Here is a 143730-nt window from a genome sequence, read left to right as displayed (position 1 = left end):
ACCGCTGCGACGCGGGACCCCTGAATATCCTCTGCTCCCCGCTGGGTCCACGGCCTCGCGTGTGTCATTTCCTCTCTTGGCCTCGGTGGCATTATTTGCAAAATGAGCATAAACTACCTCACCACCAGAATTCTGGGGCTCAGGTTTTTAAAGCATCTGGCACCGTGCCAGCACATAATAGATGTTCAGTTAGGGGCGTCCCCGGGGTGTTATAAGGACAAGGCTGCCGAAGAGTCAAGGGTGCTAAAGGCTCCTCTGATTACAAACCTGCGGAGCAACTTGAATGGCTCCGTAATTTGTAGATAACTGATCCCAGTGCAACATAATCCTTGTCTGTAGATACGCAAAACCTGGCTCATCTTTCAGGGGTTCGTTGACTTCCTGCCCCACCCCCATGGGGCAAGCAGTTGCCTCCATTTGCACATTAACTTTTTGATATTCCTGATCTCTAAGCAAGAACACTTTGTCGTACACTTTAAGTGGTTAAATTGTGTGGTGTGTGAATTTTATCTCAAGCCATTGAACATCTCTTTGTGTCTTGTCTTTTCTTTTTTTCTTTTCTTTCTTCCCCAGCGCTATCACTATTTAGCACAATTCCATGCAAGAACCCAGGTAGGAGCAATTCAGGCCACTCTTCTGGAGCTAGAGGGAGGCCCCTGGGAGGAACCCAGGAGTAGGGCTCCCAGGGGCATCTGGTTGACCCTGCGGGCCTGGGGCAGAAGGCCAGAGGACACTCCCCGTGGGAGAAGACGGGTACACGGTCAAGGGGATTCAAGTCGAGGTCCCGGACCAGAAGGGACTTACAAACTTTCAAGGAAGGCACCTCAAAGTGTGGGGTAGGGCTGGGGTAGAGGCCCCTTCCACCAAGATAGCACCTACCAAGATGCTTCTTTCACAAATGCTTACCCTCGGTGTGGAGTTCTATGCGTATATGCTAATTAAACTGAAGAGCGGAGTACAGCAAAAATAGAGATTTTTAAGGTCTGTGCTACAAAAGCCTTATCTTTCCCAATCCTTGGGGTTCAACTCTAGGTACTTTCACGCTTTGAATTTAAGGCTCTGGGGTCTCGCACATTTGCGAACACTGTTCCTAGAATTTTTTCTCTGCTCAACGGATCCAGTTCTCCTGGAGGATCCTTCCGGGCCTGTATCATTGCCATTTCCAGGAAGGGTTTCACCTCTGCACCGTAGAGCAGCAGCCCTGCGTCCTTTTGCCTCACGGGCTCAGGGTAAATGTTATTTTCCCCAACCGGCCGCCTGGACGCCTTCCAAACCCCAAGGCCGGCGCATCAGTCTCTATGGAAACCATTTTCCTTTCCAGACAAGCTTGTCTCCTCCAGGACAAAATGGATTTTGCACTCTTTTGCCCTAATTCAAATCGCCTACCTCCCCCCGCCACCCCCACCTCACCCCTGCTCTGAGAGCTGCAATTCTAGCAAGGGGGTTGAGTAAGCCTCTTCTGGCCGGCCAAGCTCATCTGAGCAACCCACGCTGGACTGCTTCCCGTCCTCCTGTCCCTGCCTCCCTGCCTCCTGTCCTGGAATTCCCGCAGAAAAGCAGCACAGAGGTCGCCACGGGCTGGTAAAGATTTCCAGCTGTAGCCAGTGCACCACCAGGCTGGCAGGTAGAGGTGGAAAGGAACACAGCTTGGTACCCAGCCAGCAGCTGATCTGACTCGTAGGCTTTTAAAAATAGTAATAGGGTTTTTTTTTTTTTTTTGCCAAAAAAAGGCTTAAATTATACATATATTTTTTTAAAAGCACAAATTTTGTGTTTTGAAAATTCCTACAGGTAAAACTCTCAGGGCCTTGTGCTGTTTGGGCACACAGGCCCCCTACCATTATAATGGCTCATCATGGGCCCTACAATTTTCCTTTCTTTCTTTCTTTCTTTTTTTTTTTTGGTGGGGGAGGGGAAGGATGGAATGAGGAAAAAAAATGAAAAAAAAATTTTTTTAATTTTAACCCTAAATTCATTTTTTCTCTTCTGCTTTTAAAAGAAATTAAACCTGTTTGACTGCTAAAAGTGTTGTAACTCCAGAAATTATTCCTAGTGGACAGTCAGCCCTGAGACTGCATCTCATAACATAGCACGAAAGAGGTAGTTTGGTGCAGTGGTCGCAGTAGTAGCATTCCTGGAGCCAGGCGGTCTGGGTTCAAATCCTGTCCCTGCCAGTTCTAGCTGTGTGCCCTCAAAAGAGTTCTCTCATGTCTTTGTGACTCAGTTTCCTCGTCTGAGTAAAATAGTTTATTGGGTCATGGCTCAGGTTCAATGGGCTAAATTGTGCTAAGGCCAGAGACTGACACAGAGCACGGTAAGTGTTGGCTGTTATCATTATTAATTATTGCCAATACTAGGTACTTAATCAAAATATATTGAATGAGAGGACAAATATTCTTCTTATGCCAAGATGTTATTTTCAGCAGCATCAAACCACCGTAAAGGGATTTTAGATCTGGACATAATCATTTCTAGTTTGGTTTTTTAAGGATTTTATTTATTTATTCATGAGAGACATACAGAGAGAGAGGCAGAGAGCCAGGCAGAGGGAGAAGCAGTTCCCTGCAGGGAGCCCGACGCGGGACCCGATCCCAGGACCCCGGGGTCACACCCTGGGCTGAAGACGGCGCTAAACCGCTGAGCCCCCCGGGCTGCCCAATTATTTCTAGTTTTGAGAAAGAGAAAGAAACCCAAAGCCCTGTGGGAGATGAGGCAAACCTTTGATAACATGGGAATGTATCCTTTTCTACATGTTCTCGAAGCCCCAGACCCTTTTCAGGTGGAAGCGCCAAGAGGCCATCTAGCCTTGCTCTCCGAGCTCCAGAAAGAATCCTTCCTCTAACCCAGCACCTCGAGCCCTTGCAGGAACGTGGGGGCGCAGCCTCTCCAACCAAGCGCCTCTGACGCCATCAGCTAGGTCAAGGGTGAGATTGTCCTTCTCAGCCTGCGCCGACCAGGACATCGCCTCCCTGCCACCTCCGGCCGTTGATCCCGCCTCCGCCCCCTAAAGCTACTTAGCACAGGGTCGCTCTTCTCCAGACAAGCCACCACGTGTTTTTAGCTGGAGGTCGAGTATTCATTTGTTGTCTGTATTTCAAGATCGTTTCCCTACTTTTCACTGATGCTCAAGGGCTGCGACAAGCCGACCCCACACCAGCCCAAGCCTCCTCCCCGCACAATCGAAGGCCACTCCCACGACTCGGCTCCCCACCGCGCTGTGACCCAGGCAGGGAGCCCTGACCCGTCACTGCCTTTGGTCTGGGCACCTGCCCTCTCTCTATTAACAGAAATAGACGCTGAGTTCACTCGAGATGTTTTATCAGTTTCTTTATACTATTGGTTTCTAGGAAACCAGCGATCAACTAAATTCTCTAGGTCCTTTTTGTGTACAAAATTATCAGGCCAGGCCTTCTTCCTCCTTTCCTTCTACTATTCATTTTACAAACCTGAACGTAGGACTTTCCCTGGTGGTGACGACTTTGGATCTTACCACTTGGAGCCCAGTGTCCCAGCCTATTAAATCGTTCCCCACGTGAGCTGCCTCTTTCACCATCGAAAGCCTTACTGAGCCCACTTCGCCTGGTTTTATCTAAGTCATTCCCTTACGTGTCGCCTAGGGCACGGTCAGACCACTCATCTAAGGGACTTGCCTCCGGGTCCACATCCTTTTTGGATCTAGTCCCTCGACCAGTTTTCAACATGCCACCTGCCGTCACGTACCTCAGATGTGAGCGGAAAGTACTTTGCGACAGGCCACTTCAAATCAACCTTTAATTTTCCAGGGCAACAGTTTGCAAACCGGGATGGAATCACCTGGTTCAGAATCACCTCCCTTAAGACCCAGATTCCTAGGGGTGCCTGGGAGGCTCAGTTACTGAGGTGTCTGACCCTTGACTTCGGTTCAGGTCCTGATCCTAGAGTCGTGAGATCAAGCTCTGTGCTTGGCATACAGTCTGCTTGGGACTCCTCTCTCCTTCTCCCTCTGCTCCCCCCCCTCAGCACCCCCCTCAAATAAATAAATAGATCTTTAAAAACATAGATTCCTGGGGGAGCTTGGCAGGCTCATTTAGTAAAGCGTGTGGCTTTTAATCTTGGGGTTGTGAGTTTGAGCCCCGTGTTGGCTGTAAAGATTACTTAAAAATAAAATCTTAAAAAAAAATAATAGAGTCTTGGGCTTCACCTCAGAGACTCTACATCAGTAGGTTCTAAGTTCATAGTCCCCTGGCTAGTACCTGGGGACCAAGGGCTCCTGCTGATCCAGGTATGGCCTGTAGATGAGCCGTAGCAGCAGCACCTGGGAGCTGGTCGGAGGGCAGAGCCTTTGCTCCCACCTCAGACCTGCTGGATCAGGAGCTAAAGATCTCCCGGTGATTTGCAGGCACATTCAAGTCTGCAGAACAGTGTCTAAGCCTTTCCCCTAAGTTAGTTCTCTAATTACTCTAAGAAGGAGAAGGAAGAGGGGGAGGAAGGAGGAAGAGGAATGGGGAGAGGAGAGGAGAGGAGAGGTTGGGACTTGGGCACATTATTTCAGCTCTTTCACCTCAGTGTCTTTGTCAATCAAAGGGGGAAGGTGACCACGCGACCTCACAAGGGCTTTGTAAGGAGGCAGTGACTTACTGCCTGTGAAGCGCTGAGCACACTCCCCACCCGCAGTAAGCCCCTGGTGCGTCTGCGCTGGGTTGTGTCCCCCCCAATATACCGAAGTCCTGGCCCTTGGGATCTGTGAATGTGACCTCACTTGGAGCTAGCGCCTTTGCCGATGCGATCAAGCTAACATGAGGTGGCTGGGGCGGGCTCTACACAGGGCGGCCAGCGTCCTCATCAGGATGCCCCGGGAAGGTGCTCAGGGAGAGTGCTGTGCGGTGACGAGGCAGGGATCGCAGGAGTGCCACTGCAAGGGAGCAGACCCCGAGGACGGACGGCCACCGCAGAAGGACAGAGACAAGGAAGGGCTCCCCTGCGGGTTTTGGAGGGACCGTGGCCCCGCCAACCCCGAGATTTCGGATGCCAGCCCCCAGAACTGTGAGACGCAACATTTCCGTTGTTCTGAGCCACTCGTCTCTGCTGCTTTGTCAGAGAGACCTGGGAACCTACTCTAACATCTCAAAATGATTACGGCCGCTGCTCTTATGACCGGGTGGGCCGAGCACTGGGGGGGCCGGTGAGCAAGACCCAGTGTGTGCTCGTGGGTGGCGGGGAAAGGCTTCAGGCACGGGCGGCCCGTGCCAGAGGGCCACGTCCCCGGGACACCGGATGAGGACACCCAGCAGGCGTGAGGGCGCAGGGCTTCCCGAGGAGGCATGACCTCTGGGCACAGGGAGGTCGCGTGGGTAAGAGGGCTGTGTCTACTGTCCTGGGCGCTGGGGCAGCCGCTGAGGATGGTGGAGACGACGGAGGAGACCAGCAGCGGCCCTGAAGCCCCGGCGCCACTGTCTCAGCCTCCCGTCTGTGGGCTCACGTGGCTACACGGCCTCAGGTTTCCTTCAGCACCTGGAGCCTCAGGTCCCCTCTTTGCAGTGAGCACTCCGCACACCCCCGTTGGAAAGAGGACCGCGAAGTGGTGCCCGAGTGGTTGCGACTGTGCCGTCCCCACGCAGGCTCCCCCGTTGGCTCTCTGGCTCCGGGGTCGCGGCCGTGATCCTTCCGTCTGCCCAGCCTGGCCTAGGGCCTCCCCCGAGGTGTTCGAGGTGCTGCGTCGCCCCTGGGGCCCGGCCCCTCCTGGGTTTCTGCTGGTCCTGTTCTTTCAAGTGTCCCCTCAGCGAAAAGCCACTTACGTGGTCATTTTTCTCTTTCTTTAGAACTATCGAGAAAGCTACTCATCTTCTCATTGTCCGCACCCGTAAGGTTTAGTTTCAGTGTTTTCATTTTTGGAACGCTCTGTCCCCGTCGAACACAGCGTTGTGTTTGGAGGCTTCGGGCTGCCCGCTCGCATCTGGCTGCCCTGTGGCCTTAACTGACACACGATGCGACGTGAATTCTGGGGGTACAACGTGGTGACTCAACAGCTGTAAACGTGTGTGGCGGCCGTCGTCACCGTACAACACCGTGAAAGACTTTCAACATTCTACTTGCCCCGCACCCACTTCATACTGTTGGCATCCAGCAGATACCGGGCCCGGCCCACGGGGGACGCGGGGCCCACCCTCCGGGAGCGCGGCCCAGTGCTGCTGATGTGTGTCGCGCTGCGTTACCTACTCCTTCTTACCTACATATATTCTTTCTTAAAAAAAAAAAAAAAGATTCATTTAGGGGCACGGAGGTGGCTCTGTGGGCAAAGTGCGAGCCTTGGGCTCAGGTTGTGACCCGGGTCCCGGGATCAAGTCCTGCATCGTTCGCCCTGCTCCGCACGCAGTCTGCTTCTCCCTTGGCCCCTCCCACCCCACTCGTGCTCACTCTCTCTCCGAAATACCTTGGGATTTTATGTATTTATCCCAGAGGGAGGGAGACTGTGTGGGGTCGGGGGGTGCCGAGGGGGAGCTCGAGGCTGCTTCCCGCTCAGCGTGGGGGGTGGGGGGCTCCATCGCGGGACCTGAGCCTGACCAGAGCCACTGCCCAGCCAGGCGCTGAACCAAGCGCGCCCCCAGGTGCCCCTGGTGACGGGTCCCCTCCAGGTGACGACCCTCCAGCGGCGCGGGGTCGCTGTCAGGACCCGGGGAAGGAAGCCCAGTGCGGATGGGCCGCCATCGAGGAGAACCTAAGGAGGGCGCCCTGGGCTGCGGTGCTTCAGGGGGGGCCACGGTCATGGTGCCGTGGGGACAGCGCAAGTGCTGCGAGGACCGGTCCCCGCAGGAAGCGGGAGCGCTGCCAACAGGCACCTGGCAGGAGCAGCTCCACCGGGGGGTCATCTCCTGTGTCACCCTGACTAGGCCGCGGTGCCCAGACCACGGTGTCCCGACCTCGGAGCCCAGACCTCGGTGTCCCAACCTTTTTTGTTGTTTTTAAGTAAAAGTCTTGTTCCCTTTCAGGAAAACGCTGACCGGCTGCACGCAGGCTGAGGCCTGCTGCAGACACCCCCCCCCCCCCCCCCGTGAGGACGGGCTCCTTTCTGGTGGAGGAGGGCTGGGCTTGGGCTCCAGGACAGAATAAAATCAGACACAGCCAAGGAGACTGGTTCCATTGAATGTGATCCTCCCGCTGTGCCATCTCACAGGTTTAATGCCCGAAAAGGACGATCCCTAACATTTGCTTGGGGATGCACCTGCACCCGGTGTGTTGCTGGGGGGTGGGGGCTCAGTGAGACGAGGGCCCCCCGAGGACCCCTGTGCCCGGGGCATCGCGCCTCCGGCCGCCACAGTGACACAGGCGGCCCCACGGGAGGATGTCGCCCTGGGACGTGGGACAGTGCGGAGCGAGGCACAGAGCGGGGCCCGCGGGCCGTTCCTGCCACAGAGGCTGGTCCTGAGCAGGGCACGAGGCCACGGGACAGGTGCCTGGGGGAACAGTGGAGGGCCGCGAGGAGCTCCGGGAAGGACACGGCGGGGTCGGGGGTGCACCTGGGCGCAGGTGGCGCAACGGATGGCCCCAGGTAGGAGAAGGTAGCTCAGGCTTCGTCAGGTTGCTGTTTGTCCCGATGCCTCGCTGCCGGGGCAGCAGCTGGTGACCCAGGAGCACGCGCAGGCCATGTACCCAGGTCCTTCTTGCTGGTGCCAGACCTGCCCAACCTGCTGAACCCGCTCCCTCCCACCCTCTCGTTAGGGCCCTAACCTCTCCAGCTAGAGCACAAGCAGCTTCTGGTTCCCAGTGGCCTGGAGTTTCTTGCCCCCCCCCCCCAGAACGTAAAGCGTGTGCTGTAAAATATTCACCTACTGGGGTTAAAATTGAATCGTGATGGCAGCCCGGGGGGCTCAGCGGCTTAGCGTGCGTGATCCTGGGATCCCGGGATCGAGTCCCACATTGGGCTCCCTGCATGGAGCCTGCTTCTCCCTCTGCCTGTGTCTCTGCCTCTCTCTCCTTCTGTGTCTCTCATGAATAAATAAATAAATAAATAATCTTTTAAAAAATAAAAATAAAAAATAAAACTGAAACGTGAGCTCGTGTACATTCTCTCTCTCAAATAAATAAATAGATCTTTAAAAAGAAATAAAATATGTGAACTCTTTGATCTGGCAAATACACGGATGGATGGAATCGTGTCCTAAGGAAATAACCAGGGTGGCCACAGAGGCGCACCCGTCGTCTCCGTATTGCATATACTGATTAGAACTTGGAAGCAGCCTAAGCCTCTAAGAGAAGCCTGGGTAAATAAATTACGTGGCCGATTACGGGGTCTGTGAAGAACATCTAAAAACATGGGTGAGTGTTATAACGCACTGTCGAGCTTAAGAGGCAGATTACAAAATGGTGTGATTCCATTTTTGTAAAAAAAAAATAAAGATAAAAATAAATGAAAGAATTCACGGAGAAAGATCGGAAGGGTATTGACCAAAACTGTCGCGGTGGCTATCTTTGGTTGATGATGGAGGATTCCGAGTAATTTTTACTGTCTTCTTTGGCCTTTCCTAATAGTTTTTTTTAGTTTTCTACAATGAATAAGTCTAATTTTTGGTTATCGGGGAAAAATAGTTTTAAAAATCGCTCTTTGTCCCGAGGGGCAGAGGACAGTAGAGGACGGCTGGTAGCCGGCTCGCGTCCCTTGCGTGAGTGCGGCCTGCTGGGATGAGAGGATGCATTCAGCTCTTCACTAAGATCCTGCGGCCTGTACCTACTGTGTCCTCGAGCCTGTCCGGTCCCCACAGTGCCAGGCCAGACCTTGTCGCAGCGGCCCTCAAGCCGCGGCAGGTGCACTCTGGTTTCAGGTGTCCGACACCCAGATGACGGCGCCCGGGCCCGGGGTCTCTCGTCCCCGCAGGCGGCCTGTTTGTGGCCGGTCGCCTCGAGCTCACACTCTCTGGGCTGCGGCCGCCACCGAGGGGACAGCTCGGTCCTAGCGGCAGTTGGGCAGAGGGTGCAGCTCGCTGCTCGTCTGGTCCCACGCACGTCCACATGGCCAGGCCTTCCCGCACAGGCAGCCCCACAGACGCTGGCACCCCTGGGGTCCCGGACTCCAGGCCCAGGGGGCGGCTGGGGAACAATCTGCTGTCACTTTTCTCCCTCAGAAAAACAAGACTCGCACCCGAGTCCGGCCCTCCAGGTGCCCTCCCGACTCGTGTTTCCGCGACTGTGCACGTCCTGGCTCCCATCGGCTTTTAGTGATTGGCTGAATCGCAGCCACCGATAGACGCCTGAAGCTGCTTTGATGAGCTCATTTTCCCTCCAGCCTTTGCCACACATTCATTCTCTCAGGGTCGAGTGAGAAATTCTCCTGGGTTGACCTGGAACGAACAGGACAGTGGTGACTCTGGGCAGGCCCATGGTCGGTGCGGCGGCCTCCGCAAGGCCCTTGGCACATTGCTCTCAAGCGTAGGCAGCAAATTGTCCATCCCAAGTGGGGCTGCTTTGCTTACTGACTGCAAACGTCTTTCGCTAGGAAAAAAAACACAAAAAACAAAGAGCAGTACGAGTTCTATTACTCACAACTCTGCTTTCATACAGGTGAGATGCAGATTTTTCTTAGTTCCCTACTGATTGGGCTTCCACAATCTTATTTCTTAAAATTTAATACAAGCATGTGTATGTAGAAAAAAATTTTTGAATAGTATAAAAGACTATCCCATGGAAATTAAGCTTTCTCTCTACCCCTGATTTGCCTACACAGAGGCCACCACTGCTAATAGCTTTCTATTTATTTTTCCAGAGATAAGCGATACAAAAGTAAGCCTATCTATATTTGTCTCTAGTTTTTTGTATTTGTCTCCATAGCTCCCCTTTTCCTTTTTACACAGTTGATAAATGCACCTGTTCTGCTCCTTGGTTTGTTTGTTGTTGTTTTTTAACTTATTAATGTGTCTCAGAGAGAGTTCCATATTTGACCACCCTTTATTCCAATATAAGACTATGCCAGAACTTTTTTTTTTTTTTGGTGCAGAAAGGTGTTTTTTTTTTTTAAATTTTATTTATTCATGAGAGAGAGAGAGAGAGAGAGGCAGAGACACAGGCAGAGGGAGAAGCAGGGTCCATGTAGGCAGTCCGATGTGGGTCTCGATCCTGGGACCCCGAGGTCATGGCTTGAGCAGAAGGCAGACGCCCAACCACTGAGCCACCCAGGGGCCCCTGTAACAATCTTTTGATATCTCACCAATAAGGACTTTCCACTTCAGCTGACCCAATATTTTTGTCTTTTATTAACAGGTATCCCTAGAGGACACCTCAAGGGATAGATAAAAATAAGAATTCCAAAAATTCGAAAGCCATAGCATTGGCAAAATAGCACTTTATACGGCAGGAAAAGTCCGGAAAGCCTTAGTTTTCCTGTCCTCATGCTCTATTCCTACCAACTCCTGTTGGAAGATGAGGGGAGGGGGTTATATCCCCACCTTAGCTTCTTACCCACCCCAAGTTCTGGAACCATGCTACTCCCCAGGGTAGACCCTGAAATCTCAGATTCAACTGGGTTGAACTCAAGTGAGCTCTTGTCACACTCCTTCTGTCCCAGGTGGGGAAAACTGGGAGCTGCCAATCACCACAATCACAAAAAGATTTGGGAGACTCTGACCTCTTCTTGGACACATCTGAGGGTTTTTCTTCTAGGGCCTCAGCCCTTTGCTAACTAATTTACAGATGTTCTTCTACTTCCTATGGGGTTATGTACCAGTAAACCCATTGTAAATTGAAAATACTGTAGGTTGAAAATGCATTTACTACACCTACCCCCCAGAACCCGACAGCGTTGTTTCAGCCTACCTTACATGTGCTCTGAACACTTAAGATTAGTCTACACGCTTGGGCAAAACCACCTAACACAAAACCTACATTATGATAAAGGGTTGACTCTCTCATGTGATGTACCGAATACTGTACTGAAGTGACCAGCAGAGCAGCTGTGTGGGTGCAGAACGGGGGACGTGCACGGGCTGTGGACCCTCATGATGGTGGGGCTGCCATCACGGGAGAGGACCCTACTGCATCTCGCCAGCCTGGGAAGAGATCCACACTCAAAATTCAGAGTGTGGTCTCTACTGAAGCGTGTCACCATCTCATCATTGTAAAGTTGAGAAAGTTGAACCATTGTAGGTCGAGGACTGTCTGCAGATACTTAACAGGAGAGTCACCCCATACATGTCTTTAACTTGCAAGAGTTCTATCATGTGTCCCTAACAAAAAGAGAAAGAATTCAGAGGCTCCGGGGTGGCTCAGGTGGTTGGGCGTCTGCCTTCAGCTCAGGTCATGATCCCCAGGGTCCTGGGACAGAGCCCCACGTTGGGGGCTTCTGCCTCTGTCCCTCCCTCTGTTCATGCTCTCTCTCAAACAAATAAATGAAATCTTTAATAAAAAAAGAAAGACAAGACAGTCCAGGCAAATCGTGGTGGTCAGCCAGCCCATTGGGTTTTGGAAGGCTGAGAGTCACGCGATGTGCTAATTTCACTGCTCTTCCTGTTCTGAATGCTTCCTCTGATTTTCTGTGGCCAGACCTAATTTTGAGTGAGAGGCCCAGGAAAAATGCCTCGAAGGTTAAAACAGAGCCTGTGGATAAAGCAAGTCTATGAGCCCTGAGAGAGGCCCATTTGCCAATGACTTTGAACTCTTTCAGTCTTCATCGAAATCTGGAGCTGTGTTAAAATCACTACTTCGGTAATGCAAGTAATCACCAAGTGACTCGGGTCACTTTTGTTGTTGTTGTTGTTGTTGTTGTCCAAGGTTTATTGAAGATATTACAGCACAGCAGAAAGATTCAAATAGCTCCCCATGGTGTTTTTTTTTTTTAAAGTGTATTTTGCAATTCTTCACTTTTTTTTTTTTTAAATTTTCTTTTTATTTAGTTATGATAGTCACAGAGAGAGAGAGGCAGAGACACAGGCAGAGGGAGAAGCAGGCTCCATGCACAGGGAGCCCGACGTGGGACTCGATCCCGGGTCTCCAGGATCGCGCCCTGGGCCAAGGGCAGGAGCCAAACCGCTGCGCCACCCAGGGATCCCCTCCCCATGGTGTTTTGAAATTCATCCCAACTGTAGGCTGAGTGACCTGCAGGTTGGACAGGCTTCCAAAGTTTATAAATTTATAAATCTGTTTTCATGATTTCCTAGAGCCCGTGGTTTGTGATAAGACGAACTGGGCCAGCAAGAGAGTGTCAGGCTGCAGTACCGTTTCCCATGAGAGGGGAAGATGGAAGAGGATAAGAAACGAGTGATGGGTCGGAAACTCTCCCCAAAAGACCTACAAGTGGCCACTGCGCACACGCTGAGCTGTTGAACATCACTGGCCTTCACGGAAATGTGAAGCCAAACCACAATGAGATACAGCTTCACACCCACTGGGGAAGCTGTGATCAAAAAGATGGTCAGTAAGAAGCATTGGCGAGGCTGTGGAGAAATCAGAACTCCCACACCGCAGGTGGGAATGTAAAACAGTGTAGCCAATGTCCGAAAATAGTCTGGCGCTTGCTCACACCATTGAACACAGAGTTAGCCCGGGACCCAGCAGCTCTACCCCCAGGTCCAGACCCAGGAGAAATGGAAACATGTCCACACAAAAAGTGGCATGGGAAGGTTCACTGCAACAGCTGAACGGTGGGCACTCCGAGGTCCATCAGTCATGGATAAAGAAAATGCTGTATTTCCGTATAATGGGATATTGTCGGCCATAAAAAAAAGGAAGCATTGATGAACTCCACTACATGGATGAACCCTGAAATATTATGCTAAAAGATGAAAGAAGTCAGACGCGAAAGTCTAAATAAGCCGTAGGAAATAGCCAGAATGGGAGAGTCTAGAAAGATAGGAAGTAGATTAATGGTTTCCAGTGGCTGGAAGACTGAGGAATTGTCAGGTGATGGCCCAAGAAGTGTGGAGTTTCTTCTAGGGATAATAAAAATATCCTAAATTTGGTTTTGGTGATGGGTGTACAGCACAACTTTGTGAATATACCTAAAGCCCACTGAATTGTATACTTAAAACAGGTGAGTTTTATGGTATGTGAATGATATTTCAATGAAACTATAAGTGAAAAAAAAGGGGGAGGAAGGAAAGAAAAAAGGAAAAGACAGGAGATTGTTCTCAGCCTCGCTTCTGTCTCAGGGCACAGCGCAGGCTGCGTCGCCAACCTTGTGATCCCCGGAGGTGAAGTCCAGCTCCAGCTCAGCCATCCGCGGGTCATCAGCCCCTCCCTCCAGGCTCAGATGGAAAGTTCTGGGGATTTTAAATCTCTGTTACTATGAGTAAAAGTAAGTGATTGGATCACCACCCTCCCACCACAGGCAATGGAAGGGCTGGAAAGCCTTCCTGTTTGTTGATCATTTTCCAGAGTTTAGGTTGAATTTATAGGAATCCACTTAAAGAACTCTTATTATCCTGGCCAAGAGGACAGAGAATTTATTTAGGATTTTTTTAAAGGGTTTTATTTATTTATTTGGCAGAGAGAGAGCACAAGGAGGGGGAGCGCCAGGCAGAGGGACTGGGAGATGCAGGCTGAGCAGGGAGCCTGGTGCAGGCTTGATCCCAGGGCTCTGAGATCCTGACCTGAGCCAAAGGCCGGCGCTCAACCACTGAGCCACCCAGGCGCCCCATATTTAGGATTTTAAAATAATACTTAGTCCATTTCCTATGCCCTGGAACCGAGCAAGGACATTCTACATGTTCTGATGCCAGTTTTTTGTTTGTTTGGTTGGTTGTTTGTTTGTTTTTCTTTTAAAGAAGTCAAGATCCTTCCTTTACACTCAACTGTTGGGAAATGTCTGATTACCCAGCCTGGGACGATCACATGATAGAACTGTAGAAACACTGTCTGCAAAGAGGAGTCTGCTAAGCAAATTGACATCGTTGACCGAACACATTGTTAAGGATTTGTTAAACCTAAAAAAAAAAAAAAAAAAAAAAAAAGGATTAGTTAAACCTACATGAGAGAAAGGGCTGTTTCTGAAGTTTACCACATGAGCAGGTGGGAACGAAGCCAGTAGATACGAACGCCCCTTCCCTAGCAAGGCCTCCCTCCGTCCCAAAGCCTAACTTGGGAGCCGGGAGTTAGTTCTTGCTGTTGGAGGTTATTTGAAAAGAATCGTAAAACCATTTCTTTTAAAGCAATGAACAAGAAAATATTGATATAGTCTCTCAAACCACATAAGTTTCTCTTTTCACTTACGCAGGATGACTTTTCTACTCATAACTCCAAGCACAACGCACATTATTCTGTTTTATAAGTTTTTAAAGAACCGTGTCATGCACCAGCGGGGCGGGCTACATGCGTGGTCGTTAGAAGCGTGGCCTGTGAGCCACACTCTGGGTTTGAATCCTGGCTCTGCCATTGACTTAGATACTTAACTTCTTTATGTCTCATTTCTGCTTCCACAAAAGGAGCGAAGCACTATTACTCACTCCTTGTTGCGAAAGTTAGGGAAGTTAATAAAGGACTTAGGATAGTGTTAAGCATTCGCTTCACTGTCATGACTTAGCCAACCAGGCATCAGCCTAAAACAAATTCGTCTTAACAGCTCAACCTCAATAGCTGTGCCACCCCAGAGTTTCTACACGTAAAGGAACCCGGTTCAGTCATTAGACCACGGATGGGGGAAGTTAATGCTTTCTCAACCGAATTCTACTGTGGAGAAAGGGATCTGAGGCCCGGCGGATTAAGGAAAAGAATCGATAACAGGGGCTAAGTGTGAGAATATGTATTTTTAGGCAGGGAAGAGTCTGTAGCATCCCGTAGATGATTTTTTTTCTAAGTCTACTTCTAAAGAACCCAACGAACTATCTTGAGGGACTTTCATATCTCCATCGGTTTTTGGAATGTTTCTCTGGTGCGACTCTGCAACCTAAGTCAACATCACCAGGCATGTAACGTGACACATGAGTTAAAATAATTGCTTCCCATTAGAATGGCTTTTTAGGATTTTGGGTATAATAATTTCACATCTCCTATTCGAAAGTGCTTTTTTCTGATGCAAGTATACAGGGGTTCGATGTGTTAGCATTTTATTTCCAGTTTTGCTCAAAAAACATGCCCAACTTGGTGAACCTCATGTTAATAGAGACAAAAGTTTCTCATACCAAGATGAACAGAGAAATAAGTAGTGAGTATGGGCAGAAAGAACAGGTAATGGGACTCCTGGGGGGCTCAGTGGTGGAGCGTCTGCCTTCGGCTCAGGGCGTGACCCTGGGGTCCTGGAATCGAGTCCCACGTCGGGCTCCCTACAGGGAGCCTGCTTCTCCCTCTGCCTGGGTCTCTGCCTCTCTCTCTGGGTCCCTCATGAATGAATGAATAAAATCTTTAAAAAAGAATAAAGAACGTGTAATAAGCCATTTAAATTATTTCAAACTTGATTTACAAGGATCTCATTTTGTTAAAGCCCACTTTGCACCTCATGAGGCAGTAACATGCAGGATGGATGGGTGATGTTGGCATCACAACATTGGCCACTAGGAATTCTCACAGGTGGGCTCTGTGACTTCTGATGTGCTCTTCTTTTTTTTTTCTTTTTTTCTTTCTTTCCTTTTTTTTTTTTTTTGGCTTTGTTTTTGTTTGTTAGCACTTCCTTGCTTTCTGGTGCCCTGAGCTGCTCCAGCCTCGTTTTGTACTCTTCCTGCCCCAGACTCGACCACTTCTCCATGGGATGCAGGTTCCGTTTATTGGAGAATGACATTTAGAAACCAAGATCTTGGCACTAGGTGTGCTCACTGCTGCTGTTGTGTCAGTGCTTTTAGATCTCTCAGTGGACAGAGCTAGGAAACGTAAGCATGCTTATCGATACACATCCGTATTTCAGTATCAAACCAATATGTGTGTGTATTAAAAACCCATGAATTCACACCAGTATCTCTGTTTCCAACCCAACACCACCAAGTTCATTCTAGCTTCTCCCTCTCTTCATTTATATATATAACAGTCATGACTGAGAAGGCTAGCTCTCGTTACCTCTAACATATTTACCTTTTTGCTCAAACCTCATACACATATAAAATAGTTTCAGAATTGCTAACCCATATCCCTGTGGGAAACAACCTTACTAACCAGAGGACAGCTTTTGTGTTTGCTTCTTTCTGTGTTCACCTTACAGTAGCCAGTCACTGAGATTCTAGGCTGTTGTACGAATCAACGGTTTCTTCCTCTTTACTGCTGGGTACTGTCTTGTATGGGTGTAAGATGTGGTCTGTCTACCCACCAATTTATCCATTCACCATTAGAAAGTTATCTAAATTGTTTTTAGTTTTGGGTTGTTATGGATAAAGTTGCTGTAAACATGCACGTAGAAGTTTTTGCACAAGTATAAGTTTTAATTTCTCTTAGGTAAAATTTTAGGAATGAGATTGTTGGGTCTGACAAGTATATGGAGAACCATCTTTTTTTATGACGATTTTGTTGAGATAAAATTTACACAGCATCAAACATACAATGAAATATTAGTACATCTGTTTGTAATATATAATACATGAAATCATGTTGACACCTCACTAACACCATGTTATATGTCAATTATGTCTCAGTGAAAAAAAAACAAAACAACACCTTACTGAGTTCCTTAAAAAAAATGTCATTAGCATAATCACAGAGTCATGGGGCACCACTATGCAACTTTAGGACATTTTCACTGGCCCACAAGGAAACCGCACACCCATGGCAGTCACTCCCAGTCCTCTCGTCCCCCAGCCTTCAGCAACCATGAATGTACCTTCTGTCCCTAGGGGTTTGTCTCTTCTGGACATTTCATGCATATGGAATCATACAATACGTCCTCTTTTATAATTCTCTTCTTTCACTGAGCATTATGTTTTCAGGCTTCACTCACATTGTAACAGATATCAATACTTCATTTTCAATGGCCGAATAATATTCCATTATAGCAATGTGCTGTGTTTTGTATATCCACTCATCCGCTGATGGACATTTGGCTTATTCCCCCCTTTTTTTGTTATTATGAGTAGTAATAACCGCCAGACTTTCCAAAGTGGCTGTATCCCTTTTACAGTCACACCAGCAACAAGTAAGGATTCCAATGACCCCATTGCCTTGCCAACACTTGTTATTGTTTGTCTTTTATATTATAGTCACCTTAATATGAAGTGATATCTTACTGTGTTTGGCAATATGCTTTCTTTCCCTCCTTCTAAAAAAATTTTAATTGAAGTATAGTTGATATACAATATTTTATTAGTTTCAGGTGTATGGCATTGTGACTTGACACCATGGTTCAGTATAGTTACCTATCTGTCACCATACAAGGTTATGACAACATTATTGACCATGTTCCCTATGTTGCAGTTTTCACCCCTTGACTTATTTATAGCTAGAAGTTTTCACCTCCTAACTCTCTTTACCTATTTTACCCATCACTCCATCCCCGTGATATGCTTTTCGTTATTTTATTTTTTTTACGCTTTTCTTTAAATTGAAGTATAGTTGACAAACAATGTTCCATTAGTCTCAGGTGTACGACATCATGATTCATCAACTTTATACTTTACCTTATGCTCACAAGTGTAGCTCTCATCCGTCACCGTGCAATGCTGTTACAGTAGCGTTGACTTGTTGACTCTATTCCCTGTGCTGTGCCTTCTATTCCCATGACTTATATATCCCGTAACCAGAAGTCTCTACCTCCCACTCCCCTGCACCCATTTTGTCCATCCCTCCATCCCTCCCTCCTGGCAGCCATCAGTGTGTTCTGTATATCCATGGGCCTCTGTCTTTTGTTTGTTATTTAGATTCCACATATACGTCAAATGATACGGTGTTTGTCTATGTCCAAATTATCTCATTTAGCATTATACCCTCTAGGTCCCTCCCTGTTGTCACAAATGGCAAGATTCTATTCTTTTTATTTTGAGGATGAGTAAATTCCATGATATAGATATAGGTATAGATATAGATACAGGTATAGATATAGGTATATCACATCTTCTTTATCCTTTCATCTATGGATGGACACTAGGTTGGTTCCATATCCTGTAAATAGTGCTGCAATAAACATGGCTTTTAGCTTTTTTCTTAAAGATATTTTATTTATTTATTTATTTATTTATTTATTTATTTATTTATTTATTCATGAGAGACACACACAGAGAGAGAGAGGCAGAGACCCAGGCAGAGGGAGAAGCAGGCTCCACGCAGGGAGCCTGACATGGGACTCGATCCCGGGTCTCCAGGATCACGCCCTGGGCCAAAGGCAGGAGCCAAACCACTGAGCCACCCAGGGATTCCCTGCTTTTAGCTTTTTGTATCAGTGTTTTAGTTTTCTTTGGGTAAATGTTCAGTAGTGGAATTACCAGATCATACAGTATTTCTATTGTTCTGTTTTTAATTTTTTGAAGAACTTCCATACTGTTCTCCACAGTGGCTGCACCAGTTTGCATTCCCACCAACAGTGCACGAGGTTCTTTCTCCTCATCCTCACCAACACCTTTTATTTCTTGTCTTTTGATTCTAGCCATTATGACAGGTGTGAGGTGGTATCTCATGGTGATTTTGATTTGCATTTGCATGACGATGAGTGCTGCTAAGTATCTCTTTGTGTGTCTGTTTATCACATGATACACTTTTGATTTTAAAAAAAAGGAGAGCCATAGAATTAGAATAAAGACCCACTGACTTGGGAATCCTTCAAAATGCGCAAAAAGTTTCTGAAACTTGTTGCAGCTCACAGCTCTCTCTCTTTTTTTTTAAGATTTTATTTATTTATTTGAGAGAGACAGTGTACAAGCAGGGAGAGGCAGAGGGAGAAGCAGACTCCCCAATAGCAGGGAGCCCCATGTGGGGCTCGATCCCAGGACCCTGAGGTCATGACCTGAGCTGACGGCAGATGCTTCACCAACGGAGCCACCCAGGCGCCCCTTAGCTATTTCTCCTTCTCTAACTAATCCACTTCTCAAACCTCAGCATTCAGCTGAAGAAAAGAGTGATTTCTGAGTTTATGCATTGTATAAAGATACTGTCTTCCACTTTAAAATTGCATATGTGCCAAATTTCAGGTGTTTTATTCACGAAATAGATTTTCTCCTGGAGGCTGATGACCGGAGACCTAGCTGGGGAAACTTGACATAAAATATGACCTTGTGTCTATTGAAAACCATTTAAAGTCCCAAACAACTGAAGAATAAGTAAAATGTGGTATATAGTCCATTAGTTAATTAGAAACTCTCTGAGGTTTCTTTGGGTGGGAAGGCAAACGAGATGTTATTTTGAGATTATTCCATGCCTTTGCCTACGGAAGCGAAGAATTCCTCAGTTGTGGTCATACTTGGAGCCACTTGCTCCACCATTGACCTCAGGCAGGATGGGAGAGCCAATCCGTGACTCCCACAGCCCAGCTCCCTGACGGTCCTAAAGCACAACGCCAGAGCTTGGAGCTGAGAGGGGACATTGAACATACGTTTCTCAAAGTAGAGCTCATCCAATGTCAGTCCTACATTAACCTTAGAGATCATGGCTGCAGATGAAATGGACATGATTTCCCTGTTTGCCAGAACTTTTTTTTTTTTTTTTCCTGGTTGTGTCTAGAAATCAGAATTATTTTAGCCATTAACACGGACTCTTGTTCCAAAGGAATAAATTTTGGATATTATGCAGAACCAAGAGCTCTGTGTCCAGGGTTTCCTGGCTGACAAAGGAAGTGTGTTTCTTTTCTTTTTTTTTTTAAGCTAAAAAGGCAAAATCTTTGATGCATGTCAGAGACATATTCTCATTATTTTTGCAGAATAAGTTAACTCTATAGAAGTCATCACTAGTGAGCTAGTTGACAACCTAATTAAATAATTGGATCCAAATTATTGCAGTGTCACATGGAGCATGAGCAGAAGAAACAGATGTCATTTGTAATAAAATAATGTAATAAAATGAAACGAGCAGAGAATTAAAGCAAAGTTAGAACACGCAGAAACATTTCACACAGAACGTCATTAAAACCACAGACCTCAGAGGAAGCACAGATTTAATATTTTATAATAAACTTGTTTAATATAAACTGCACTAAGTCATATAGGCTACAGTTGGCTATAGCTACTTGCATGATAACCGGAAAATGCCACCAATTTTTCATACTTCAGAGGAGCTCCAAATTTTGGATGAGATTCCAGTATTTTCTATCTTATACTCTTAAAACTGTGAAATAAGCCTGGAGAGCATAATAAAAGTTTCCATCAATCTTGAAACCCTGATCTGTCATAAATGTAAAGGCAAGTCTAAGTCATCCTGCTTGACTCGATTGGTACACTTATTGAGCCTCGTGTGTTACCACACTGGGAATTTCCTGTCCCTGTGTGCAGCACTCAAGTGGTCCACGAGGTGGTTTTATTTATTTATTTATTTATTTATTTATTTATTTATTTATTTAAAGATTTTATTTATTTATTCATGACAGACAGAGAGAGAGACAGAGACACAGGCAGAGGGAGAAGCAGGCTCCCTGCGGGGAGCCCAACGCAGGACTCCATCCCAGGACCCCGGGGTCATGGCCTGAGCCCAAGGCAGACGCTCAGCCACTGAGCCCCACAGGGGCCCCTTCTCTCCAGCTTTTTATGACCATCTAAGAGTCCTCCATGTGGGGATAGGTGTGGCCACTAGCATTCTTATATATGGTGTGTATATATATATATATATATATATATATATATATATATATATAAAATACTGACCCTTCCTAGCTGAAAAGGGAAAGGTCTCCTTCCAAGAGTAAAAGCTCCAACAGGAGAATCCTGGCACAGGACTCAGTGGGTCCCAGGGCTGTTCTGGGACTGCCCGGCCCGGGGCCCAGGCCTGCCCCACAGAAGGGAATGGCTAGACCAACAAAAAGATAGGAATCCAGGCCTTCTGCCCCCAAGTCTAGGATCCTTTTGCTGTGTCTCGGACACAAGTCTGTCCTGAAGCCACCCCGGCCTGGCGCTGTAGCTCAGAGGCGGGGGCAAAAGACCAATTTGCACGAAGAGCCCCATCCGGGCCGACCACTCCTGGGAGCACCTGAGCCCCCACCAAGGACTCCTGAGGGGCCCTCGATTCCACTCTTCCCGCCGCCGATTCTCAACGTCTCTCAATTACTTTGCGGGGCAGGGAGGGATGTCGTTTTATGAAGTAAATAACCACATTTTAAGAAGTAAGTGAGTACAATAACCCATAACATTCCTTCAAAACAAGAATGATGGAAGAGGGTAGGTAGGATGGGAAATTCCATTTATAATTCCGTGGGTTTGTAAGTACGTGCACATGAGATTCAGGAAACCAGAACAGAGATACCCTGTGCTACAGAAGACACTTGACTGGTCTATCAATTCTTCCCAAATTAAGTGTGTAACTCATCATTAACAGTTTAGTACAAACCCTGTATAATTTTAGGGGGCAGAAAAGGAAGCTTAATAAAATAATTCATTAGTCTGGAAGAACAAAAGGGCAGAAAAAGTTCCAAGTTACAATTTGTAAGTGAGCTGCTTCTCCTAGGACCTCCCTGGGGGTGTCGGAGGAGGAGCTCACTCACCAATTGCTCACGGAAGCCTCCCACAGAAGATGAGGTAAGTTATTCAGTGAATAATGTCAGAAAAAGAAAAATGATACGGTGGGACAATATTTTAGGTATTCATTGATTTTACCCCTAATATTTCCCCATTCTGGCCCCTTGCCATTCGATCAAGGCCCTTTCCGGATTATATTAGGACGCCTGGGGGGCTCGGTGGTTGAGCAGCTGCCTTTGGCTCAGGATGTGATCCTGTGGTCCTGGGATCGAGTCCCGCGTCGGGCTCCCTCTGGGGAGCCTGCTTCTCCCTCTGCCTATGTCCCTGCCTTTCTCTCTGTGTCTCTTATGAATAAATAAACAAAATCTTAAAAAAAAAAAAAAGACCCTTTCTGGGCTCAGGATGGAAAACAGAAAAACAAAACTAGATTCTCTTCCTCATTTTAAAGCCCTAAGAGAAGGAAAAGAACTCTGAATAAACAAAGCATCTGGGGGAAAGGGGGCCGGGGCCTAATTAAAAGCCCTCAAGGAGGCTCAGAACTAGGTGGCCTGTCTGGGGAGTTCCAAGGGGGGGACCCAGGCCTGTGGGTTTTTGCAAGCTCCCTGGAGGACTGGTGGCTTCAAAACAGGCTGCAAAACACCCCCCCCCCGGGGGGTGGCGTATTGTGGTGCGAGCCCCCTGCCCTGAGAAGCAGCACGGGAGCCCAGGTGGCTGAAGGTGGAGTTTTCAGGCTTCCAGGGGGCTCCTAATAGGGCTGGGAACCCCTGGCAACATCCATCACCTTCCCATTCACACTGCGAGACACTGTTCTCGTTAGTGGGATGGTTTTTAATGTCAGCCCAGGTTGTGTTCCCAGGACACCTACTTCTCCTCTTTTCACCTATTTTCTACATTTCGTCTAACAAATTGAAACGTGCGGGCGAGCTGGGAGTCGTATATGTGAGACAATATCTGCAGGACCGTGTCCCTGGGCCCGCAGCATGAGTGTCACCTGGGAACTTGTTAGATGTGGGATTTCTGCATCCTAAGCTTGACGGATGGCGTGGGGACTGGTGGGGGGGGGGCAGCAATCTGTAACTCAGCATAGGTGACCTTGACGCAGCCTCCCCTCTGACAACCCGGATTGTCTTAGAGAGAAAAGTGTGAAACGACAGATGCCCGGGCCCCCGACTCTGATCTACTTAGTCCAGTGGTTCCCCAGATGGTTACGAGGTGCAGGGAAGTCTGTGAAGTGTTAGGGCTTTGAAAGAAGTCCTCCCCCACCGGCCTAGAGCACGATTGTCTCTCTAAACCAAGAGTTAGCAAAAGAAAAACAAGTGTGTGTGTGTGGGTGTGTGTGAGTGTGTGTGTGCGCGCGCGCGTGTGCGCGGTGGAGGAGATATAATAAGGAAAAGACCATGTTATGAAAACAGAAAGGGATTTCAAAGTTCAAGCGTAAGTGTGTGCTAGCCACGCATATAAGGATTTGGGCCAATATTTACGATTTTTATTGTACCAAGACTGTTGCCCATTTTTCTCTAGCAGACTGATTTTTCACTGCAGTTGTATGACTGCAGTTGTATTTTTTAGTATCTGATGATTGAAAATGTTACATAAAGATCAGGAAATGAATTTGATGACATTGTAAATGAATCTGAATTTGGGGGGATCCCCGGGGAGCTCAGTGGTTTAGCACCTGCCTTTGGCCTAGGCTGTGACCCCGGGGTCCTGGGATCAAGTTCCTCATCAGGCTCCCCGCATGGAGCCTGCTTCTCCCTCTGCCTGGGTCTCTGCCTCTCTCTCTGTGTCTCATGAATAAATAAATAAAATCTTAAAAATAAATAAAGAAATGAATATGAATTTTATTCTTTACAGCGGCATCTAAAGACATTTGAAAAATAGCAATATACATAGAGAGCTATCGCTTTTTCAGAAGATGCTTAGTACCCATAAAAACTCTCTTAAAATACTGTCAGGAAGCCTGAGGTCTATGAGTTAGGATTTTTATATCTTTGTCTAAAAGAGTGGAGGGGCGGCTGGCTGACTCAGTCAGAAGAGCGTGCGACTCTTGATCTCTGGGTCGTGAGTTTGAGCCCCATGTTGGGCATAGAGATTAATTAAAAAAATAAGCTTTTAAATAATTTTTTGAAAATAAAAGAGATGGAGAGATATTATATTGATTTTTTTTACTGCTTATCTTTACATGATGTGAAATTTTTAAAATCCTTCTAGAAGGTTTAGAAAACACTAGTAAATTATGCTCAACATACTATATTCCAATTTGCAAATTAACCATCCATTTATGGTATCTCTGATGTTCTCTAATAATCATAATATTAATTTATTATACCACCACATTCTTTTCTTTCTTCCCTCTCCCTTCTTTCCTTTAAAATACGTCTTAGAATTTCACTCAGGTTAGTTGGACGTTTTTCTAATAAAGTTTAAGGGACATAATTTGTTACTTAGATAGTTAATAGTTAAATAATTCCAGTTTGGTTGGAAACCCTAACACTCTAGAGCCTCCAAGTGACAGGGATTACATCATCTTCCATCTCACTGAGCATCTTGTAAAATAAATGATTGAAGGCTGAAAACTCAGCCAGTGACCAAATTAACTTGTTTTCCCTGAGGTTTGCTGAAGTTTGGAGTGAGTTTCCCCAAGTGCCCGAAATGTCTCTATTTTGCATAACGTGTGTGTAACTTATAAATGTGCCTCTTTTAAACCCAATGCAATGAGCAACCAAACCTTTGGACCGGATGCCACCCGGAGAGTGGCAGGAGAGCACCCATGTGCAGGAGCGTCCCGGCCCGCCCGGGCGCTGCGCTCTGCGGGCCGTGGGAGGAGGCCGGGCCCGCGGGTGGACGCTTCACGCGGCCTGGGCAGCTGGGCCATCAGTCTGGGGGCAGGTCACCTTTCCATCTGGCTTTCTCTTCTCTTGGGAACTCGCCTTAAATGGCCACAGCCACGAGAGTCTGCGGTCCAGCAGTCATTGCCTTCTCCGAGGTTCTCTGCCTGTTGCTTTGAACGCGCCTTTATTCCAGCACTTCGCATTTCCTTGGAATTGTGTGTGTGCATCCATCTCCCTCAGCAGCCCAGGTCGTCGGGACAGGGACTATCATCCTTGGACACAGGAAGTGTCCCGTAGGGACTGCCCATCAGCGATGAGCGGACGGAAGGCCACATGGCGAAGGCCGCAGACGAGCTTCAGCAAGAGGACGTGGGCCCCTCCCCACGCGGCCCCCTGACAGCCTTCTGCGCCCGGCTTTCGTCTCCCCACCCCGGCCCTACACATGCTTACAATTTCCTTTTTTATTTTTCTTTTTTAAAAATATTATTTATTTATTAGAGAGAGAGAGAGAGAGAGAGAACACAAACAGCAGGGAGGAGCAGAGGGAGTGGGAGAAGCAGACTCCCGCTGAGCAGGGAGCGGCCGTGGGGCTCGATCTCAGGGCCCTGAGATCATGACCTGAGTCGAAGGCACATGCTTGACCACCTAAACTACCCAGGAGCCCCAATACTTACAATTCTCTCAACATACCGTGTGATTTCATGCAGCTCTGTGCCTTTACATTTTCACATTTACACACACATGCATGTTGGGGAGAAGAGGGGAGGGTTGGCCTATCCGTCTTTCAAGTCTCAAGTTCATGTAGTTTGTTCTCCAAGAAAATTTGACACCTGTCTCCCAGAGTCGAGCTGGATGCCCCTCCTCTGCACTCGCACGACGTCCTTTCTTTGTACACAGTGGCTGGCTCAATCCATGCCCTCCATTTCTCCTAGAAAAGATAGTGACTGGGGCACCTGGTGGCTCAGTGGTTGAGCATCTGCCTTCGGCTCAGGGCGTGACCCCGGGGTCCTGGGATCAAGTCCCCCATCGGGCTCCCTGCATGGAGCCTGCTTCTCCCTCTACCTGTGTCTCTGCCTCTCTGTGTGTATGTGTCTTTTGTGAATAAGTAAAATTAAAAAAAAATCATAAAAAAAATAAAAAAGAAAAGGTGACTGATACCAATAGCCGGGTGAACATTCTCTGATTGTAGGGTGCGCTGAAATGCCCACACCCTCTGGCGTTCCCCCTCCTTGATGTGTACTGAGCTCCATAGTATTTGACCCCAAACCTATTTCTGCCAGTTGTACCTGTAAGTGAAATTAAGTAATTTCTGTCCGCGTGACTTAAATGAATAGCACACGAGTGCCCAAAAAAAAAAAGTGTCAGGCTTTCAATGAGAACAATGGATGCCTTGGAAAGCTACGCATCTGTGAGTTGTCCTGTTGACTTAGGTGCAACAGAACAGGGATGGAGTGGGCAGCAGGAATCTTGAAGGAGTCTCCTCTCCCGTTGCTTAAGGGCCCTGGGATTTAAAGGCCCTGCACAGAATCCCAAACTGGAAATGGTTGAAGATGCCTAACCAGAGCGCTTTTGGGAACTCCTCCACGCTTACCCGCTGCCGCCAGAGAACCCTTCAGCTGTGCATCAAGGATTAACACTAGATCAGAGTCTCACCTGCCCAGGCCCAGGGGACTGAAATGCTCGGGATGCAGGGGGGCGGCAGTTTGTCTCCCTCACTGGACTGCGAGTTTCTCGGGGACAGAAACCACATTTTGCTTCTCTTGGGAGTACCTGTGTGTAGGAAGAGTGTTTGGATCCTTTAGAGGACTTTCTCGAAGGGCTTCTTGACTCAAGGGAACTCCTGAAGGCACTTTTGGTTCAGAAAGTTTCAACAAGAAGGTCTTTTAAAAAAAAATCATCATAGCCACTAGGGGGCGGTGTAGCTGCGTCCTTTGGGAACGGCCCTCCGGGGAGCTGGTCTCCAGGCCAGATCCCCTAAAATGTGATGAAACTCCCTAAAATGTGTTGGGGAGCCTCCGGCATAAAGATCTCACCAACACGGGTGTGCTTCGTATATGCATTTCCCTTGTTTATTTGTGGGAGCTGATTCCATCTTTTCTAGACAATAAAAGGACCAAGGAGTCACCACCAGCTCATTAAAGTTAATTATTAAGCCCAGTCAGTTCTGGAAGGAAGAAAAGTAAATAGGAAGAAGAAGAAGAAAAACAAACCCTCACGCAAGTTAGTGTAAAGATTACAAACTGTAGAGCGTAGCTCGCGGTGCCCTGTAGCAAGGTCTCGGGGGAAGGCTTCTGAGAGATTTATGGAGATGGGGCCGCGTGAAGGGACACACTGGGACCCTTCCTCCCTCCTCCCGACGGGGCCTCCTTTCAGCTCTGACGGGCTGGGGCCGCAGGCTCCAAAAGTGGAGCATCTAGTTGCTCCCACGAGGAAGCGTCCTCCTCTAGGACCGATGGTCGTGCGTGAGGTGAAAAAGAACCCAAGCCACTGCCCTTAGATGGAAAACAACAACAACAACAATTGTGAAAGTAGAAAGGAACGATTAGCTTGCTCTTCAGGGAATTGCCCCGCTGAACTGCGGGGAAGCTGTGACGTGCTCGGGTCTTCGCGCGTGGGCCCAGGGCCCGGGGAGGCCAGGCCCCCTCTTTCGCAAGAACTGCTTCCCAAGAAGCAGGAAAGCGTGTCTGTTCTGGGGGCTGTTTGACACTTCGTGAAATCTAAGACAAGAGAAACGGTCCCGCTGACAGTTTCCTCGCATTTTGAGTCCCGTGCCCGAGAGGTGGAGTGGTTCAGGTCACAGGGCCCTGTGGGAGTCTGTGACCTGGCCTTGAGGTGGCCTCTGCCTCTGGCCGGTGACGACATCAAGGTCCAGGTCCATCTCCTGCCCGGGCATCAGCTCTGCGTTACCTCTTGGGGAAATTGGGGGGACAGGGAGGCAACAAAGGATCTTGAGACGTCCCCCAGGTCCAAACACTCATCTGTTCCTTCTCCAGGAAGGGACCCTTAGAGACCTGTCGTCAACTTCCTTGTGTGTCAGAAACACAACTATTTTAGAGGCCATGTGAAAAAGAGACAGCAAGTGCACAAATTGCTGTTGCTCCATCCACACTTCGTGTACCTTTTTGACTGCATCCGGCAGGGTTCGAGACGCGGCTGGCACGGCTGCAAGAGGATTTTCCCAATGAAACCAGAACGGGTATTCCTGTTTAAACCAGCAAATTCAGGGTGTTTGTGTTTGGAGCAGAAACGGACATCCAGCGTTTGCCCTCGAGCTGCTCACTGTTGAAGGGGGTGGTGGCAGCTGACCCCAAATGCTAAGAAAATACATATATAGTGGCATTTGGGGCCCGTGCAGACGCTTGGCCGCCTTCTCAGGCTTCCTACCCGGGTGTTTTTCCTCCGCACGTCCCCACGGAGCAGGAAGCCGTGGCCAGATCTTCAGGTTCCTGCTCCTAGTAGGACCAGGGAGGCCGCACGTCGGGGACCCCCCACCCCGGGAGGCCCTGCAGGTGTGCTGCAGGGGCTGCGCATCCCCGGGCATCTTCACGCTTCTTTTCCAGTAGGTCCTGTCCTATTGATCCGTGCGTGGCCTGACGCTAGGGTTAAGGTGCAGGGGGCCGAGGCGCGATGGCCTGAGCACCTGCCGCTCCCCGGGGCGCCCTCCTCCTTGCCCCCCGCTGCCCCCGGGCTTTGGGGTGAGCGTGGCCTCGCCCTGCCCCGGGGTTTGGGCCTGAGCCCTCTTTGTGCTGCTTCCCTCAGGGGCCGCCTTGGCTGCCGAGCGCGCGGAGGGACTCCTATGGGGCACCTGGGGCACCTGGGGGCACCTGGGGGCGCGCGCAGGGGGCCCGGGGCACCGGGGTCCCCGGCCTCTGCACCTGGGCTGCGAGCCTGGTCTGGATGCCCTCCCGTGCGGCGACCCGGGGCAGGCCGCACCCCCCGCCCCTCCCCCCACCCGCGGAGGCCCCTGCCCGCCGGCCGCGCGCTCGGCAGCGGGGCGGGCCGGAGTCCTTCCTGGAGGAGGCGCGGGGGCGGGGCGGGGCGCGGGGGGGGCGGCGAAGTCGAGCGGGCGCGGCGGCGGGTCCCGGGCGGGGCGGGCGGGCGGGCCGAGGGGCCGGTCACGGGAAGTGCGACGTGTCCGCGGCCTCTTATAGCAGCTCCGGCCCGGCCCGCCGCAGCCGCCGCCAGCATGTCCGCAGCCGAGCAGCGCAGCACGGTAGGCGGGCGGCGGGCCGGGCCGCGCTGTCGGGGCGGGGGGGGCGGGGGGAGGGGAGGGAGGAGGAGGGCAGGAGGGCAGGAGGGCAGGAGGACGCGCCGGGACGGGGCGCAGAGAGGAGCCTGGAGAGGAAGGGGCGCAGGAGGGGGGGGAGCGCGCGGAGAGGGGGCGCAGACAAGAGCTGGAGAGGAAGGGGCGCGGGAGGAGGGGGCGCGGGGAGGGGCGGAGCGGGGAGGGGCGGGGCCCACCCGGCGAGGGCCCGACCCCGGGGCGCCGCGGACCCGCCTGCCCGGGGGGTCTCCGCGGGCTCGGGCTCCGGCGGTGCGGTCCGGGCGCCCGTGCGCCGCGCTCCCTGCGCTGCGGTCCCTCCTCCCCGCTCCCGCCCTCCCCGGCCTCGGGACCCCGCGGGCGGCCCCTCGGGGCTCGGTCGGGAGTGAGCCGGGTGGGAAGGGGGCTCGGCCCGGCTCACTTAGCAGCGGGGGCTCCTTCTCTTTTTAAAGTGGCCTCCAGGGTGGGGCGCAGGGCGGCGTCTCCTCCAGCGCAGGGCCCAGGGCGTGACCCCGGGTCCCGGGATCGAGTCCCGCGTGGGGTCCCCGCGGGAGCCTGCTTCTCCGTCTGCCTGGGTCTCCGCCTCTCTCTCTGTCTGTGTCACTAAGAATAAATAAACAAAATGTTTTAAAAAATATTAAAGTAGCCTCCACCCCGAGCGTGGAGCCCGAGGAGGGGCTCAAGGCCCGACCCCGAGGTCAAGACCTGAGCGGACATGGGCCGGTTGCTCCGGACGAGGAGAGGCCCCTGGAGATCCTGCTCCTGGACATGTCAGCCGTGGACGCCGACCCCAGCCGGGAGGAGCTGGCCCTGGGTCCCCAGCAGGTGCCCACAAGCCCTGTACTGCCAGCCCCAGGCTGCTTGTGGCCCTTACTGAACAGGTTACCCCCTATCATATACTTAGATGTGCACTTGGCACATAGTAGGTGCTCAATACATGCCGTTACTATTATCTTATAACGGTCCCCACTGGACTGTCTTTGAGGTGCGTTCCAGGCCGGCTGGGAGGAGAGGTGACAAACCAAGAATCAGGGGAGAAGCCCGAGGAGGGCTGGGCTGGGGCTGCAGTGGAGGCTTGAGCAGCAAGGGGAAGGCAGTGGAGTGGGGACTCCATGGTTTCAGGGGATCACAGGACCCCCAGGAAGGTCCAGGACAAAGGTGGCATCAACCCCAGGAGGGAGAGGGATTGTAGTCTGGCTACCACGTATAGGAGCGCTGTTCAAGTGGAGACACTCAGTATCGTAGTATCTTTAAAAATATTGTTAAGTGAAAATCATTTGTGTAAAGTGCCTATTTAATTTGATTAATTTCTGTAAAATTCTGAATAGTATCTTCTTTTCCTTTTTAAGATTTTATTTATTTGACAAAGAGAGAAAGCACAAGTAGGGGGAGAGGGAGAAGCAGGCTTCCCACTGAGCAGGGAGCCCGTGCAGGATGGGATCCTGACTGGAGCCCAAGGCGGCCACGTCCCCGGCTGAGCCACCGGGCGCCCCTAAGTGGTGTCCTCTCAGGGAGGACACACTGCGGCCCTGGGCAGCTGCGCATAGCAGTGGGGCTGCAATCCTGCCCTGCCTGCTTCAGGACTTCTCCCCAGTTCTGAGCTTTGTCAAGCATTAGTAGCGAAGGGGCAGGTGGTCTTTCCCTCCATGCCCCCAGTCAGCAAGAGCTCCTGAAGTGGGGAGGGTCCAGGAGCAGCGGCCACACGCCGATCCCCGACACTGTGCAGTCAGACAGAGGGAGACATTTGAGGGCCAGAGGCTTTGCTGCTGCTTTTTCTTTTCTTTTTTCTCTTTCTTTCTTTCTTTCTTTTTTTTTTTTTTTTTTTTTTGCTTTTTCTATCTACGTGTCTTGAACCTTCTGGTTTTTTTGTTTTTTTTTTTTTTTTTGGTTTGGGGCGTGCGTGTGTTTTGTGTAGGATTAAATTAACAGTTGAAAAAGCTAGCAGGATTCCTGAACTTTTGTTTAGCCAACACGATTATAATCCAGGCACCAGCAACAAGCTCCAGAAGGGCCAGGTAGAGACAACTGGGCAAAGCAAGCCAACTTTAAAAAACCTGTGACATTTCCCAAGCTTTAAATATTGACTCAAAATATATTCTGAAAAGTTGGGGGTCTCAAAAAAAAAAATACGTCCCCACGTGCTTCCTCTGAAATAATCCTTATTTGAGAAGTGGGTCTTGCTGATCCCAGAAGCTATCTTAGAAGTGAGGCTGGGCTGCCTTTTTGAGAGACTCACAGGGATCATCACATGATTTTCTGCATCGTCCCCAGAGTATGGTCCGTGTACACCACGGTCACTGCAGTGGTTTCAAAGATTGGTTGTGCCCCTACTGTGTGGGATGAAGACATCTTTCCCAGGACTTTTTTTTTTTTTCCACACTTTCTGGATGAGAGAGACTATAGGTTGATTTTTCTCACGAGCTTGAGAAGAAAATGAGACGTCCTTTAATAAGAGAAGGTAGCACATTACTTTTGTGCTAGGCATCCTGACCATGAAAAGCAAAGACAGCTAGCTATGGGTTACATCCCTCCCTCCCTCCACTGCCGCACCTCCAACTCTGGCCACCAACATCCCGCCTACACGCACACTACCCAGGAGAAGGAAGGAGGCAATCTGCCTCCAGAGGACTGGAGGGAAAATGCATCATTTCCTGGATTAGCATTTTTGATGGCAATATTATCATGTTCAGACAATGTTAGTATGTCCCAGAGACAGACAACCAATCAACTAAAAGAAAACAAAAAACAAAAACAAAAGCAACAAAAACAACAACAAAAACAAACAAAAAACAACAACACAACTGAGATAGTAAAATATTTTCCAAAGGATCAAACAAGCCAGTGGTTGGGAAGGAGTGTAGGGCTGTGGGAGCTGTAAAGCAGTCTGTAAATAGAAGAGATTATTTACCTTTCATTATTTTATAGAGTGTGTACAATACCATGCTATTTATCCAGTAGTAGCCGCTTTGAAAACTCTCTGAAGATGCTCCCTTGGGCAAGACGTGAACTTTCAGATGAGTAACTGTTGGAAGGAAGGCGAAACCGGCACTTTGAGGGCCCCGGTGTGTTCTGTGCCATCCACGCGGCGGCCTGTGCCCGGGCAAGCTGAGCCTCGTCCTGAGGGGAGGGGAATCCTGGGAGCAGGTCAGGGTTTGAGTCCAGGTCTGTCCAGCCTCAAAGCTCGTGCTCTCGCCCCCGCTCCGTCTGCTGCAGGATGTGAGCTCCGTGGTGCGCAGCAGCCACCCGTAAAGTGGAGGTGATGCCGACTGGCCCCTTCCTGGGCCGTGAGCAGTAAATAACTCCTAAAAAGTGTCTTGCACGGTCCCAGGCCCTGAGTGAGCGGCCTGCGCGTGGGTGCGGTGGGTGTTCTTACTGCAGCACATTACCACGGTTTGGCAAACAAGGAACAAAAAGCCCAGCCATACCTTTCCGAAAGTTAAGTAAATAAGAACCACGAGAATATTTAATAAGAGCAAACGGATGCAGAAGAATAGAAGGGATGACATGAGCCCTCATTGTGAAAAGCGGGTAGAAGACCCAGGCGGGCCGTGAGTGTGGACACACCGGAGGAACCCAGGTGTCTGCAAGGTCTCGCCAACGAGCTTGGCCAGGAAAGAAAGGCCTTCTGCGCATGTCAGTACGGGCCCGGCTTCTCTTCACTTCCTGTGCCCTCCACTTTTGCCAGAGCTTCCTTAACATCAGCGTTGTCCAGTTCATACTCTTCTCCCAGAATCATCTGTGTGGTCACCCACAGTGAAAGGTGGTCATCTTTGGCTTCACTCCCTTGCACCCCCATTCTGGTCCTGCACGCAGCCCTGCGGTTTGCTCAGGGGATCATCAGGCCCCACCTCCAGGGGCTGGGGGCCTGGGGAGGGACCAGGGATGTCCATCTCAGTCCTGCAAGAGATTATGTTCAGAATCTATCCGTTAATAGTCACGGGCGCTCCTTCTTCTTTGTGCTGGGAAGTCTAGGAAAACACTGAGACCGAAGGTAAATGAACATGAATATAATGTCATTGCAACTAACCTTTCACCCACCGGGTGATTTGTTCCTGCGGGAGCCGGGGTGACACCCGTGCCCAGCACCCTACACAGAACCTGGTGCACACACCCAATGCTCGAGTAGAAGTAGTTGCACAAACAGCTACAAAAGTCACTAAAGGACGAATCTGCTCTTGTAGGATCTAGATTTTTCTTAGATTTTCCCCTTCTCCTCGTGTGCTTGCTTATTTTTGCCTGGACGTTTGTCATTACCACTGAAAAATGACTCAGAGGGGTGCTTTGAGGCTGAGGACGAATGGCCTGTTTTAGGTGTAGAATTTGAATTTGCTTTTGTTTCTGCCGGGAGTCTGGCGGCACCACCAGTCTGGGACCACTGTGACCTAAACCTGCCCCTTTAAAGTGTCTCAGACCACCCAGGTGATGGGACTTTTGAGTTGGAATTTCACACACAAGGGCCAGTCTTTGAATACAAGTTCCCACACCCACCTGCCTCCCCTGTATGAATACTTTCAACACCAAGGCCCACTGTCCCTGCGGCCTGCCGGGCAGGAGGTGGGTGGCTGCACCCTGCGTGTGGGCTGTGACTCTGAGACGCCTCAGCTTCACTTGACAAGGGCTTTTTTTATTCTTCCCACTGGAGCCCGTTGTAGGCTCCAGCTCTGATCCCGCTCCCCCGTGAGGCTGTGGCATCAGCTCACACTCACAAAGCACCTCCCCGCCGGCTGGTCTCTTAGGTTCCTACTTCCTCGCAGATTTTTAACCTGGTAGCTTCTTTTTTTTTTTAATCTTGTCAGCTTTTGATGTTTCTAATTAGATGATTTCCTATTATAACTTGCACGTTTTATCTGTTTTCATGGCAGGAAATGTATGTGAGCTAGACCGTTAGGGCTGGAAACAAAAACCTCTGCCTCTTCTCGATCCCTGAGTATCATTAACGTTTCGTGTCATACCTTCACCTTCTGTACTTGTGCCATTCTTAGAAAGGGAGCACTTAAAAAAAAGAAGTGCTTTAAAAACTTGAATCAGCTCTCCAGCCAGAAATATTTATTTTTTTATTTTTATTTTTTGAAAATATGATTAATACAGTCAAAAAGATTTATTTCTTTATATTTTTGAAAATATGATTAATACATCAATTAAAAATTTCTCATGGATAAACACTCATCCTTAAAGTAATTTCACACTTGAACAAAGATGTTTCCATTTCTCAGAAGTCACATAAGTGATCCCTAATTAGTTCACGAATTTGGTTTTTTAATCCGAGTTATATTCTGATATCTGGATTTTTAAACCAGGACACAAAATTGCCACTATGCACCTGTAAGTTAATTTCGTCATTATCATTTACATTTACTTTTCAGCTATTAGACTTAGTGCTTTAAGTAGCAAGTTACCTAAATTATGAACACATATTTTCAAAGCAAAATCCAGTTCACAGTTACCAAAGAAATACTTAATCGCATCCTTTGCCCTACAGAGCGCTCAGGGCGGGGCGGGGACGCTGGCTGGTCCTGCAGACTCTGGCCGCATGGGCACCCGGGGAGGTGTGCCCCGCCCGCCCCATCTGTAGCACTGGTCCAGTTCAAGTGCATCCTGGCCTGAAAGGCCCCTTCTCTCGGACTCTGCATGTCCGCCGGGTACCCCTGGGGCCGCAGCTGGCCCAGCTCCCCCGGCTCCCGGGACTGCGGGAGCCCGCGTCCTGGCCTGGGGCGACCGTGCGGGGGGCTGCTGGCGTCTGTCCGTGCCTCCTTCCTCGGGGGTCTGCCCGGGATCCGAGGTGCGCCCGCTGCCCCCTGCTCGCAGAGTCCCCAGAGCTGCCGGGCCCTCCCTGCCGGGCCCACCCCGGCACAGGACACCCACCCTCTCAGATGCTCACTGGCACGTAGCACCCTTTGCCTTCAAGAAATAACAAATAAAATTTTCCAGGAAGGTCAATTCACCATACACTGGATTTGGATGGATTCAGTCTTCTTATTCCTCTTTTCTGCCTTTTCTTTTTTTTTTTTTTTTAAGATTCTATTTATTTATTCATGAGAGAAAGAGAGAGAGAGGCAGAGACACAGGCAGAGGGAAAAGCAGACTCCCTGCAGGGAGCCCGACGTGGAACTCCATCCTGAGACCCCGGGGTCACCCCCTGGGCTGAAGGCAGCGCTAAACCACTGAGCCACCCGGGGGTCCCCCTCTTTTCTGCCTTTTCGATCACGAAATAATTTTTTCAGCTTAGAATAATTTGGTACACAAGATGGAATTTTTTTTTCTCTGCAAGAGAGCCACTGTCTCAAAACTTGAACCTAACTTTCCTCTGATAACACGGTGATTTCCATCAGTTGGCTGGTGTGACTGCCGTTAAAACCTTATCAGCCGCGCTCTCTGCATTTCAGATTTACTCTGGAAGTTGATTTTGCTATAACTGGTACCGGGAAAACAGGACTGCAACATAACCATGGCAAGCTCAATCCGTCTTGCACCAAATATTAACTTTTGGCAATAAAACTCTATAGCTCTGACCTGTTATAAAGCTTTGCATAAATGTACTGAATCAAATCCTATGTCAGTAAAGGTGATCGTTTCTATGCCAGGTTAAGATTTGCTTTAATTATCTAGTGACCATATATGCCTTTTGTATTTTGTTATGAAAAATTTTGATGTTTATCCCCCAAGCATTTATAGTAATAGATGTAATATTACACTTACCAGCCTAGTAATATTATAATTACTTTTTTCTTCTTTTCCTTATTTTAAGATTTTATTTATTTATTCATGAGAGACACAGGGAGAGAGGCAGAGACCCAGGCAGAGGGAGAAGCAGGCTCCCTGAGGGGAACCTGATGTGGGACTCGATCCTAGGACCCCAGGGTGATGCCCTGGGAGGAGGGCAGACACTCAACCCCTGAGCAACCCAGGGACCCCACTTTTTTCCTTTTTAATGTATGCTGGGCTTGTGCTTTGAAAATCACTTGCAGACTTTAGTTAGAGACCTAAATCACCTATGTTAAAGTCTGAGCTGTTATCCCCCTAAGCTCATTCGTCGACTCCCTCCCCAGTCATCATTTATTTATGGATAAGTCATGCCTTCCCAATTTCTAGCAAAATCAGCAACCCAAGATACTGCTGATGATTTTTATTTCCAAGTGTTTCCTACTGTTCAAAACCTGACTTTACTCTTTGCTGCTCCGCTTCTCGTCCTGTCGATCTCTACTTTGTTTTCCTTAAGGTCTCTAAAATCTTTTTGGTTTTTTGTTCCAAAGCCCCGTGTACATATCCATGTACTCCATTTACTCAACAAGTGTTTGTTGACTGAATAACCCGCCTGGGATCTGGGCTGCCCCTAATTAACTATAGCTACTAAAGCCTTGTATTTTCTAATTATAGTTTTTTAGCCCTTTCAAACTCTGTCATTAAGTCTTTTCTAAACATAGCATTTACTTTTTTCTAATTGCAACACCCCACCCACAGCCTTTATATTCTTTCCACCTTCTGCGAGGTCAGTACTCCCTTACCATAGGCCCAAATCCACAAGATTCCCAACTGACTTCTCATACAATTTTAAAATTCTTCTCTCTGCTAAGCTAAAACTTTGAATTATTTACTTTCAATTCAGGCTGTTCCTCCTTTAGTTTTGCTTATTTATGTATTTTGAGTAGGGTCCACGCTGGGCATGGACCCCAACGCAGGACTTCACCTCGTGACCCTGAGCCGAGATCAAGAGTCAGACGCTTTAAGTTCCTACTTTAAAAACGTATTTTCAAAAGAACCCTAGCATTTTACTTCCAGGAGAAAACTTAAGAGCTCATGTTAACAAGCCCCGTATGATTGTGATGGATACGCAGCTTGTGAGAGCTCAGCAGATGAGGCCCAGGGCCACCCCATGGCCAGCCTGACTGCTCCCCCATGCTTCTATCACATGCCCTTTGAAGGAGGCCCTACCCACTTCTTTCTACAGCTTTGCTTCTTCTTTTATTGACTGGGAAGTATTTTGCATAGATTGAAAAAAAAAAACCGCTCCCAAGCTGATTATTAATGAGTCATGATTACACCCCAGTTTAGCTTTAGCATTTTGTTTTGACATTCCGGAGATAGAAGATACAGACCAAAGCGCAGCCTTCAAAAAATGGAAGTTTCCCATTTTGAAATATTTTTTGATGGGCCAGCCTATGTCCCCTTAGAAAATTCAACCCACTCCCTCAACCTCACTCAACTCTTCCTTAAGCCTTCTCAAATGGTTTAATCAGTTTATCCAAAAAAAAAAAGAAAGAAAAGAACAAGAGATGCCAGTGATTACACGGTGTGTAATAGAGATGAAACTATTTTTGGTAGAAGTCAGACCTCGTCAGTTACTCTCTACAACCTCAGTTCTTGGACTTCTTGGAGCTTCTAGCTTAGCCTCAAAATCCATCAATCCCCGTTCACCCTCAGTTTACGAAGTGCCGTAAAGTCTATCATTACAATAATTGTGTGCTGGTCCTGCAGGTGAATCTGCCCATGGTCCCAGCGGAGAGAGAGGGTCTGTTCCAAAATTACACGAGTAATTACAGCTCTTGGGCTATGGGGTCGGTAACACAAGCTATGTTTTGAGTATTGATGGGGAAAAAAATAAAAGAAAAACCTGTATAACCATCCACTGTGTTTACCTTAGTCACTTGAGTAAGAAGAGAGCTAATAAAACCTTGACATTAGAAATTCCAGCGGAGGGATTTGCATATTTATCAGGAGTTTTGATGAGTGGGGCATGTTTTCTCCGAAAATTCTTACTGTGTTGTGACTTGTTTATCCGCAGCGCTGAGCGCCTCTGTGGCGGGCGTTCTTCCCGGCCTGCCTGCGCGCCAGCTCGCGATGGGCCCTCGGCCGGGAAGCAGGCTCGTGGGCGCAGTCAGAAGGGAACTCATTTGACCAGAGGAAGTCTTTAGAGAGTTACTCACAGGAGAAGCTAACGTCTTAGTGACTCCTCTGGGGTTAACAGGTTGTTTATTTCTTAGAGGGAATGAGACTTAACACCAAGTAGCAAGGGCGGCTAGATTAGGGACCTAGAATTACTGCTTCATTTGTAAAATTTTTTGGCAGCTGCTTGGTGTTAAAATCTCAAGATAATAGTAATGAATTTTTTTTTTGAGAGAGAGCGAGCGTGAGTGGGGTGGGCAGCAGAGGGAGGGGGAGAGAGAGACTCCCAAGCACACTCCACACCCAGCACGTAGCCTGATGCGGGCTCCGTCTCACGACCCCGAGGTCACGACCTGAGCTGAGGTCGAGAGTTGGACGCTGAACCGACGTAGCCACCCAGGCGCCCCGGTAATGAATTCCCTTTGGGGATATTCCCCAGCACTTTTTTTTAAAAAGCATAAATAGTACACGGTAGCAAACGTATTCTCCTTTACCTTGACACACTTTTGTCCCCCCCGCGGTGATATCAGGTGAATAATTGGAAAATGAATTTCCCTCGTTTTCAGGCTCAGCAAGTACGGGTAATAGTTTTTATCGCTCAGCCTTGACCACTGTGTCAGTATTCAGCAAACGCAGACAGAATGACTCGTTTCCACAAGCTGCTAATACTCGAGCCAAGTACTCAGCATGATTTGTAGACGATAAAAGGAGACCAGGCCACCAGTGCATTTTTCATGCAATAAAAATTTGACCCAAGCAGAGGTCGAGGCTCACAGATGTTGGCAGCCAGCTAGAGATTGCTTGGATTTCCCCAGGGGCCGAGGAGGAGAGCATAGAATCTCTGAGGGTAAAAGGCGCCTTCCACGATGTTTGGAGGAGACGTCTGGGGAGTGGTCTCTTCTGTCGCCCGAGGTCGGACAAGTCCAGGGCTTGGGCAGGCCTGGGCCATCTCCTCAGTGACAGCAGCAGGGAGACGGGGTCACCCGGCCCAGGAGGCCGGTTCGCCCCTGGTGTGCAGACCAGCAGGACCAGTGGGGCAGTGAGGTTGAGGGGGCAGCATTTCGAAGAACACAATGCTGATGGTGGGGAAATTAAGTCCCGAATCCACGTCTTCATGGCACCAGGTACCTCCGGGACACGGTTGTCCCCAAAGGATGTGTAGTAGCTGCGCAGTCAGCCACTGAGTGGATGGCAAAATCGGGGCCCTCATGAATACCTCGTTTCTGCCACTTTATTTTCAGTGTTGGGTCTGCTTTTTTAAAAATATTTTATTTTTTTATTTGAGAAAGAGAGTGAGCGAGCGAGCACAGCAAGGGAAGGCCCGAGGGCACCGGGGACTCCCTGCTGAGTGGGGGGGCCGTACTCAGGATTTGATCCCAGGCCCTGGGACCCGGGAGCAGTCCCAAGCCACAGGCAGACGCTCCGTTGCCCGGGCTGGGCCTCTGAATAAGCTTCGCAGGGCTCGCCGTGCCAGCACTGGCCGATGGCGCCGTGAAGTCCCGGGGCTCAGGGGGGCGGCTGGCTGACCACTGGGTCCCCCGGGCCTTCCCACACGCGTGCCCGGTGTCCCCCGAGGTCCGTGGCCCGGAGCCTGAGGCCCGCTGAGGCCCGATGGCTTGCCCTCGGGGGCCGCAGGTGCTGCGGTTCCCTCGGGTCTTTGTCCCTTACCCTTCCCGTGGCTGCCTGGTGGCTGTCACGCACACCAGGAGGCCGTGGGCGTGACGAAGGGCATCCTGCAGGTTGAAGGCCCCTGACCTGCCGTCTCTCGGCTGCAGAGCAAGGCGGGGACAGGGCGACAAGGATGATGCGGGTGCCTTGAAAGGGACCTTCCACCGTGGCCTTCTGGAATGTGATGGAGCCTGCAGCAGACGCGGGGCTTAGCAAAGGCCGTTCAAGGCGACACATGTCTAGTGTGGACGAGGCCGCGCGGCCAGTTTGCGGCACAGGGGCATTTGGAATGAAAGCCAGCGTTTCGCTTGAGCAGCACAAAGCTCCAGTGTCTGGGCTGAATGCACCCCCTCGAGGAGAGGGGTCCTTGGAAGTGGCTAAAGGGCTTCCCTGTAACCCGAGCTCTGGCTCTGCTGCTCTGCGGGTGCCGCACAGACGCGCATTCATGAGCCCCGTGCCCCTTCTCTGCGTGTGCTAGAAGCTTCGCGGGCATTTTCCATCCTCAGCACAGACTTAGTCTTCATGATGCACAAGCCCAGCCCTTTAGCAGGACTAACCGTGGGAGCACGGGGGCATCGCTCCTCGCAGCCTCCGGCCCACGGCTCCCAGGGCCCGTGTTCAGGAGGTTCCACCTGGCTGCACCCCAGAAGCGGGTGGTCCGGAGCACCCTCTGATCTGCCGTGCGCTGTGTTTCCACGAGGGTGAGCGTGGGCTCCCGAAGGCCCTGGCTCCACCTCTCCCCCTGATCCTTACATCCAGGACGGTGGGCACGAGCAGCCGCGCCGTGGCCACGGACGAGACGGGCCTTCCTGTGGCGGGAGCGAGAGCGGCAGCCGCCGGGTCCCCGGGACCTGCAGACGGCAGCTCGGGGACATCTGCTTGGTGGGGAATGAAGGCTGCTTCCCGGATGGCAGCCACTGTGTCCTGACATGCTACCTCACCCCGTGTCCACTGAGAGAGCTGGTGCTGTAACTGCCACAACACACGCGTGACACGCGTTTAGCGATTCAGCCCATTATATGTGTGTTCACGTGTCTCTAGAAGACGCAGGAGCCTGTAACTTTCTCTCAAATGGAGAAAGTTATACATTCAATTTTTCTGCTTCGTGTGTGTGTGTGTTTATTTTTAACAAGGAGACTGGGAACCAGATCATGTCTTTGCTCTAATTCATCTTGGATTATGTTCTTATTTCCATGGAACGTAAAGTCCTGAAGCCATTCTTTTGATGGTGTCATCCTACTTGGCTTGGTGTGCTGTTGCCTAAGGAATGTGGAAATGGTTAATTATCTTGAACAGTGGGTATCGACAGAAATTGAGGAAAGAGATGGGTGTGAGTCAAGGAGATCCCTGGGGGCAGGGGGCAGGGGCATGTGGCCCTGTGGGCCAGGGGTCAGGAGAGTATGTCCCGGTGGCCCCAACTCCAGCCTCTTGCCTGCTGTGCTATGGCCTGTAAGCTAAGAACGGGTGTTACGGGTTTTAAACGGTTAGGTAAAAAAAAAAAAAAGAAAAAAAGAAAAAAAGAAATCAAAGGAGGAATTCTATTTCATGACATATGAAAAGCATATGAAATTCAAGCTCCCGTGTCGATAAATAAAGCTTTATCATAACCGGGAAGCGCGCCTTCGTCTACACATTTTTTGTGGTTGCTGGGACAGGTGAGTATTTATAATCAGGCCTGTGACCTGGAAAACTGAAAATATTTACTCTCTGACCCTTTAAGAAACATTTGCTGTTGACCGTGGGGCCCCCCCTGCTGGGTCCCGACCCACCGCGGCCAGAGGCCTGTCAGCCTGCCCTCAATGCGAATTCAGAGGGCTGGGTGCCCAGCCAACCTTCCCGAGCCACCCCTCCTAAGCCCCCTGCTGAATAGTGTTTGGCGTCTTTCCTTTGCTTTGTTTAAAAAATTACTTTTAAAAAAGTTCAAGAAACTCCTTGTCATTTCTCCTATAATGATGTTATGGGGATTATTGGTCGTTTATCGTGGCACAAGGTATTTATCTCCTTACAGGGATCCACGGGAGAAATGTCTACCTGGCCTTAGTACCAGAAGGGTTGGGTTCTATTTTTCTGAGGTGTTTGCCTCTTTCTTTGTTTTGTTCTGGTTTTGGCGCAATCCTTTGGACACTGTAAACTGTGTGACTTTCTGGGTTTTCCCCTCAACACACGCCTGCCAGCAGACACGGAGGTGAATCTGCGGCCTGCTGTGTATTTTTTTTTGTGCCAGCTTCATGCGTGGTGCCGTGTTGCTTTATGTCTCGGCATTTTCCTCTTTTCTCTTTCTCATCCATTTCTGCTTCACGAGCTGTTGCTATGTTTTATGTATACAAGCCACTGTACGTTTTTTAAGGAACCATACGGAAAATAGTAAATTAAGAACAAGATTCATTTGGGGGCACCTGGGTGGCTCAGCTGGTTCAGCGTCTGCCTTGGGCTCAGGTCATGATCTCAGGGTCCTGGGGTTGAGCCCCATGTCAGGCTCCCTGCCCAGCACGGAGTCTGCTTCTCTATCTGCCTCTCCCCTGCTTGTTCCGCACTCTCCTTCCCTCTCTCTCTCTCTCAAATAAATAAATAGAATCTTAAAAAAAAAAAAAGATGCGTCTCCCCATTTTCAGTGCTTGATGCATATACATATCGTAAGCTTAGAATTGGATAAAAAAGAGCAAATGCCAGCAGGAGCTAATGACATAATACCTTTCATGTGGTTCTGTGCCTGGAATGGTTCTGTTGTTGTTTTGATTGATCAAGAATATTTCTTGTTCACCTACGGCGAAGCCATGCGAGCTTCATTTGAGCATATCCCCCTGTGCTAATATCCAGGTGTTGTAAGTCCCTGGCTAGAATTCTCTTTACACTGGCCCGTGTTTTTTTGCTGTCTTGTGTCCCCCTCATTACACTGGTTCTGTATGTTTCCCTTAATTGATTGAGGGACCCTGGGGACATCTGTCTTGTCCAGTTTTTTACAGGCCTGCTGCACTGCATGAAATATTGATGCCTGGGCCCCACTCTGAGAGGATGGGATTGAGTCCGTCTCTGTTGGTTTCTTAAAAGCTGGCTGGAAGGTTCTTCCTTAGTTCTTCCTGGCTGGAGAACCATGGCCTAGCCTGTCATGCCCCGTACAGATGTGGAGCGTGGTGACGTGCCTCCCGGCCGCCAGCTAACTAGCAACCATCTGGTTTTCTCTACTTCAGGATGCTACTTGCCCTTTTCAGATTTTTTTTTTTTTGTCCTCCAGAAATGTTAGGCCATTTCCCAGCTAAGGCAGACTGCTGTGATTGGTGCATCCTCATGGAATATTTAAAATTAAATATTGCAACTGGAATGTTTAAGCGCTTGCCAGGCCCGTCCGGTTTTACCATTACCTAACGAGCAGATAGCTTTCTGGAAAAACCTGGAGAGCAATCTTTTCGTCAGCTGTTCTTGGCTGTGGTAACTATTTATCCTTGGAAACTTGCCCCATTCTTGTATCACAATCAAGAGAGTGGCCCGTGTTTGCTAAGTAGCTTGTGATTCTGGATCGTCAGGTGTCCGGTCCTCGCCGTTGAGCTTTGTGTTCTGCCAGGAATACATCTAAAAGAATTCCTTTGTCACATTTGATGGACTGGAGTATTAGGAACCCAGGGTGGAACAACTGTCCCAAAATGCCTTTGCCTGGTGAGTTGTCAGTGTCACTGTAGCGTCTCTGGGGAAAATGTGGACGTACCTCCTGGGCAGAAATGCTGTCCCTTTATGTCTTTTGTGCTTGTCACTTAAAATTACTTAGAATGAATCCAATTAATTTATAACCAAGCCTTTTCCACCCATTGTGTGTTTTCTTGCCTCAGTTTTCCTGGGTATGGATTTTGGTCAACTTTACTTATCTCCTTAGGTTTAAAAATTAGTGATAAGTGGCCCATCTAGCACTTAGCTTCACAGAGATTATTCATTCTTGATGCGGTAAATAAAAGAAAAAGTAGACATTTATTACACATATTTCGGCTTAAAGAGATGAGATGACTCAGGCGCAAGGCAGTTCTCAAGTTAATGGTAGGCTCGGTGCTTTCCAGTTGGTTTCTTTAGGGCGGCACCTTTCTTTTTCCTTCTGTCTTACTTTGAAGGGAATTTGGTTGCAACTGTTCTGAAAACTATGTGTTCACCTATACTAAGCCTAAAAGAAATGAAAAATTGTCCTTTTACTATAATTCTATACAACCATCAGGAAGGAAAGCAAATTTCACCTCTTGAGGGTCGGGAGACCTTGGCACCAAAGATGGTAGAGAACACGGGCTTCTGGCCGGCCCAGTGGGTGGAGTTTCAAGCCCCACGGTGGGCATAGAGCTCACTTAAAAAAAAAATGACAGAGAACAAATGGCTTGGCGTCTTGGAAGCAGGGTAAACAAGAATAGAGAATTCTCCAAGCTTCTCACCAGCTGCGGAACCAGCCTGGAGCACTGCCAAGTGAATTTCCTCCTCAAGGAAGCTGTATGTGCCTCTTTTGGACCATTTTCATTTTCATAGGTGATATAATCTCAAAATATTGCAGAGTACAATCTCTTTACCCAGTTACCACTAGAGGCGTATCTGTTCTCTTTATAGGAAAACATTAACTCTAATGAGGTTATGTTATACGCCTCTATGTGGACTATACCTTGAACCAATCCATACTGAAGGCTGATTGATTTTAAAGTCTCCCTGCCCAGGATGGAGATAAGAAAAATGTGATCACAAAGTTGAGATAACAATCTTTTTTTTTTTTAGCTATACTTAGCCTTATGAATAAAGATAAAACATTTTAAGGTATGATTTGAGAACTTACTTTGAAAAGGCTCGGTGAAGCAAAGATTTAAGCATGAAAGAATAAAATCATAAAGCTACAAGAGGTAAACATGGATCGTTTATAATCTCATAACCTGGAAGCATTTCTAAGTGTGATGCAAACACAGATACTGTGCACACACTCATGCACAAATACAGGTTAATATAAACCATTTTTAAAATTAGATGCCAAAGTTTTTTTTTTTTTTTAATTAAAACACAGTCAAAAGACAACAGCCCAGGGGGGAAATTTGTAACTCATAGGAGACATGGGGATGCTTTCCACTGGATAGAGCACTCCTTCCCAAAATAAATAAATAAATAAATAAACAAACAAACAAATAAATAAAATAAAAAATCAGCAATCAATAGGAAAAAAAACTGGTGAAAGAATATGAAATTCACAGAAAAAGAAATGCAAGTGGCTCTTAAACATATGAAAAGGTGCTCAATCTCATTCATTAGCAGAAATACAAATTAAAACTATGAGATTTCACTTTTCACCTATCAGATTGGCACACAGGTAAAAACTGAGGGCGACGTGAGTATTGGCAAGGGTGTAGGTGGAGGTGTATATTGGGACGGTTGTCATAGAGATGGTCGGAAGTATCTGTGAGAAATAAAATAGAGCATAGGTTTTGAGCTAGCGAGTCAAATTCTAAAACTTGTTTCCCCATAGAGATCTTGCAAACGGGTAAACTGACGTATGTGCAGGGATATTCTTGGCAGCATTTTGTAAAGAGTTGGAAACACCCTAAATACCAATCCAGGGAAGGACTGCGTTGCTAATATACTCGGTCCTAGTTTCTTACGATAATATAGCCGTAGTACTGACTGGTTTGCACTTCTTAAAAAAGAATGCGGTATCCCCTAAATAGACCAATATGGAAAGATCTCCGAGCACTTTTTTAAGTAAAAAAAAAAAAAAAAGAAAAGAAAAAAATGGGCAGAGTGCAAAACAGAGTTCTAGCCCGGTAACATTGGAAAGGAAAAAAGAAACAAGATACCTACAGTTACAAATGCCTGGACTATCCCCGGAAGGATACTAAACTAAAGGATAACTAAAGTATCACTGCCACCAGCCAAGAGAACTGAGTGATTGGCTAGATCTGCTTTTCAAAAAACAGAAAACCGTACCTCCCTCCCTCCCTCCGTCCCAATGTGTATGGTTGAGGCCTGTGAAGGGTCTGTAACTTTATCCCACTCACAATCCAATAAAAGTTAGCTTGCCGTGGTTTCCAGGCAGAAAACATGAGACCCATGGGTTAGGGACAAGGGACTTTATTACTCGTAGCGCAGCAGGCAGTACAGACGTCAGCTTGTGTTGGCTTTCCTTGCCCTCTCTTCCCCGGGCGAGTGATGGAGGCATCTGGATACCTGCACGGGCTGCGGGTCACGTTGCAGGAGAGGAAGCCTCGCTCAGGGACCCTGAACCTTCTAAAGATGGGCACTGGGCTGGCTAGTCCTTGGCCCGGGTGGAGATGCCCCCTCTGTAATCCAGGCTACTCCCTCTGCGAACAGCCTTGAAAACATGGTGTGGAATCACCCGCAGCTAGCACCACACTCGCGATGTGCGGAGACATAGGACACCCGGCAAGCGTCGTCGGCGTCTCGTTTATTTGCAGCTGGGACGTGCGTCCACACCGGCGAGGTCTGAGGGCTGCTCGTAATTCCTGACACGTGGAGCTTTTCAGAGGCTCAGCTGCGTGGAGAGTGAACTCATCGGTCAGATTAGGAAACCTGGGGCTCGCATCAGCGACCTCTGCGTGGATCAAAGGTCATCGTGACCACAGACTCCACCCTTGGCTCTTGTGGGCTCTGCGAGGCCAGGCCTTGGTGGCGGAGCCCACTGAGCCGGCGGGGCGAGGGGTGGTGGCAGCTCAGGCCACTGTGCAGCCACAGCCAGCAGCGCCGGGTGCCCCCGCAGACACAGGCGGGGGGGCTGGGGCCAGCCCTCCTGGGTCCTCTCGTTGAGCTCAGCCTCACTCCAAATTAGCATCAGGCCTGGGCTTTGGGAGGCTGAACTGGAGACGGGTGGGGTGGGGCGAGTGGTGGTGGCTTTCGTGGGTTTGGCACCGGGGCGACAAAGTACCCCAGGAACAAGGTGCCATTCATGAGTGGGACACACTGGATTTCTGTCTCCCTGACATCTCAGCGCAGGGTGGGCCCGGAGGAGTCCCGGCCGAGGAGTGAGTCAGCAGCCTGCTGGGCCGCCCCCTCGGGACCTCGGCGCCCTGCGTCCTGCCCCGGCAGCGAGCCCACGGTTCTGAACTCTTGCTGAGGCATGACATACGTACACGGGAAAACCTGTGCCTGTCGCCCGTCCTGCTCCGCGCACTGTCCTAGCACACCTGTGCAGGCAGCACCCAGCGAGGCCCGGCGTCGACCGCACCCCGGGAGCTCTGGCGCTCACGGACTCCCGCTCCGTCGGATTCGTTTTCCTCGGCTTGGACGTTGTACACGTGGGGCTGTGTGTTTACTCCCACCCCGTGTCTGGCTTCCCACGCCTAGAGGGGCTGTGCAGCCGCGTGGCGTCTGTTGTCGTGGCTGGGCCCAGGGGCTCGCCGCCGTTCGGGCCTGTCCCCGGGGCTGCGTCCTGGTTGTGGGAACCGGGTTGGGTGAGGTGGCTGCCGCCGGCCCGCGTGGGGCAGTGTCCCATGGCAAAGGGTCCGCGGTGCCAGGGGAGAGGACCCCAGAGCGTGCAGCGCACTGCGTGCACCCATGTAGCCCGCGCCCCGCAGCACTGCCTTTGAAATCCCCGCCACCGTCTCAGACATGAGCGAACGGGGGGGGGGGGCGCTCAGGGTGAGTGTGGGAGGCCACCGAGTCCCCAGCGCGCTGCAGGGATCGAGGACTGCGGGGCAGGCTGGCTGCGTGGACGGCCTAACTCTGGGTTTCCCCGGGTGCTCCTCACACGGAGCTTTCTGGAAGTGCCATCTGCGCAGCGTGGGACCCCACCAGGTCAGTGCGGGGACGCCGGGTGCCGAGGTCCCTCAGACATGCGCGGTCATGCCACCGTGTCACAGCCAGGCTGGAATGTGCCCATTGCACAAGGGCCCATCCCCGTGCCCCCTGCGTGCCCCATCCCACCCTGAGTCGCAGGAGCCCGCTGCTGCTGCTGGAGGCCGTGCAGGGCCGAGCAGGGACGGGGCGGGCACGGGCGGATGGAGGGCGCGCGTGGTTGTAGGTGGAGGACATGCGTGGGGGGAGGATGAGGACATGCGTGGATGAGGATGAGGGCGCAGTCAGGGAGGAGGGCGTGCATGGGGGAAGAGGGCGCGCGTAGCAGTACGTGGAGGACACGCGTGGGGTGAGGACACACGTGGGGAGGTGGGCACGCATGGCGGTGCATGGAGGACACAAGTGGGTCCTCGAGGTCTGAGCGTGGGTGGGGAGCAGCTGACCCAGGGCACATGTGCCCACGAGCCCCACGAGGACGAAGCTCCCGCAGTGAACCCTCCGCAATGGGCCCAGGCCTGCGGCTCAGGACAAGGGTGGTGGGTGAGCAGCCGTGGGTGGACATGGGCCAGTTGGTCCACGCGTGGGCGCTCCCCGTGGCCTCCCTGAAGTCACAGCGTGGCCGCCGCCGAGACACTGCCTTCCCTCCGTGCTTTTCTTACAGACACTTCTTTCCACGGTGGAATCTGTGAGCCTTGCCCATGGGGAGAGTGGCAGTTCTCCAAAAAAAAGAGAAAAAAAAAAAAAAAAGAAAAGCTGTCTCACTCATTGGCTAGGAGGGGGGAGGTACAGTTCCCGGGGCAGAGCGCACTCTTGGATTTGGAGGTGACTCCAGACAGACAGACAGACAGACACAGCCACACCCCAGCCGCCCCCAGCCAGCTTCCAGGCCACGTGCCAACGCTGTGCAGTCCTCCTCCGGGCTCCTGGGGCAGAACCTGAACTTTGAAAAATTGTGATGTCTGAAAACATGAGAACTGGTAAAACCCCCGTGTCCTGAGGATGCCCACGGCTCCCGACCACCTGTTGTTTCTAGTTGTTTCTAGCAGCCAACGGCCTGGAACCGGGGCTTCTGAACCGCCCTCTCCCTATGGCTGCCACCGAGGCCTTCCCTTGAAAAGACTCTGGAAAGAGATTCTTATGCATGGAGTGTAGAGGAACGAGGTGCCGGGACACATATGCCCAGGGCTCAGGCTGTGGGGTCAGTGCCAGGCCGGGCCCAGTGTTCTGAGAAGGAAGGCCCTGGCAGGATGCCAGCTAACATACGACATTTCCAGTCACGTTTCAATTTCACATGAACAGCGAATGATTTTTATTTTTATTTTTTTTTAAGATTTTAGTTATTTATTCCTGAGAGACACAGAGAGCGAGGCACAGAAACAGGCAGAGGTAGGAGCAGGCAGGCTCCCCGAGGGGACCCGATGCGGGACTCGATCCCAGGACCCGGGGTCACGGCCTGAGCCAGGGGCAGACGCTCCACCCCTGAGCCACTCAGGCGTCCCAACAATGAATGATGCTTAGTGTGTCCCAAATACTGCACGGGACATACAGTATTTATTTTTCGCATCTGGCAACTCTGGCAATGAGGTTTGCAATATATTTTCAGTATGATTTCAATCAATTGATGTTTTCTGAGTATTTTTCTGAACAATGGTTGGGCCAGGAGGTGGTCTCGGAGGCTCAGTAGGCGGCCTTGTGCGCGTCTCTTGCTGTCGTGCCCACAGCCCCTGGCACGTTCTTTGGCATGTAGCTGGTGCTCGATGAATATTATTTGAAAAAAATTAGAGGAATACAGGAGGCACGGCATGTGATGGGTTCATGCTGCTCGTAACCCAGGTCACACGGGACGCAGGCTCACGTATGTGCACAGAGCGTGACTGAGACTGTCCTATCTTAGATTTTAGCTGGTTAGCTTACTTACGAGTCTAGCCCACTTACCTGGTAAAGGAACTGGCATCTACCTACCTGGAAGGTGACTCCCACGTCAATAAGAAGCGATGATTGAACAGGAAATTGCACATGGTCTTATCAGAGTTTGATGTAATCTACTAAATTATCTGATTTAAAACTGCCCCACTAGACCCAGTGTCGCCCTTCCCTCCTTCATATACTAGTTTGTTCTAAATTTCTCATCAAATGAGTTATACCTGTTTAATACCCTCGTTTCTCACGGGTTGAATTTATCACGGGGACAGTGGATGGGTACAACCTGGAGCCTTACTGTAAACTAAAATTATCATGGGCTCTTTAGGGACCTCAGGACCTAAGAAACAATACAGGTATGGGTTGGTTAGGTTTTCTTTTTACCAGATACATCCTAGACATGGAGATGGTGAAACTGAATGTATAACTCATTGCAACACTTTCATTTACAATAGCACTAAATGAGAAGCTAATGAACATCTGTTTCTCCAGAATTAGGCACGTGCTGGGCACTGGGGTGGCGCAGCCCGTTAAGCATCTCACTCTTGATATCTACGCAGGTCATGGTCTCCTAGTCGTGAGATCGAGCCCCATGTCAGGCTCCGTACCGAGTGTGGAACCTGCTCCAGATTCTCTCTTTCTGCTTCTTCCCTCACTCGTGTGTGCATGCATGCTCTCTCTCTCTCTCTCTCTCTCAAATTAAAAAAAAAGGCATGTAGAACTATTTGTTTGTTACTATAGTATGTTTTATTATTTTTCAAAATATAATGATAAAACAGACAAGTGCGCTTAATAGAATCACAAATCCATCAAATCTCAGGAATGTAAGGACTTGGGACCCCTGGGTGGCGCAGTGGTTTGGCGCCTGCCTTTGGCCCGGGGTGCGATCCTAGAGACCCGGGATCGAATCCCACGTCAGGCTCCCGGTGCATGGAGCCTGCTTCTCCCTCTGCCTGTGTCTCTGCCTCTCTCGCTCTCTCTGTATGACTATTGTAAATAAATTAAAAAAAAAAAAAGGAATGTAAGGACTTTAAAAGTCCTATTTACCATTGAGGTTATATATTCTCTTTTCTTCAGAGGAAAATCCTTAAGAATCATAGAAATTTCTTTTTTTTTATGAATCATAGAAATTTCTTTTTTTTTTTTAATTTTTTATTTATTTTATGATAGTCACACACACAGAGAGAGAGAGAGAGAGAGAGAGAGAGAGAGGCAGAGACATAGGCAGAGGGAGAAGCAGGCTCCATGCACCGGGAGCCCGACGTGGGATTCGATCCGGAGTCTCCAGATGGCGCCCTGGGCCAAAGGCAGGCGCCAAACCGCTGCGCCACCCAGGGATCCCTGAATCATAGAAATTTCTAAGAAACAAAAACCCAACCAGTCTTTTTTATTCAGACTTTTTTTTTGTAAGACTGACTGAGCAAAACAACGTTGTTTTTATTTTCTTACTTTTCTTGCTTGAAGGCATGCTCACAGTCGATCCCACCAGTTGTGTCCAAGCTGTCATATAACCAAAAAAATTACAGTATCAATTAAAAGAAAAGATTGATAAATTTAACTGCACTAAAAACACTAATTCTGGGCAGCCTAGGTTGCTTAGCAGTTTAGCACTGCTTTCAGCCCAGGGTGTGGTCCTGGAGACCTGGGATCGAGTCCCACGTCGGGTTCCCTTCATGGAGCCTGCTTCCCCCTCGGTCTGTGTCTCTGCCTCTCTCTCTCTCTCTCTCATGAATAAATAAATAAAATCTTAAAAAAAAAAAAACCACACTAACTCTACAGCCAGCAACATCAGAAGGGAAGCCACGAGTAATACCAGTCATAGTCGAGAAACAAAGAACGAAGGGGAGATTACCACAAATATAAAGAGCTCCTATAAATGAATTGGGAAAAGACAAAAAAAAAAAAGCAGCGGGAAAATGGAAGAAGGGCATAAGTGAGAGTTTAAAAATAAAGGAAGTATAATCCTAACATCATAAAACGTGTGCAGCACCACTCACAGTAATGGAGATGCGAAGTACAGACATAGTGAAATACCCTTTTCCATCCATTAGCTTAGAGGAAATCCAGAAGTCTGGATCACATGCTCTGCGCCAGGGCTGTGGGGAACCTGGAGCTCAGGCGTGGACCGTGAATGTGTAGACTGGGGTAATTCCCAGCAGTACACACCTTCCGTGGAGGGCGATTTGATACTCTGTCTCCATATTACAAATGACCAACTGATTGGCCTAGTGATCCCACTTCTGAGTCTTTGTCCCCTTGACATATCTTCCCACGTGGGAGACTAGGCGTGTGGCAGTTCACTGCGGCATTGTTGGCAGTAGTAGAGAGCACCCTGAACGCCCCGGAGCCTCAGTCTTGCTGTTTGTGAAGTGGCCGCGATGAGGTGATGTTTCGTGGGGCTTGGGCGCGGCTTTAGAAGCTCTAAGGTGACAAGGGACGGACCACGGCAGGTCATGTTACATGTGCTGCGGCGCGTAGACACAACGGTGCATGTGCGCCCAGGAGAGAGGGCCCTGTGCTGTTTGGGGTCAGGAAGGCAGCGCAGGAGGGAGGTTCCCAGAGCGGAGATCGCCCGCCTTTGCAGGGAAATCCTTAGGTTTCTTCCTCGCCTCCCTGTTCTGTGGCAGGGGAAGCCCCAGGGCTGCCTTGATGATCTGAGCTATAACAGCCACTTAATTATTATTATTATAATTATGTTATTAGTAATAATAGCTAGTTTAATTATCACGTGTTACGGCTCTTCTTCTTACCGTAGATAACCTTCAGGAGGGCTCGACCCTCGGTCAGGCCTTGCCGTGTTACATACATTTGCTCCCTGAATCCTCCCACAGCTTAGGGACGCAGCGACTGTGCAACGCCAGTCCTTGTGCAAGGGGAGGACCGAGGGGCTAGGTGATGCGCTCAAAGGCATGTGGCTGGCAGCTGCACCAGCAGGATGCACCTGCCTGCAGTCCTGCCCGCGTAGCCCATGCTCCTCACCTGTAGACCGGGCCTTCAGCTGCTCCTGGCTACGGAGGTGCTTGGGGGCCGGAACGTCTGCTTATCTATAGGGCGGTTTTAAAAAAATGATTTATTATTATTTGAGAGAGCACAAGAGCTGGGGAGGGGCAGTGGGGGATGGAGAGGGAGCCTCAAGCAGACCCTGCTGAGCACGGAGCCTGTGGGTGATTCTCATTAATATTGTTGAATTCACCTGACGGGACTCGTCGGTGCGGCTACCTCCCAGCCTGTAACTGTGCCGAGATTTTGAAAAGATTTCCGACGTTCCTGTGACCCATCCTCCCACCCTGGCTGCCACCTTCTTCCGAGAGCATCTCCGTGCCCGGCCCTCTGCCTTTGCCCCTAATCGACGTTCGAATAACAAATCGCGTTTCACGAGCTGTCACGGGCACGGCAAGTTATTTTGAGTGAAAACACTTACTAGCCACTCAGCGATCCGTAAGCTCCCCCAGGAGAGCAGACACGGGGTCCAGGGGGGAGCAGCGCCCACTCAGCTCCTAGGCGGGTGAGGCAGACGGACACATCGGCAAAATACCACGGTCACCGTGGATTCTCTGACACAGGTTAGCATTCCCGCGATTGGCCTGCGCGTCCAATCATCTGAGCACTTCCAGAACCCACCAGCCAACCAGCCAACCAGCCATGGTGTCTTGGGCCTCACCCCAGGCCAAACGAGTCACAAGTCTCTGGGGGTCGGTCCTGGGAATCTGTATTTTGAACAAATACCCCCTCGAGACGTTTACGATTAAGTTGGGAAGCGCTGTCAGCAGACACAGGCTCCTGCGGGGTCAGTGGGAGAGCTAAGCCAGCTGGCTGACGGCAAGATGGGCAGAGGCTCCGTGTGGAGGCCACACGTCCAGGGGTGAGTCCGCAGACTCACAGGGAAGAGGACATTACGGGGTGACCAGCAAGGCCAGTGCGGGCCCAGAGCTCGGAGGAGGCTGGTTTGTTCTGGACGGTGCACAGGGTTGAAGGCCCAGAGGGGAGTAGGTTGTGTAAGAAAAGTGGTCATGGAAGTAGGATGTATCCCTGGGACACAAGGCTGGTTCAACACTCGTAAAACAATCAATGTGATTCATCATTTCAACAAGAGAAAAACCAAGAACCATATGATCCTCTCATTAGATGCAGAGAAAGCATTTGACAAAATAGAGCATCCATTGCTGATCAAAACTCTTCAGAGTGTAGGGATAGAGGGAACGTTCCTCAACATCTTAAAAAAAAGCCCACAGCAAATATCATTCTCAATGGGGAAGCACTGGGAGCATTTCCCCTAAGATCAGGAACAAGACAGGGATGTCCACTCTCACCACTGCTATTCAACATAGTACTGGAAGTCCTAGCCTCAGCAATCAGACAACAAAAAGATATTAAAGGCATTCAAATTGGCAAAGAAGAAGTCAAACTCTCCCTCTTCGCCGATGACATAATACTCTACCTAGCAAACCCAAAAGCCTCCACCCCAAGATTGCTAGAACTCATACAGCAATTTGGTAGCGTGGCAGGATACAAAATCAATGCCCAGAAATCAATGGCATTCCTATACACTAACAATGAGACTGAAGAAAGAGAAATTAAGGAGTCAATCCCATTTACAACTGCACCCAAAAGCATAAGATACCTATGAATAAACCTGACCAAAGAGGTAAAGGATCTATACCCTTAAAACTATAGAACACTTCTGAAAGAAATTGAGGAAGACACAAAGAGATGGAAAAATATTCCATGCTCATGGATTGGCAGAATTAATATTGTGAAAATGTCAATGTTACCCAGGGCAATGTACACGTTTAATGCAATCCCTATCAAAATACCATGGACTTTCTTCAGAGAGTTGGAACAAATTATTTTAAGATTTGTGTGGAATCAGAAAAGACCCCGAATAGCCAGGGGAATTTTAAAAAAGAAAACCATATCTGGGGGCATCACAATGCCAGATTTCAGGTTGTACTACAAAGCTGTGGTCATCAAGACAGTGTGGTACTGGCACAAAAACAGACACATAGCTCAATGGAACAGAATAGAGAACCCAGAAGTGGACCCTCAACTTTATGGTCAACTAATATTCGATAAAGGAGGAAAAACGATCCACTGGAAGAAAGTCTCTTCAATAAATGGTGCTGGGAAAATTGGACATCCACATGCAGAAGAATGAAACTAGACCACTCTCTTGCACCATACACAAAGATAAACTAAAAATGGATGAAAGATCTAAATGTGAGACAAGATTCCATCAAAATCCTAGAGGAGAACACAGGCAACACCCTTTTTGAACTCGGCCACAGTAACTTCTTGCAAGATACATCCACGAAGGCAAAAGAAACAAAAGCAAAAATGAACTATTGGGACTTCATCAAGACAAGAAGCTTTTGCACAGCAAAGGATACAGTCAACAGAACTCAAAGACAACCTACAGAATGGGAGAAGATATTCGCAAATGACGTATTAGATAAGGGGCTAGTTTCCAAGATCTATAAAGAACTTATTAAACTCAACAGCAAAGAAACCAAGAATCCAATCATGAAATGGGCAAAAGACATGAAGAGAAATCTCACAGAGGAAGACATAGACATGGCCAACATGCACATGAGAAAATGCTCTGCATCACTTGCCATCAGGGAAATACAAATCAAAACTACAATGAGATACCACCTCACACCAGTGAGAATGGGGAACATTAACAAGCCATGAAACCACAAATGTTGGAGAGGATGCGGAGAAAAGGGAACCCTCTTACATTGTTGGTGGGAATGTGAACTGGTGCAGCCACTCTGGAAAACTGTGTGGAGGTTCCTCAAAGAGTTAAAAATAGACCTGCCCTATGACCCAGCAATTGCACTGCTGGGGATTTACCCCAAAGATTCAGATGCAATGAAACGCCGGGACACCTGCACCCCGATGTTTCTAGCAGCAATGTCCACAATAGCCAAACTGTGGAAGGAGCCTCGGTGTCCATCGAAAGATGAATGGATAAAGAAGATGTGGTCAGTGTGTACAATGGAATATTCCTCAGCCATTAGAAACGACAAATACCCACCATTTGCTTCAACGTGGATGGAACTGGAGGGTATTATGCTGAGTGAAGTAAGTCAATCGGAGAAGGACAAACAGTGTATGTTCTCATTCATTTGGGGAATATAAATAATAGTGAAAGGGAATATAAGGGAAGGGAGAAGAAATGGGTAGGAAATATCAGAAAGGGAGACAGAACATAAAGACTCCTAACTCTGAGAAACAAACTAGGGGTGGTGGAAGAGGAGGAGGGCGGGGGGTGGGGGTGACTGGGTGATGGGCACTGAGGGGGACACTTGACGGGATGAGCACTGGGTGTTATTCTGTATGTTGGTAAATTGAACACCAATAAAAAATTAATTTAAAAAAAAAAGAAAAAAGAAAAGTGGTCATGGCCCAGGGTGAGGTTTGTGGCCTTCATGTAAGTCAAGGGATTTTAGCCAGAGGTCGGACTCCAATGGCAAAGGAGAGGCTGACCTACGGGGGGAGAGGCAGCGAGTCCACCCCGGGGCTCTGGTTACCCCGCCACAAGTGTCTCCAGGCTCTCCTGGACTTCTTCGGATCGAGGCAAGAAGCAGCCACTTGGAACGCTGTGAGGAAAACTTGGATGATTTTATTTCCACGGAGGAATATATTTTAGAAAAACTAACATTGGAAAAGGTTTTTAAAGAAAGAATTTTTATCTTTGAATTTTTAAAACACATCACAGAACAACGGCCCCCAGAACCGTAGGTGACAACACCAAGGGAAAACGTCCATAGAAATTCTTAAGAATACGTAAATTGCAGATATAGAAGAATTATAAATACACAGGAATTCTAGAAATAGGTTCACAGTATTAAAAACTTTTGAAGGTAATAGGGAAATCAGTTATAACTTGAGATCACTGGATGTAATGATGGAAAGAAATGAAGTCGATCCATATAAGCATCTATCCCATGCGAATGTCAGATGTAGCAAAAATAAAATAAAATTAATAGTTAATTTAATCATATCAAAATAGGTAGAAGTCAGAAGAGCATGTTTGGCCCAGCTGTGACCGATGATCAAACGGAAGCCATCAAAGACAATAGGAATATTACATATTCTTAAAATACCATTTACTATGATATAGCACGTGTAATACACGTCATAATCTACGTGATCTGCGATAAAGTAACATCAAAAAAGCAAGTGAACAAAAAGTATACGATTAATAAAATTTTTACTATACAAAATATACAAAGAACAAAAATACATTTTGAAAAAGCGAATGAGGTCGTCGTCCAGATTGTTGATTTGTATGAGAAGAGACAAGCCAACAAATGGCACACGCGACTTACTACGTGGAAATGCCTGTTCTTGCCGGTAACTACTCTGGGGGAGAAAACAGTAAAACTGCAAACCCAACAGATTAGTTGGATTATTTGGAAGCAAGTATAGGGTAGCCGGGTACCTGGGCTCTGTCGTCCTGGAAAGTGAATCGGCAATGCATCATGGGAGCTATGACGCAGTTGACGACTCTTTACGGGCAGGCGTTTCATTTGGGGTCACAGGCCCCAAGGAGTAATATCAAAGGAAAGAAACACGTTAATGATCATTGACCATTTGAAGCTGCTCGTGTTATTAAGTAATGCAAACGAGGTGAGAACCGTGTTTCGAATTCCTGACATTTTCACGTGGCGCCCAAAGCCCTAATATGTGCGATGTCGTGAGGTCCTCCCCGAGGTGGCAGCATGTGGCAGAAGTGACCCTGCTGGGCCTGGGAGCCCCGGGGAGGCAGGGGTGAGACCTGGCCCTGCTCAGGAAGCCCGGGCTGCTCGGGGTTTGGGGCTTTGGCCGCAGCGTCCGGGTGTGGAGACCGGGTCACCTGGCCGGTGGACACCGCTTACAGGTGGGGAATTGCGGGGCGCCGGCCGTCCCAACCCCTGTGACACCAGCCCGGCGGCGCCAGGGCCAAGTTCAAAGGGACCGGGAAGAGCCGCTGGGGACGCAGGGCTGTAGAATTCCAAGCACTTGCTCGTCCTTCGTCACAGATACTGTGCAAGTGTCACCCAAGCCTTGGGGCTCAGGGAAACCCCCAACCTGGCACCGGGTTTCCTGCTTCCTGGTTGCTCAGCCGCCTGCCTTCCAGCGCCTTCCAGCGCCTTCCAGCGCCTTCCAGCGTGTTCCCGGGACACAGGCCCCACCCGCCTTGCCCGGGCGCCCGGGGACCCTGCCATGAGGCCCTGGCTCCAGTCCCGCAGCGTCAAGGCTGAGGCTTCCTGCCAGCACCCCCCGCCCTGGGGCCCAGGAGCTATCTGGGCACTCCCCCAGTGCGTTGCCAATGGGACTGAGGGGTGGACCTGGCGGGGCTGTGTGACAAGGTCCCGCAGCAGCAGCACGCGACGCCGACCTGGGGCAAAGGCCACCCTGTGCCGCAAACTAAGGGGTCATGACCCAGTCGGCTGGCTCCCAGCTCGGGAGCGGGGGTCTAGGGTACAAAGAGGAGACCTCGAGCTGGTGACTGGTGAGTCCGCCGCGGAACGTGTGTTTCCTGGCCGCACTTTGGGTCGAAGGGAACAAGAACTGGAGCGGCGGCGGCGTGGGGCTACGTGCGCGACTCTTCCTGCAGCAAAGGACCGTCCTGCGCGGGCTCTGACTTGACGCTGAGCCCCAGGTCCCTAGGCCCCAGGCCCCACGCCTGTCACGCTGGGCGGTTGAGATGAGCTACCCCATCTCTCCAGGTAGACCAGATGCCACCTGCGCCCCGGAGCTCGGGCACCCTGCTGGGTGCTGTGTTTGCCTTGCTCCTTTCTAGAGAAAATCCTTTTATTTAGTCCTTTCAGCAACTGCAGGAGGAGACTGTTCCGGGCCGAGTTACAGAGCGGGGGTGGAGGCTGTGATGTCACTGACTTGCCTGGGATCCCAGAGCAGGTTTCAAATCCAGGTTTGCTGGACTCCAGAGCCCATGCTCAGGCCACACGTGCATACGCTGGGGGAGGGGGCGGGGGGGGGGCGGATTCTGGGCCAGCGACCTGGGAAAAGGTAGGGATTTTTGCCAAATTCTATTTGGGGACGTAGGAAAGGAATACACCACCAACTTTGCAGTTTGTGCTGAGCGACACTGAGAGAGAGGGCAGGTGCCAAGGGGGTCTGCGTGCTCGGTTTACACCTGCAGGGACGCAAACATTTTTTTTCTTCACCACGGGCTGCGTTTTCCATAGAGAGAATTCTTTTCCTGACAGCCACTGTCTTTCCCCGGCTTTGAGCCCCATATGGTCTCTTGGAGGGAGTAAAGGTTTCAGCAAAGCAAAGTTTTTGGCTGCCCTGACCCTTTGCAGTTCAAATATCATTCAAAACATCTATTTTGTTTGCCTTTTGGAGAGAATCAAGGGTAAATATAAGATAAATAAGAAACCAAGTGCTCTCTGCGGAACCAAAAAGCCCAGGACCCGGCAGTGTTTGTTTAAACACTGCCGGAAAAAAAATAAAAATAAAAAAATAAACACTGCCGGAATGGGAGATACCCCGTATGAGCACCTGTGATGAAGACTCCGCTAATAAAAAAAAAAACCAAAAGGTTCAGAGGCGAACTCTTAGACACTATAGGAGAAGCTCCTTCCGCCGGATTCTGACCTTGTTTTGAACACCAAGAGCTTGGTTGGGGACGCAGTTTACAAGATCTTCACAAAGTTTCCATAGATTAACAAAGTTTAGGGTTTATTCTGGATCACTGCCTGTAGGGAAGGGAAAAAAAAAAGAAGAATACAGCCAAAAGAGCGGGGGGGAAAGAAAGACCTTTGTGGACAAATTAAGCTCCGGGCGGTGCTCGCGTGCACAGGTGGGCGGCCACACCTGGCGTCAGGTATGCGGTGAGTGGGACCCGAGGCCTGTCTCTTGAGCGAGAGAATTCCAGCACGTGAGTCTGGGTGTGTATTCCCTTGTTGGCTTACTCTTTTCCTTTTTTTTTTTTTTAAGATTTTATTTATTAATTCATGAGAGACACAGAGAGAGAGGCAGAGGCCCAGGCAGAGGCCCAGGCAGAGGGAGAAGCAGGCTCCATGCAGGGAGCCCGACGCAGGACTCAATCCCGGGACCCCGGGGTCATGGCCTGGGCCACCCAGGCGTCCCTGCCTTACTTTTTTTTTAACGGCTCTATTTTTTGGTGTTTGGTAAAATTTACGTATAACCCAAAGCCCGTCGTGGGTGTACATGTTCGGTGAGATCCAACCGAAGCAAACAGTGCGTGAGCCTCAAACCCCCAAGGACAAGTGCGCTTCTGACCGGGCCGGGTGTGCGTGTGGGTGCGTGTCACCTGTTTCCCCGTGGATGGTTACTTAGCGAGGCGCAGTTTTTTTACAAATAAAGTTGTATGTGTCTTTTTGCGGATACGTGTTTTCTCTGGAGTAAAGGCCTGCGCATGCGCTCGCCGAGTCGTTGAGGACGTAAATATTTAGCTTTAGAAGAGACTGCCAGCTTCTCCCCGGGATGGTTGTCCCCCTGGATACCGCCGCCGTCACCGCGAGCACGGGTCCTCGCTGCCATGGTTTCCAGGGCATCCCGTGCGGTCTCACCTGGCTCTCTCCCGCGACTCTCCCGTCGCGCCTTCACGCGCTCGCTGCCCACCTGCGCCTCTTCCTTCACGAGGTGACCGTCTGGATCTCTGGGGCATTTGATTGTTGAGCTGCGGTCTCTCCTAGGGTATGTGAGGGTGTGTTGGAGATCCTCCGTGGGGGCTGGGCCCAGTGACTTGGGGTTTGGTTTTTTGCCTGTATGTTCCCCCAAAATGATGCTGGGGCTCCCACCCCGTTTAGGGCTCTGTTCCCAGTGCCTGCACAGGCCCCTGGCGTGTAGTCGGGGCTCATTCACCCAAACATTTGCTGAGACCATCAGCGAGTGAACAGATGAGCGAACTTTTTGGCCTTCATGGGCGGCAGCGATGAGCCAGGCGACAGGCCAAGGGAGCGCTGACGTTGTCCCTGAGCCGTAGAGCACCCTTGGCAGCAGGGCCTGTGCGGACCGTCGGGGGACTTGTTCAGCAGGGGGATTTCTGCTACAGGATCTCATGAGCTCATCCGGCTTGACGAGCTGCTTTGCTTGAAGGATGATCGGAGCGCCCAGGCTCAGCCCGCCCCACCTGCGCCTTCGCACCTCCCTCCGGGTCCCTCTGACCCTGGCAATGCCCGACTCCGGCCCGACTGCGCCTTTGCACAGCTCCGGGCCTCCCTGGCGGGATGCGCTGCCCCCCGGGACCCCAAGCCCACTTTCCTGGCCCCACGCTGGCAGGCTCCAGCGCGTCCCGTTGTGGGTGTACACGCTCCCTAGTCGCCGTCGCGTCCGGTTTTGCAGACACCCTGGCCACTTACAGAGCGTGCTCACGCCCGTCATCTCCAGAAGCCCCCCAACGGTCCTTAGAGCTACAGTCCCCTTTTCTGTCTTTGTTTCCCCCAAATGAGGTGCCATAAAGAAGTGATTTCATTGGCTCCAGAATATAAAATTGCCTACACGTGGCCCAGAGTTTTCTCTGGGTCTTGCTCAAAGAATATCGATGCTTTAAAAAAAATTTTTTATTTTGTTTAGTCCTGATAGGTTGACATGTATGGTGTTGAAAAGGTTCCATAGATTTTTTTTTTTAACAGTTCAGGGACTTGGATTACATCCGTCATTACAAATTCGGTCACCACACCAAAGACATACATGAGTTGTTCGTGACCTTTTGGTTGAGCCACCGTTAGGGGTCTCCCCACCCCCCACCCCCCTGGACAGCGCGCAGCTCGAGACACGTCCGCCGGCAACTGTACTTGTTGGCTCGTGTCACCATTTCTATTCATCAGACGCGTTGCGCCCCGAGTTTGGGATCGGGATCAGATCACCTGTGCCCCAACTGGCTGACTTGATCACAGCCAGAATAAAGACACCCGAGATCCGAATTAGCCCCCGGGACGAATAACTGGCGTGTTCCTATCCTGCGGGGCTCCGGGAAAGACGAGTCCCCACGCTGGCCCGTGGGGAGGTGGAAGCAGAGCGCGGTGCTTGCCCACCGTTGCCCTCCCTGGGGCTGTTTTCCAGCAGCATCCGCAGGATTTGGGCAACAGCAGCACCTACGGAGACAAGGACCGGCCGAGCTGCGCACCTCTGAATGGCCCCAAACCAGGGCTCTCGCAGCGCATCAGTGGCCGTCTCCCCCAAGGTCTATGCTCAGGGGGTCATGCTGCGTGTTCTAAGGGCAGCGTCTTTTCCTAATTAATACTTGTCACTCTGGGTGCCAGTCCTAGGAGAGGAGTTTCGGCGAGGGATGACTCTTCGTGCCATCTGTCATTTTATCATTTCATCACATGTCTACGTATTGCATTGTCTCATTGACACGATCCTGGGCTTGGTCTTGTTCCGTAGGGAAGCCAGCAGAAATCCACCAACATCGTCTATCAGGCGCACCACGTGAGCAGGAACAAGCGAGGACAGGTGGTCGGCACCAGGGGCGGATTCCGAGGATGCACGGTGTGGCTGACGGGTATGCAGTGTTGGTTTATAGATTTTTTTTTAATTGAAAATTGATGTGTGACATGCGATTCTAAGGAACTTAGGGTAACATGTTGCACATAGGACGTGTTTGTTTCAATGTCGGAATGAGGCTGAGGGCAGGGGTAAGGAGCCCGGGCTCTGGCGCCAGTGGGAGGAAGGCCCAAGGCGAAGGCACAGAGCTCGTCTCCCTCTTTGGCAAGAAACGGCGTGTTGATGACGGCACCTCCCCTTCGACTCTGGGGGATCCCGGGATCCTCATGCTTGTGCCCAAACCCACGTACTGGCCATCGTGGGGCCTTCCTAATTTGACAGCAAGCGTTTGGCCGTGTGTGAGGTTTGGGATGTTTAGGGATACTCTCTATTGTTTTCTGATGTCTTTACGTGGTTGAGGACTATTTCTCTTAATATTAAACAACAACAACAGAGCCTGCGAACGGAAGGATCGCCCCTGTAACGAGACGTCCTTCACTCCCACGCATGCGGCCAAGTGACTCTCCCCCGTCCTGTGTTTTTAGAGCCTCAGGACGTCAAAGCCAAGGCTTAGTGACCCTAACCCTCAGCACAAGGTGCAGGGGTTGGTCCGAGGGCCTAGCAGTCGTAGATGCGGTGTTTCACTTAGATGCAAGGGTGTTGACCAAGGTCCTGAGGTCGGCTGCGTCTACTGCCCGCCCGCAAGTGCTGGTCTGGCGGGCGCCTGGGCCGCTCCATCTGTTAAGCCACCGACTCTCCATTTCGGCTCAGGTCCTGATCACGGGGTCGTGAGGCCCGGCTCTTGTCTCTCCCCCTCCCTTTCTCCCTCCTCTGCCTCTCTCTCTCTCTCAAATAAATACATCTTAGAAAAACCAACCCAAACCCCAAATGCTGATTTATCCAACCCGAGGGGGATGCTGAAGCCAGTGGCAGGCTGGCGCCCGCCTCACCCACCCTTACTACTCCGTCTTTCCTGTTCCCATCTCCACCCACCTCCTTCTTATTCGGGGTTCTTCCTGGTGCCTGAGGCACCTGCCTTTGGCCTCTGGGTTTCACACCCGCGGCACGACACCCTTTCCCAGCTGGCAGGCTGGGGACCACGGCGGGCGAGAAGCTTGCCGTATTCCAGAAGGCAGTGCTTCCCCGTCACGGTTCCTGGGCCCTCCCCAGGCCCGCCCAAGAGCCTTGCCGAGCGGCAGCAGGTACCATGGCTGCGTTCCAGACGCTGCCCTCCTGTTACGTGTGTGTCTCATGCGTTTGCCCAATTTTTGTGTCGAGACATGGGGGCCGCTCCATAGAGTGTGGAACAGCCTCGAAAACAAAGAGGTTAACTGGTGGAAGAGAAAAAAAAAACACCCTAGAGGATGGATGTCCCTGTCTTTCCTTACTCTTCAAACACCACCACCACGACCTTTTCCCACTTTATTCTGTGCTCTTACGTCATGGAGATTGGGCTACGGAGCAGGGCGACCGGGAGAAACCGAACGCTTCGAGTCCAGGGACGCGGTTTAGAGCCCAAGCTCCACGCGCACGGACTGTGTGACATCGGACAAGCCAGCTGAGCTGCCTAAGCCTCAGTCTTCTTGCCTGTAAGCCGAGCTGGGTGTAGTGGCCACCCCTGGGGATGGAGGTGCAACTAGAGGAGAGAGGCGCCCGCGCCGAGCCAGTGCACCGCGTCTGCCGACAGCCTGGTGTCATCCAGTCCCTGCGATTCAGCTCTGAGGTTCCAGACCCGAAGCAAAATTGAAGATCTCTATTAGTTCCCTCATTTTCCAGTGCGAGAGGACATGCCGGGGCTTCGGGAGCCCCATTTCTCCTCCCCCAAGAGGCCTTTATCCCCTCACATCCGTGTTCAAATGAAACTCGGTGACACAAATAACCTAAGAGTGCGTCGGACGGTGACTCCCACAGAGGACGGCGCAGCCCCGAGCCGTTTCCTCTCCTGGGTCCTCGAGGGCCATGGCCGGGGAGCAGAACGCACACCGTGGAGACTGTTTGCTCGCCTCCCATATGTTCCCTTTCCTTCCAAGTCGCTTTTTTAAGTTTATCTGGTTCTTTTTTTCCAGTGATCTCTGCACCCAGTGTGGGACTCAAACTCACAATCCCAAGATCGGGAGTCGCACACTCCAGCGACTGAGCCCGCCAGGCGCCCCTCTTTCCAAGTCGTCGTTCCCCTCTGTCCTTCATCCCTGCTTCTCTCTCTCTCTTTCTCTCTCTCTTTTTGGCCTTTTCCCTCCTTCCTGCTGCCGTCTTCTCCGTGTTACACTCTGCACCTTCTCCACGCCCCCCTAACCTTCCTCTCCCGCGCCTGGGGGCTGCCTGACGGTGGCTTGGCACAATGCTACATTTTCCAGGTTCAGAGGTCTTTGGGGTTTCTGCAGAGCTCCCTTCCTCCCCATGATTTCCCTCCTACAGAAATTATAAAGTGTGTCCCCCGTCAGTGTGCTTTGAAACCACGGTTTCGAAGAAAAATGCACGGCAACTCTGTTCTCATGGAAAGACCCCGGACACCTAAGCGTGTAGGGCAGCTCGAAACACGCCCACAGCCAGGCTCGGGGGTCAGTCTTCATGTTTTGAGGGTCATTTTGGAAAAATCTTGAAGCCAAAGAGCCCTGATGTCAGATGGTTGTTTGGCAGCCTCCCTAAGGAAGGTGGCCTCCCAGCCTCCCGGGCTGGCCATCCCTCCGTTCCCGCTGGTGGCTGTCGGGACAGGGACACGAGAACATGGTCACCTGATCTGGCTTTTTTTTCCATCTGGATCTGCATGCACCATGTTCTAATCTTTAAAAACACTCTGCAGGCAAAATACGACGCACCAAGAACCATGTGTACCCCCCCGCCCCCGGGCCCCCTACTTGGGAACCCCACTTGCTCTGAAATGCTGTTAATTCTCGTAGGCAACAGATGGTTATTTCAACATTCAAAAAAAAATGCAAGTATGTGATGCGTAGTGAACTATGCTCTTTCTAGATCTTGGTGGGTTTTGACCTGAGGTCCAATGATTATAATGAACAGGTCTCTCTGGTGCTGGAAAAACCACAATAAGTTTTGCTCTGGAAGAGTACCTGGTGTCCCACGCCATCCCGTGCTACTCCCTTGATGGGGACAACGTCCGGCACGGCCTTAACAAAAACCTCGGATTCTCCCCCGGGGACAGAGAGGAGAACATCCGCCGGATTGCCGAGGTGGCCAAGCTGTTTGCTGATGCTGGTCTGGTCTGCATCACCAGCTTCATTTCTCCTTTCGCGAAGGTACCGTGATTGGTGGCACCGCCGAGCCCTGCGCTCGGTGCCAGGGGCTGGGGGGGACCCTGGGGCCACCGTATTTTCAATTTCCCCTGCCTGTTCTTTTCCTGCTGCCTCATTTCCTCTACTTAACGTTGCTTATGTAAAGAGCAGATGCCAAATGCCAGGGCAGCTGACGCGAACCCTCCCCCGCTGCCCGGCCCGACGCACAGCTGGCCCGGCTTAGAGGGAGGACACTCAGCAAGGCCCGCCGAGGGCCCTGTGGTCTCCCGTGTCCCGTGTCCCGGGAGACAGAGGCTCAGCTTGCTGCAGGGACTGGCCGTTCACGGCCCGAGCACCAGGTTGCGCGGGCTGCACAGACGCCCTTTTCCGGAAACCGCATTTGGGGGACCCCAGTCAGACGCCACAGGCTCCGAACCCGCCCTTTGAATGAGATGCTCAGGTCGCCAGGCCCGTCCTTTCGCAGATTCTTCTCCGCGGGTTCCTCCGATGGCCCTTGGAGGCCCGTGCTCCCCGGAGGCCGACCTGGACCTCGCACGGCCTGGGCTCCTGCCCGCCCGCAGAGCACCAGTGCCGGGGGCTCCCCAGGGCCGATGGGCGCCACGGATTCCACGGCCAAAGCCCTGCCTTACCTCCCCCTCGCGTGTCTTCCAGGACCGTGAGAACGCCCGCAAAATCCACGAATCGGCAGGGCTGCCGTTCTTTGAAATATTCGTCGATGCGCCTCTAAACATCTGTGAGAGCAGAGACGTGAAAGGCCTCTACAAACGTGCCCGTGCCGGAGAGATCAAAGGTAGGAGCGCCAGGCTGGCCGCTGGCCACCCTGCCCGCCTCGGGTCCGTCCCCTCGGGAACCCGTCCGAAGCCTCGGAGACCCTTCTCCCAAACCGCATCCAGCGCACACGACTCTTTAGGGGGCCCCCCCGTGTAGTCGATACGGCCACGGGCGCAGCAGCATGTGGCTTGTGTTCTCCCACAACTGTCCCCTCGGCCGCGAGCAACAAACTTCAGACCTCCGAGCTCGGTATCTATACACGAGTGTGCGTCGAGGGGTTCTTTTCTTCTTGTCTTCCTTTGGGGTTCTGATCAGCTGCAGGGGGCTTGGACCTTGTAATCTGGGGCTTTCTATATTGAAGACACAGCTGTGAATATACACACACGCGCATAAATATGTATATAATACACTTATTTTTCATTCTATTTATTTCTTTACCTGTGGCCAGAGGTCAAGGGTGGCCAGTGGTCCTTTCTGGTCTAATCTAAATTCTCAGTGTAATGCATCATTCCAAGTGGGTTAGGCCTTGCTGTGTAAAAAGACTGTTCTATGGGCAGCCCGGGGGACTCCGGGGTTTAGCACCTCCTTCAGCCCAGGATCCTGGAGCCCCGGGGTCGAGTCCCACATCCGGCTCCCTGCATGGAGCCTGCGTCTCCCTCTGCCTGTGTCTCTGCCTTTCTCTCTCTGCCTCTCATGAATAAATAAAGAAAATCTTAAAAAAAAAAGACTGTTCTGTTGGTGCCAATGTGGTTTTTGCTCCTGTGCCTTGCAGGGTTTACAGGTATTGATTCTGATTATGAGAAACCCGAAACTCCTGAGCTTGTGCTTAAAACCAACCTGTCCTCAGTGAGTGACTGTGTCCAGCAGGTGGTGGAGCTCCTGCAAGAGCAGGTGGGTGGACCCTCTCTCTCTCTCTCTCTAATTGAATAAAGCCATGAAAGATCATTCATTTCCCAAAGCAGTCTTTTTGCAGTTTCCCTTTCAAGTTGTTGCCAATTCTGCTTCATTTCAGAACATCGTACCGCACACTGTAATGAAAGGCATCCATGAACTCTTCGTGCCTGAAAACAAGCTTGACCAGGTCCGAGCTGAGGCCGAGGCGCTGCCTTCCCTAGCAATTACCAAGGTAGGACACTGCAGGCCAGCCGCAGGAGAATCCGGCCCCGCATCCCTCATCATAGTCCGTCTCTTGATACTAAAGTGACTCTTGATAATAAGGAAGGTACAGAGGAAGGAAATGCAATGTCCCTAAGAAAAACACTTCATCTTTGCCTTTTTTTCTTTTAAAGATTTTATTCATTCATTTATGGGACACAGAGAGAGAAGCAGAGACACAGGCAGAGGGAGAAGCAGGCTCCATGCAGGGAGCCCGACGTGGGACTGGATCCCGGGACCCCGGGGTCACGCCCTGAGCCCAAGGCAGACTCTCAACCCTGGAGCCCCCCGGGCGCCCCCCTTCCCCCAACTCCCTTTTTTTTTTAGAACCTCTTTCCCAGCAAATCTCTCACCAAGAGCTGCCACAAGGTCGCTGACCGATGCCACGGGCAGAGGCAGGCTGGGAAGGTAACTTGGCATCTTCGGTCATGCCAACCGACAGGCACCGGGCAGTATTGATTTGTTGGTGCCGCTGAGAAAAGTTTGTCCAGAGTGCAAGTAAAAAACAAAAAGAAAGAAAAGAAAAGTGTGTTTTTGGATGATCGAGGAGGAATTTGGAGAAAACAAAGAGCCACCCTGATCTAAAATGATATGAATCTTTTTCTACTCTGCAAATCCCACTCTTTCCTAACGGGGGGGCATAGTCCGGCCAAAGGACAAGGTGTGGACCGCTTTGGTCACATTGGTTTCACTGCCCAGAATATGTAGGATGCAGCCCCAGCAAGTGCACGGCAGCTGCCTTTGGCTGTTTGTGGGTCAGGACTCGTTGGTCTGTACCAAGCGGTCAGAACTTCCCCGATGACTTTTTGTTGATCCCTCATAAACCCCGGACATTTTTATGAGAGGCGAAGTAAGCTGGGAACCTGTGTCAGCTCATTCATACTCTAATAAGTCATGACATTTATAAGCAGAGCCCTCCGACCCTACAAAATACGTGCTGAGTGCTCCAATGCTCCGGGCAAATGAGCAACACGTAATTATAATCCCAGTGCTGGGAGGTGCAATCAAATGGGGTGCAAGGTACAAAAGGAGCTCAAATAATCTAATAATTTGTGGGGGGGGGTCTCGAGGTGGCAGGAAAGGTCCTCAGAGCAGTGACCCATGCTTCGGGGCCTAAAGGAGGACTAGGAATTTTCAGGTGGGAGGAGGTGGAAATCTCTAAAACGGGCCAGCGGGCCAGAGCCTGAAGGGCTTTCAGTGTCATGCTAAGAATTTTGGACCTTGAGAGTCAGTGATTTCCCAATTTCAACTAACTAGTACATTTGGTGAAAATATGTGGCCAGATCGGAATTTTTGTAGGGAAAAAAAAAAAGGGAAAGAAGGAACAGCAAATGTTAACCCGGTTGCACACCATAAGGACGTGTGCACCCTGGGGTGTTCAGGTGGATCACCCCAACCTTCCACTCTGCAAGAGGAAGGTACTGGACTCCAGCCTACCCGCCCTCCCCACCCCACCCCAGAACCTGAGTCAGCCTCAAAGTGGAGCTGCCTTCCTTGTCCTGACAGCGGAATAAGAGGGGCCTGCCCTGGGGCCAGAAGGCGGAGGAACAGGGCGCGTGGAAACGTTCACCTGCTTTTGTGTTTTGCAGCTGGATCTTCAGTGGGTCCAGGTGTTGAGCGAAGGCTGGGCCACTCCCCTCCGGGGCTTCATGCGGGAGAAGGAGTACCTGCAGGCCATCCACTTCGACACCCTGCTGGACGGTACGGGCTTTGCCTATTCCTTTCTTCCTCCTCGTTATTAGAGGAAAAAAATTAGTGATCGGCAGCGTTCGCGGGAACAGGAAATGTTCATTTTGGTATCGATTCTTGGTTCACAGTCTTACTGTGGGGATCCTTAATGGGCTTGGGGTGGTCTGATTCCATCATGTGTAGGGTCCACCGTTAGGAATGCAAAAAAAAGTGGTTTTTTTTTTTTTTTGGTTAGCCTCTAAGGATTATCGACTAGGTGAAAGTAAGGATCCGAAAACCATGGATGGTTCATGGCAGGCCAAGCCAGGGGGTCCCGTCCATCCTGCTCCGCTTGCTCGGAGCAGGGGGCAGCCAGGAGCCCTCTGCGCTGCGGGGCGGCCGGGCGGCCGGGGTGAGGCCCTTGGGGCCCAGGTCCTTTGGTGGGCATGTGAGGGGGGCTGCACCCCCGGGCCATGCGGGGGGGCCCCGAGTCCTGGGCACGGCCTGTGGTCGCCTCCTCCCTGCACCCTGAGCTCGTCAAGCGGGGCCCGTGCATTGGGAGCCCCCGCGGGTGGTGGCCCGGCGGCACCGAACCTGTGACACTCGGCCGGGCTCCAGGCAGGTCCTGGCCCCATGTCACCGCCCCCAGGTGAGGCCCCGCGGCCGCTCCCCCTCTGGCCGGCCTCCCCGGGGCCCGCCTGACGCCGCGTGAGGACTTTGGGGCGCTGGGCCTGCGAGCCCCACGCTTGTCTGCTGGGCCGGGACCACACACAGGCGGCCTTGCGTCCCTTCCCGAGCTGCGAGCGGCCACCGCGCGCCGGAACAGACAGCTGCACCTTGGGCCCCGGACTCCCAGCTCCTGGCGGGGACGCTTGGCTGGGGGTCAGCTGTCCGGGACCCGACTCTGCAGCCCCAGGGGCCCTGAGGATGCGCAACCCCCCCCCCGCCGTCCCGAAGCCGCCCCGACCCCTCTGTACACCAAGTAATGGAAACCGACACCAGGGAGGCACCGTTCTGCGCTCGGCCGTATGTCCGTCTGTCCGCGCAGAGGCAGGACATCGTGGCGGGGACTCGAGCAGCTCTGGAGCCCAGCGAGGTGGCAGCCCCGGGCCCTGCCCTGAGTGACAGCTGTGCCTTTGACCCCGACGGTCCCGTAGTAGAGGTTCCCTGTGTCAGCAGACTGGCCCTGCACACCGGATGGCCCGTGTTCTGAGCCCCGGTGCAGGGTTCTTCTCCCCACATCAGTCATCGTCCGGCCTTTTAAAAAAAGATGTGGTTTATTTATCTGGGGGGCAGCGGAGAGAGACGGAGAGAGTCGTGAGCAGACGCCGCTGAGCCTGGAGCCCGACACGGGTCTCGATCCCAGGACCCTGAGATCATGATCTGAGCCGACACCAAGAGTCAGGTGCTCCACCGGCGGAGCCACCCAGGTCCCCTTAGCCTCTTTGTTAAAAAGCGAAATAATTTGTCATGTCAGTGAGATCTGCAGCCATGCATGCGTGCAACTGGATGAAGATGGGCTCCTCCGGGAGGGGTGGTGCGGCCCGGCTCCCACCCGCACGGCGGCCCTACCTGGGGGTGCCTGGAGGGACCACCCGGTCCCACCGCACCACAGTCCCAGGGCACGGCTCCCTGGAGGCTTCTGCGCTGTGTGGACACAGTTAAAGTCCAAAAAAAGTGATATTTGTGTATCTCAGAAGGTCGAGTGAGCTCTCATTCATTCATAGGGATATCATTTAACTTTAATCAGTTCATGGAAGTTTGAGTCGCCACCGACTGAAAATCTGGTTTCTGGGGCCACAGACATGTAGCCGGCATCATCTGCCGTCAAACAGTTGCACATTTCTTGATCACCTGCAATCGGCAGGCAGCGTCTTTTTTTAAATTTGGCCCGGGTCTCCCAAAAAGACTTTGTTGGTTTTAATTTTCTCAAAAGTTCCCCTGAAGTTAAAAAGCAAAACAAAGAAGAGCAAAAAAAAAAAAAAAAAAAAAAAAAAAAAAAAACCAAACAACAGTCTACTTAATCCAAAAGGAAAAGAAAAAAAAAAAACATTTTTTTAAGTGTTTCTGACGATTACACGATGTTAGTTCCGATGTCACCCAAGGACCTACTTTCATGTTGGTTCATTTCACCACCTTGCTTTCCAGTTGGATAGATAGCTGGAGGTTGTCACCCATCTTCCAGCCATGAATATCTTATCTAGATGGAAAATGGAACCTCAAACTCACATTCTCGACGGGTGGCATCCAAGCAGAGTCACGACACAGAGGCCTCACAAGACCTGACCCTTTGACGATTAGTCGCCCACAGGGCTGACTTCCCATATCCACCACCGCCATTTATTCAGCCCCAATGTGTTCTGACCCCAGCGTTGGACGCAGCATCACATTCAATAGAGATAGAATTACTTTGAGGATATTAGTAACTCACGTGAAGCCTGGATTCAAATCCAAGCTATTCTGGTTCCAGTTTCTGTACTTGCTCTGCGAGGTTTACTTCCATGTCCTCTAAAACGTCTGGGATTTTTTTTTTTTAAAGATTTTATTTACTTATTCATGAGAGACACAGAGAGAGAGAGGCAGAGACACAGGCAGAGGGAGAAGCACGCTCCACGCAGGGAGCCTGACGTGGGACTCGATCCGGGGACTCCAGGATGATGCCCTGAGCTGGAGGCAGATGTGCAACCACTGAGCCCCCCGGGCATCCAACGTCTGGGATTCTAGAACATTCCAGAGCAGTTAGCTACTTCACCTGGTTTGGGACCACTGAACAGTAGTCGTAGCATCACATATGTGTGAGAGACGACTCTTCACTGAAGCTGGAGGTGCTACTGACATGTGTTATAATTATTTTAAAACAGATAATCATCAGAGTCATGCTTCTGGATTGCCTTGAGCAACATTCGGTACAATTTCTGGTTTCACTAGCTTTTTGCTGTCGTATATTCTTTTTATTTAATTTTTTTAAAAATTTATTTATTTATGATAGAGAGAGAGAGGGGCAGAGACACAGGCAGAGGGAGAAGCAGGCTCCATGCACCGGGAGCCTGATGTGGGATTCGATCCAGGGTCTCCAGGATCACGCCCTGGGCCAAAGGCAGGCGCCAAACCGCTGCGCCACCCAGGGATCCCTGCTGTCGTATATTCTTTAGAGCAGTAGCAAGGAGCCCGGGACATCTTATACGTCGTATGCAGGCCATGTTGTAATAGGAATCTGTTCTCTGACATTGTTGCTTTAAGATTATCTTGGTGGAGAGCTGAAAACATGTTTCTTGTGTTTATGTCTCTCTAGGCACGGCCCTTCCTGGTATGTACTTCAACTTTCCAAGTAGTTAAATCATTATAATGAGATACTTACATTAATTGGAAATGGTTAACAACATAATTTAAAAAAAATCCAAATGAACCAGTTGAAATTGTTAACAGTTCATGATCCAATCAGTTATAATTGAATAATAATGCCAAATTCTTCTATTAGAGTCCAAATAACAGGAAACTTCTGGATCAGATGCAGCTGTTGTTTATAATGTCGTATTTGGCTGACAAAGTAAACTCGTTTCTAAATTATTGTTGTACATTCTGTCCCTGAGACTTAAAAAAAAATGCATGATCCTTTCTGCTAATTACTTCTGCTGAGTGTTGGTCCTCAGTTCGCAAATCTGGAATTTTTTTTCCCTATTGCATTTATAAGACATTTTTAATTGTCAAAGGATAAATTGATTTTAGGTGCAATTTAAACGGAGGCACCTGGCTGGATTGTGCATGGTTTGATTATGCATGAATTTGATTTCAGGCTATGATGATTGATAGTTATAGAACCAAGAATAAACATACGCACATACATAAACTTCTGCATCTTACCAGATGGAAAGGTGAAGTTCTGAAGGTATCGTTTATCCCTGGTGTTGTTTTCATCATTCTTGTTTTCCTTTTAAAAAGCCCAGTTAAGCTCAAAGCCATGATGAGACCCCACCTCTCACCTGCCATAATGGCTAAAATTAACACCACAAGACGACAGGTGTTGGCGAGGATGGGGAGAAGGGGGACCCCCTGCACTGCTGGTGGGAATGCAGACTGGGGCAGCCACTCTGGAAAACAGTGTGGAGGGTCCTCAAAAAGTTAAAAAATAGAGCTTCTCTAGGACCCAGCAATCGCACTGCTGAGGATTTACCCCAAAGATACAAAGGTGCGGACTCAAAGGGGCATGTGCGGCCCGGTGTTTACAGTGGCATTATCTACAACAGCCGAGCTGTGGGAACAGCCCAAGTGTCCGTTGACTGATGAGTGGATAGAGAAGATGCGGTGTACACACATCATATATAATGGAATATAAAAAAAACCATAAAAAAGCCATAAAAAAGAACGAGATCTCACCATTTGCAATGACATAGATGGATCTCAAGAGTACAATGCCAAGCGGAATAAGTCAGAGAAAGACAAATACCATACAATTTCACTCCTGTGTGGAATTTAAGATACAAAACAGATGAACACGGGGTGGGGGGTGGGGAAACAAGGGGGAGGCAAACTGAAAGAGACTCTTGACGATAGAGAACAGACTGAGGGTTGTTGGAGGCAAGTGGGCAGGGGACGGGCTGGGTGAGGGATGGGGATTGGGGGGCACACTTGTGATGAGCCCTGGCGGTTGTGTGTAAGGGATGAATCACTGAATTCTACTCCTGCAACTAAAAAAAAAGAGAAGAAGGCCCAGTTGTGCTGTATCCTGAGGACCCAGAATGCTAGTTTACTTACGATCCTTTTAGAGCAAGATACTTAGCGTAGAGGGGGGAGGAGTGTGATCACTCTCCCAAGTCAATGCGGGAACTTTAGTAAATCAGCTTTACATGGTTTTCCCCCCTCCGTGTTTTCTGACTGATGGGTCTTGATTGCAGTTGAGGTAGCAAGAGCTGTGATCCCCAGGTGAGTGTTCTCAGCGCCGTGTAAGAGGTGATGCTGAGCCAGGACCACAGTAGACAGACAACACCAGCAGGGCCGCTGGCCTGGGGTCCTCTCTGCTAGTGTTCATTGTCTGAGTTTTGTTTTCTCTTTCAGGACAGGTGTGTCAGTAACACAATTAGAGCCTAAAGAGATAATATAAGAGACTTGCCAATGTTCTTACAAGGTTCATTTCCAAGAAAGACTAGAAGGTTTTTGTTTGGGTTTGTTGGGCCAGCCTTTATTTTTGTGTAATTGGCTTCTTAAAGTCATCACACTCTCTGGTGTGTTGAGGTCAGGACCATGCTTTCAAAAGGGAACTCAGAAGGGAGATGCCCCTTCCTCATCCCCCAAATTAGATCACTCCCTGAAGCCACCTCTGCGACTTGAAACTCAGCCCACTTAGCACAAATGCCCCATCTCTTGCGTTGAGGAGCATCTCAGGCACTTGTCATCCCAGACTCCCGAGAAGTTGGTGCAGCCAACGCAGCCATGTGGGGTTGAGGGCTTCCTGCCCTTTGCAGGGAAGGTTTGGGATGGATGCTGTGCGCGCCCTTCAAGCACAGCACACCTGGCATCCCATGGTCACTGGTCACCCGGCTCTTCCTACAGATGGGGTGATCAGCATGAGCATCCCCATCGTACTGCCCGTGTCTGCGGACGACAAGACGCGGCTGGAGGGGTGCAGGGAGTTTGTCCTGACGTACGAGGGACGGCAAGTGGCTATCTTACAGGACCCTGAGTTCTACGAACACAGGAAGGAGGAGCGGTGTTCCCGCGTGTGGGGGACGATGTGTGCGAAACACCCGCATATCAAGGTAGGCGGCAAGACCCATGGGAGGGCTTTCTTGGTCTCTTTCCTTTTTATCCCATCACAAGGGACTGGGAAAGGCCGGGGTCAGGTGGAGGCCTGGCAGGCCTTGCCTTCGGAGATCATTTTAGAAAGGGATAGAGGTGCGTTTCAGTCTGAGGGCCGCTCTGAATGACCCGCTGCGTTGCCAGATGCTGCGAGGCTGGCTCCCTCAGTAGGATGGACACAGCTGCCCCGGGTGGGTGACTTGGTCTGGAGTCTTGAGTAAAGACCAGAAATCAGAGCCACGGCTGTGCCCCCAAACCGGAGCTTGCCGTGCTCTCCATCTCGAAAATTCACTGGGGCAGCGCATTCCGTCATATGGACATGGGTCCGGCCAACAGCCCGAAAGAGACTCAAGCGCATGCTCTGTGGCCAGCTGGGGGGGTCAGTGACATCCCTTCAGTAAAGGAAAACCAGCACAGATAGTGACCGAGTTTCCGGGGGGAAATAGCACATTTTCATCGGTGGATGTTTAAGATCCTAATCCTCTGGTGGGGATCGTTTTGAGTCTGTTCTGCCCAAAGGCAAAACTGGCGAAACCTCCTCCTGACTTCTGCTCAGTGGGGGTGGAGGTGGGGGTGGGACTATCGTGGGCTGCTGGGTGCGCTTCATTTCCCATAAAGGAAAGTTTGTGACACTGAAGGGAAAAGCCGTCCCCCACCCAAGAGCAGAGCCGGAGGGTGAAACTGTTACGAGCCATGTCCAAGGAGGCGCCAGAGTCCGCCTGACTCCAGGACCTCTTCTGGCTCCTGGCCCTGCAGAGTGGATGTTTGAACGAACCTACTGGAATCTGTTGAGCAAATATTTGGTCTTGTTTCTCGCTGCCGTGTAGTGTGGCAAAGGTGGGAAGGGCTTTTTCGAGGCCCCGGACACCGGAGGTTAGTGAGCACAGAGCCCCGCGCTGGCTGCAGTACCCGCCTGCGCACCGGCGCCGGGTCATCTGACGGGTGGTCCGCGAGGCCAGCCGGCTGGCCTCGAAGCTGCCGGACCCAGGGCCGCTGGAGGACTTGTGTTCTGGGCCTTGGTGGCCCGTGTTTCTTTGTGGTCACAGGGTTGGGATCTGACTGCGGTTGGTGACCGGAGAAGGGAGGCTGACCTTCGTCCTCCCACCCTCAGGCCCGACCTCCACGTCCCCCCCAGTCTCCCAGACGAGAAGCCTCAGGAGGCTCTCGGGCAATGATTTCTTCTGCTGTTATACCCACAGCTCCGGCCTGGGGACAGCTGGAGCACCCAGGGACACAGACGCCCTTTGTCCCACCCCAGAAATGCCAAAAACATTGGTTCAGCATCTTGAGGCAGAACCACATTGGGGGAAGGTGCCCCCCCCCCCGCCCCACAGAGCAATAGCGGGAGCCCCCTCGCGTCCACCACGGGTTACGGCACCCCCGGGACGTGACCAGGGGTCTTCGTCCTTCCGTCCCACCCTTCCCCTCAGGCGCCCACTCTTCCCGCCAGCCCCCGCCACAGGGGCCCAGGGCAGGCACAAGGGAAGCCCGCACGTGTTCTGTCCTGGTCTCAGCCGGTGGCGCCTGGAGCGTGACCTGGAAGGTCAGTCCGAACCCCTAGGTTCTGTGCCAGGACATGGTGCTGTGGGGACAGTGCGCTCCTGGCCTGCAACCCATCCGCCTTTGCTGTGCGAGGACTTCCCTGCGCCGCGGGGGCGCCCTGGGCTGGAGGTCAGAGACCCCGGCCGCCCGCCGCAGAGCCCGCTCACTTGGTGGGTCCCCAGAACCAGGGCTGCCCGGCTCTGTGACCCCCACCCCTGCCCCCCCCCCAGAAAGGCAGGCCAGCGGAGGAGGCGCTGTGCGGGGAATTCTGGAGCTGCAGGTGCACAGGCCATGACCTCCACCTGCAGGCGGACCCCAGAGCACCAGCCCCACTCACTGCTTCCCAGAGCCTCCTTCCCAGGCGAGGGCATTGGGGGGTAACCCCCGCGTCTCCCTCCTCCAGGAACCTCGAGGTTTCAGAGCTCACGTGCAGGGCCTTAGCCCGGGTTGGGTGCATTTCCTCGCAGGCTACACGGCAAGGCTCTCGCTCTAGTCCTTTGCGTGTGAGCGTCCGGTTTCCTCGACACTCTTCTTTCCCCATCGAGGGGTCTGGGCACCCTAGTCGAAGACAGTTCGAGAAAAAGCAGCTTTCAGCGAGTCGGCCTTTGCTTAGCCTTGGACATGGATGAGGCTGCGAACTGCTGCTCTCTGCACGTTCGAATTGGAGATAACTAGGGAGGAAGCCGCCCGCGAGCGCCTCCTTCCAGGCTGAGCTTAGCGGGCGTCACCTGCTGGAGAGCCACCTGCCCGGCCTCCCCTGCGTGTCCACCCGGGGCCCGAGAGGCCAGTCCAGGGAGCACCGCTGCGTCAGGAGTGTGCAAGCTGCGGTCCCTGGGGAGGCTCGGGAGGTGGGGGCCCTGACCCCGACCTGCCCCTTCTCGGTCGGGCGCCCCGGCTCCGCATGGCTCGAACCCCTCACCACCAGGCTCGTGCAGGAAACCGGGGCCGCCTTCCGTCAAGGGTATTCTTGGGGACGGGGCATCCGGCCCGGGGCACTCGGCAGGTTAAGCGTCTGGCTCTCGGTTTGGGCTCAGGTCGTGGGTCGGTGCTGCGCGTGGACGCTGCTGGGGCTCTTCCTCGCCCTCTGCCCCTCCCCTGCTCTCTCTCTCTCAAAACGGAGATTATGTATATGGGACTCGAGAGACCAAAAAGTCTGAGAAAACGTTGTTCAGGCAAACTAGAAGTCAACGCTCCTAACAACTTGACCAATGGTCTTTCCAGATGGTGATGGAAAGTGGGGATTGGCTTGTTGGTGGAGACCTGCAGGTGCTGGAGAGAATACGCTGGAACGATGGGCTGGACCAGTACCGCCTGACGCCCCTGGAGCTCAAGCAGAAGTGTAAAGAGATGAATGCCGGTAGGTTGGGGGCTCCCGGGTCCTGGTTGGGGCTCCTCGCCACCCCCTGATTACGGTCAGAGACACCAGGAACTGCACGTCGATAGTCTTGGGAGGCTCGAAGGCCCCGTCCGTGTGCGTGCCGATCCCAGGTGCTGCATCCTGGAGGGTGGAGAACATCCACGTGCAGGAAGAGCGTGCAGCGCTTAGACGTGGGCCCCCACGCAGAGAAATACCCGCCACGTGTTTATCAGGCATAAACACAAATTGCAGAGCAGCAGGTGCAGCATAGTTTGGGGAAACACAATAAATTATAAAAACTGTTCTTAAAACTGCAAGGTACCTCTGTGTCTAGAAGCGGGGGTCTCTGTGGTGCGCCCCACCCCGGAGGTGACAGGTGCCTTGTGGGGACGCGGTGAGACCGAGAGGCCGGAAGGTTTTCACGCAGTTTTGAAAAGGGGAGAGAAAAAGTCAGGATAGGATCATAGGATTATGATGGTGTTTTACATCCTCTTTGGGGCTTCCCTGGATTCCCCAGTTCTCCCATAACGGAGATTTCATGGACTCCAGAAGGAACGATGAAGCCTCTCAGGAGCCCACCACCAAGCGGAGTTGTTCTGAAGATATTTTTTTTTGCAGTGAAGGTGAAATCTGTTTTTAGGTCTTTAGGTCGCAGAGACTGTCGCGGGTGGAGACGCGGGGTCGGCTCAGCCTGAGCCACGCTTGGCAGCACGCGGCTTCCTTTCTTTTTTCTTTTTTAAGGATTATATTTATTTCTTTGGGAGGGAGAGAGAGTGAGAGACGGAGGAGAGCGAGCACAACCTGGGCGGGGGAGCCCCCGGGCCCCCAGGGGCTCCTCTGTGGGGCCGGCTCCCCGTTAGGGCTTCCTGCCTGTGTCCCGCCCGTGGGCCCCTCCCAGGAAGCAAGGAACCCCCAGGGACTCTGGTGGAGACCGAGGATGGTTTTCAAAAGCAAGTGGCCTAGTGAGTGCACAGTAAACGGAGCGGTTTCCTTTCCTCTAAGAATGTTTTATGTTTATTTTTACGTGATCTGCACGCGCACCGAGGGGCTCGAACTCACCACCCCGAGGCCAGAGCCGCTCCCCTGCCTTCCCCTTGGGCCGCAAGGCCGGGTTGGCTTTCCCGGGGGCGGCGGCCAGCGGCCCGCGTGCGTTGCTCACCGGCCTCGTGTGTTCCCGTCCCAGATGCGGTGTTCGCCTTCCAGCTGCGCAACCCTGTGCACAACGGGCACGCCCTGCTCATGCAGGACACGCGCCGCAGGCTCCTGGACCGGGGCTACAAGCAGCCCGTGCTCCTGCTGCACCCCCTGGGCGGCTGGACCAAGGACGACGACGTGCCCCTCGAGTGGCGCATGAAGCAGCATGCGGCCGTCCTGGAGGAGGGCGTCCTGGATCCCTCGTCCACCATCGTGGCCATCTTCCCGTCGCCGATGCTGTACGCCGGCCCCACGGAGGTGCGCGGCCAGGGGGTGGGGGGCGGGGGGCTCCCACTCACGTCAGAGGGCCCATGAGCAGATGCCAGAACCTTCCAGGCTCTCTCTTTCCAACCTTCTAAAATAAAGGTTTCATGTATTCCTGAGAGACCCAGACCCAGAGAGAGGGGGCAGGGGCCCGGGCCGGGGGAGAAGCAGCTCCCCACGGGGAGCCCGACACAGGACCCGATCCCAGGACCCGGGGTCACTCCCAGGGCAGAGCCGAGCAAGTCTGTGAGCAGGGACCCAGGAGTCGGCGGGCGGTGACCGGCCTCCCGCGTGCCGTCCCCCAGGTCCAGTGGCACTGCAGGTCCCGGATGATCGCAGGGGTGAACTTCTACATCGTGGGCCGGGACCCCGCAGGGATGCCGCACCCCGAGACTAAGAAAGACCTGTACGAGCCCAGCCACGGGGGCAAGGTCCTGAGCATGGCCCCCGGCCTGACCTCCGTGGAAATCATCCCGTTCCGGGTGGCGGCCTACAACAAAGCCAAGAAGGCCATGGACTTCTACGACCCGGCAAGGTAGGTTTCCGGGCTCCCAGACCGTGGCGGGGCCCCTACCATGACAGGCTCCCCGGTTCGTGCACCCAGAGGTCCGGGCCCCTGCACGTCCGTCCGCGGCCCTCACGGCTCCCTCCCTGTCCCCTCGCACCTGCACCGCGGGGGGACTTCGGGGCCAGGCCAGCTCCCCGCTCCCGGAGCGGCGGCGGCAGGTGACCCTCCCCACGGGCACAGCAGGGCCCAGAAGGGCCCCGAGCCCCGCTGCGCCGGGTCCCCACCTCTGCACGCTCCTGTGCCCAAGGGCGAGCGAGCCGCCCCTTCCAGAAGGTGCAGCTGTTTGCAGGAAGGGCCTGAAGCCCCCCCTGGGGTGTCTCTGGGGTGCGTGTGACTCACCCACTGTGCGCTGCGTGGCCCCCCGTGACAGGCACAACGAGTTCGACTTCATCTCGGGGACGCGGATGAGGAAGCTGGCGCGGGAAGGCGAGAACCCCCCCGATGGCTTCATGGCGCCCAAGGCCTGGAAGGTGCTCACGGACTACTACCGGTCCCTGGAGAAGCGCGACTGAGGCGCCCGGGCCCCCGCGCCCTCTTCCCGCTGCCCTGCCCCCCCCCCCCCCGTTTCTGTGATTAGACGCTCTGTGCACAACGGCTTTGCGGTGGCTGATTGCAGGTTTTAGGATGAGCTAGAGATTGTCTGCTAATTTAGGGCTGGCCCCAGAGAGACAAGGGTCGGACAGAGCCGCCCGGAGCAGGGCAGGCCGGGGCAGGAGCCCTGCAGGGCCAGCCGCCGTGTGTCCCCTACGGCACGGGCCTCGGCGGGTCCCCGGTTTCCTTAAAGCCCTGGCCCAGGTCTCGTTCGGTGGCCAACATGCCAAGCGTATGTCGGGCCGTGCCCACGGTCACAGCGGAGCCCATCAGCCCAACCTCCCGTGTCCAGGTGACCGGGGGCAAAGGGCCGTTCTCCGCCCTATGGGGGGTGTGGCTCCTGGGGGGCTCCGCCTCCCACGGCTGGTGCCCGGGCTCCTAGGGCCCAGCCGCTGAGCACGTTGCACAAACTCAGTTGGCGTCATAAGTCAGTACTGGTGGCCCCCGAGGAGCTTGGTCCCCAGCCTGGTGCTGCGTCTACACCGTGCAGCATAGAGGCCGCCCCCGCCCCCGTCCCGGCCCCCGTTGCTTAGCCAAGCTCCTTGCACACCAGGCACGTACCCAGCAGTCTCTTGGAGGCCGCAGGCCCAGAGTCCCTGACCCTGCTGACCTCACTACTCCAAAGACTCCCGCGGTGCCCACAGCTAACATCCTTGGCTGCACCTCCTGGCAGGTGCCTTCCGGCCCTGATCCCGATTCCTCGTTGCAGAGAACATGTGAGGACACTGTAGCCTTGTAGCTAGGTCTCTCTGGAAGAGACAAACTGCAAAGAGAACACTGTGATTTTTGTCATATTCTCAGTTAAAAACAAAAAAAAAAAAACACTGATCTTAGCTAATGAAAGCTCTTCTGGAAATCAATGACACAAACGGCCACAGCAGTGCACGACTGCCTCTCCCAGTCCAGTCGGGCCCCTCGGAGGCCCTCACTGCCTTTTTAAAGAACAGCGTATTTATTGAAACCATGAGAAGGGACAAAGTGCCTTAATCGATATATTTTGTGATTTTTTAAAGATCTATTTAAAACTGCTTTTCTGCTCTTCATACCGCACTTAGTGCAAATGACTATTTCTCTGTACCAGTGATGCTTCTGTTTTAATAAATGCCTCAAAATGGAAGTGGTGTCTTTTGTGCCTGTGACACGGACCAGGGCCTGGCCAGGGACCAGGGAGGGGCTCCTGATGTCCGTGGGGCTGCGGGGGAGGGGGCTCCTGATGTCCGTGGGGCACGAGGATCTGACCGAAGCTCACCTGCCACCCCAAGCACCCCCAGGCAGGGCCCTGCGTGGCTCTGAGCCCCTCTCCATGGGTGCTCTGCGGTGAGAAGGGGCACCTGCCCCCCCGGGCCCCCAGGCACCGGGCCGTGGGCCGCTTCTCCTCCGTGCTGCGGCCCTCGCGGTCCCACCAAGGAACAGCCGCCCAGAGCTGCCACCTGCCGCCCCCTCCCGACACCCAGAGCCTTGCCTGGTTCCCTGGGCGGTAGGAGGACAAAGTAGGGCAGGAAGTGGGGGAGGACATGAAGATGCAGGTGCGGAGGGGAATGCCAGGCTGCGCAGGTGGGGACTGTCCCCAGGGGCCCCTGCAGGTCACTGGGTCAGGTAAGGGCGCAGCCTACTAACCTATCGGCGCCCCGAGAGACATCCTGGTCCCCTGTGGAGAGCAAGTTGGGAGTTTGTTTCTTCCTCTTCCTCCTGCGCATGTCAGCGGTCAGGGCTGCTGCTGCTCTCCAGCACTTTCCTGATGGTGGGCGCCCCAGGGCGGCCCCAGGGCGGCCAGTGCTCCGGCGTGTGGGGGGCTGACGGGAGAAGGGTCCCCTTTCGCCTGAGCTGGATGCAGGTCTCCACCACCTAAGCATGTCCTCACTAGCAGCATGTACCAAGGATCAGGATATGGAAAACTTCTTTTTCCTCCCCGCTGCATGCATTTGGGTCTTGGATGAATACTATTATTGGGCCTCTCACTTACTTGGAAAAAAAAAATATCTTGCTTTATGTGCATTTCATAAGCCTGCTTTCCAGACATCGTTCAAAGGTAAAATTCAGCTCCCCACAGGCTGAAATAACAGTGGGCTGCTCTTACGTACCCAGTTCGCATCCGGATTTAGTATTTTGAACTTGTTTAAAGATTGGCTCCTACAAGTGTGCTCACCAAAACGAACCTACATTCATGGAAGGTATTAGTCTCGTGAGCCACTAGGGAGGCTGCATCCCCATCCTGTCCTCCGAGGGTAAAAAGCAATTCTAGAAAGTACTAGATCTTTGCATAAACAATAAAGAAAGCTTCCAACTCCCAGAGTCGGGGAAATAAACACGTTGAGTACGCAGAAGCCTTGGGGCCCACGTAGCACCTGCAACCTGGCACCTGATGGCCTATTTCATAACCTGCGCCTCATCCACCAAGGCTGACACCCACCGGCAGCTGACAGAGCCTCGACTAGGAGGGCCGATGGTCAGTCAGCATGGCCGGGGGTCCCGCACCTGTCCCTCAGTATGGCCACCACTGCCACCATGTGTGAGCAGGGGTGGGAAGGTAGGCTGACCTATGGCAGCATGCCCACCCCCGTACACACAAAGTGAGCCTAGAAGTGGGCCACAGGAGAGGGTTTTCCTAAGTACACGAGCGCCTGCAGCCGTATTCGCTTCCTAACTCCCAAAGCACTACCATAGGATTCCTAAAATGATCCCAGAAGGTACACAGTTTGATTTCTATTCACAGACCAGGGAGCAGGTGCTCAAGGAAACAGACTTTGCCCAAGGCTACCAGGCCGTAGATTGAGATGGCGTGCACACACACGTATAAAATTATATTACGTATGTATAAGAGTTTCACAGCCGGGATCGAAACCTATAAAGTTGGAAATGAACTTCACATGACATAATTGTGCTAGAAAGTGGGAGGATGTGAACGAACTTCACTCGCAGAGTGACAAGGGAAAACCGAGGCAAAATAAAAGTGATGCTTCCCGCTAGCCGGGAAGAGTGGGTGCGGGGCCCTTCACCAGCTGCCCTCTGGGGGGAGATGGGGCCTGCAGGGGAGCGGGAGGCCAGGCGCCCGTGTAGGCGGCGGGCAAGGCCCCTGCATCTGGCCGTAGCGTGTAGAAGGGCAGGCCTGCCTCAGCGGAGATGTGGCGGGGACGCAGGGACGTCAACCAGCTGCAAGAGCTAGAGACACATCACCTTCACAAACCATCCGCCAGGTGGACAGTCCCCTCCCTGGGCCCCCCGGCGTACATGTGAACGAGGGGCTCTAAGTCTTGTGTGTGCTCCTGGTGACTGGCCGCCAGAGCCCATGCGACCTGAGCCCTCGCGGCGCCTAAACGGCCTCCAGCAAAAGGCTGCTGCCGGACAGGGCAGGGGTGCAGTGGCGGGGCTGGGGGGCCCAGGCCCGGCTGACTCCCCGCAGCCCAGACCCGGCGCGCCCGGCCTTCAGGAGCGGGGCCACCAGGCCTGCGCCACAACTGCCCGTCACGGAAAAGGTGAGCATTCCTTGGACGTGAAGCAAAACCCAACGCTGGACTCCGGGCCCCAGTGTTCTCTTTATACCCGTTACCTGGAACAGAATAAATCACAAATGCAAAGTGCTCACTTCGCTAGAGTTGGACATGCCAGGTGCGCTCCAGCATCAGGTGAAGGCCCCGGCCTACGGGCTGGGACGGAGCAGTCCCTGGAGGCTCAGCTCACACTCCACTACGCCCGCGAGTTAGAGAACCACCTCCACTGAGCGCGACGTATGGCTCCCTGCGACCAGCTGTCATCTGTCATTTTTTACTTGACCAGCCGCCTCCTCCGCCACTCTCCATCTCCTTTGGTCGAAATACTGCTGTCTTGTGCATGTAGCCTTGAGGGTATCTTGTGCATCCAGGTACCTGCTCTGCCCCCGTTCGGGCCACGGTTCCTGGGGGGTCATCCCCGCAGCTCCAGGACCGTAAGCAGGGATTCTGACTTGCGCTTGCACCCCTCCTTCCAGGATTCAAGAACGGGGCAATGTAAAGACAAATGGACTTCACCTAATCCAACGGAGGCAGAAAGGCAAAGATTCTTGAGCAATTCCTGCTACAAAACCTTCGGGACCTTCCTAAGTCGTTCTTTAAACTTCCTTCTGAGCTCAGAGGCTCCCACAGCCTTCAGGGGGTCCCGATTGCTGGTGGGTGGCTCGCAGCAGAACCGGTCCGGGCCCTCTTCCGAGACTGTGCCTCTGGCCCCGTAGGCAACGCTCGTCTCCCTCCGACGTGGAGTTTGTTTCACCGGATGACAGGTCACCGACCCCATTCGAGTATCTTCACCGCTCCATGGAAGCTACGCCTCTCGGGGACACGACACGGTGTTGCAGCCTCAGCTCCGAGGCTCGCGTGTCGCTGATGGTCTTGCTGGGGCTTTGGCTCTGGTTTTGGAACCGGCGGTCAGGCCGGCACACAGCGTCCTGGCTACGTTCCGCGCCAGCATCACCGGCCGCCGCCACCGCCGCTTTTCAAAGCAGCAGCTGGTGCGTACAAGTGTTCTCCGGGGGAGGAGCCACCAATACCCACCCGGTCGCCACGGACACACACTCCCACCGCGCTCTGCCAGTGACCCCTCACGCTGCGGGAAGCGCCCACGTCTCCAGCAGCGCGGCTCAGGCTTGCTCTTACTTTGCTAACTGGACCTCTGGGTCTGCTCCCAGCTGCCTCCAGCTTAGGTGCCACGCATCTCAGGGGTTTCATGAACGTAAGGCATCGGACACAACTTCCTCCTGTACACGTGAAGAGGGCTTGAACTTTTGACCAGGTCCATGATGGCTGAACGGACGGCAAACTCAGCAGACGTCCTCCGAGGGTCTGCTCTAAATGGAAGGACTCTAGGCTTCGAGGCCGGATGCACGCTCGGCGTATCGCAATTCTAGCCCATACTCTGACCTTAAGAGAAGCTAAAGAGAATTATAGGGACGCCCGGGTGGCTCAGCAGTTGAGCGTCTGCCTTCGGCTCAGGGTGTGACCCCAGGGTCTTGGGATTGAGCCCCAGGCTTCTCCCTCTGCCTGGGTCTCTGCCTCTCTCTCTGTGCCTCTCATGAATAAATAAAATTTTAAGAAAATCTCTGTTACTGAAAAGAGGCTGTTTTCTTTCTCAAAAACAGGCTGTTTGGCAGACACCAGTGTGCAGAAGTAATACAACCAGTACTGAGGGCCCCACTCTGAGCAGCGCCTCGCAGCGCCAGCTCCCCACGCCGCCCCTTCGCTGGGTGCCACTGTAGCTCCGTGTTGTAAATGAGCAGCGGGGGCTCAGGGACGTTAGGTGACTGATGCACGGGCACAGGGTTAGTTAACGGGGAGCCTGGATTTAGATTCAGGCGGTCCGACTCCACAGCTGGTACTCGGAACCACCACCCACGAGGGTGTATCCAAGAACCTCGAACCCAACGACCTGCGTCGAAGGCCTGTCTACAAAAAGCACAGTTCTTCAGGGTGATATAAGAAAGTGTCCTCGATTACCTTCAGGTGTGTTTCTCTAACTTTATTTGGTGATTAAAACCATGATAAACTGTACTACCGGATACTCTGAATTTCAGAAAGGACGTGATATGCATCTTATTTTGTATCAGTATGTGCCTTCGGATTAAAATTAAGTCATTACCGAACCCTGTACAGAGACACAATAATGACTGGATACTAGAACGCACGTTACAAGAGTGTAAAAGCTACACAGTGAAATAAGATACTCAGAGGACATGGACTAAAAAAAAAAAAACCACCCCAATTTTACATACCTGAAAAAAAACCAAGAAGTAGAGAAAAATTGATAAAGAGGGACCTCTTTATTGCATTATTTATAAAATAATAGTATAATACAGTCATCAAAAATGGAGTCGAAACTTTGTTTTTGGTGTCTTGTGTTCTGCAGCCAATTTTCGATCATCTTCACAATCCTCAGGACTTGCTTTTTTTTGTTGTCCAGAGTGCGTCCCTGCAACCCCTGCCCCGCCCATCATTCAAAGCACAAGGGAATAAACTCTCCAACAGGTTCCGAGAGGGATTTCCTAGCAAATAAATTAATCCAATAACTCATGAGTAAAGACTTTTTTTTTCAAAGAAATACAATAAAAACAAAAATAGATGAAGTATAATTTAATCTTTCAGATGGTTCACAGAAGGCACCTCAAGATTTTATTGTGCTATTTTCCTCATGCGGTGATTTTAAGTGCCTGTAACAGAATTCTGGTTAGTGAAGTTTTGGACAAAAAAAGTTTCTTATGTAGGGCACATAGCATTGGATGACCACGGATACAGTATGGGGATTCGGATGTGTATATTTGTACTAACTAGGGCACAATTCATAATATGCTAAGAAAACTTTAAAAATTAAAGTTATAAAATGAGTATTTTTAGCACATTTAGTAACAGCTACTTGTTTTAAACTATCATTTCATTTTTGATGACCAAATTATATTTGACCATAATTAAAGAACATACAACTTTAAAATGACATTAAATAACCATGGTTACAACAGAACTATGTCACATGAAACGAAGAAAGGAAAGTCACATACATGTACTGAATGGCACTGTGGTTTTCAAAGCCATTCTTGGGCAAGGTTTTCAATCCATCCGTAGACATCGATTTAAAACATGTCTCTAACTCAGTGTGGTTCCAGAAAGAGGTGAAATCAGTGTTGATCACGCGACTGCCTGCCAATCATTCTATGTTGATCACTGAGTAAGTATTTTTGATTATCCTGACGACCATAATAACGGAGCCACAACCAGAAACGGAGATGTGGCCGGCTCCAACTATTCCACTGCAGAGAAATGGTCGACTTAAAAAAAAAAACAAAAAAACAAAAAAAGGCTGAAATAAGTGGAAAAACTAGAAATGGCTGAATCACTGTACCTTTAGACACAACCATATATCTCCGTTTTGCCATATACTATTTGGTACTTTCTGATTCAGTAGTTGGGGTAAAAAAAGTTTCCGTATTCAAACGTATCTACAGAATATCAATATAAAATGTGTGAATATATACATTTAATACACACACACACACACACACACACACACACACACTCTCACAGGTTGAGACATCAGCACTTACCCATACCCCCCTTTCTCCCAAATGACTCAATGCATCATCCTTGAGACCAGCTAGATGCTCTGAGGCTGCAACATATGGCTACAGAGGTCAAACACGAGCACCCACTCGGGCTGGATTAAATTGTTCCTCCTCATGATTTCTGACAAGTAGTAATACCGCTTATATAACAACTATATCTCAATAACTTAGAATTCAGAGTATAAAACCAGTGTTGTGAACAGTTAACTCTCTCACTGGGTGAAGAACATTGATCTTTTCATTCTTTTTCCACTAAAGGTAAGAGAGTGCATCAAACTAGATCACATTGAACTGTACAAATGATCTTTACTCTTAATCTAAACAAACATGTGTTAAAACATTCTGAAATGCTGCATCCTTTGATTTCTTCATTTTTTCAATTGCCCGATGTAGGTCCTGTTGTTGCACGGGCCGGATTTCATCTTCATCGTGGCTACAATGCAAACAAAACAGCCACATGGTCAAATGACTTTGTTTTTTGTTTTTTTTTGTTTGTTTGTTTCTTTTGGTCAAATGACTTTGGAGTACACCTCCCTCGGGTATGCTACCAACATCAGAACGTGAAATCTCTTTCCCACCAAAGACCCTCAAAGAGAGCCAAAATTAACCACTTCCTGTGAATTCTTCCAGAAATTCTCTAGGCAGATGCAAGTCTGCAGAGACTTTTAAGAAGCACTAACTGCTGGGAGGTAGAAGCCAAAATGGCTGGTTATGAATACACATCTGAGGGGTGGTGCTGAAAACCAAACACCTCCCACTAAGAGTCGAGTGCAGAGTATCAGCAGAACGGGGAAATGTTAGATACAGGTGTGCAGTTTATCTAAATGGGAATAGAATTCCAATCAAGAAATCAAAAGTAGCATTCGCGGGCATATATTCATGTACATAGTGCAGCACGGAACAAACTGAAAATAAAATTATTTGCTATTAACAAAAACCAACTACTCTAAGTCCTCCCCTCTTCAATGATGAGAAAAACTAAATCCAATATACAATGTCTCCTTGTTTGTAATTTACAGACACTTAGGATAAGCCAAGTCTATCAGCCAGATTTTTCATATTGAAATAGAAAATTTCAAAGGCCTTCAGGAGAGCAGAAAAAGTGGACCTTTATGATTAAGGTAATTTATTCACACAAAATGTACTCATAGGTTGTTTTTTTGCCTCTCTTCATTATCTCACACATAAGAATAGAAACCTTTGGAAAGTAGACTTGGCTGGAGTCAGAGGTCAAAAATATTCCCAAGGTTAGCATTAGGGGAACTAGAGTAATCTGGCAACAAATAAATGAAGTGACCCACTCTATAACGGGGCCCCCGGGAGCACCAAAGGCAGGTGCAGAACGAGTGCACACATGGCTAACCTTTCTACGCCAAGGGAAACATTTTTGGTGAAGCTCACTATGGCAATGTACTATAATTAAAAACACAGCAAAAGAGGCAAATCCAGGTCCTGTGGAGTGAAAGCCTCAGGGGGGAATGAGGAAGGGGCCCAAGAAACAAAAGGGCAAGAGGTGGAGAGCTCATTCAACACAGGCCCACATCGGTCTGCTAAGAGTTACAGCAACTCTTCATCAGAAGGTATTCTGAGGACGCACAGTGCTCCGCTGGCCCTTGTGCGGGTCGTGGTTCATCAGGGCCAACTTATTCTGGTTTTCTAATGTCTTTGCTGAAACAGGGGGGTACAAACAGTTTCTCAAACCGATGCTTTGAAGTTTGCTGCAGTGACAACAGCTTCTTTGTTTAGTAAACACATCCCTGTGAACAAGCTGAAGTATAGCCCCAACAAAGGCCCTCACCCAAGGCCCTCACCCCATTTACGTGTGAAATTCTGGAAGACCACAGGAAATGAGATTAGATTTAAGAGATTTAATTTAAGGTGGAAAACAAGCCAGGAGCACTGGAGAACGAAGCTCCCCTCTCAGAGGCAGGAAGCTAAGCTCCTATCGGCTTCTGGTGACCCAGTCCCTGGACGTTCGGTGCAAAAGTCAGCTCTTGTCTTCCTCTTCATTCCAGAGCCTCCCCATGACCCACGTCTCCAATTCACTTTCAGAAAGAACTTTCTTTTAGGAAAAAAGGCAATTAATACGGTTGGGGTGAGCATTAATTCAAGTTCACCTTGATCCCATAAGCAGCGGAGGTATTGTAAAGAAAAATGAACGAATGCAAAAGCTCTAAGATGGTCTGACAAATACTAGAGCTCATACCTTTCCTCTGATGTAGAATTCACATATTCCCTGACACACAGGAGGGCAGCGTCCCGGCACATCTCTTTCAGGTCACTGCCTGAGAAGCCATCTGTCTCCTGGGCAACTTCTAACAGGTCCACATGCCTATCCACCTTCAACAGGGAAAAAGAATATAAAAAGTGTTGCAGAGCATAGATCCAACAGTCTTCTTAAAAAATGTAAAGTATACTGGGATAGCAGGGGAGGAGGATCATCAGTTTCCAATCTTTAACTATAAAAGCTGGAATTTTGAAATCTGATTTTCGTTAGTTGTCACAACACCTGAAATAGTGAAATAAACCCTCACCAGCCGTACCACACAGGGATGAAGAAGAACAGATGCGCAAACACTGTCAGACTCTCTCTGGCGGCTCTCGGGAAGGTCCTGAGTTGACCCTTCCCTACAATATATTCCACAGATGTGGCAAACAGCCTGTATCAGGTCCTAGTCCATTCCCACAAACATCTCAACTGAAATACTCGCTTTCCCTTTAACTGCAGTGCTTGCTCTTCGACTAGCTCACACTCAGCACCAGCAGTCTTGCTCCTCGACCCAGGGTCACACGGTCAAGCCAAGTAAGTCCTCGTCCTGGGCAGACAGGGACCCGGGACAGTATAATCACACTAAACCTCTACGTAGATTAAAGAGAGAAAATGAACAAGAAAGATGTACTTACGATGACTAGCATCTATTGGATGATTCCTGTGTGTCATTCCTGTGCTAAGCACCCTACATGTGCTATTCTCACATTTAACCCTGTCAGGTGGTATTCTTGTTTTTCTTTTCAGATAACAGTGAGACCTGGAGGGATCCCTGGGTGGCGCAGCAGTTTAGCGCCTGCCTTTGGCCCAGGGCGCGATCCTGGAGACCCGGGATCGAATCCCATGTCAGGCTCCCGGTGCATGGAGCCTGCTTCTCCCTCTGCCTATGTCTCTGCCTCTCTCTCTCTCTCTCTGTGTGACTATCATAAATAAATAAAAATTTAAAAAAAAAAAAAAAAGTGAGACCTGGAAAGCTTAAATAAATTGCCCACGGTCACTACCAGAGCCAGGATTTGGGCACAATGATGTAAGGTCCAGCTGCATCTTTTCCCCACACAGCTAACCATTTGTCTGAAAAACATCTACTTTTCCCCACCGACCTGAAATGCTACCTTTATTAGTTACTAGATTCTATAGAAGACCCAAGTATTCAGGTAATGACGGCAAGTCTACACAAGGACAAGAGACGTGGAAGTTACACGGCGACATGGGGTCAGCTCTGTGACTGTGACCTCCTGTGACGACAGTCTTCTCACTTCTAAAAGTCGGGGTTAAATAAACAGAAGTCATTTTCTCTGATAAAAAGAAAAGTGAATCCAGAAGGTAGGCGTGGAGCTTGCAGCAGTCATAAGTGAAGAAAATGGTCAATACACAGTAAATCTAAAGCAGCTTTCAAATCCAAACAGTAAGAACAATCATTCAATTTGGGGTGGAGAAACTGTGTAGAACTAGAACACAGACATAAGAACAGGTGAGGCAGAGGGGCGTGCATGCTGAAGCATTTGGAAGTCTAGTACTGGAAAGAGGGAAGAAATACTGTTAACTTGGGAGTTTAGGTACATATGTCAAAAAATTCTGAGGGTACCAGTAAAAGGAGGAACGTGTAGCTTCCAGGAGGTCTTGTGTATGACATAGTGATAAAGTCAGAAAGATGAACAAATCAAGTATGAGAAAAGATCAAAAAGAAGATTCGAGTCATCGTGGGGAGCAAGATGAACAGAGGTAGTGCACCACAGTGTTAAGAGGAAGGCTCCATCAATCCTTTGCTATGTGAGCCTGGATAATTTATTCTATAACTTCTCTGGGTTTATCCCACCTCTATGCTAGGCACACGGCATACACCCTACAAGTAACCCCTTTCTACAAGGTAATAGCTATCAGACAAACTGTGAACTCATGAAACCTGTTTTTATTAGGCAACCAGGAAGGCAGCCCCCAAGTTTAAAAAGGTCTTGAGTCCTGGGAGCAATACCGGAATAAATTAACGACTCCTAAAATGGCTGGAAGCACAGCAGTTACTGCATCTACCATGGAGGATGCACAAGCAGGGCACTCGCAGCATTTCACACACGTCATTTAAATTCTCAAAATGATTCTGAGACTGTTGGCATTACCTCCACTTTCCCAGTGAGAAAAATAAGGCAGAGATGCTCAACAGTACCTACCCACGGTTACCTAGCAAGGAGGGGCCCTCAATCCTGTCTCCAAAGCCCATGCCTGTGAAAGACTCCTGCTGTGCATGAAAAAAGTCTAAGTTCAGATTCCTTTATGTACGGAAAACTCTGATCTCCTTAGTACTGAGACAAGATACCTGTATAAGGTATACATTTTTTTTTAAAGATCTTATTTATTTATTCATGAGACACACACACACACACACACACACACACACACACACACACACACACACACACACACAGAGGCAGAGACCCAGGCAGAGGAAGAAGCAGGCTCCATGCAGGGAGCCTGATGTGGGACTTGATCCTGGGACCCCAGGACCATGCCCTGGGCTGAGGGCGGCACTAAACCGCTGAGCCACTGGGCTGCACAGGCATACATTTTTTTTAGTTCTAATTCTTTTTATACTTAATACTTTAAGCAAAAATCACTACCCTATCTTTTAAATGAGTGAACTGTGTAAAGGAACTATCAATAATGAAATGTGAAAGACTAGAAAAGAATATCGTTTGAGGTAGCTCTTAACAAAATCAAATTAATTTTTTTCAGATTCTAGTGAAGTAACAATATGCTTTAAGCATATAAATACCAGCCAGTGGGAAATGAGATGTTCCCAAGTCGACAGCCAGAGAGCATTCATATTTTGCATCCTAAAACTGGAGACTAATTCTTTGTGCTTTGAAAAACAGAATGTAAAAAAATTCCTTATATCCATGACAAATACAATTCTAAAGAATTTCCAAAGATGCTACTGTGGAAAAAAAAAAGGAATACTGGGGTTCATGGGTGGCTCAGTCCTTCGGACCCTGCGGTCTTGGAATGGAGTCCCAGGTTGAGCTCCCTGTTCAGCAAGGAGCCTGCTTTCCCTCTCCCTTTGCCCCTCCCCCTGCTCATGCTCTCTGTCAAATAAATAAATATTTTTTTAAAAAAACAGCAGAATACTGAAATCAAAGTTTAGAAATAATGAGGAGTTTCTTAAGTTAAATGTGAAAACATTACAGCCTGTGTAAAGTATGGCTATCTTATGAAACAGAGCTTAAATTTTATCATTTATATTCATCATCTATATGTAAATCATACCTATCATCTATATCTATATTGAACCATACAAATGTTAACTTCCAGTAATACACCCTTCATTAAATTTTTTAAATTAAATAATTTTATTAACTTGAAGTCTCTACAAAATTATCAGCAATTACCTTCATACGTGATAAATTTCAAGCTACAACAAAGCCATCGTAATTCAAAAGAACCTGTGGAATTGTTTTATCTCTTTTGTTTTCTTCCCTGAACCGCTCATTGCTGCCTGTCTTCATTAAAGGTTTACCAATTAAGTGTCTTTTCCTAAACAGCACTATGACTATACAATGTCTTTTGAAAGTAGTTATCAGATATATAGCTAAAAGGCAAATGTAATTGGTTGATTTCTCGCTCATATAGGACAGGAGTTCTTTACCCAGAATACACAAAGTTTTAGCAATTTCCCTGAAATTGTACAAAATATTTCATGTAATGTAGTTTTTAAGAAAAGACTACAGAGCATTTATCTTTTATTAAATGGCTCTATCATCCCCAAAATAGTAATCTCTGTAATTTGTTAGGTTCTTCAAATTTTTGCAAGTAGCATGTATGTTTTCTCTGATTTTTTAAAAAATATTTTATTTATTTATTCGAGAGAGAAAGAGAGGCGGAGACACAGGCAGAGGGAGAAGCAGCCTCTCCGCAGGAGCCCAATGTGGCACTCGATCCAGGACCCTGCGATCACGCCCTGAGTCAAAGGCAGATGCTGAGCCACCCAGGCGTCCCTCTCTGATACGTTTTAAAGAAAAAAAGGAACAGGGAATTACTGAAAGATACAGGAGAAAAGACATACATGCTTTTGGACAGAAACCTTCAACATAAAAAAAAAATTTTAATTATCTTGAATTATGATCCATTAAAAATATGAGTGTTTGTTTTTCCCTGAATAAGACAAATTAATTCTAAAATTCGTACAGAAATAGAAGCAAAAATAGCCAGGAAAATGAGCTGGGGGACCAGGGCTGTCTCACCCTACTTGCTGTTGAACAACCACTCCTGTGCTATTACAGCACAATCCAGACCATGAAAAAATGTGGACAAACCCAACCTGGCTGTTTCAACAAATAAACTAAAAGAAGGTGCGGGGGAGAAGGAGAGTAAAGGAATCATCTACAGCCCACAGATTAAGAGACCGAAAAATTCTCAAATAATTGCAAATAACGAACTTTATATGGATTTTGAGTCAAACAAATACATGGTAGAAAAACAAACATCCCATTCAGGAGACAAAAGGAAATCTGAACAGATGAGGTATTTAATGATAATAAGAAATGACTGTCAATTTTTTGTTGGGTGTAACAATGCTTACGAGGTTGAGTCAAAAAATGAAAGAATTCTTTCTTTTAAAGATAAAACTAAAATAAACATGGGAGGTGGGGAAACAGAGTGGAGACAGAGCAGAATCTGTGATCGAGGATGGAGGAAGACCACAGAAATGCAAGAATCTCTCACTGTGGGAATCTTCATTTTTTTAGTTTAGAAAACAAGTTCAAATAGTGAGTTTATTTAAGTTTTTAAAGTAAACTCTACACCCAACCTGGGGCTTGAATTCATGACCCCAAGATCCAGAGTCACATGCTTCACCAACTGAGCCAGCCTGGCACCCTTCAAATAGTGAGTTGTTTTTTTTTTTAAAGATTTTATTTATTTATTTGAGAGAGACAGAGCAAGAACAGAGGGGAGGTGGCAAAAGAAGAGGAAGAGGGAGGGGGAGACTCCCGGCCGAGCAGGACCCTGAGACCAGAACCTGAGCTGAAGGCAGATGCCCAACCAAGCTACCCTGATGCCTCTCAAATGGTGAATTTAGATATGAGATTTAGGGGATGCCTGCCTGGGTGGCTCAGCGGTTGAGTGCCTGCCTTTGGCTCAGGGCGTGATTCTGGTCCTGGGATCAAGTACCACATCAGGAGCCTGCTTCTCCCTCTGCCTGTGTCTCTGCCCCTCTCTCTGTATCTCCCATGAATAAATAAATAAATCTTAAAAAAAAAAAAGATATGAGATTTAGGACAGTGAGGAATATGATGTTACTCAAAACTCAGAAATCATAATGGGGGAAAGATCCCAATAAATTTAAAAAGACAAACAAGAAAAAATATTTTCAAGTCATATAAACAAAGAGAAATTTCCCTAATGTATTAGATTTCCTATAAATCGATACAAAAAAGAGCACTGCAATAGAAAAATGGGCAAAGAATATGAAAAAGTATTCCACAGGAAAAAATTCAAGTGGCTCCTAAACATATTCATGTCATCCCTAAATATACAATGAGATACTGTTTTCTACCTATCACATCAACACAAAGTTCCATAGCATTCTGTTGGTGAGGCTACAGGGAAAGAGGTACTCTAATATTGCTGGTGTGACAGTAAAGTAGTACAGACAATTTGGCAATAGTGATCAAAATATAAATCATATCCTTTGATCTAGTGATTCCTCTTCTAGAGAATCCACCCTAGTAATATTCCTGCACAAGTGTGAAGAGACCTGAATACAAGTTTATTATTCAATGCAGCATTTTTATAATAGTAAAAGACCGGAATCAACCTGAATGTTCTTCATTATGGCACTGATTAAATAACTTCTGGTATAGCCATATATACAGTGAAATCCTATACAATCCAAAACAAGCAAGCAAAAAACCCAAAACAGAGAAAGAACAAAGACACTATGTACTAATATGAAAAGATATCAAAGATAAGTGAAAAAAGCAACACAGCGTATACAATTTATTAATATGGGTTACGTAGAATAGGGAAGAGGAATAATAGCATATTCCAATTTGCTGGTATGGACAATGTCATCTGAAAGGACACAGAAGAAACACAACAGAGGAAACAAGCTTTTTCCCTGAATACCATTTAATGTACATATTTTAATTCTGAAGCATGTGACCATGAATATACAAACTATTAAAGATTTTGATTATCATACCTTCTTAAATCTAAATTCCAATTTCAAAAAATATTGCAATTAAATAAATTAAAAAAAAACATGCTACTGCACAAAAATAAATGTACCTTATATAACTGGAGAACAGCCTGAAAATTTTAATCTGTAAATATGAAAACATGGGGCTTTAAAAACAGCAGACCATCTTTAGTAAGTTCAAATGCACCGGGGCTACTGAGTTGCATGAATGGCCAACAGATTTACAGTGATTTATGCCAAGTACAAAGCTGTTTATTCTCATATTTACTTTTTCATTTCTCTCTAAAATAGTTTTATGAACATGAACACACGTATTTATAGGACAGGGAAAGCTGTAACTTTCTACTTACATTTTCATTTTTCAAGATGAGTTTCAGGATTGCTTCTCTTTGTTTTAGAGCCTAAAAACCAGAATGATTTCCAGTTAGAATTAAAAAAAGGAATCAGGATCAGCCAGTTTTCCTAATATTTCTTCTTTGCTCTGTAAACCATCCGGCAATACCTACAGGAAATGACAGAAACTCTAAACTATTTGCTACATCAAGGTCTAGGTTTTAGACTCTTAATCATTTGTGGTCGACCTACTGAATTCCCATCTTATTATTATTATTTTTTAAGATTTCATTTATTTATTCATGAGAGACACAGAGAGAGGCAGAGACCCAGGCAGAGGGAGAAGCAGGCTCCATGTAGGGAGCCCGACATGGGACTCGATCCCAGGACTCCGGGATCACGCCCTGAGCCAAAGGCAGACGCTCAACTGCTGAACCACCCAGGCATCCCATGAATTTCCATCTTCTTATTCTGAATCCCTAGTGATCAGCACAAGGTCTGGGAAATAACATGCCCTTAAATGGTTCTTGAATGAGTGGATGAACAGCTAGGACGACCAATGTCTTTCCCTCATGGCTCTGCAAGTCTCCATTTCTTTAGTCAGGAAACTTCTGAAAACTTAAACACTGCAGTAAAACTTCTACCATTAACTGAAAGAGATGGCAACAATACCCTCCTACCTCCTTCCACTTGGCCTTGTAACTTCCACACTTGCTAGTTTATATTAGTGAATTTCTGTTTAGCATTGACAGTACATTTGTTTCTATACTTATATGCTCCCCCCGCCCCCCCATGATGGTTCATAGTATTATACCAGACAACAGAAGCTTTTACGGAATACCTTATATAGATGATAAATATAAGTGCTTTAATAAATTATCATGGCTAAACTCATTCCTATGCCCATAACCACTAAAAACAGAGCTAGTTATCATGAATTATCTCTCATAGTGACCAGCAAAACAAAGCCAAACCCTGCTGTTTCTGTAATTCAAGAGTGTTACGTATGAAGGTAAATTTGCTATATGATGTGATCACCCGTAACTACTTTTGGTTAACAACCACTTAATTTGGAGAAGAAGTTTTAAAGTAAGGTTGATCATATACTTTGGTATCATAGTTACAAAATAAGAAAAAATTACTGTATAAAGTGTGTGTGTTCACTAAAAACAGAATGAAAAGGGGGTTGTGAAAGCCCAGTTTTTACATTTACAGTCCACAAATTTGTAATAAATTTGACAAATTCTGTTACAGACCATTTTGTTAACTAAAACAATTAATATATTTAACTTAGAACTCTAGTACAGGCAACTTTCCACGCTGTTGAGTGCTATGTTCGTTCTACTGTACCTCAGAAACCTTTGTTTCCTACTAGACTACAAGCAGCAGTTCTATCACTGTAATCTTGGTCTTTACGACCACTGAGGTAAATTAATTCTCTTTCAAAATGTCCCGCTGTCTTGCTAACAAAATTAAAGTGAAATCTTGGGCGAGGGAGGAGTTCGTCCACACCTGGCAGCAGCCTGCCTTTCCAGCCCTTCGTCCCTCCATTTTCCGGACGCCTGAAATGAACTCCCCCAGGGGCCATCATTAAACACGTGTTCCCACACCTTCTCGCTTTTGTTCATTCAGGTAAAAAGACTTTCCCTGCCTTGCTTGCATTCGAAATTCCTGCCACCCTTTCAAGGCCCAGCTGGATTCGCAACTACTCTGACAGAATTATTAGTTTTCATCATCATTTCAGGTTCTCACATTTCTTTAAACATACTTTTGTAAAGTACATTTTCTGTCATTTATTTGTCTGCTCTTCCTGCAACAGAGAGGAGGCTGGGGGCCGTGTTCCCCTCACCAGAGCCTGGCAGGTGCCCAACACTTACCAGTGCTCAACACTAGTCTAAATTGTACAGTCTCCTACAACAAGTCAAAAAATGTCTTCCCTGATTTGTCGGGTACATTTTCTAATAGAGGGCTAACTTTGTGCACATTCTCAAAGGGGGAGACGTAGCTGCAGAAAGTAATACATCAAAGCAATTTTACAGAGGCCACAACCATCAATTTTAGGAAACCCTGTTTACTGCCACAAACTGGATAGTTGCAGACTACACAAGGGGACAAGTATTTTTTGGCCAGAGACTGTAAGTGGTATTAAAATACTTTTATTTCAAATTTTGAAGGAATGACACTGAGAGTTCCTCTACACAGCTATACATGTAGCATGCTGATTACATGGCACACAGATTCAATTACTAACCGTTTTCTTCTTCTTCAATCTAAAGGCACATAAAATGCAAAATGTGAAGACTCTGTGCAAAAATTATAGAGTACCGCTAAGCTATAATCATCCGCTTGAGGGTATTTCTTGACTAACAAAAAGTATGAGAAAGGAGACAGCCCTGGTTCAAGGAAGCCCGGACATCTGCATTAAGATCAAGTGTAACACCTCAGCTACCAGTTAATCATTAATCCTAACAAAGGAGAGCACTGACTACAACTGCCAGGAATTAATCAGATAAATCCCAGTTGTTCTTCCTGTTAGCCCTCCTAATTTCACCCTGTGATAAACCAAAACTAGAATTTAGGTTTTCTATAGACCTTCAGATATAACTTGCTACATTCTCAAGAAAATCACACAAGTAGCTAAACAAAATTGAGGTAATTATATTCTTTGAAGAAAAGCAAATACTCATCTTAGTAAAGAAAGAAAGAAGGAAAACAAAGCAAGTCAGAGTAGAGAGGACAAATAGCTACAGGGATTCTCACCCCATTCATTTCCTGCCTGTCATAAATAGTAAATAAGTGCTATTAAAAATACCATTCCTTTCCCGTAAAAAGCTGAGTATTTAACTGTGCATAACATATCATCAATCGAAACCACTTACAGGCTGGTTGATATGAAATCTCGTGGGCATTCTTCTCATGATAGCTGAGTCAAGATCCTGAGGGCGGTTGGTAGCTCCCATCACTATGACCTGGGCATATCAAGAAAACACAAGGTATTAAATCTACCAGTAATGCTCCTTTTAGGATGTTATTACTAGGGCTTCGAAGATACAAAAATTAAGGAGTGTTTAAATCTTTTATAAGAAATTATTTTAATCCATTATTACTCAAAAATTTATAAATACAAATCAAAGTTAATCCTAACTAGATCAAATGATAACAGAGCTGGTAAGACTGACACATTTCACCAGCCTTTTCATAACTAAAATAGTATACTGTTCAGTTAAGGAAGAATTATAAAGATTTAAAATAAAAAAGGTTGTTATTTGCTCAATGGCTACCTGATGAATAACTAAAAGCCTATGGCTATACGGGGGATACTTCCAAGTCCTTTGATACTAATATATAAAGGAAACATCTCCCCCCAGTCTCAGGATTTTGGTGATAGTAAGAGGTATCATGTAGTTTTCTCTCTAGATTTCACATCATCATTTCATAACACGATCAGCATTGCTGGTGACATCTTCTCAATGCTATAATGAAATCTCAAGCAATCAAACTTTCAACAAGGGCAAGAAAAAAAGAGCAAAAATCAAAGCAGTGGGTAGAATTTTAAATAAAAGAAAAAAGAATGGGGAGCCTGGCTGGCTCAGTCAGTGGACAGTGCGACTCTTAATCTTTGGGTCATGAGTTCTCTACCCAATGTGTAAAGATTACTGAAAAAAAAAAATAAACTTAAAAAAAAAAAAAAAGAAAAGAAAGAAAATGCTGGTGATCCTGCCAATCTCTGGATCTGTATCACTTTATTTATAAAAGATGTGGAAATGAAAAATCAACCCAAATTAAAAAACAGTCCAGGGGATCCCTGGGTGGCACAGTGGTTTAGTGCCTGCCTTTGGCCCAGGGCGTGACCCCAGAGTCCCCGGATCAAGTCCTGCGTCCTGTGTCCTGCGTCGGGCTCCCTGCAGGGAGCCTGCTTCTCCCTCTGCCTCTGCCTCTGTCTCTGCCTCTATCTCTGCCTGCCTGCCTCTCTCTCTCTCTCTCTCTCTCTCTCTCTCTCTCGGTCTCTCATGAATAAATAAATAAATAAAATCTTAAAAAAAAAAAAAACCAGCCCAATATACTACCCAAAATGAAATTTATCGGTATTCTGAAGAAAACTTTTCTATAATATAATTTTATTTCAGCCTAAGAGGTTTTAGATTTCTGAAATTATCTAACTCCAGAACATGTTAAAAGATCCACTAAATTTTATATTCTACTTCTACTCTACATTTAATAACATTCAAGAGCCAAATTATTTTCAATTTAACTGTGAGAGGTTGCCACCTAGAGGGGAAAAAATGTAAATACAAACATAAATTTGAGAAATGTTAGCTCCACAATATAATGCAATTTTGTATTTATGTTGTCCTAAAGTAAAAATATTAATGTTCTTATTATTTTTCAAATTTATTGACTTTCCACAACCCTACTGAATTAATAAGGTAAAAATCTCTATGAAATTTAAAAAGAAAAAAAGAAAGACTTGTTTTACAAGTAGGATCTACATCGCAATGCAGGGCCTAACCTCATGACCCTAAGACTGAGAAATGAGCTGAGATCAAGAATCGACACTTAACTCACTGAGCTGCCCAGGTACGCCTAAAACAAAAGTCTTAAAAGTGATCAAAGGAATTAACTGCATAAGGAATGAGTATCAGTATATTTTGAAATACAGCATATATTGTGTTAAAGAGATTCAAAGGGATATGGAAGCTCATGGAAGACTGACTCTATCAGATTGTAGAGAATCACAAAAGAGGCAGTGGCTGAGGCAGTACTTTAAAAAACCTGGAAAATGGGCTGTATTTTGAGAAACATTCTAGGTGAACAAAGAACCTAAAACAAAAAAGCAAAGCCAGTATGGAAGATGGGATGCTAAACATTAGGATCAGGAATTTAAATAAATCTAGCACAACATGGTCTAATGAATACACATAGGATAATAACAGATATTCACAATGATGAAAAAACAAGAATGATTCACTGAAAGAAGTTGTTTTCCTGTGTGATTTTAGGAGACAAAAATGGATAAACTGTATACAATACATTAACTCTAGTGCAAATGAGTTAAAATTCAAAATGGGAAGAAACAGTAATTTTTTAGTATTTAAGCAGAAAAATTAGTGCTTTAAGTTGACTTTTTGGAATCTTAAAAATATGATGTTTTACCATTTTTCATTTAAAATAACCAGATCTAAATCTATGCCTGAAACTTTCAACTATGTCAACGAATACCCTAAACACACTGTTCTTTTATGTCTCACATCTCTGCAGATGAAGAGTATGTCATCAATTAGCCTGGATGATTTCCAGGGCTGGTGGTAGGTTGACTTGGACCACTCAGTGATTTTTTTTTCCCACCGTGGCATATCATACACACAAGAAAAAGCAAGGGTACTGGGCTGGATCCATAATCATAGAATAGATAATTTTAAAGAAAAGCTAAGTGGTTCATATGAAAGTATATCTAAAACTAATATTCAAGTTAACAATATCAATTTTAATCCCCTCAAAACACAAAAAGACAAAAAAAAATTGCTACTAGAGTTTAATAAAAAAGCCACATCTTTATTTGCTCCTACAAATATAGATTTATCACAATGAAAACAGTGAATACTATCAGTGTAGAAGAATTATGGTTCGGAAAGCTCAGTTTTAAGTTCTATCATATCAGAACCATGCTGTGTGGCTCCGGATGAAGATGCTCTGGAGTATACTTCATCCAACTGCTGCCATTTCCCTGGTTTTTAAAACTATACTCTGGGGGATCCCTAGGTGGCTCAGCAGTTTAGTGCCTGCCTTTAGCCTGGGGCGTCAACCTGGGTTCCCAGGATCGAGTCCCGCATCGAGCTCCCCGAGTCCCGCATCGAGCTCCCCGCATGGAGCCTGCTTCTCCCTCTGCCTGTGTCTCTGCCTCTCTCTGTATCATGAATAAATAAATAAAATCTTAAAAAAAAAAAACTATACTCTGATACAATATAACATGAAACAATTTTCTCTTACATGGGCTAATAAGTGCTTTAAGTACTGTTGCTTAGGGGGATAATCAGTTTTTGGAAATCTGTAAACTATTCCCATTGAACAGCCTTATTAGCACAATTATTAATAAAAATTATTCCTATTAATGTCACCTTAATTTATGTTGTGCTTCTCTAATCACGCAACAATCGTTAAAAACTTCCCCTCAAAATGAAATTGTATTTTCATAAAGGCGATGTAGAAAGGACACATGGCTTAACGTTCTCTTTGAGGATGATGTTTTAACTTCTTGCTTTATGGTAATGTGTGGATGTAGGAGATCTTAAACCCTCTGGTTATAAGACAACATAAAAAAAATGAAGTATAAAAAACCTCAAATTAATTAATAAATTTGCAAAAATGCAAAGGAACTAAGCTGAGCCAGCAGTGAAGTCTATGCATAAGTGAGGTAAGCAAGGGGAGAAGCTGACCATGCACCACATGGAAATGTCGAGACCTTAAGACAGTGAGTTGTGCACTGGACACCTTACAGGCTAATAAGAGGGCACCCTACAGAAAGCTGGGGTTCATGACATACTAGGGCCTGAAAAAAGCAGTGAAATATTAGAATACACACAGACAAAATCTGAGATTTCAGGATTCTTCACCAGCTAATATGCACCTCAGCTCTCAATCTACCTATCTGTATCGAAAAAAATCCGACAGAAGACAAATACAAAATCCTTGTACAGCTACAACCTTCAACACAGCTTCCAAGAATTCAGAGTCCTACTACATGTGATTTTTCCCATGAAATCACAAAAATACACAGGAAATAGCACCTTCAACTCAAAACAAAGGAAGAACCAGACGTCTAGTCAATAGAACTACTGAATACAACTATAAAATTGGTATTTTAACATATTTAAAATAAAGAAGGAATTTAAAAAATCATAAGCAAATACTTATGCAGAGTTAAAAGACAAGTTAAAAGAACGGAGTATGCAGATTCCTTAAAACCCTACAAACAGTTCTGAGGTGGACCCTACCCTTCCCTTTTTGTAGCTAGTACTCCTTCCATTCGGGTACAGTGATTGTTATTACTTGTCCAAGATCACACAGCTAGTTGACCCAGGGCTTTAGTTTTCTAATCCATTTGGAAACCTGAGTTGAAGGGGAAGAGTCCATCAAAACTGACCTGGCACACTTCAAGAAAGGTCTAAAAGAATTTCTAGAACTGAAAAATATAAATGAAATTACAAGCTCAATAAAAAGATTAAATAGCAGATCCTGGGCAGCCCCAGTGGCTCAGAGGTTTAGCGCCACCTTCAGCCCAGGGTGTGATCCTGGAGACCCGGGATCGAGTCCCGCATCAGGCTCCCTACATGGAGATGGAGCCTGCTTCTCCCTCTGCCTGTGTCTCTGCCTCTCTCTATGTGTGTCTCTCATGAATAAATAAATAAAATCTAAATACATACATACATACATACATACATACATACATAAATAGCGGATCCCTGGGTGGCTCAGCGGTTTGGCGCCTGCCTTCGGCTCAGGGTGTGATCCTGGGGACCTGGGATCAAGTCCCGCATCGGGCTCCCAGCATGGAGCCTGTTTCTTCCTCTGCCTGTGTCTTTGCCCCCCTCTATCTCTCTAATAAGTAAAAAAATCTTAAAAAAAAAAAAAAGATTAAATAGCTAAAGAAATACAACTGAGCCTAGAAGTAGCAAATTAAAAGAAGCAAAAAGATTACCCAGACTGTAGCAAAAGGAGAGAGAAAATATGAAAGAGGACTTAAAACACAGGAATATAAATAAGGTACATCCAATCGGCATTCCATAAAGAGAGCACATGGGGAATGGAGAGGAAACAATATTTGAAGAAATATAGGTTGAATTTTCTAGAAATGATAAATGATTCTAAATATGAAAGGGCAAAAACGTTACAAAATAGAAAATATCCACTAAAGTTAAAACAGCAAAAGATCATTAACCTTGTTAATACTCTTCCATGAAATATAAAATAGGTGATTCATGAAACAGACAAAAACAGAAAAGTGGTTCTAGAACTTCCATTTGTAATATGGCAGAAAGACACACATGCTCAGTGAATTTTTTTTTTTAAATACATTATCGTCCTGGCAAGAACAAATGGAACATTCAGAAGGAAGAATTAAGAGAAAATGGGAACTTCAGGGGATAAAATGAATAATATAGGTGTTTCCCTTTGGGGCAAACCAAGGACCTAGTGCTGGTGCTCACTGCCCCGCAGGGCAGAAAGACAAGGCCTAGGGTAGAAGATGTCTTCTATAAAAGGTGGATGTGGTAGCAAGTGGGAAAGTGTGTAAGTTCCAGCGACTGATGAAAACAGCAAAATGAAATGCAATGGTGACAGAGGAGCTGAGAGTATAGATTTATGGCAGGGTCTAAAGAAACGTGCACACAGTGTCCACAGCCTTTTCCTCTCCTTTGGCAGGAGGACTCTACAAACTCCAAGGAGAGGCTTCACCCCAGTCTCCTCTCCTCTGCTGCATTTGTTTCAGGTCCTTAGGTAATCTTTTAACATTTTAACATGAAGCCCTAGAAATGGATGAAAATGTACATAAACCATTCTTTCAGATCCCCATCACTTAATGAGTATAAATAATTATTTTAAAAAACTTTTCTAAAAACACCCACGAAGGAGCCCAGTGAACTTTCTCCTACCCGCCCCCCACCCTCCAGGAGCTCACGGCAGATCTCTGTCACACACCTGACAGCTGTGATCAGTGTCCAGTCCATCCCACAGACTCATAAACTGAGCTTTCATCATGGCTGTAGCTTCATGGTCAGAACTTGAACGGTTTCGCAGAAAGGAGTCTAAAAGGAAAAAGTCCTCAACCTTAGAAGTAATATTGAATTATTTACTCTTAACTTCAAATCCTTAATCAAAAGCTGACAATGTTGTGAAAGAGGACAAAAAAGAGGGTTCAACTATGCCTTTTCACACATTCATCTAATACAACTTTGGCAAACAACTGACCAATTAAAACTCCCAATCTTCATCTCTTTCCTAATTACATTCATGCCAAAGTATCTAAAGAGGTACATGATGTGGTACTAAAAGGTTGGAAGAGGAGCAAGTAGTGTCTTGGAGGAAGGTTGTGTGCTTCGGCCCTAACTTTGCAGGTTACCTGCATCCTATATATTCTGAATTATGGGATTGCATCCTTTTTCCTCACACACTTTTCCTGGAAATAAAGAAAAATGACACTGGAAAATGTCAAAACACTACCAAGTAGGAGATGCAGGACAGAACCTGGTTTAAAACACACATGCGTGTGCATATACATCATCTAAAGTAAAAAGGCCTTCAAGAAAGTATGCCAAAATGCTAATTGCTTTAGTTATCTCTCAATGATAGACTTAAGGACAATTCAAATTTTCTCTTGAATTGTTTTCTGTCCCCTCAATTATCTACAAAGAACATGAAATACTTTTAAAGGGGGGAAAATATTTTCCTTCTAGAATAAAAAGACCTGGAATACAGTACATCCTAGGAATAAAGAAAAGACAGTAAAAATAAAGCCTGATTTCCTAGTATAATCCTATTTCAAATTTTTTCTTATAACCCTTCAAATAAATGGCATTTCTGAGTACATTTTACATTTCAGCATTGATACTATGACTTGAAATCGGTCAGTCTATACATGCAAGAAATTAGAAATGCTTTGCAATGTGCAAGGTCCATCCAAAGCTTTAAAAAAAAAATTATTAAGCAAAAACCTAATACCATGAGGTGACAGTCTTCTGACGGCAAACATATATCCTGGATTTTCTTATGTAGCTCTGATTTTATAAAGTCTATCTCATTGCTGGGCTATGTACCAAACTAATCCATCTTCTCGATGTAGAATATACTGTCATTTTTAAATTGCTTCTTTTTAAAGACAGTATGTATAAGTACAGCCACATACCTAACCACCATAACTCTATTTATTATTCCTAAACTATCTTCATTACTAAGAGGTTGGTTCTGGCAAAACAGCAGCATAAAATGATACGAAAAACTTAACATGCTGAATAAGTATAAATAACCTAACTATATTAGTAATTACATTAAGTGTAGATGGTCTTAAAGTACCCAAGTACATGGTTAAGAAAAATTAGACTGGATTTAAAAAAAAACCTAAAAACTCAACTGTCTGTTTACAGTAGACCCACTTTATACCTAAGAGCTCAGATGCTAAAAAGGATGGAAAAGACATATATGTAAATACTAACAAAAAAGTTGGAAAAGGGAAGCCTGGGTGGCTCAGTGGTTGAGTGTCTGCCTTTGGCTCAGGGCATGATCCCAAGGTTCTGGGATTGAGTCCTGCACTGGGCTCCACACAGGGAGCTCGCTTCTCCCTCTGCCCGTGTCTCTGCCTCTCTGTGTCTCTCATGAATAAATAAAATCTTAAAAAAAAAAAAGTTGGAAAATATTATTTTTTGAAACTTAATGCATACATGACAAATGGTGCTAGAATAACTGGAAATCCGTGTGCAAAAACTGCATCTAGATACAGATTTATACTTTTTCACAAAAATTAACTCAAAATGGATTATAGATCTAAATGTAAAACAAAACTATGAAATTTGTAGAAGATAATACAGGAGAAACTCTAGGTGACCTAAGGTCTGGTGATGAGTTTTTACATATAACACCAAAGGCATAATTAATCAAAGGAAAAAAATGGTTAGGTTGGACTTTATTAAAATTAACAATTCTGAATAAAGAACAAAAAAAAAAAAAAAAGAAAGAAAGAAAAGAAAAACAATTAAAAACTCCATTCTGGGGGCAGCCCGGGTGGCTCAGCAGTTTAACGCCGCCTTCGGCCCAGGGTGTGATCCTGGAGACCCGGGATCGGGTCCCATATCGGGCTCCCTGCGGGGAGCCTGCTTCTCCCTTCTGCCTACGTCCCTGCCTCTGCCTTTCTCTGTGTCTCTCATGAATAAATAAATAAAATCCTTTAAAAAAAAAAACAAAACTCCATTCTGTGGAAGACACTATTAAGAGAAGAAGTAAGCCACAGGATGGGGAAAAAAGGTTTACAAAATACCTATCTGATAAAAAGCTGGTATCCAAAATATACAAAGAACACTTACAAAATGACATGAAGGAACCTTAAAAGCATATTGCTAGGCAGAAGAAGCCAGTCTGAAAAGGCTATGTATTGTATGATTCCAATCACGATATCTTGTAAAAGGCAAATAGTCAGAAGCTCAGTGGCTGCTGGGAGTGAGCAGGTGAGGCACAGGGACTTTCAGTGTGGTGAAACTACTGCCGATGTAGAAATTACAACCAGGGATCCCTGGGTGGTGCAGCGGTTTGGCACCTGCCCTTGGCCCAGGGCGCGATCCTGGAGACCTGGGATCGAATCCCACGTCGGGCTCCCGGTGCATGGAGCCTGCTTCTCCCTCTGCCTATGTCTCTCTCTCTCTCTCTCTCTCTCTCTCTGTATGACTATCATAAATAAATAAAAATAAAAAAAAAAAAAGAAATTACAACCAGTACGGAGGATATAAAATTAGAGAAAGTGTTAACACGTAAAAGATGAGTGGAATGATTAGTGTTTAAGAGTTGTAAGGTTCCTGTATTATTTGGGAAGAGGGCAGAAATGATTAGCCTAGACTTTTTTTTTTTTTTAATTTTTATTTATTTATGATAGTCACACACACAGAGAGAGAGAGAGGCAGAGACACAGGCAGAGGGAGTAGCAGGCTCCATGCACCGGGGGCCCGATGTGGGATTCGATCCTGGGTCTCCAGGATCGTGCCCTGGGCCAAAGGCAGGCGCTAAACCGCTGCGCCACCCAGGGATCCCAGCCTAGACTTTTAAAGCAAGTAGGTATGCTAAATGTTTCACTAAAAGAAAAACAGTATGTAACTTCTAAACTTATAGCAGGGAAAAGGAGATAAAGTTCAAAAAGTCCACTAAATTGGTAAATAAAAAGCACACAGTGATGTAATAGAAATAAATCTAAATATATCAGCTATCAAAATAAAGGCAAACTGACCATACCTCCCAGGTAAAGTATCTTAGATTAAAACTTTAAAGAAATCTAGGGATCTCTGAGTGGCGCAGCAGTTTGGCGCCTGCCTTTGGCCCAGGGCGTGATCCTGGAGACCCGGGATCGAATCCCACGTCGGGCTCCCGGTGCATGCATGGAGCCTGCTTCTCCCTCTGCCTATGTCTCTGCCTCTCTCTCTCTCTCTCTCTCTGTGTGTGTGTGTGTGTGACTATCATATATAAATAAAAAATTAAAAAAGAAATCTAGCTGTCTAAAAAAAAAAAAATCTAGCTGTTACATGCTTTTATGCAAAATTCACGTCAAAACTCCAAAACTGCTGTAATAAATGGATGAGAGACACACAAGTCAGACAAGTAACCAAAGTTCTATATACATATAACCAACTTTTCTCTATTTCTATATGGCATGTAATGTTAAAATTAACTCAAAGCTATAGTTTTAATTACCATAGCTTTATTATGACTCACCACAGCAGGAATACAAAATACTGATGATCCATAAAATACAGAAAAAGTGCACTAATTCCTGACATATAGGGAAAGATGATGTATTTTGAGTTGGCTGTCCATATGGAAAAGAATGAAATTAGATTCCTACTTCACACTATATAGTTTAAAAAGAGGAATATTTATGATGATAGTGAAAGGATCTGTAAGCCAGACACAGAAAGTATAAATCATAAAGAAAAAAAAAGGAAAAATACAACTAAATTTAAATCTCTGTAAAAGAAACTATCATAAAGTAAAAACATGAGCCAGTCTAGAAAATATCTGCTATCGTAATAAACAAGAAAATGCAAATAACCCCAAAGAAAAACTGGCAATTTACAAGCAAGGAAACCCAAATGACTAGTCAACATGTTCAAAGATGCCCAAATTTACCAGCACCGCAGGGAAACACAAAATGATAATTCATGTTCTTTAAAGTGACAAAACAAAACAAGCTAATGTCTGAAAAAACAAATTTTATGGAGTATGTAGGGAAATTGCAATGGCAAGAGTGAAAAGCATAAGCACTTTGAAGACAGACCCATCACACAACCTAATGGCCCAACTTCTAGGCATCTACCCTGGATAAACACACATGTGTAAGGAAACATGTGCACGGTGTCACTGCATGCTGCTTGCAATGGGGAGAAGACAGAAATTACTATCAAGTAAGGATCAAATTATGGTTCATTCTGTAATATGGAAATTATACAGAGCATATATTGATGTTGGTTACCTCTTTTGTTTTATTAATTTGACCTAATAAATACCAAAAACTAAATCTGGTCATCTAAATACTACCCTTAAGAATGGTGCTTTAAAATGCTCACACAGAAAAGTCACACACCTATTTCATCTATAAAAATGATGGAAGGCTGTAGCTTTATGGCAAGGGAGAAGACAGCAGCAGCCAGTTTCTGGGATTCTCCATACCACTTATCGGTCAGCGTTGAAGGCTGAAGGTTAATAAATCGACAGCCTGCTTCTTTGGCGGTAGCCTTGGCAATCAACGTTTTACCACACCCTGGAGGCCCATAGAGAAGAACACCTGGAAATTAACAGAGGATTTTATTATTTCCTTGAAGAGGAGATATTTGCTTTAGTTTATGTGATACTCAACATAATCACTTTTCAAAATATATTTTTCCTAAGTTACCTGAATTTTCATGATGCATCAAAACATGGAACATGGTGAAATTCACAAACATAAAATACACCAAAATGATTATTGAAGTTAGAATTTATAGGGAGAACTATGTAAGTATTCAGATGGAATTTTAATCGTCAATTTTTAAACATCTGGAATAACAAAGGGTTGGTTTTTTAATACAACCATTAATATTTTATGACACGTTCTCGCAACCATTTATTGGCATGACAGCTGCAACTTTATGTGATTGTATGATCTCATGTACTAGTATATTATAAGTCATTCTCAAATTATCATTGTGTAATCTGTGAGGCAGAGATGACTTTTGGCTTAGATACAAATGAACTGTCTAGGGATAACATAAAATTGGCAATAAAGCAATGACCTATAAGTAACCTATTTCCAGTTCAAAAATGGAACAGGCTATGGTATGCAACTGACTTTATGCTTTGCTTCTGTACACTAACTCCAATTTATGTTCAGGGTCAAAAAGTAAGTCAATTTTTGTTCCCGATAGAAAACTTTCCAAAAATGCAAGGTAGAAAAGACTCAAACAGTATAGATTACAACATCTGGAGATACTTGTGTTAACTTACAAAAATTTGAAATACACATAGATACCACCTCTAGCTGTAGATAATGCTTTCAAATAAGCACCAGATTTACACATAACTTTGAAGTATCCCATTATAATTTGGTATCTACTGTGCTAATTGGGGTAAATGCAACTGGTGAAGTCACCCAATTTCCTGGGCTAAGAGCTGGCAGATGAGGAAACGAGATTTATCTAATAGCATGTAAAACACATCTCACTTTTCCAAATTCACTTTGTGAAACCGAGACATGAAAAATCACAAAAGTCCTTTCTTGCTCAGACTACCAACATCCTGGAAGAGGGAAGTAAAGAATGTAACTGAATAACCCAACTTTTACTTTACTCTTTTGATCGAGGCTCAGATAAATCATTTGAATTTTCATTGGGGGCCAGCAGGGAGGGATTTTTAAACATGTAATCAACTAAATGTTTTTGTTAGGGGAAAACAGCTTTGTTGTTTTTAGAAAATAAAAATACCTAATAAACAGTTTTGTTGTTTCAGTTAATAAAAAAAACATGTCATTTTGGTGGTAACTGTCATCAGCATTTACCAGAAGCAAAAATTATCTACTTCATGAAAACATAAAGATATCAGCTCCAATTACTTTCAATATATAAATTAATGTACTTTTTGATATAACTCCAAAATTAATAAGATATATGCAACTATAACTTACACATAGCACTATTTTGATATTTCTATAGATTCTATTTTTTAACTAAAATAGATGTGCCTAATAATTTGATTTCAGCCTTGACTAGCAACAGAAAAGCAAACCTGTCTAGTGCTGGGAATAGAAGAGCAGCTTCCACTGCATTTCCACTAGCTGGAAATAAAGCTCTGCTGCAGTGTTTGTTCTGGAAGCTGTGGTAACACACTTCTGTTTATCTCACTGCCAATTATCACCTAGGCTCCATCTGAATCACCTTTAACAACACTTACACATGATTAATATTTGAATGGACAAGAATAAAAGTGCTATACTTAAAGACAGAGTTGTAATCATTTCCTTTTTTTTTTTTTTAAAATAAGCATTTCCAATTCTTGAGTTCTAGGACTTTCAAAGTGATTACCACCACTAGGAACAAAGAACTTTCCCTTAAAAATAAGTAGTATTTAACTCCTAAGTTCATCCATATATCAGTATATCCTCTAAAACATCACTGCAATCCAAAAATAATTAAGAATACTAAAAGGATAAAAAAAAAAAATCACTAAACAAAAAGAAGTTTTACTTTGAAAACAAAAGAACCCATATCATGGCTTTGGATTTTTTCTTTTTTAACCTCAATTTCCCAAATTTTTATTTTCTTTGGAAGTAGTAAAAATGAGTTTGAAATAAAAGGATTGTTTTGACATGTAATTACGGGAAAAAATTTTACTGAAATTTGGGAAGCTGAAGAATGAGCAATTATTTTAAAACTATTTATACAACTCACAAGATTTCAGTTTTCTCTTGAAAACTACCCTCAAAAAAATACCAGTTCGATAATGGCAGAAAGTTCCAATTTTCCCTACATTTTTAATACTTTAGCAAATATAAACTCGTACTATACCCTTTGGAGGCTGCAGAAGCCTGGAATTTTCAAACAAATGCTTCTTTTTGATGGGTAGGATGACCGTGTCTTTCAGATCCGTAATGACATCATCTAAACCTGCTATATCACTCCAAGTAACCTGGTAAAAGGTAAGGTTGACATGGATTTTACAACCTAGTGTATACTCAATGAAGTTAAAAAAAAAAAGCCCCCCAAATGGTAAACCTTAATCTGATAATTATATGTAAATAATAAAAGACAAATATATAATGTGAGTAAAGACTTTTCACAGCAATAATGATATTACTAAACTATGAAATTACAAAAATGAACTTAATAGTCAACAATCTACTATTAAAAAAAAAAAAAACCACCACTAGGCCCAGTACTCAGAACTCTACCAACATCTAATAAGCTGAATTCACTCCATTTACAAGGAGATACTCTGCCAAGAAGACTTGAGAACCAGCTCAGACAGCTAAGTCAGCGCTGGCTGATGGGGAAGAGCTTACCAGGAGTGTCCCTAATTAATACAAGATACTGTCAAATATAACAGGAATAGGTTTTAGAAATAGTCACACAAAACTGGACTTCTGAATTGTATTAACCGAAAGTAAAACTGTGCCAAAACTTTTATCTTTATAAATAGTAAGCAAGGGACAAATCCTTTCAAGATAAACACAGCTTACGTATTTTAAAGCCTTCTGACTCAACTTAAAAAATCTGGGGCTTGAGGGGTACAGGGGAGAATAAACTAATTGAAAAAGACCTAAGAAGAAAAACATCAAACCTAGCTCTACCCTGGCAGAGTAAAGGGGCTGGAGGTGGGGTGAGTCAGAGGCAATGTTTGCAAGTGATCTACTTTCCCTACAACTTAAAAAAAAAAAAAAAAAGTGAAAAAACAGCCAAATCTGAAAAAAAACATCACCTACTTCCACTGTCACTGTAACAAAAAACCGAGTTGCTGGTTCAGCCTTACTCAGAAGTGAACACAAGTAGGGCCAAGAAAGTCTCACTGAAATTTTATAAATCAAATTCAAATGGAGGATTAATCCCAGGGACACGTATCTCTCTGTGCACATGGATACTAACAGACATTATAGACTTTTATTTTCCAGATTTGGAGACAGGGATATAATATTCATTCCATTCATTTATATCTGCTGTACAAATTTTATGCTTGTTGTTGTAAAATATTCACACAGGATCTTAGAGTTTATAAATTACACTAATCTGATGTTCAAACAACTGTTTGAAGTAGGTAAAGCAGGTATCACACGGTCCCTGGATTATACAGAAGGGAATGGACACTCAAAGAGGAAGTCATTTGTCAAGGCCATGAACAAAAAAACTGGAATTCACGATCTTATGCTGTCTACATACCTTATGAAAATTTACATTTAAACCCCAAATCAAATAGCTCTGTAACTTAAATTAAGACACTTGACATGCCACGAAGGTGAATTAAAGTACAAGTTATCTAAACAAGCGTATGTCCAAATATGCTAACATAGCAGACTCCAGACTGCTGTCCTTAGAAAGGCCTGCCTGCAAGGCTGGACCTTGGCTGGAGTATGGGAGCAGAGATTTCGGGGTAATTCTCACCACTCTCCAATAAGAACACCTCACTGTGCCTAAACTGTTTGTGCAAAGAAAATGGTTTACGGTGGAGGTGTCTTCTCCCTCTGAAAGGCTAGAATTTGGGGAGATGTTAGGAAGTGGAGTCTACATGACTAATCCCAATCAAAAACCTGGGCGCTAATAAATCTCTCATGGGCTTCCCTGGTGAAGAGCACTTTACATGTGTTCTCACAACTTGCTGCCAAAGGAATGAAGTGCAACCCATGTGACTTCACTGGGGGAATTCCGACTCCTGGAAGCCTGTGCCTGATTTCCTGCAGAATTCATCCCATGCCCCTCTTTTCTTTCTGATTTTGCCTTGTATCTCTTTGTTGTACTAAATCATATCTGTGAGCACAAAACTGCTGAGTCCTGTGATTCCTCCAAGAGAATCATCAAATCAGGTCGTCTTCAGGACCTGTGACACAAAATGCTAGACCAAAAACATGTTAAGTAAGATTAAAGATACGTACATGCATGTTAAGAGGGTCTACTAGATGAGCAGCAATACTCATTTCATATTCTGAAAGCTTCACATTTTTCACACCAATCTGTTTCATTAATTTTTCTGCCTAGAATGAAAAAACAAGCAGCTTCCTTTAGTTTGATATTTAGGCACTGGTACTCCAAAAGAGGTTATCTGTGAAGGTTAAAGAGCAATGAACAGCCATACAAGAATTTTCCAGGGAAATTCTAGGCCCCTTGATCTCATCTTTCCCCAGCGTAAGGCCTGAGGTAAAGAAAAGATTTGAGGGGCGCCCGGGTGGCTCCGTGGTTGAGCATCTGCCTTTGGCCCAGGGCGGGATCCTGGGGTCCTGGGATCAGGTGCCGCCGCTGGCTCCCACAGGGAGCCTGCTTCTCCCTCTGCCTGTGAGTTCTGCCTCTCTCTCTCTCTCCCGCTCTCTCTCGCTCTCTGTCGCTCATGAATAAATAAATAAGCAAATCTTAAAAAAAAAAAAAAACCTATGAGCTTTAACAATGCAACAAAGCTTTCAATTAAGATTTTTAAAAATAATGATTTTACAAACATTTACTGAGTGTGTGGAGTATTATGCCAAAATACTTAAATGGATTAACTCACTGAATCCCCTGTGTGAGCTTATGAAGTAGAATTTTTCCCCACTGAGAAAAGGAAATTAAAGATTAGCTCAGATGAAATTAACTTGCCTTAGGTTGGAGTTAGCAAATGGAAAAGACAACATACACATGTGGGCAGCCCAACTCCAGAGCCCATCCTCTAACCACCACCCACATGACTTTGCCGTCCTCAACTATAAGAGAGGAATCTGTGACCACTAAGGAGTCTTAAAAAATCTAAGGAAAACACATTCAAATTTCAATTAACTGAACATTTTTAGAAATAAAGGTGCTCTGATAAATACCAAAATTTTTATTACGTTTGCTCTCCTAAAATACTTTTTAAAAAATCACGTTGTATCCTTTATTTTATATATATATTTTTTATTTTTTAAGATTTTATTTATTTATTCATGATAGAGAGAGAGGGAGAGGCAGAGAGAGACACAGGCAGAGGGAGAAGCAGGCTCCATGCCGGGAGCCCGATGTGGGACTCGATCCCCCATCTCCAGGATCACGCTCTGGGCTGCAGGGGGTGCTAAACCGCTGAGCCACCGGGGCTGCCCTATTTTATGTATTTTTAAAGTAGGCTCCACACCCAATGTGGGGCTTTAACTCATGACCTTGAGATCAAGAGTAGCATGCTCCCCCCATGCTCCCCCCAAGCGAGCCAGCCAGGCACCACCCAAAATACTTTTGATTCTAAAGATTTGTTCTTGTCAGGGGGTACTGCCAGTTCAAAAGGGAATTCCTATCACAGGGCATCATAGTTAGAGATTGGTCAGAAGATTAGGACAAATGTGGATAAATTAAGATAAATCATATCCTTATGATGTAGCATTTTTTAAAAAGAGCTATGAACCACACTGTTTTTCCTCTTTAGCCTTCTTCTATAAAATTACTGAAGCAATGAATAAAGTAGCCTTTCTCAGGTTCTTTAATCTCTTTCTTGTAAAGATCTTCTCTTCTGCTGACTTTAAATCTTTTGTCAGCTACGACAGGTGTCCTATTTTAGTATCTATAACAACATCAATTTACTCTTCTTTTTCATTATGCTTCTATAAATGTGAAGCCAGCCCACACGTGTTCTTTTTAGGCTATGCTGTAAAACACTGGTTTTCAACCAGGGGTGATTTTGCCACTCGGGACATTTGGCAAGGTCTGGGAATACTTTGGCTGCCACAACCTGGGGGAAGGGGGTGCTATTAGTATTTAGTCAGAGGAGACAGGGATGCTGCTAAACATTCTAAAAGGCACAGCATAGCCTGCCCCTGGCCCCAATGTCAACAGTGCCGAGTTAAGAAACCCTGCTGATCACCCCCCACCCCATTAGCTACTTGCTCTTAAAATTTTACTCTAGACCAAAACTGCCTCTTGGTTTATATAGTAACAACCTTTATTTATGTCTAGGGTTTCCTAAATGACAAATATCAGCTATGTTGTTTATGTTACGGAGCTAGAAAATGCTATGGTCCAATTTACCTAAAATTTACCTAAAATCTGTTCCCCATAAAAGCAGTCCAACGTCTTCAGGTTGCATTTACAACATTGACAGAAGAAAGAAATTAAGGTTTAATGGGCAAAACTCATTTTCATTTTTTTTTACAATCAGCCTTTAAAATCATCCTGATAAGTAGCTATTAACATGCTCATTTTTCAGATGAGGAGCCCAAGGGTCAGAGCAATTAAAAGAACTGCCGAGATTATGAGCTAGGAATTGGCATTTCCAGAGTTCAAACCCTGATGTGTCTAATTCCAAAGCTCACGTTCTGCTCAAATACTAATACTCCTCATTTGGGAGAGCAGGACACAGTTAACAAACAAATGAACAAAAAGAAAGTACCCTCAAACCCATCATACCAACACTAAACTGTGTTCCAGAAGTTATTCAACTGTTTCTAGCTCTGACACCCTTAACTGAGTCCATTTCTGAAATGTTTTACCAAGAAAAACAAAATTATGATTTGATTGTACTCTTAAGATTTAAGACAGCTCAGTGACAATTATATTTTCTAGTTACCAACTTTTGTTTGTTTTTTTCTTAGAGCGAGTGAGCACGTGTAGGCACAAGTAGGCGGAGTGGCAGGCAAGGGAAAAGGACAAGCAGGTTTCTAAGTCATTGTCACTGTGGAGGAAAAATGGTGGGCTGGGGGGAGGGGAGTCAAAGGTAGGAGGGAACCTTACTTTTTACTGTACACTCTTTTTAACTGTTTCATAGAATGTTTTTATCTTTTCATGCTATTTGTTTTTTTCCACGTAAAGTATTCGTCTTAAGATTAAGTGGGGTAGGAAATAGAAAACTAATATTTTTTGCCTAGAAAGGGAAGAGATGGAGAAAAGGAGTAGCAGAAAAGAAACATTTCGTTCAGTTTCTGAAAGATCCAGAAAATTGGTTGTTCTTTTGGAAGAATAATTTTTAAAAGTTAGAGATAGCATTAACAAGGGTGAAAAAAACAGAGATCAACTATAAACTTACATTTTTTTAAATAGAAGTCATAGCTAAACTGCTGTAAGTGGATAGAAGAAATCACTGATACAAAGCTCATAAAAATACATTTAAAATAGGAAACACCAAAAGATTTGAGTGATTAGCTCTATGTATTAGATATAATCTCCTATAAACTCATATAAAAATTCTAGAGGAGACAAGTCATCTCCCCCTTTAGGGTCAGTGCACTGTCTGCCTTCTGGTTTTACTGCGTGTATTCTGGAAGTTGTAGGGTAAGAGGGCTTTCGACTCCGGCGCTCTTCCACTGTGCTTGTGCGTAGAGCACGATGCTGCAGGGCCTTCTCTCCCTGACTTCCTCTCTCTGGCTGCCTTCTGTCCCCATCCCTTCTACCTACTGCTTGGCCTAGCAGGCAGCGCTAACTGTGTGTTCCTTCCTGGCACAAGGAATCTAAGATTCAGCACCAGCAAACCTTCGTTGTGTGAGCCATTGATCGATCATGGAGGTCAGGATGGCTTCCCGGTGTCGGTAAGCTTTAGCTGTCCCCGTGTAACCGGCATTCGAGGACAGCTGCTCTTAAAAAAACCAGGCAGCGACAGTTCAAGGTTTTGTTTTTAATTTTTTAAAGGTTTCAGTATATCATCTCTTCACAAAATATTTCGGCTAATAGTTCTTCAAAATAACTAAAAGTTTCGAAGACTAGAGTATCATGACAGGACTAAAACAGAAGACATTAACTCCACTGAGGTCACAGGACACGACTTTCATGTGTAGGAAGAATTCTCAGTAGGGAGTCTTTCCTGGTCTTTGACTATTAAACTACAATCTCAGAAATATCACACAGTCTAACTCTCAGAAATGTTACACAATCTAATTAAGATGCTAAACCCAGTATTTTATTTATAAATGCTCAGAACAGGTTAAGCATTAAGCTATTCATCCTGTACTTAGAGCACTTAAATAGAGAGCTTACCTAGAGATTCCATTTTTCTACATCTCAATTAACCCCACCCTTTCATCAGGCTTATCCATCAAAACTCTTCTACTACATCTAAATACGATCCAAGCAGCAGCAGATGCCCAGAAAATCCCCGTCCCTGTAGGACACCCTGCGGAAACCATCTCCTCTCTCATGACGGATTAAATGCCCCACATTTCACCAAGCTGGGAAGTTTTCCTGGCTTCAGGCTAGAAGTTGTTTACAAATAATTTAATTCAAACATTAAGACTACTTCTAAGTCACCGTTCGAGATTTGAATGCCCCGACATCATCTTTTACCCCTTTCATCTGACAACTGCACTGCCTTTAAATTTGCATGAGGCTCACGGATTACCAGGTAGCCTCAAAATGTTACCTCAGCTTCTACATTCAGTGCTCTTCCTTTCTGACCACAGAAGTCATACCTTCTTCCTCTCCCACATTCACATGTGATCTTTGTTCTCAATGTGTACTCTTAATTCTTTAATTCCCTTCTGTACTTTCACTTAATTATCTAGTAATTAGCTGGAAATATCTAGCTTCCTAAACGGCCTGGACCACAGCTCATCATTTCAACAATGTCTTCTGTTGAACCTCAGAACCCCTTACATTTGTACCAGTCAGCCTTACCCTCAAGGCTGGCTCCGCACCACCATTCCATTTATCTGCTACAAAGATGCTGAGAAATGCTCGGAGAAGTTAATAAAAACGAAACAACTAAATTCCCAATAAATTCATGCTTCCTTCAACTACACCCTAATGTTCATAATCCACAATGATTTCTCATTAAACACTGGTCGGTCACATACTTATCTTAGCAGGTCCTAAACCTCCATTTCCATTTAGTTATAACATCTCTCCACTTCACTGAGAGTAAATTAACTCTTCTTACAATGTCCTCAACTACTGATCCCAACCCCTCTGGGATCTAGCTCCATCCTCTTTGGTAGCAACTCCCCACCTCCTCCCTTTCCACTAGTCTTTTCCCTTTTCTTCCTTACCTTTCTGCCAGCAAATTCTGGAATGACCACCTTCTTTTGCTTCAAATGATACTTGCTGTCCCCAGTGAATGGAAATCACTCTGATTTCACTGAATTATGGATTGCTTTCTTTGATTACATTCTATATGTCCTCCTTTTCTCCTGGATTTTATAACACAACATTTACAAAAAATTCTCTTTTGCAACATTCTCTTCCTTTGGTTTTGATGACTTGACAAATGATTTTCCAGATACAGGGTTTGAAATGTAAAGAGGAGCTTTGAAAAATTATATTCAACACCCACCAACTTCCCCCAATTCTTATTTTAGAATATAGGCCTTCTGGATGACATGCTACAATGAACGACTACTACAGTCTGCAGTATTTTGTCTACTTCAAGTGTGTTAACGTGGGAAAGACTAGTACCAATACCCTATGTTACTCTGGTTTTATTCCTACTCTTCTGGCCAGTTTTTAAAGGTATTTTTATTAATAATTGGGTAGGTAAAAAAAGACATCTTTAGAATACATAGATGAGGTCAAAACAACCACAGAACACCTGCTCAGTAAATACTTGTCATATGAATAAATTCAGGTCCTTAATCCACAGAAGAGATTATTGTAAATGGGATTAAATAAAAATCAAATTTTATCCCCTCCCATATAGAACCAATTGTTCACATAGCATTTATTGATCCATCCTTTCTCTAATAATCTACAAAGCAGAGCCAATTGTTTCCATATCAAGTTTCTATAGTATGCCTACATCTGTTTCTGGACTCTTATCTGTTAAATTTGCTAATCCATCCCTGTGCCAAAAGCATACTGTTTTAGTAACAATAGCTTGATAAGCTATACATGTCTTGTTTTTCAAGTGTCTGGCCTACATATAAACTCTTATTCTTCTATAAAAATTTTAGAAAAAAAATAATGAAAAAGCCTGTCAGTATTTTTATTGGCATGAAGTATAGTTTTCAGTATTTTATAATTTTCACTACAAATGTGTTGTAGAACTTGTCATTTACTGTATATTTTTGATACTATTGTAAATACTATCTTTTTTAAAGTTGCATTTTCAAACTATGACACATATACAGAAATAGTTGATTTTTGCACACTGATTTTATATCCAGTAGCCTTTAAACTCTTATTAGCCTCGATGGATTAACTACAGACTTTGTTTGCTTTCTATGCAGAATATCATATGATCTGTATATAATGACTAATTCCTTCTTTTCCAATCCTTCTACCTCTTATCTTTTTTTATTTATGCATCATTAACAGTAAAATGCTGAACAGAAGTGATGACAACAGGCTCTAATCATAAAGGAGATGCTTTCAATTTTTTACCATGAAGTATATTTCCTATAGTAAATTCATTTTATCAAGCTAAAGATATTACTGTCTATTCCTACTGCACTAAGTAAGAGCTTTTCTAAAAAGAATGAATATTTAATTCTAACAAAGGCTTTTTCTGCATTTATTGAGATAATCATAGTCTTATCCTTTAATCTGTTATTATAGAACACTATAAATATATTTTTTCCTCAAATGAAGCCAGCCTTAAACTCCTGGAATAAATCCAACTGATCATAATATATTATCTTTTTTTATACACTGAATTCAACTTGCTAGTATTTTAATATTCTTCTATTCATTTAATTGGGATAAATTACAGCCCATTACAAATTTTTAGGACTGTTATGCTATCCTTGTAAAAAGGATTGGTGACTGTTCCCTCTTCTAGAATTTGTATAAAATTGTTATCATTAATTTGTTTCTTATATGTTGCTAGAACTTGCCAGTAAAATTCTATGGGCCTGGATTATTCTTTATCAAAACCTATGTCCAATATTAACTTATTTCATAGGTATGGGACTAACTACTCATGCCTAATTTTTTTTCTTTTTTTTTTTAAGATTTATTTATTAGACGGGATCCCTGGGTGGCGCAGCGGTTTGGCGCCTGCCTTTGGCCCAGGGCGCGATCCTGGAGACCCGGGATCGAATCCCACGTCAGGCTCCCGGTGCATGGAGCCTGCTTCTTCCTCTGCCTATGTCTCTGCCTCTCTTTCTCTCTGTGTGACTATCATAAATAAATAAAAAAATTTAAAAAAAAATTATTAAAAAAAAAAAAAAAAGATTTATTTATTAGAGAGAGAGAGAAAGAGAGAGAGGCAGAGACACAGGCAGAGGGAGAAGCAGACTCCATGCAGGGGACTCCACGTGGGACTCGATCCTGGGTCTCCAGGACCACGCCCTGGGCTGAAGGTGGCGCTAAACCGCTGAGCCACTGGGGCTGCCCATCATGCCTAATTCTTAAGTCAGTTATGGCAATTTATATTTTTCTAAGAGTCTCACCATATCACTTAAGGCCTTAAAATTTATTGGTAGTTATAAATTTTCCTTATTTTTAATGTCTGTAGCATCGTCATTATGTCTCCTCTATCATTCCCAGTAATATTTATTGGCGGCTTCATTTTTTTCTTGACTGGTTTTATAAAACTGTCAAGTATTTTTTGTATATTCAAATAATCAACTTTTTGGTTTCACAGACTTTCCTTATTGTCTACTCATTTTCTTTTTTTTTATGTCTACTCATTTTCTAGATTTTTATTCACTCTATTGCATATTCTATTGCCCATTAATTTGTCTTACTGTTTTTTCCATTCTCTCATTATCCATGAGTTTATATTAAAAATCTTCTGAGCTTAAGTTTGATATTTACTTTATCAATTTTCTACAAGTTTGATATTTATTTTCCACCTTCTTTTCTAAAAAATACTTAAGACTATAAATTTCTCTCTAAACACTAATACATTATGCTTAACTCAATCATATATTTTTTTAAGATTTTATTTATTTTTTGAGAGAGAGAGCTTGCGGGAGAGAGCACTCGAGCAGGAGGAGGTCCAGGAGAGGGAGAAACACACTCCCCACCCAGCAGGGAGCCTGACACAGGGACTGGATCCCAGGATGCTAAGATCATGACCCGACACTAAGCAGACTTAACTGACTGAGCCATCCATGCACCCTAATCTTAAATATTTTCTAATTCCTACCAGTTTTCTTTTACCTAGGTCTTTAGAGACTTTCTTACTTTACAACTTATTGGATATTTAATGATCTTACTGTTCTGCACCAGAGCCAGGGAATGTAACAAACATGCTACCAGTGCTAAGAAACTTGACATCTGCTTTACAATTTATCATATAGTTAAATTTCAAAAATCATACACAAGTGCTTTTTAGATATGTACCCTGCAATTGTTTGAAGCACAATACACTGTGTGGAGCTACTAGATAAAGCTGTTACTTATGTAAATCTGCTTTATCCTTACCCATTTAAAAAAAAAGTCTCATCTGACTACATCAAAATAATAAGGTCTGCACAGCAAAAAAAAAAGCAACAGAACTAAAAGACAATCTAACTGAATGACAAGATATTTGCAAATAACATGCGATAAAGGGTTACTATCCAAATTATATAAAGAATTCATACAACTCAATACCAAACCCTCCAAATAATCCAATTAAAAAATGAACAGGAGACATGAACAGACATTTCTCCAAAGACATCCAGATGCTCAACATCACTCATCACCAGGGAAATGCAGATCAAAAACACAATGAGCTATCACTTCATAACTGTCAGAATGGCTAAAATCAACAACACAAGAAACAATAAGTGTTGATAAGGATGTGGGGGAAAAAAGGAACCCTTATGCAATGCACGGTTAGTGGGAATGCAAAGTGGTACAGAAACTGAAGAACAGTATGGAATAGAACTACCTATGATCCAGCAATCGCATTACTAGCCATTTACCCAAAGAATACAATAACACTAATTCAGAAAGATATATGCACCCCTGTGGTTACATGTTTTGAGCATTATTTACAATAGTCAAATTATGGAAGCAGACCAAGTGTCCATCGACAAACAAAAAAGATGTGATACGGGATCCCTGGGTGGCGCAGCGGTTTGGCGCCTGCCTTTGGCCCAGGGCGCGATCCTGGAGACCCTGGATCGAATCCCACGTCGGGCTCCTGGTGCATGAAGCCTGCTTCTCCCTCTGCCTATGTCTCTGCCTCTCTCTCTCTCTCTCTCTCTGTGTGACTATCATAAAATAAAATAAAATAAAAAAAAAGATGTGATAGTAGATAATAATAATAGTAATAATAGAATATTACTCGGTCATAAAAAAAAAAAATGAAAGCTTTCCATTCATGACAACATGGATGGACCCAGAGGGTATAATGCTAAGTGAAATTAGTCAACCAGAAAAAGACAAATACCATATATGGAATATAAGAAAAAACCCAAACGAACAGAGTGAAAAAAGAGACAAACTAAAAAACAGACTCAATTACAGAGAACAAAATGGATGGTTACCAGAGTAGAAGTGGGTAGGTAGGTGGGGAAAGGAATGAAACAGGTGAATGGGATTAAGAGTACACTTATTATGAGCACTGAGTAATATATAGAATTTCTGAATCACTGTATTTTACACCTGAAGCTAATATAACATCGTATGTTAATTATACTGGAAAAAAAAGATTTAAATATTTCATCTACCAATTACTGAAAGCAATGTTAAAAACCTTCCACCATGATGATGGATATTTCTTCCTACAGTTCTACCAGCTTTTGCCTTATGTATTTTGAGGCTATATTAACAGATGCACACAAATATAAAATGTTACATTTCTTGTTGAATTGAATCTTTAATCATTCTGTAATGAATCTTATTTTCTCTAATGGTATTTTTGCCTTAAAGTTTATTTGCCTATTTGTATGGTATAGGCATTTTTCTACCCTTTTATTTTCAACCTTTCTGTATCTACAATTTATATGTGTCACTAGTATATGGCTTAAATTTCTCTTTTTTAAACCATTCTTACATCTTTATCTTTAGGTAAATTACCAAAGAGGGTATACTTTTTAGGAGTCAAAGATTTATGGGAGTACTGTCTACGAGATACCCTACCTTGGAATGGTCCTGTGTTTTCTATCCTGAGCTCTTCTGGGCCATAAAAATAGACGTCCAAATTCAGCAGGTTCAGCAAATTCCCTCCAATGTGAAAGCTGGCTCATCTCATCTTTTTCAGTTTTTACCCTCAGTTTTTATCTGAATTTCTTACTTTCTTGCTAGCTCATGAACACCCTTAAAAAGATTAAAAAATATTTTATTTAGATCGTTTAGTTGTTTTAAGCAGGAAGGGCAGTCCGGGCACCTAGTTATCCTAACCAATCTGTTCATCCTTCACTGACCTCACTTCATTTTCCGTTCCCTAAATGAAGGCTTACTTTTCAGCCTACTTACTATTTACGGTGTTTGATGGCATCTCCTTTAGAGACCTCATCACTTCCAATATACAGTCATCAGCATCTATCATAGTAACAACTACATGAAAACTGTCAACAAAGACTTAAATGTATAAATCCTGATGGTGGTAGGAGGATGGTGGAGGAGTGGTTTAGGGAAAACCCCATAAATGATACATACCTCCACAAGAATAATCCTGAGGCCTCCGCATCCCAGACTCACTTCTCTAAGGAGCCAAACTACTTATGACCATCTGATGAGGAACCGCCAAGGACCCACATTTTCTCTGAGATTTAGACCTACCACTAACTGCTGGATGAACATTTTCCCCGGATGCCTACCACCAGCACAAACTCAATATGCCCAAATCAAATATCATCTCTCTGTAAACTTGTTCTATCTTCAGTTTCTAAACCTCTGTGAAAGGTACTATGAGGCTTCAAGGACTCAGAAAAATCTTGGATTCATTTGTATGTAATATGTCCTTTTTTCCCCCCATATCATCACAAAATCCTTCTAGCATTCATTCTCATTAGTCTATTTCACCCATTCCATTCCTTTTCTCATCCCCAGGCCTACTGCAGTCTGCTTGTCTATGCAAGTCTATGCAGATCTAACTCCCGTTCCTGCCATATACTACTACTGTGAGGTGAACTATCCTTAAAACATTCCTTTGCATATCACCCACTCACTAAAAATCTTTACTAGGCAGTTTGACAGTGTAATAGTTTACACTGCCTACACAGAAGACTTCAACTGGTCAGTAGTGTACTTCAACACTGGCTGGAGGTAAGAAGGGAAAAAAAGAAGGCTATCAGAGAAGCTAGAGCCCCTGACCAAGCAAACAGCACACCTCCTTCTTGGCTAACGTTGACTTGTAAAATGCTGTGCCATTTTTTCATATCAGCCTTTGTCCACCCACCAAAAAGAACATATTAAAGAAGCAGAGGTCTCTTCCCTGACTTTACCCTTTAATCTCTTACTGCTTCCTCCAAGTCCTATTAGTTAGTTGCATAAATCCTCCACTCCAGTCTGACTAGTCTGTTTACTGCTCCCAGAACAGGTCTTGTTTTTCCTATACCTGTCCTGATCCTGTTCGTGATCTTGCTACTTCAACTGCCCTTGCCTATCCTAGCGGCCAGACTCTTTCATGAAGCTGTCCTCAACTACTAATGTCCTCAATCATCAGTGCTGCTGCTTTCTCTAAATGCCACAGCTTCTGTCTATGCATTAGTCAATTAGAATATGCTACTATTATAACTTACATTATCATGGACAAGTCTTTTTACCCTACCATGGGCACTATGGGACAGATGTTGAGTCTAATGCTTCGTATACCTGATATTTACAACTATATTGCATATATGATTTCCAACAAAGGCTTAAAGGTAACAATCCATTAATTTATCATTTAATATTTCTGTTTGGCTTTCTATATCTTCCATAACATGTGTGTTCCAGGAGCTCTTAGAAGCCAAGAAAATAAAATACAAAATTCTCTAATACGCACATCTCTGCTTTTAAAACTTCTCAAAGTGGTTTGAACTTATCAATACTTTGACCTCAGATTTAAACTGACTTGCATAGTGTAGATGGTGGGAAAAGCTGCACTTCTGAAGACACATGGATATACTTACTTAAAACACACATACACAGACAAACTGCACTGGTCAGACTTCTAAAGGAGTTGTAAATTGACTGATAGTATGATATCATCTAGACCCGAGTCAACTATTTTATAATCAAATGCAGAGAACAAACTCACAGCTGTTCAAATTGCTTTTTTGGATACAAACAGTAAGCAGTATTCATGAAACTGATTTTCACTGATTTAAGAGCTATGGGTAGCACCATAAAGCAGTCATTTATTTACATTCCTGTTTGCCACGCTAGCCTACAGCATTTTTAAAGAACAAAATTTGTTTATCTTTTATCCTTGGCACCAAGAATTTGCTAGGAGCTCAGGAAATGTTTACCGAGTGCATCACAGTCACAACACACAGAAGGAATCTAAACATCGATGAACATGAACATCTTGCCCTAAAACAGAATGAAAAACTTGCAAGGCTCCTTTAGGGCTTTTACTTTTTTGAGGAAGAACAGAAACCCAAACAAATATATCGTCCTAATTAAGAAAATGACCACAAGAGGCAGTTACTGAAAAAAAAACAAACAAAAACCCCCTGTGACTTATATTAGTAAGATTTAGCAATTTCTTAATTAGAAATTAGTGAGTTTGCAAGTATAAGACCGACAGCTGATCAGTATTAGCCACATTTCAAATGCTGTGCAAAGTAAAATGCATACCATCACTAAAGATAAATTTTTGTTTAGTCTGTTCAAAAATTTTACTTAGATTCCCTCATTCATTAGCTGACAAAAATATCCTAATGAAGATGTTCACAACAAAATACTGGAAGATCTTTATTCTTCACCACTTTTTATCCTGGTAAGTTACACAGAAAGAATTTGAAAAACGAATACTTTTTTTAGGAATAATGAAATTAAAGGGACGCCTGGGTGGCTCAGGGGTTGAGTGTCTACCTTTGGCTCAGGGTGTGACCCCAGGGTCCAGGGATCGAGTTCCACATCGCATGGATGCGATGTGGAACTGCATGGAGTTCCTGCATGGAGCCTGCTTCTCCCCTCTGGCTGTGTCTCTGCCTCTCTGTGTGGGTCTCATGAATAAATAAATAAAATCTTAAAAAAAAAAAAAAGTATATTAAAAAAAACTTAAATATGATGTTCAAACACATTTTCACATAGGTCTTAGAGAACTTATTAATTTCTAATTCTACTATATCCTTAGTTTTATGAAAATACAAGCTAGCTACAATAAAAATGATCCTTAAACATTTTAGTCATACCTGTTTCTGAGCTTCTACTTTTTGCTTCCTGGTTGGATCAATTGCATCTACCATCCATTTGATTGTAAAGTATGTTACTGCACCAAATATCGTCAAACGGAAAATTAAACCAACAACTTCATTCCGACTCAAAGGACGAGAAAAGGCTTCAGCATGTACCATCTTGATTAACCTTAAAAAAACAAACAGAAATGTTACTAAGTAATAACTAGATTCATTACAATTGGGAGACTGATAAACTCAGCAAGAAAAAGTAACTTTTAGTCAAATTCAACATCACTTGCCTTAAAGTGTTTTAAGGAAAAATGAACATACTAAAAACTGAGGTTTATTAGGCTTTTTAATGAACCTTATTGAAAGCTCAGATAATTTAAGTAGACAATTTTATTTGAAAAATGCAGTCAACATCTTAAGATACTTACTCTTTTACAGCTTTTAAGTAACTATTTCAGAAAATCTAAGGATCTAATGACTATACCACTAATCCAACTGAAGAAAAGGCGGCCTATCACTGAAATACTTTATTAATGCGAAGGTAAGAACTTCTCCTATTACGTACAATGTACAGCAGGTTAGTTTTTGAGTGAAATTCAAACTGAACAGACTCGCTTTCTCCTCAGGCTTACTTTTCATTTCAGGTTTTCAAGGCCTGCTTAAATGTAAACATGCCGTTTTCTCTATTAACAAGTGGCATTAAATTTTTTGGGCCACCCTATTATTTCCAACCACCCAGTTAAACATGAAGCAACAGAATCTTCAAAAATTTCTGAATCACAAGAACACAGTACTACTCGCCTAAGACCGAGAAGAAAGGAGACAGCAAGCCTATGTTTCCCTACATCTGTGAGCTGCCACGGCAGTCACATACGGGTTTGCAGAAGGCACGCACGCCCCTGTCAAAGGCAGTAACTACCCAGGAGAATAAGGGTGTTAGGGACGATGGGACTGTCACAGTTTGGAAGACAGGCTCTCAGCTTCTAACAGCAACATTATTCTCTCACAGAACTGGACTATGTGAAAAAGAGAGAGAATGTATTCTGAACTCGTGTAAAAAGGATTAACCAGAATCTGCACAGACGGCTCCGCAACAGATAAAGCGCAGAAACCAATTATCTTTTTCTTTAGTGGAGTCCTTCCACTAAAATTAGTTTCCCTTGTCCCTACTACTACTCAATTAAAGATCTTCTTCACGTCCCTCCCTCTGGAATAGCTTCAACAATTTTTAAATTCCTCTTAATTCCCTCCCTGCTTCCATTCAGGAGTATATACTTCTCCCTGATAAAAGAGACTCCAAAGCTTTCCCTTTATTTACAGGATTTCCAAGTGTCCCAGAGCATCCTAACGTAGCCCCAAAGAGTAATGTCTAAGCATTTTACTTCTCACCACTTCTCAAGAGAACTGTCAACAGCTGGAGGAGTCACCGGCATCTGACAACGCCGTGTGTATCTTCCCTCCACTGTATCTGCCTGGTACCCTGGATAGGCCATTTCTTTCCCTTCATTAGGATCAGTCAAATTCTATCCAAACTTCAAACACCACTTTCAGCGGCTCCATCGAAGCTTTTAGATCACGTTAATGCTCTATATCATCCATTTGGCCCCACTGCTGAACTTCTATAATACTCACTGTATTCAACTAGAAGTCAAATCCTTACAAACAGGATTTATATCTTCCTCCATCTTTCTGTCACACACAAGAGCAGCTATTCAGTGGCTATCTGTTCAACAGATAAACTGCAACTGCAGAAACACTTCCCACTTAATCATTCTGACGAAGCTGTCGCCAGACTGAACGATTTCCCAAAAAAAGCCAAGGGTTCCACGTTCCTACATTACCAGGGGCCACTTACTTCACAATAGTACGTTATTTAAATTACACTCAACAGCAGAATAATCAAAAGCCTTCATTTCAGATGAAGAACCTTTGACCTAGAGACATTAAGTGGTTGACCCACCCAACATGTACTTATCATGCCTCCTATAGGTTGGGCATACAATAATAGCTAAGACACAGTTATTTTCCTCAGGGCACACAAAGTGCAGTTATTATTATTATATTAATTACATCTTTACAAACAGAGCTAGGGAGGAAAATCCACCTAATTAGAGTCTCTCCTCATGCAACAAATTCAAGTGTGCTTTCATCCATCAGCGTGGAGTCCTACAGGGGAGTTAACAATACTCCACTTCTTGTGAGTAAAAAATTGACTTCTCTAGCTTTCATTGCAACAGAAAAAAATTGAAAGCGCAGCTGGAGGGCAGCCCAGGTGGCTCGGCGGTTTAGTGCCCGCCTGCGGCCCAGGGTGTGACCCCGGGGTCCGGGATCGAGTCCCACGTCGGGCTCCCTGCGTGGAGCCTGCTTCAGCCCCCGGCCTGGGTCTCTGCCTCTCTCTCTCTCTCTCTCTCTGTCTCTCATGAATACATACATAAATAAAATCTTAAAAAAAAAGTGCAGCTGTAAGATGTGATAACATTAAGCGGGGATATTACTCAAAGATGGAAATAAACCAGCAGGCAACAACCCAAGGCTCTACGAAGTTCATCTGTGAAAACCGGAGGCACGCGAGTTAAGACGCTGTCCTGTAGTTACGGAGGGGGGGTTCGCGGGGCGGGAGCCGCCATCTAGAGGAGGTCCGCCTGCCGACCCGACAGCTGGGGCGGCTTCAGCGCATCCCGGTGGCCGACGATGACAAGGTTCTGACCCCGTGAACAAAGCCTCCGCCTGGCTCCGCCGCTGGCGGGTGCCCCGGAGCACCGGCCCGTCTCCCGTCCCGTCCGAGGGCCTCGGCTCCTACCGGCGGCCTCAGGGCAGGCGCTCCGCCGTGCGCTCGCCCAGCACCCACAGGCCGGGTGGCCGACGCCGCGCATTCTGGTCCCGCCAGCGGGAAACACCAACAGGGATACGCAGCCGTGCGCGTACGAACGCGAAGGAAACGCGGCAGGAGCTCGGCGGGGCGGGGCCGCAGGTGCGGCGGACGGGACCCGAGGGGCTCGCGTCTCACCCGCGCTCCGTGTCTGGGCAGGGGGCAGGAAACGGCAGCGAGCGCACGGCGACCCGGCGAGACCCAGGCTCTCCGCCCCAGTTCACCGCAGGGTCGGAGGCAAGTGTCTCCCGACCCCGAAGGCCCGGCCCCGCAGGCAGGGAGCCCCGGGGACACGGCCGGGGACGGGTCGGGGACGGGACCGGGGACGGGATCAGGGACGGGACCGGGGACACGGCCGGGGACGAGCCCGGGGAGGGGACCGGGGACGGGACTGGGGACGGGCTCGGGGACGGGACCGGGGACACGGCCGGGGACGGGGGCCGGGGTCAGGGACGGGACCGGGGACGAGCCTGGGGTCGGGATCGGGGACGGGGCTGGGATCGGGGAAGAGCCCGGGGACGGGGCCGGGATCGGGGACGGGACCGGGGACACGGCCGGGGACGGGATCAGGGACAGCCCCGGGGACGGGCCCCGCCGGCCGCCACGGAGACCACGGCAGGCTGTGACTACGAGCACCGTCCTCCGCCAGAGCCCGCCCGGGCCGCGCCCACGGGGACTCCCGCGCCCGCCGGCACAAGCGAGGGGCCGCGCTGGGGGACCCCCAGGGCCCAGGCCCGGCCGGAAGCCAAGCCGAGGCCCGGGACGCCCTTGGAGGTGAACCCGCAGGACACCAACCAAGGGCTGCGGGAAGCCGGGCGTCGGCACCGGGGGCGGCACGGTGACCTTGCTCGCGCGGCCTCCCAGATCCCACGGAGGCATCCCGCCTCGTCCCACGAGGCCCGGGAGGAGCCCGCTACTCACCCCAGGGAGGACACTGAGGCAGCAGGAGCCGTCGGCCAGCCTCGCACCGGAAGGAAACGCCGCCTGGGAGGGAGTGCTTCCGGCGGCAGTCGCGACCCGCCCCCTCGCTCGGCGCATGCGCCGCCCGGCGCGCGGGGCGCACGTCCGGGGCGTCCGCCATGGCGGCGGGCGGCTGTGACTCTCGGTCTCCGCCCGCGGCCCTCGCCAGCGCTCTGAGCGTGGCTCCTGAGCTGGGCTCGGGGGAGGCGCCGGTCCCGGGCGGCCCCCGCGCGCTCGCGGGCTGCGGGGGCGACTTTCAGTTTCCAGGGTGAGCTCGCTCTCCTCCCGCGTCTCCGCGCCGACGGGCACCTGCGGGCGCGCCGAAACCGTGCGACAGGGCGGCGCGGCGCACCCGAGCGGGCCCGCGGGCGGGACGCCGTAGGGGGTCTGGCGCCGCGATTTGCATCTCGGGGACCCGCCTGTTTCCTGCACACCTTCCCCTCCCCGGAGGCAGCGACGGGACGTCCGTCACCCAGGAGGTCCCCAGGGAGCCGGCGCCTCCGGACGGGAAGGAGAAGCGGGGCGCTCCTCGGGGAGGCGTCGGCGCCACCTGCTCGCCGGGGGGCTGTGTGCTGCCCGCGCCGGGCCTGGGGTCGCGGTCACCGGGCGCCGCCTGCCCGCTGGGCCTCCGGCCACCCGCCGCACCCGCGCTCCAGCCGGCAGGCCTCAGAAGTCGCCACGACCTAATGCTTTTATTTGTTTGTTTGTTTATCCATCCATCCATCCATCCATCCTCAGAAGTCGCCACAATCTAATGCTTTTCTTATATTTATTTATTTATTTGTTTATCCATCCATCCTCAGAAGTTCCCACGATCTAATGCTTTTCTTTTATTTATTTATTTATCCATCCATCTATCCCTCCGTCCTCAGAAGTAGCCACGATCTAATGCTTTGCTTTTATTTATTTGTTTATCCATCCATCCTCAGAAGTCGCCACGATCTAATGCTTTCTATTTATTCATTCATTCATTCATTCATTTATGAAAGACACAGAGAGAGAGGCAGAGACACAGGCAGAGGGAGAAGCAGGCTCCATGAAGGGAGCCCGACCTAAGGTGGGACTCGATCCCAGGACTCCAGGGTCACGCCCTGGGTGGAAGGCAGATGCTCAACTGCTGAGCCACCCAGGGCATCCCCGATCTTCTGTTTTAATACATAGGAGCAAACGATGAGGCTTAGGGAGAGAAACTTTCCCGAATGTATGTACTTTAAATGGCAAGCTTCGCTGGAATCAGATTTAATACAGTACCCCCCCCCCCGCCATACATACACATACACACGTACACACCACACTTTCTCTTCCAGATAGTCATTTCACGCCAGCTGTACTTAAAGGCTTTGTTGGGATCCCTGGGTGGCGCAGCGGTTTAGCGCCTGCCTTTGGCCCAGGGCACGATCCTGTAGACCCAGGATCGAATCCCACATCAGGCTCCCGGTGCATGGAGCCTGCTTCTCCCTCTGCCTGTGTCTCTGCCTCTCTCTCTCTCTCTCTCTCTCTCTCTCTCTGTGTGTGTGACTATCATGAATAAATAATAATTTTTAAAAAAGGCTTTGTTGAAAGAAGACCATGAAATTACAAAATCTGAAGTCTTCTCAGGGCGAGGTTGGGACGGCAAGGGTGTGCAAATATCTTAAAATTGTGGATTCGTCAACGGGAATCAGGATGGAATTTAGCGCTTTGGCTGCATGATAACGAAGCTAAGTTTAAGAGAACCGGACTCCCTGTATAGAGAGGGGAGACAGAACTTTGGGAAAAACAGGATGGTTACGAGACCAGGACGATATCTACAAAACCAAAACCATGGTTTGCTGAGTTTTGGAAGAGAGTCTCTTGGTTCCCTGGGACTATCCTCGGTCTGAGTTACTACTGCTTGGGATGCTCCCGGGAACATGCATTGACAGAGCTAAAAGGTAGAGATTACTGAAGGAAGAGCTTCAGGTGGCCCACCAGGATAGGCTCACCACTAAAGAAAATGACCTGAGAAATTCAAGATGGTAGTGGATTTCCATCATTCACTGAGTGAAAGTGCAACAGTAAGACCTCACCTGCCTTATGCTAAGGACCAGAGTGACCAATCTACTCAGATTGTCTGACACTACAGAGGTTTTTGGAACATAGGATTTTGGAAGCTAAAACAGAGGAAGTCAGGCAAACCATGAGGATTTGATCCTCAATTAGGGACATGTTAAATGGATCCTAAAATGAGGTGGAAAACCCAATATCTAGTCTGTGATTCACCCAGACAATTCACGCAGACTGTGACTGTACAAGAAGTTGTTGGGTATAGTAGTCAAGACTGGCCATAATGAGTCCACATGCCCCCAAATAAATGCTGCTGCTCATTCCTTTTCCAGTGGTTTGGCTATAAACCAAGTACCTGTACATATCCCTTTTGGACTAATTTTCATTTAGCAAATTTTTTTTTTTTAATTTATGATAGTCACACACAGAGAGAGGGGCAGAGACAGAAGCAGGCTCCATGCACCAGGAGCCCGAGGTGGGATTCAATCCCGGGTCTCCAGGATCGCACCCTGGGCCAAAGGCAGGCGCCAAACCGCTGCGCCACCCAGGGATCCCATCATTTAGCAGGTCTTTAAGAAGCCTCTTATGTCTGGGTCCTCAGATATCAAATTACTGTCTTCCCACATACCATGCATGTTCATTTCCAGCTATCACTAAGTCAGCTAAGTTCTTCCAGAATAGAGCTGAGTGAACATATGTTTTTCATCCCAGGATAGCTTTATATAATTCCTGGCAGCATAAAACACCATATTTGGCCCACAGTAGGGGCTCAATAAATAATTCATGATGTATAACACTAATCAAGAAATTATAACAACAGATTTTTTTGGTAAACTTTCTGGGCCTTCCCTCTGTGATTATTAGAATCAAGATATTAAAAATAATTATTATATTTATTATAGAAAGTTGGGTTTTGGGTTTTGTTGTGTTTTTTTTTTTTCTTAATGCCTCCTAAAACAGTTTATGGTAATTCTTCCCACATGGAACTAAATTATCCTTTACATTTGTTAGTTGTATGGGAGTGTGATTAATTTACTCTGCAGCCAAGGTGAATTTTGTGTTGGACCCTGAAGGGGAAGGGATTCCTTAGATTAGGGGTTCTCAGATTTCACTGTGGGTCCGTTCACTTGGGACAGGTTGGCAAAATGCAGATTCCTAGGCTATAGCCTTCGAAGCTCCCATTTAACCGCTTTAGGCTTTAATCCAGAGATTTGAATTTTGAATAAGCATCTGAGATGATTTGGATATAGGTCATTTGGGATCATACTTTGAGAAACTTCCCTAGTCGGTGATGATATTAGATGTATTTTTGTAAAAATCTCATGTCTCAGCCCCAAAAGCCTATCTGGTCAGCCAAATCATTAAGTCAGCTGATATATACCAAAAAATCAAGGCAAGGAAATCTCATGATAAGATTCAGAATAAAATCTCTTTGAAAGGAGAAACAAATCTGAAATTTTTGATTAAGTAGACACACCAAACCTGAACCTATTTGTTGCTCATTAGAAATGATTGTCTTGACAGTGATTTGGAAAGAGCAGAACTTCAACAAATAATGTAGAATCACATAGCAGTAATTATGCCAGTATGATAGTCACTCAGAAGCCTTGTTTCTTTTAAAAATATTTCATCAGAAAGAATAATCTTCATTATTATTTTGACAAGTTAAATAGGATGGTTGGAGAAAAAAGCAAAACAAGAATATGAAGCTGTACCTGCAGTCATAAAAGCACGGAGAAAGAGATTTAAGTGCTTGAAGCTCCAATGGAAAGAATAAGATGGAATCAAGGCAAAAATCATGGAAAATTAACATTTTGGCTGAATGGGAAGAGTCGAAAGATGAATTGATAGTTCCGTTCTATAAAAAGTACAGAGACCTAACAGATGCAATAGCAAAGTTCAAAGAACATGTTGTAAATTTACTTTTCATGCTTTTACATTTTAGAATTTTATACATAATTTAAAACGTGTGCATATGTAATTTTATATTGTTATCCGCATAGCACGAAGCCACAATCTTACATTGCTTTATAATCCTTCTTAAGCATGACTGCCAGTTGGACTTCTTTTTTTTTTTTTTACAGTTTATGCTAGCAATAAACATCACCTAGAACTTGGATATTTATTTTAAATCCACAGTGCTTTGTTTTTTGGCTTTAATGCGGCACTGAAATTATACTGCTCAAATGATACTATCTGGGGAAAGTCAGGACTGATTAAAACGGAATTGCTTGGGAAGAAGGCTAACCTCACTACAGACTCATCAGTAGAAGTTTTAAAGCATAGATGAAAGAGTAATTTCCCTAGGATTCATTTAGGATCTAAATAAATACTCTTCCAGATGCTTTTTTTCAATGGGAGAGGGGATGTGAGGGATTGAGTGAGAATGACAAAGATATGAATTCATCAGCCAAAACTGAAGAAACAGTAGTTGAAACATTAATTCTCAATTTCTGTAACAGCAGATTGATAGATGAAGCATAAAACAAGACCAGATGCTGTGGTTTCCAGGATGCACTTGGCTTCCCATCCTTTATAACCTGGAGCATTTATTGCTGTAAGTAGGTCACTTGCTTGCTCTCATTTACCTGATTCTAGGAAAATGCCCTTGAAAGTATTTGGAAAAGAATGTATGCTGGTGCTTAACATTTTAGAAATGAAGATTGCATAAAATCTCTCCTTTTCCCCCCTCATTTCTCTATAGTCTGAATAAGTTATAGCCCTGAAACATATGTGAAACTAAAATGGATGGGAAGAATTTGAAATCTCTTATTTTCTAAGCACAAAAACACTAAACACTAATCCATTTTGTTAGCCCCCATAATTCACTCTACTTAGCACTGACACAGTATTCATCTCACAGAATTCTAATTGGGGTTTAAGTTCTTGTATTCTCTTATCAGATGTGAACTTCTTGAGACAAGAGAGGATGCCTAGGACATAGGAGGGGCTTAACAAGTGCTTCTTTAAAATTTATTTATTGAAGTATAGTTGACACTCAATGTTATGTTAGTTTCAGACGTACAACAGAGTGATTCCCCAACTCTACACGTTCCGCCCTACTCAGCACAGCAAGGGTAGGTACCATCTGTCACCATGCAAGGTTATTACGATATTGTTGACTATATTCCCTATGACATACTTTTCATCCCCATGTCTTATTTATTTAATAAACAGGAGTCTAATCCCCTTCACCGATTTCATCCATCCCTCCACTCTCAACTACCGTTTTAATTATTTGATTCCTGCCCCCCACTCCCAAATCTGACATATCTAATGGGGCTTTTTAGGCTCCATTCCTACAGATTTAACCTGGCCAAGGGAGAAAACGGAAAGAAGGACCTATGGTTCACAGATCGAAGACATGGAATAAAACCATTTCACTGACCATACATATGTATATTATTGCCCTGTCATGATAGGTCCATTCCTGATGTGCTCAGCAGAGACCAATCCCATCAGTCTTGGTACCTGTAGGATTTAAGAACATGCAGTCTGACAGACCTAGGTTTGAATGCACAATCTGTTTTTCACTAGCTCTATGACTTTGGGCAAGTTATTAAGCTTGATAAGCCTCAACTTTCCCATCTTTAATTTGGCCATGCCATGGAGTTGCACTGAAAACCAAATGAGGCAGTATCAAGAAAGTGCTGAACTCTATGCGTAGCATTTATCAAGTGCTCAATAAGCATATGCCATTGTAATACCTCAGGTGATGCTTTTATTATACTACCAAATGGTGTTCTCTCATTTCCAGAAGTGTGTAAGGACAAAGATTCCCTCATATTCCCTTAGTATTTGCATGAAGACTTCATATCTCAAGTTATAACCGTACCATCTTGTCTGGAAATGTTTTCTCTGACTGGGGAAGAGGCCATGCCTCTATCTTTGACCTATTGACTATCTGATTCTCAATCGTAATATACCCCTCTGGCTGACGCTTACTGATTAGTAGTCAATAAACCATTTTTGATAGTTATATTAAACCTACAAGACTCCATCCTTATGACCACCAACAATTAAATTTAAAATATTGATCAATCGGGATCCCTGGGTGGTGCAGCGGTTTAGCGCCTGCCTTTGGCCCAGGGCGCGATCCTGGAGACCCGGGATCGAATCCCACGTCGGGCTCCCGGTGCATGGAGCCTGCTTCTCCCTCTGCCTGTGTCTCTGCCTCTCTCTCTCTCTCTCTCTCTCTCTCTCTCTCTCTCTCTCACTGTGTGCCTATCATAAATAAATAAAAAAAATTAAAAAAAAATAAAATAAAATATTGATCAATCCATGAAAATAGCTATCTGGATATTTCTCAGTTCACTGAAGATCATTATCAATATTGGCTGTCATTCCCATCTGTCTAATAATAGCCATTTATTGAGCTTATGGTTCTTGCTCTCATGGAGTTCTAAAGACTAAAACATCTTATAAAAATGCAAGTCCTCACAAGTCCTATTGATTTTTTTTCAGGCTAGAGGTTTATCGTATATTTCATCCCCACATCCCCATTTATTATTTGTTTGGGGAAAACTTCCTCCCTTAGATTGTTGAGTGGGTTTTGCACAAGAAAAAGAAATTAGTTCAATGGGTGAAGGTAAGATGCTGAACCACACTGGAGATTTAAAAGGTTGATACTTGGCCTGTCTAATCTTTTCTTTGCCAACTACAACTTTCTTATTACACTTAGGGACTATCAAACATCAGAGCTGCTATTCTTCATATAAAATTTAATTCATTTGAGCACACACAACACATTAAAAAAACAAACAAACAAACAAACAAACAAACAAACACTATATGCAACTCATGGCAATGCTCCTAAAATTGAGGGTCTCTCCTGAGCAAAAGAAATGCTATATCCTGTTTAGAGATTGAGTACATGGCTTTCAAAGGCAAAGACAAGGTCAAATCCTGCTGATTTTAGATGTTTAAGAAGGAGATATATATTAGACCTTCTGTCACCCTAGAAAGGCCCAGCAACTGGCAAGCTAACATTAAAATTGCCCTTCTCATCTTTTTATTGTCAGTGTTTCTGGAACCAGAAAAACAAAACAAAGGTGCAAGTAAGAAAAGCCTATAACTCGAGTTACAGAAGTACAGGAAACAAATCAGATATACTAAGTAGGCCGTGCTCAAAGTCGCACTCAGCTTCAAAACACTGTACCTGCTAGAATTTCACACACCTTCCTCCTTTCCAGTCCACTGCTGATTAAGTTTAAACTCCAGAACCATTCTGAGAGCCGCCAATGCTGAGTGAGGCCCAGCGCCAGAGGTTTGGCCCACACCCATTTCTGTATGTCTTCTGAGTTCTCAGGTAGACGGAGGGCCACACAAGGGGATGAGGTTGACCACTCTCCCCCAACAGTGGTTTATCCCCCATGGTGTTGTGCAAAAAGCAGAAGAGATGCTAATGATTCTTAACTGGCTGAAAGCAACTCGAGAATTCTGTCTAGATAATCTTGAATCTCGGGCCGGACAGTGTTCTACCTTCCACATTCCAATCCACCCATCGTTCAGTCCTGCTCATGCTAGATAGACTGGTTTTCCATGGTCTCTCATCATGTTGTCCTCACAGGCTAGTGTTCCACTCCTTTCCTGGAACTCTCAGAGGTAGACAGGGAAACAATTTGAGTAGTGTCTGAAGTCACGAGATACAGTGATTGTTTGGGGGTTTTTTGTAGGTGGGAGGGGGAAAGAGTAAATAATCCGATTTCTTCAGTTGAGTGAATCATAAGTATTTCCAGCATGAGAACTCACACACATAGACAAAAGCAGGAGACAAGTAAAAACCTCTCTAGAGGACAACATTCCTCTTTATTCTATAGGAAGGTGGGGGGCAGTCTATGACACTTCATTTTAATGACCATCACCAAATTCTGTCTCTGTGTCCGATACAAGGAAAGTACTGCCAAGTACAGAGCGTCAGGTACCAATACAGCCTCTCTCAAAATGGTTTCAAGCCTGCAAGATGTGGTTTATTGAGTACACTACTAAATGAGAGGGCCAGCTCTGTGGCCTGTGACATGCTGGATAGCCTTTCTGGGTTTTACCTCCAGAGGCAGTAGCACTGGCTAACAAGACACTTTTCAGGAACGTACTTATCACCAACCCCAGTTGGTGAGAGATTACCACGACAAATTTTGAAAACACATAGATTCTCATGAATCATGTTTTAATTGAGAGATGAAGAGGAAGAGTGCAGAAGTAAGGACATAGATTTATCTCTACTTAAATGTTCATTTGGTACTTTTAGTAACAAAAAAAATTTTTACCTCTTTTTTTTTTAAGATTTTAAAATCTCATTCTCTAGGAAGTAAATTCAGGACTAAGAAATTCTATTCCTGTTCTACATGGTACAATTTACTGTTAATTTCATAGACTATTGACCTGCGGAGCGGTGTGTTAAGTTTGGAACACATCTGTCTCACTGAAGTAACAAACCAACATTAAGATAAGACACATGCATTTCCCTCTTGATAAAACACCTGCTCCAGTGTTACAGAAATGGTTAGGGAAGATCTAGATATCTTTTAGGAGGTTATAATTTCAAGGAATCACTTTCTCTCAGGATTGAAAGGAATATTAACTGCCATAGAATCTTAATGGATGCTTCTGAATCTTGATCTTATCTTGATAAAAATTGTTTTCAAATATTATAGCAATATATCCTATTTGAGTTTTATTTTAAATTAAAATATGGCAAACTTGACTGTGTGTGCACATACGGACGTGTGTACTGTTCTCTGAATTATGATCACCACTGCCACAATCAAGATACATAATTTCATTAGCCTAAAAAACTACTTTGTGTGACTCCTTCGTAATTACCTCCTCAACCCCCGGCAACCACACGGATCTGTTCTCCATCACCGTAGTTTTGTCTTTATGAGAATGACATATCAATTAAATCATGCAGTATGTGACCTTTTGAGACTGGGCTGGTTTTATTCGGCATGCCTTTGAGATTCATCCAAGATGTTGCATACCTCAAAAATGAATTCATTTTTATCGCTGAGTAGTATTCCATTGTACTGAAGTTTGTTCAGCCACTGAAGGACATTTAGGTTGTTGCCAGCTTTTGGTAATTATGACAAGAGTCTTTATGTATTCTAGATACAACGCCTTGTCAGTATATGATTTGCAAATGTTTTCTTCTAGTCATTGTAACTTATCTTTTTATACTCTTACCAGTGTACTTTGTAAAGTTTTAAATTTTTTTTCAAAGATTTTATTTATTTATTCATGAGAATACACAGAGAGGAGAGAGAGAGAGAGGCAGAGACACAGGCAGAGGGAGAAGCAGGCTCCATGCAGGGAGCCTGATGTGGGACTCGATCCCAGGTCTCCAGGATCAGGCCCTGGGCTGAAGGAGGCGCTAAAGCGCTGAGCCACCCGGGCTGCCCGTAAAGTTTTAAATTTTGATCAAGTCCAATTTATCACTTTTTTTCGTTTATGGACCATGTTTTTGAGTTACATGTAAGAACTCTGCGGTATGAAGACTCTCTTTAAAGGTTTCTTCTGCAAGTTTTATACTTTATTATTTAGATCTATGAAGCATTTTGAGATCATTTTTTGTATAAAGGGTGAGATTTAGGTTGTGGTTCATTTTTAAGTATACCTTACTTAAAATGTCCAACATCTTTTGTGGAAAAGACTATCCTTTGGACCTTTGTCAAAAATCAATTGGCCGTATTTGTGAGGATCACCTTCTGGGTTGTTTGTTCTCTTCCACTGGATGGTTGATCTATGTGACTGTCCCTTCACTGTCACCATACATACTGTCTTGTTAAATTTAATCTTTTTTAAAAAAAGATTTTATTTATTCATGAGACACATAGAGAGAGGCCGAGACACAGGCAGCGGGAGAAGCAGGCTTCTCAGGGAGCCTAGTGTGGGACCCGATCCCAGTACCCAGGGATTATGCCCTGAGTCAAAGGCAGATGCTCAACCACTGAGCCACCCAGATACCCCTGTTAAATCTATTCTTAAGTATTTAAATAATTTTGGAGCTATTCTAATGATTTTTTTAAAAAAAATCAGTTTCAGTTGTTCATTGCTGGTATAAATAAGATTATCTTTGTGGGTTTTTTTTTTTTTATCTTGTGTTCTATGACCTTCTTAAAACTCAGTTCTAGGGGGAGTTTTTTTGGTCACTTCTTTTGGTTTTAATCATGTCATCTGCAAGTAAGGACGTTTTCGCTTCTCCCTTTGAAATGCACAAGCCTTTTGTCTCTTATTCTTGCTAGGAGTTCTAGTATAATGTTAAATAGCATTAGTTGAGAGAGAACATCTTTGCCTTGTCCCTGATCTGAAGGGGAAAATTGTCAGTCTTACATCACACTAAGAATGATACTAGATGTTAGCTTCTTGTAACATGACCTTTAGGGGGTTGAGGAAGTTCCCTTCCTTAGCTAGCTCACAATTTTTTTTTTTTTAATCTCGAATGGATGTTGAATTTTTTCAAGTGCTATTTCTGCATCAATTGATGTGGTTATGTAGCTTTTCTTCTTTAGTCTACTAATACAATAGCTTATGTTTGTTGATTTTTTAAAAAATATTGAAGCAGCCTTGCCCTTTCAGGATAAGCCTTGCTTGGCTGAAGTGTAAAAAAAAAATAAATAAATAAAAATAAAAATAAAAATAAAAAAAATTCAGTGTTCATTTTGCTGAGATTTTGTTTGATTTTTATGTCAGTGTTTTTGAGAAATACTAACCTATCGTTTTTGTTAGTTTTGTTTGTTTGTTTGTTTTGGGGTCTTTTTGTATTGCCTTTGTCTGGCTTTGGTATCAGGGTAATGCTGGTTTTATAAAAATGAGTTGAGAAGTGTTCTGTCCTCTTCTATTTTTTGGAATAGTTTGTATAGAATTGGTATCCTTTCATCTTTATATATCTAGTAGAATTCTACAGTGTAAATATCTAGGCCTGGAAAATTATTTTGAAAGGTTTTTAAAAAATATCCTTATAGTTACAGGATTCTTTAGGTTGTCTATTTTCTCTTTGATGAGTTTTGGTAGTTTGCTCTCAACAATTATTTATTTTATCTAAGTTGTCATATTTATGTTTTTAGAGTTGCTTATTGCATTCCCTTAATACTCTTGTAATATCCACAGGGTCTATAATGATACCCTCTTTTTCGATTCCCGATATTGACCATATCTTTTTTTGGTTAAGGTTTATGAATATCATTTATCTCAAAGAATCAGGGTTTTAAAAAGATTTTATTCATTTATTTGATAGAGGATGAAAGAGAGAGCATGAGCAGGGGAAGGGATGGAGGGGGAAGCAGGCTCCCTGCTGAGCAGGAAGCCCAACATAGGGCGCAATGCACGGCCCCCCACCCCCACTCCGCCACCCCCCACCCCGGGAACAGGGGATCACGATTTGAGCCAGAGGCAGATGCTTAACTGACTGATCCACCCAGGCATCCCACAAAGGATCAGTTTTTTATTTCATTAGTTTTCTGTATTAATTTATTGGCTTCAATTTCATTTATTTCTGCCCATAGCTTTTTAAAATTTCCTCTCTTCTGTTCGATTGAGGTCTATATTGCTCTTTTTTTGTGTGTTTTTGTTTGTTTATGATTTTATTTACTTATTTGAGAGAGAGAGAGAGAGAGAACACACGCGCAAACAGGGGAGGAGCAGAGGGAGAGACTGAGGGAGACAATCTCCAGCAGATTCCATGTTGAGTGCAGAACTAGACCCGGGCCTCGATTCCAGGACCCTGAGATCAAGGCCTGAGCCAAAGTCAGATGCTTAACGGACTAAGCCTCCCAGGTGCCCCTTGTTTTTGTCTTTTTAAAGATTAGTGATTTGAGATCCTTTTTTTAAATCTAAGCACTTAATGCTGTAAATTTCCCTTTGTACTGCTTTGGCTGGATCCTACAAATTTTGATATGTTGTGTTTTCATTTTTATTCAGTTCAAAATATATTTCCCTTTTGACTGCCTCTTTGACCATGGAATATTTAGAAGGGTGTTGTTTACACATGTTGGAAGACTTTTCATTTTTTTCGGTTATTTAATTTTAATTTAAATTGATTATGATTGGAGAGCATGATTTATATGATTACAGGGGTGCCTGGGTGGCTCAGTCAGTTAAAGGGCTGGGATTGCCCTATGTCAGGCTCATTAGGGAGCCTGCTTCTCTTTGCCCCTCCTCCTGCTTATGCTTTCTCTGGCTGTCTCTTTCTCTCAAGTAAATAAAATCTTTAAAAATATTTGTATGATTACACTTCTTTCACATATTTTTTAGGCTGCAAAAAAATATAATCCAGGATATTGTCTGTCTTGCTGAATGTTTCATGTATGTTTAAAATAATATGTGTTCTGCTATTGTTGGGTGGAGTAATCTGTAAATATCTGTTGAATCCAGTTGGGTTGGTGGTATTGTTCAGTTCTTCTATATCCTTGCCAATTTTGTTTACTCGTTCTATCCATTGCTGAGAGAGGGGTGTTGACATTTCCAAATATAATCGTGGATTTGTCACTTTCTCCTTTCAGTTCTATCAGTTTTAATTCATACATTTTGTTATGCTCTTAATCTCTGGCTTTTTTTTTCCTCTGTAGTCTACTTTGATATCAGTATAGCTACTCAACTTTGTTTGGATTAGTGTTATATGGCAAATATTCTTCCATCCTTTTATTTTTAACCTATATCAATATCTTTGAATTCATATTTTTGTAGACAACACATAGCTGGGTCACGTCCTTTGTACTCATTCTGCCAATTTCTGGGCTATAATGAGCATTTTAAGACCATTCCCATTCAATGGAATTACTGATATTTTTGGATATTTGATATATTTACTTGTTTGCTGTTGGTTTCCTTTTTAAAAATTTCCCCTCATTTCTCTGTTTTACTCTTTCCTGCCTTTTTTTTTAAAGCTTTTATTTATCTATTCACAAGCAACAGAGAGAGGCAGAGACACAGGCAAAGGGAGAAGCAGGCTCCATGTAGGAAGCCTGATGTGGGTCTAGATCCCAGGACTTCGGGACCACACCCTGAGCCAAAGGCAGATGCTCAACCACTGAGCCACCCAGGCATCCCTCCTGCCTTCTTTTAGAACAATTAATATTTTTTTAAGTATTATATCTATTGTGTTTTTCACTATATATCTTTGTTAAAAAAAACGTTTTAATAGTTGCTCTTGGGATTAAAATATAAATGTTCGATTTTCCACAATCCACATAGAATCAATATATGTTACCATTTCTAGTGGAATGTGGAAGTCTTGCCATCATTTCATATAGTTCCCTTTATACTCTGACAGTGTTGCCAGTTTTGCTTTCAAACATGAAATGTATTTTAAGGAACTCAAGAGAAGAATAGTCTATTATATTTATCTAGATATTTACAATTTCTGTTGTTCCTCCTCTATTCCTGATGTTCCAAGTTTCCTTATAGTATAGTTTCCCTTCTGTCTTAAGGACTTCCTTTGGCAATTCTTTAGAGCACACCTGCTGGCAACAAATTCTCTTTGTTTTCCTTCCCTGACAAAGTGTTTTTTTCAACTTCATTTATGAAGAATATTTTTCATAGAATTTAAACTCCGGGTTGAAGAGTT

The 143730-nt window shown here is 46.6% G+C and overlaps 3 protein-coding genes across 4 annotated transcripts; 1 reads left to right on the top strand and 2 right to left on the bottom strand.

Annotated features, from left to right (window-relative positions):
- Positions 1-28391: 28391 nt before the first annotated feature.
- On the top strand, positions 28392-80506 carry PAPSS2 (3'-phosphoadenosine 5'-phosphosulfate synthase 2). Of its 2 annotated transcripts, XM_055322971.1 has the most exons (13): positions 28392-28505; positions 61140-61257; positions 64254-64489; positions 65138-65276; positions 66030-66148; positions 66270-66383; positions 68002-68113; positions 71373-71387; positions 73628-73833; positions 76637-76772; positions 77956-78224; positions 78536-78765; positions 79169-80506. In XM_055322971.1, the coding sequence occupies exons 1-13, from the start codon at positions 28479-28481 to the stop codon at positions 79308-79310; spliced, it is 1863 nt and encodes a 620-aa protein (XP_055178946.1). In that variant the 5' UTR covers positions 28392-28478; the 3' UTR covers positions 79311-80506. The 2 variants fall into 2 exon arrangements, with proteins under 2 accessions (XP_055178946.1, XP_055178947.1); XM_055322972.1 differs by lacking the exon at positions 71373-71387.
- A 4639-nt stretch (positions 80507-85145) lies between these two features.
- ATAD1 (ATPase family AAA domain containing 1) lies at positions 85146-130157 on the bottom strand. Its single transcript, XM_055323099.1, has 10 exons — positions 130107-130157; positions 126323-126494; positions 113120-113218; positions 111045-111165; positions 108590-108790; positions 103954-104060; positions 98139-98228; positions 95277-95327; positions 88674-88807; positions 85146-86900 (listed from the first exon to the last, which is right to left on the bottom strand). The coding sequence occupies exons 2-10, from the start codon at positions 126482-126484 to the stop codon at positions 86780-86782; spliced, it is 1086 nt and encodes a 361-aa protein (XP_055179074.1). The 5' UTR covers positions 126485-126494; positions 130107-130157; the 3' UTR covers positions 85146-86779.
- On the bottom strand, positions 128985-130064 carry LOC129508232 (tetra-peptide repeat homeobox protein 1-like). Its single transcript, XM_055323247.1, has one exon. It carries the CDS (start codon positions 130062-130064, stop codon positions 128985-128987), a length of 1080 nt encoding a protein of 359 aa, XP_055179222.1.
- Positions 130158-143730: the final 13573 nt, after the last annotated feature.

Source organism: Nyctereutes procyonoides, unplaced genomic scaffold (assembly GCF_905146905.1).
Source record: "Nyctereutes procyonoides isolate TBG_1078 unplaced genomic scaffold, NYPRO_anot_genome, whole genome shotgun sequence".
Lineage (NCBI taxonomy): Eukaryota > Metazoa > Chordata > Mammalia > Carnivora > Canidae > Nyctereutes > Nyctereutes procyonoides.
This window is presented reverse-complemented; position numbering and strand designations above follow the sequence as displayed.

Excerpts from the sequence above, each read along its gene's own strand:
- PAPSS2 (XM_055322971.1), top strand. The coding sequence starts at position 28,479 with ATGTCCGCAGCCGAGCAGCGCAGCACG. Across the intron at positions 28,506-61,139 it reads CAGCCGAGCAGCGCAGCACG|GGAAGCCAGCAGAAATCCAC; the intron begins GTAGGCGGGCGG and ends CTTGTTCCGTAG. Across the intron at positions 73,834-76,636 it reads CGAAACACCCGCATATCAAG|ATGGTGATGGAAAGTGGGGA; the intron begins GTAGGCGGCAAG and ends TGGTCTTTCCAG.
- ATAD1 (XM_055323099.1), bottom strand. The coding sequence starts at position 126,484 with ATGGTACATGCTGAAGCCTTTTCTCGTCCTTTGAGTCGGAATGAAGTT. Across the intron at positions 113,219-126,322 it reads AAGTAGAAGCTCAGAAACAG|GCAGAAAAATTAATGAAACA; the intron begins GTATGACTAAAA and ends TTTTCATTCTAG. Across the intron at positions 88,808-95,276 it reads TCATCTTGAAAAATGAAAAT|GTGGATAGGCATGTGGACCT; the intron begins GTAAGTAGAAAG and ends TCCCTGTTGAAG.
- LOC129508232 (XM_055323247.1), bottom strand. The coding sequence starts at position 130,064 with ATGCCTCCGTGGGATCTGGGAGGCCGCGCGAGCAAGGTCACCGTGCCG.